Source organism: Protopterus annectens, chromosome 7.part0 (genome assembly GCF_019279795.1).
Source record: "Protopterus annectens isolate FY-2018-M chromosome 7.part0, PAN1.0, whole genome shotgun sequence".
Taxonomy (NCBI): Eukaryota; Metazoa; Chordata; order Ceratodontiformes; family Protopteridae; genus Protopterus; species Protopterus annectens.
Genome location: NC_056739.1, coordinates 243,756,747 through 243,900,925, shown reverse-complemented (window position 1 = coordinate 243,900,925; position 144,179 = coordinate 243,756,747). Strand labels below are relative to the sequence as shown.

General features: G+C 40.2%; 1 protein-coding gene across 1 annotated transcript; it reads right to left on the bottom strand.

Annotated features, from left to right (window-relative positions):
• Positions 1-52,338: 52,338 nt before the first annotated feature.
• Positions 52,339-124,305, bottom strand: LOC122805927 (vomeronasal type-2 receptor 26-like). Its single transcript, XM_044076171.1, has 2 exons — positions 124,068-124,305; positions 52,339-53,234 (listed from the first exon to the last, which is right to left on the bottom strand). The coding sequence occupies exons 1-2, from the start codon at positions 124,303-124,305 to the stop codon at positions 52,339-52,341; spliced, it is 1,134 nt and encodes a 377-aa protein (XP_043932106.1).
• Between the last annotated feature and the right edge of the window lie 19,874 nt (positions 124,306-144,179).

The following is a 144,179-nucleotide window of genomic DNA, read 5'->3' as shown; positions in this document are numbered from 1 at the left end:
CCTTGGATTATATAAGGCAGGATAATGGAATGCAGCCTGCTAATCTCCCAGGTTTTGTCTTGGTTGTTTGCAGCAAATATATATCTGAAACTCTTACATCCTTTTTTTAATGAAATCTTACTGTATGACCTAAATCCTATTAGCTGGAAACTTGCAGATGTTATTCACATTCATAAAGGAGCCCAGTGGGAAAAATACCAACTGTAAGCAATTTAATCTTGCATCATTAGTTGGAAAGAGTTTTTAAAAGTGTTTGCTAATAGTTTTGAACTGTGATTTACAGGGCTGTTTAATGGACATTTCACAACCTAGTTTCACACAAATTCATTCAGCCTTTACCAATTCAGTTACCTTTTCTGAGCCTGCTTCCTTAGCACTTGACCAGGGACTATCTGCTGTTGTTATTTTCTTGTATTTATTTAAGGCTTTTGACAGTCTGACACACTGCTATTGTAGAGATGATGCACAGATACTTGATAAATCCTTATATCATTTACTGGGTTGAAAACTGACTGAAAGGTAGTTTACAAACAGAGAAAACTAAGAACTATACTTCAGAGTGGGCACAGGTCAAAGGACATTTGTGCAAAATCTTATCATAACAGTATATGTCCTTTACTTCACTACTGCAGTACATTTCACCTAAGGCATCTCCTGCCAAGGACAGACCAACATCTGACCAGTATACTAAAGCCTTCAGCTCTTATAGGTGCTGTATCTTACACATATGCTCCAGATGACTGACATGTGGCATAACGGTGATGTATGGATGCAGACACTCGGAACTGAGAAAACTCCAGGAGGAACAGAATACCCTCAGGGACAGCAACAGGAGCGTGTGTATTCAGAAGGAAAAATGAAGAAGGAAGATGGGAGAAAGGCTCCTCAGCCAAGAGAGCAACTAGAACACAGGACAAGAGTCAGGACAGAGAGGGGAAGAAGGGAGGGACTGAATACTGCAGCAGTGAAGAGAAGAACATCTAGTGTTATGGTAAGATTTTACACAACTGTACTATGTCATTCCATATTACTGTTGCAGTATTCTTCACCTGGGGAGTATAACATCACAAGAGGAAGCCTGGGAGGAGGAAGATAAAGAAGAATATTCCACAAACCCATGCAGCATAGCCATGGCAAAGCCTGCTCTGGCCCTGGAAACAACATTCAACTTGTAATGATCAGTGAAAGTATGAAGAGAGAACCAAGTACCAGCATAAGGATAGAGGTACCAGAGGAAGCAACTGCCCTTTACAAATGAGGAAGGGCATTTGCCTTGAAAAGAATAAGAAAAGTAAATTGCCTTAGAAATCCAGAGGAGGAGATGGTTGCTCAGAAACAGCCAAACCCAGAGTCCTGTGATGAAAATAAATGAAAAGTTGCTCACATTTGTGCTAAACTTTAATTTTATCTCAATAATGTCTTAACTATCTATGCAAATCCAAGGTGTGAAGAGCCTTCTCTCTGGCAGACTGTGGAGAAGTAAAAATGGAAGGAAGATGAATAGACAGATTAAAGGACAACTCATTGACCATCTTGGGCATAAAAGAAGGATTAGAATAAAGAGACACCCCTTGTATATAGAAAGCCAAATAAAAAAAAAGCAGGAATAGCCATGAGAACCAAGTTCAGACATACTCTTGGTTGAAGTAAGAGACAAAAGTAGCACAGTCTTTCAAGTACCATGTTATATGGAAGCTGAAGAAGCAGGCTCAAAAGGAGCCTGAGTCAATTTTTCAGAAACAAAATTAAGGCCCCAAGAAGGTGGAATAGGCTTCCTGCATGGCCTGATATGAAGGACACCTTTAAGGAATAGTTTGATCTCAAACCTAGAGGCCAGAGAAGGATTTAAGGGCAGACAAGCAGAAACTGCTGACAGGTGATCATTCACTGAAGAATATGCAAAGCCAGCAAGGAGCAGATGACACAAATAAGAGAAAACCAAAGGAACTTCTACTGACAGAGCATTATGATGGACACAAAGGCACAACACAGAAAATCTTCTCCATTTAGACATATATGATTTCCTGGTTGCAGGATTCCTGGCCTCCTGTACTACCCAAAGGACATCTTTAGAAAAGAGATGTCTAAAAGGTATTAAAACCCTATCACCCACAGTGTCAGTTGTATAGTTGACAAGCAAGGATGGATAAGGGAACCCTTGTCTTGTGTGAGAAGATCCACCTGGTGGAGTAACTTGTGGAGATGCTGCCGTTTTGTGTGAGTCAATCCTCATTTTTTCACCTTTGGTTACTATATTTTTTTTGCCTTTCTGTGCACGGAGATCTTAACTTGTGGTGATTGCTTCTGGCCAAGTGAGAAAGAAGGGGGAAGCAATGCTGTCTGATCCAAAAGTGAATCACCAGCAAGATTTTGGGAGAGTGTTGAATGATCTTGTACAGAGCTTGTGGTTTCAGAGAAAGGGGGGCCTACAGAAACATCCTATTCCAAGGAAAAGATAGGGTATCAACTTTCCAAGTTAGAGAACTTAGGACTCTGGATCAGAATTGTGGAAGTTATCTGTTCACAGAGAAGGCAAAAATATATGCCTGAGGAACTCCCCACTGATGGACAATCTCCAGGAACATATCTCTGTGAAACACCCATTTGTGAGCTTGTGTGCTGCACCTGATGAAAGAGTCTGCCACTATATTGTGCTCTGAGGGAATGTAAACTGCCAGTAATGTCACTTGATACTGGATAGCAAAATCCCAGATCTGAATAGGTAGTCTACAAAGAAGATAGGACATCCCCCCCCCCACACACACACACACACTTATTGACATTTCACATCACTGTGGTATTGTCTGCGAAAACTTTGATGGACCAGCGATGAAAGAAGGAATAAAAGGCTTCCAGAGCCAAAAGCAGAGTCGTCATCTCCTTTATGTTGATGTGGTCTGACCACTGATGAGGAAGCCAGAGATCCTAAACCTTTACTGGCCCCAGTAAGCACCCAAATCCCTGTCTGAGGCATTTGTAAACAGCTCTAGAGTGGAAACTAGAGCTTGAAATGGAGACCCCAGGTTGAGAAAAAGTTGATGAATCCATCACTGAAGTCTGAGCTTTAGATAGGGAAGAAAATGTACCAGGAACTTTAGATGGTGGCAGTGTTGGAGCCACAGCAATTTCAGGTACCACTGAAGTTTCCTCATATGGAGCCTGGTGAAAGGAAGCAAAGGAGTTGTGGAAGCCTTGACAGACACCAGAGGAAGAAGGGATTGAAAAAAAGGCTATTAGAGACAGAGCCTTGGAGTTAGGCAGAGATGACATCATGGGACCTGTCTGAAGCCTGTAGCTGAAGAAAATATTATTCTGGAAAGACATCAGAACTGTTTTTTGGATGTTTATGGTGACCCTCACGCTTTGTAATAGGCAAGTAGTAAACTTGAGTTCCTGAAGTAGACTGCTGGAGGAAGTAGCTTAAATAACCAGATCATCTATGTAGAACACAGTATGTGTTGAATCTGTAAGAAACATTTCCAAGTGTAGGCACGTGCTATAAATAGTGAGCATATGCTGGCAGCAGTGCCATTTTGAGAGAACAGCCAGAGTGTTAACATGTATGAGTGCAGTAGACAGTCTGTTTATAAGTTTATTTAAGTTTAAGTTACTAAGACTCAATCTTGATGTGTTTGCATATAATAAAGTTGCTTGAACCAAACCCACTACTGTTCGTCTGTTTTATCCTGACCAGGCGAGTGACATGGTGTCAGAACCGGGATTGAGAGAACAACTTCCTTGAGCCATGAGGTACAGACTTGGCAGTGAAGGTATATTGAGCAGGCTGGGTGATACATGTGCTCAAGCAATTAAAAAAAATCCAGAAATAAGCTTCAGTTAACCAGAACTTGGACAAATGATTTATTTTGTAAAGGAACTGATATGAAGCATTTGTATAGCACAAAATACATTATTAATCAAATGAGTCATTATTAATCAAACAAAAGGCGCAAAATGCATTGTTGATTAAGTGAAGTATTCAAAACCACGATATTTGATAAAATTATCAGAAGTACTTATATGGGGTTCAGACTTAACTCTGATTTGCATAATGAGCAGGTTTAAAGTAAAGCTGTAGTAACTGGTTGTTTTGGACCATTTCTAGCTCTTTTGAAGTTCTCGGTTTAAAATCCACCTCTGAGCGTTTTTTTTCTGGCTATACTACTCAGAGACAGCTCCACGTGTTCCTGCAGAGTGGTCCTAGCTACAGAGAACTGAGAAAAGCGACTTCTTTCCTGATTTAAGTATTTTTGCTGTTTTTTTTTACTTGAAATACCTTCTCTTGCTTACTTTGAACAAGCTTAAACTGTTTTTTTAGCTGTTTGCTGCATTATATAATATCTGCACTTAAAGTTACATTTGGTCGAAAAGTGGTCGAAAGTTTGTTTGTTTAATTAAACTGTTGAGGCTGCCCACTAAAGTGGGCTAGCCTGTGTAACTGATTTATTACTGTTTTCTGCATTTTTGTGTGCTTTCTATCTGAAAAACAAAAAAAAAACAAAAAAATAATCCTTGTTTCCCACCTCTCCTCGACTAGTTTAGAGCAGTTTACAGGCTTTGCTATATTCTGGGCTGTGGTGTAGTTCCTGTGTTGTCCATTACCTTACTTGGATGGAAGGAAGTTTCTTTGCTCACCAGTGGGAGTGGGGAGCCTTGAGCAGCCTATCTGTCCCTGAAGGAGTGACCTCAGCACAAGAGCTGTAGTAATTGGTTATTTTGGACCATTTCTAGCTCTTTTGAAGTTCCCTGTTTAAAATCTGCCTCTGAGCATTTTTTTCTGGCTATACTACTCAGAGACATCTCCACGTGGTCCTGCAGAGTGGTCCTAGCTACAGAGAACTGAGAAAAGTGACTACTTTCCTGATTTAAATATTTTTGCTGTTTTTTACTTGAAATACCTTCTCTTGCTTACTTTGAACAAGCTTAAACTGTTTTTTTAGCTGTTTGCTACATTATATAATATCTGCACTTAAAGTTGCATTTGGTCGAAAATTGGTCAAAAGTTTGTTTGTTTAATTTAACTGTTGAGGCTGCCCACTAAAGTGTGCTAGCCTGTGTAACTGATTTATTACTGTTGTCTGCATTTCTGTGTGCTTTCTATCTGAAAAACAAAAAAAAAAAAATAATCCTTGTTTTCCCGCCTCTCCTCGACTAGTTTAGACCAGTTTACAGGCTTTGCTGTATTCTGGGCTGTGGTGTAGTTCCTGTGTTGTCCATTACCTTACTTGGATAGAAGGAAGTTTCTTTGCTCACCAGTGGGAGTGGGGAGCCTTGAGCAGCCTATCTGTCCCTGAAGGAGTGACCTCAGCACAAGAGCTGTAGTAATTGGTTGTTTTGGACCATTTCTAGCTCTTTTGAAGTTCCATGTTTAAAATCCACATTTGTGTGGCTTTGCGTGATTGTGCGCATAGCGCAGTGCTAGTTAAATAAGGTTAAACTTTTTCTGGCTCTGCCAAGTCTGCTCTTCAAATTTTCCCTTGAAAGCTCTACTCTTAGAATAACCAGTCTACTCACTATATTATAAGCCTAGCACTTGTTCTCAAAACTTCTCTTCTAAGTAAGCACTCTCAAACTAAAGTAAGCATTATATCCACCTACCACCCCTGTGAATACCCACTTCCCTTAAAGGCACAGCACTCTCTTATAATATTCTAGCATGTCGAGTGGTAGATTACTAGCATCCTCTCCTGTTCAGCTGGTTAATCTGGGAATCTTGAGACAATGCTACAATTGTCTCATGTACACAGACAACACTCTCCTCCTCCCAACAAACAGAAATACATGTGAGAGATGCAACTATATAGCCAAACTGGAGGGTGAACTCTCTCAACTCAGGACTGGCAAGACCAGACAGGAGGAGAAGGTAACCACACACACAACAAACCCAGTCACACATAGACCTACCCCAACTGCAAATCAAACACATAATAACACAAAGACATACTTGTAGGCTCTAATAAGAAACTTACCAAAACAACAGAGGCTCCCAAAGCAGACACCCAAAAATCCACCACCTCAAAACATAACACATGCAACATATACTTCAAGAAATTGGTGTGTCAAACAATCACAGCTCTTAAGGCCAAACACTACGCCTGATACACTAGTGATAGGTGACTCTATAGTCAGACACACTGACGTTCCACTTACAAGGCTGAACAAGGAGAGGGTAATGGTGAGCTGCCTATCAGGGGCTAGGATCCGCCACATAACACATGCACTCAGGTCACTCAAAAGCAAGTACAAATATGACTCCGTCATTGTCCATGCCGGCGTGAATGACCTGAGATGTACCTCCCTGGACTACATGAAAAGAGACATAGAGGAGCTCTCTGATTATGTAGCCCAGGCTGGTATGACCCTGACCCTGAGCAGCATCTTGCCCTCACCAAGAATGATGCCACAATACAAAGACAAGATGATCAGCTTTAATAATTGGCTCAATTACTGGTGTCATTCTAGGGAGATCCAATGTCTGTCTGCTTGGGATGACATGCTGGACAAGCCACGCTGCTTCGCAAGGGCCGGCTTGCATCTGTCATCACTGGGCTTCCGGATATTGGCTAAGGCTCTTGCCACCCCCATAGTGCCTTTTTTAGGCAAGGCTCAAAAGACGAACCCACCTCCTTAGAAAACAAAAATGGAAAAAAATTAAGGGTAATGCTGCTCAACCAAGCAAAAAACAGATGCCCGTGAAACCCTTGCACGGCCAAACAGAAGAAATTCAAAAACAGAAGACGCCAGCAAGTGTTGGCAAAGTCACATCCAAAAAAACATTTATTGGTATAGGGAAGAATAATCCCCCTAAAAGTCCATTGTGGTAAAAACCATCAAACCGGTTTCGGCTCCTAAGAGCCTTCTTCAGTGAAATGCAAAAATACAAATAAAAAGTTAGAGTATCAGAATACATCCATATATATAGATGAGCCATACATCAAGACCAATCACCACACAGCATTAACAATTATTACAATTGGTCATTGAGGCCAGGTGAAAACAAAGCTCCAAGTTTTATAATCCATTTTCTTTCATTGGAGCTAAGTAATTCCAACCAGTATTGTTTGTCTTTACATCTCCCCTTAATATGATCAATAGTGACAAACTTAAAAGAAGCTGATGCATGTTTTAAACAATGGGTTTGCCTGAAATAGACAACTGGGTGGAGGCAGAAAAATCAAAACCAACTCTTTTATAATGACTAAATTTAGAGCCAATAGTCTGTCCCCTTCTGAATGAAAAGGAACATATGTCTGGAAACAGAAAATAAACACACAGGGTTTCAAAAATATTATACACAGACATTGGAATATTCTCAAAGCTGACCATAAACTTAATTTTCTGCTGCAAACCCATTGTTGGATGTATGCCCTGTGGACATTGTTCTTTTTGCATTCGTGTCTCACGCACTATTGAATTTAGTAGTAAAAATACTTCAGATGTTTTTGATATCAAATTTTGGGCTAATTGTAACACTGAGTGGGTCATCTATTTGGTGACCTGCAATTGTTCTGCTTTCTATGTCGGAAAGACCTCTAGGGCCTTCCGCCTTAGAATTTGTGAGCATTTGAGTGATATTAAAAATAAACGTACCAGCAATGCATTATACAAACATTGTTTAAAACATGCATCAGCTTCTTTTAAGTTTGTCACTATTGATCATATTAAGGGGAGATGTAAAGACAAACAATACTGGTTGGAATTACTTAGCTCCAAGGAAAGAAAATGGATTATAAAACTTGGAGCTTTGTTTTCACCTGGCCTCAATGACCAATTGTAATAATTGTTAATGCTGTGTGGTGATTGGTCTTGATGTATGGCTCATCTATATATATGGATGTATTCTGATACTCTGACTTTTTATTTGTATTTTTCCATTTCACTGAAGAAGGCTCTTAGGAGCCGGAACCGGTTTGATGGTTTTTACCACAATGGACTTTTAGGGGGATTATTCTTCCCTATACCAATAAATGTTTTTTGGATGTGACTTTGCCAACACTTGCTGGCGTCTTCTGTTTTTTAATGCTGCTCAATGCCAGAAGTCTAAATCTCAAGATGCAGGCTCTCAAAGCACTCCTCAGTATGGAGAACATCGATGTCTGTGCAGTAACTGAAACCTGGTTCAAGGCTCCTGAGAGCACCCCAGCGCTACCAGGCTTTACCTTGTATCATGCTTTTCAGCCCCAAAACCTGGGCCAAACCACAAAGGGAGGTGGAGTGTCCATATTCATCAAGGATACCCACACCTCCAGGTTAGTGGCAACTCATGAAGCATCGGAGACCATCCAGGTGCAACTAACCATAGGCAAAACTGTTATACAACTGGTTGCATGTTACAGACCACCCTCCCAATCTGAAGAACCCCATTCAGCCTTCCTGAAGACATTGGAGGATATGAATTTCCCACCAAATACCATCATATTGGCAGACTTCAACTACCCTAACATAGACTGGGTGCACTATTCTAGCCCTAACACCCTAGCCCAAAGGTTCCTGGAATTCATAAACTCAAATGCAATGGAACAGCTAGTCACCTCTCCCACAAGGGGAGATGATGTACTAGACCTGATCCTCACAAACATGGGAACAAAATGCTCCACACTAGAAGTATACCCCTCACTAGTGAGATCTGACCACAAATTAATCACCCTGGATATACATATCCCACCTCCACCTCCAGCACAAAAGACTACATTGAAAAACTTCTCAAAAGCCAACTTTACACTTCTTAAGACTGAGATGGTATCCTTTAAGCCCACTGGGCCAGTGGAAACCACATCCCACAATGCTGAATCCTTCACAAATGCTTTCTACGGACATCTCCAAGAATGCATGGATCATGCAATCCCAAATAAAACCAAGACCCTCTCTACCAAGGGAAAGCGTCCTGTCTGGTGGACCCCAGCCATAAACAAATTGTATAACAAAAGAAGGAAGCTACTGCAAGACAGAGCAAAATCCCATAAAGGGAAGGCATCTCTGATCAGCACTAGTAGAAAGCTACGTTCTCTCATAAAAACATCCAAGGCCAACTTTGAGAGAAAAATCGCCAAGGACACTAAAAATAACCACAAGGCCTTCTTCAGTTATGTTAGAAACCTGGGCAGAAACCCTCAGATATGCTCAGAGTTAGTACACAATGACAAAAAATTCACCAAACTCACAGATATTGCCAACATTCTAGCAGACAGGTTCAGTACAAATTTCTCCCCTCCCTCACCCCCAAAAGAAGAAATACTTATCACAGCTGAAAGTAACCTCCCTGTCATCTCAGATGTCCAGGTGAGAGCCACCCTCAGCAAAGCAAAAAACACAGCATCAATGGGACCTGATGGTATCCCCGGTTGCGTGCTATGTGAACTCCAAGAGGAGCTAAACCCGCATATAAAAATGCTATTTTAACCTTAGCCTTACTACAGGATATGTACCTGAACACTGGCGTACAGCAACAGTGGTCCCACTCCACAAAGGAGGCACCTCTACAGACCCTGGGAACTACAGCTTAACCAGCCTGGTCTGCAAAGCTATGGAAAGAATCATTATGGAACTCATAAACAGCGACATTGGGGACCTACAGACACTTGATCCCACCCAGTTCGGCTTTGTAAAGGGCAGATCCTGCCTTTTGAACCTGGTTGACTTTTTCGAAACAGTCACTAGAGCCATTGATGAGGGCAAAGCAGTCCATACAGCCTACCTGGACTTGGCTAAAGCCTTCGACACGATACCCCACTCAGGTATCATAGACAAGCTCAACAGCTTAAATGTAAATCCATATGTCACAAGATGGGTTGCAAACTGGCTAAAGAACAGAACCCATAAAGTCAAAATTGCAGGAGCCATGTCAGACTCAAAGCCAGTCACAAGTGGTGTCCCACAGGGCTCTGTCCTAGGACCCCTCTTGTTCAGCATTTACTTCTCAGATGTGAAAGCAAACATGGGAGGGTTGTGGCTGACAAAGTTCGCAGATGACTGCAAACTAGGCACCATAGTCGATACACCAGCTGACACATACATCCTACAGAAAGGCCTCACCGAAACGGACAACTGGTTCTGGAATCATGGCCTTAAACTGAATGCCAAGAAATGTATAGTCATCCCCTTTGGGAAAAACAAAGTACCCACAAATTATCACATAGACAGTAACCCACTGAGTATGGAAAAAGTAATCAGAGACCTGGGGACCCAAGTCGATAGTGACCTCTCATTTTACACCCACATTGCCAAAGTGGTTAGAAAGACTTTCCACCTTGCCCACCTTATCATGAAGGGATTCACATCCAGATCAAAGGAGGTCATTGTACCCCTATACTCCTCCCTTATCAGGCCCATGATTGAGTACAATGCCCCGTTTGGTATGTACCTCACCCGGCACTTACAACAGCTGGAGAGACCCCAGAAGTACCTCACCAAGAGGATCAAGGGTCTTCAACATATAAAATAAAACAGCTGAACTAAACCAAATAAAGTACCACGGTCGAAGAGGCAAGGCAAAGAGAACACAATCCAAAACAATAGCGTACACTAGTTTATTGTCCGCTTTCGTCGAAAGACTTCATCAGAATAAAAAATAAACCACAGGACAGCCTATAAATAGCATTTCTAACAATTAATTAATTAATTAAGCAATCAACAGATCTAACTGACAAACCTAAAAAATCACAACATCAGGTAAAAAAGGAAGTGATGTCAGAATCCTTGTTAATAAACAACTTTCTGTACTTTAAAAAACATTTGACGTTGATGGCATCATTTAAACCTGGATAAACATCAGATTTTAACCTAATTTGCCAAATAGTCTCCCGTTGCTCCAAATAATTTTTATAATCACCCCCTCTCATATCAAAATGAGCTACCTCCAAAACAGAAAACAAAATTTTTTAAAAAACAGAAGAACTATCAGAATGCTTGTATAGTGCATTGGTATCATCACTGTGGCGAATACCATAAAGGTGCTTCCTAATATGGGTTTTTAAACACCTAGTAGTCACGCCGATGTAAAAGGCAGGACAAGTGGAACACATGCCAATATATACAACACCTTTGGTGTTGCAATTGACAAAACCTGGCACACTTATAGTTCTCTCCAAAGTGTCAATGTTGATATAAGGACCCTCAGAAATGTATCGACACATATTACACTGGTGACAGCAATGCATACCTTTTTTATCAGTTCCTAAGACAATGTTGTTATTATCATTAAATTCTAAAGCCTTCTTTAAGCTAAAATTGTTCTTTGAAACAAAAAAAGGTTTGTCACCCAAAACATCATATAAATCAGAATTACCTCTAATAATTCTCCAATTTTTAACTAACATTTGCTGGATACGTTGACTGTCAGCAATCATATCCAGTGCACAGATTAAATTAGTGTCAATACTTTTATTAGAGGAAACAGTGTTAAGACCCAAAATCTGCTTGGAAGTGTAATCCAACAGAGGCTGGTAAACAGTTAAACGTTTGTTCATAATTTCTTCACTGACTTTTTTTAAATCATGCCTGTTGTACCCTCTATCAACAAACAGGCTCATAATAAATTCAAACTCACTAACTAAGTCACAGTCCTTTGATGTCATGCGACTGGCTCTAATAAACTGCCCTCTAGGGATGTTCTTAATAATATGCCTAGGATGGTTACTAGAATGGTGTAAATAACTATTGGTAAAAGTCGCTTTACGATAAATGCGGCTATGAAACCTGATGTCAGTGTCATCCCACCAAAGTAAAACATCCAAAAAATTGACTTTTAATCCGACACAACCCTTGGTGAATTTTAAATAACTAGAAAGTGAATTAACTTCCAAAATAAATAAATCAACAGTTTCCAAGTTACCTTCAATAATAAAAAACAAATCATCTACAAAACGACAGAAAAAAGAAATATGAAACTTGTTACTCAGATAAGGTATAAACTCAAGTTCCCACCATGCCATAACTAAGTTGGCATACGCAGGTGCTGCAGGGGACCCCATGGCAACACCTCTCTTTTGCTTATAATAGATCTTATCAAAGAGAAAAAAGTTGTTGTCCAGAACTATGTCCAAAAAACCACAAATGGTAGAAATAGCATTACTGCTAAGCCCGTTGTTTTTCTTGGATAAAAAACAGCGTACAGCTTCAACACCCTCATTATGAGGTATACAGGTGTATAATGATACAACATCAATAGTAAAAATGATGTGCTTATGGGGATCAAAAGTTCCACTCTGTGCATACAAATTCAGTTTGTTCAAAAAATGCCAGGAGTCCCGAATATAAGAAACTTCATTTACCAAAACAGGTCCTAAAATGGCATCAATGACAAGAGAAACACCCTCAGTAACAGAGTGCGGTGAAGAAACAATAGGCCTAAAAGGAGGGCTAAATAAACACTTGTGAGTCTTTGAAATACCAAAAATAACTCCAATTCTAGGTTCCTGTATTGTACAAAAATCATACAATTCATAATTGATGTCACCAGACATGAGAGCCTCATATAAAAATGAGTGAATCAAACGTTGTTTGTATAAAACTTGATGAAGGCTGATGGTTTCATACTCTTATGAATTACTTAAAATTTCTAACATTTTATTTTTGTAAATTTCCTGTTCCATGATCACAATGTTGCCACCTTTATCGCTTTTCGTAAACCTAATGTTCCTATTTAACATCTTAAGGTTATTCAAAGCTCTCCTTTCATCATCATTTAAATTACTAAAAGTATTGGGTCTACACTGCAGCATCTGACTAATATCATGAATGCATAGTTCTTCGAACACTCTAATAGTGTGATGCAACTGGGGAGTGTAACAAGAGGGTTTAATCAAGCATTTATTGTTGTTAGAAACATCATTCATTAAATAAAATAAATTCAATTTCCTAGTGTATTTCTTAATGTCAACGACAGTGTTACTGAAGTTGGCTCTAGAACTAGGAACAAAATTTAACCCATATCTAAGAATTTTTAACTCAGTTTCAGAAAAACAATAATTACTTAAATTGATCACACTAAAACTGTCCATAGTACTGTCTATGTCTCGTCCCCTGAAGAATTGGAAGCCAGAAAAGTCCGACTTCTCGTAAGAACAGTTTTCTTGCTGCAATAGTTCTTTTTGTTGAAAAAAGAACTGTTAGAAGAAATGGCAGGATTAGCACCAGCTTTAATCTTAGTGTTAACGGAACTATCTTTATCAAGGTTACAAGAAGCATCACATTCGTTGGCTTCCGATTGTTCAATGCCAGTGCCAGTATTAATGTTATGATTAACAATTAAACAGTCACCCTGATCAGTACCAGCAGGAGGAACAGAAGAAATGTCTTGATCAATAACATTCCTGCTGAGGGTGGGTTGGTCAACAGAACGGGATTTAGAAGCAACTGAACTATAAGTCTGTTTGCCCCTGTTGTTAAAATCCTGTCCTTTAACGTTGTTACCCTTGTAGTGATTAACATTGTAACCTTTATTAACAAAATTGTCGTAAGCAGTCTTACTTTGGTATGAAGCAATGTCTCGCGCCAATTTTGACTGCTTCCGACTAATTACTTCTGTAGAATGTTGTTCAACATCGTTGGATAAACAGTCAAAAAACTCAGCAAAACCGTCCTCAGAAAACATAGCCTTTAAACAAGATTCAATGGCAACAATCTCATCCTTTAATAAACTCATCTTAGCATGATTGTTGTCAATGAGTAACTTTAAAAAGCGCAAACCAGCGTCATTGAAGAAAGCAATTAAAGTATCAAACAGTGGATGCTCGGCATAAACGCCATTGGGGTATTTAAAAAATCAATAAACTAGTGTACGCTATTGTTTTGGATTGTGTTCTCTTTGCCTTGCCTCTTCGACCGTGGTACTTTATTTGGTCTCCAACATATGTCATATGCTGCCAGGCTAAAGAAACTCCAGCTCTATTCAGTAGCATACCGCCTGCTCAGAGGTGATCTGTGCCTGACGTACAAGGGCATGTCCAATCAAGAATTGATGGACATGCTCCACCTCAAAAAATCCAAATCCATCAGAACCATGAGAGCTAAAGATTTAAACCTCAGCACAAATATGAATAGGACATGCTGGAGGGACAGATTCATAACTCAGAGGCTTCCCATACTCTGGAACAGAATCCCAGTTCATGTTAGGCAGAGCCCCTCACTGACTCTCTTCAAGAGAAATCTTGACGAGTGGATGGGAGATCGTAGGTTTACCCCGGGGGTCATCCCTGTGTCATTACTAGACAGAGGCACAGTAAACTAATTCTATTAAGTAAGGGGGTCTTCAATGTGTCACTACTAGACAGAGGCACAGTATTCTAAATCTATTCTGTACACTTTAGTACCACTACAAGGGGTGACGAAGCCACATCACTATGGCTAGGCTTATAAATGCCCCAGGGCAGATAGCCTAGTACTAAACTATGAAACTATAAAACAAGTAAAAGAAAAGTATAATGAGCATGAAAAGAGGTTAAAAAGGGCACAGGTACAATAAAAGGGTAAAATAAGCACAAAAGCAAGGTGACTGCATATTGTTTAGTAAACAACTATGTTTTGAAATGAGCTACTATTTCACATTGACCAAAGCCATTCAAAGCATAACTAGAGTTATTCAAAGTATTTTAGAGTGTGCATAGTGTTTGCAGTGTATGCTTTATCACAGTACAGTTATTTCAAAGAGTTTACTGTGTGCAAAGTACAGTTATTTTGCAAGGTACAGGCAGAATACAGTCATTTTGAAGAATTTCTTGTGCTGTGTACATTTTATTCAGAGTGCTGCCATTTTAAAGTGTTTCTTAAACTGCACAGTTATTTCACAAAGTACAGCCATTTTGAGAAATTTCTTGTGCTGAGTACAATGCATTCACAAAGTGCAGTCATTTCAAAGTGTTTCTTACACTGATGAGTAGGTTCACAAAGTACAGTGATTTCAAAGTGTTCTTGTGCTACAGAGACTTATTTTGCAAAGTGCAGTTGTTTCAGAGTCTGTTATACTACCGGGCATTGTTACAATTTCAGGCATAAACTTCTAGCAATATATGTGTGTTTGTTCGTATATGATTCCAAGGGTCTGTACTACTCTGTGTGTTGATATGTCAGAAGCATTTTACAGACCCAGTCCACTTGTGTTTGATCATAATATTGCAGAGAATTGGAGAGTACTTGAGCAGGAATATGACATTTTCATACAAGCAGCTTTTTCTGACAGAAATGCGTGTACCAGGGCATTCATTTTTCTTAACCTAGTGGGATCAGAAGCCATTGAAAAACAGCATTCATTTCTGTATGCACCAGCAGTATATGCAGGAGAGGGGGAAAAAAACACCATATTGTTGTGCCAGCTGAATCAAGAGGAGATCCTGAGTGCTTAAAATGTAAATTTAGAGAAATGTGTAACCCCCCAGACAAATCTTACATTTCATAGGCACCTATTTTATACAAGAGACCAAAATCCAGTAAAAACGTTTGCAGCTTATATCACTGACTTGAGAAATAAGGCTAAGGTGGTTCACACAGCCTATCTAGATCTTGCCAAGGCTTTCAACACCATCCACCACTCTGGAATTATAGATAAACTCACCAAACTAGGTATAAATCCCTATGTCACAAGATGGGTTGCCAACTGGCTCACTGACACACTGTGAAAGTAGCAGACTCCAAATCCGACTTCAGACCGGTGACAAGTGGAGTACCACAGGGTTCAGTCCTGGGTCCTCTCCTGTTTGGTATCTACTTCTCTGAAGTACAGGCTAACACAGAAGGTATTTGGCTAATGAAGTTCGCAGATAACTGCACACTAGGAGCCATAATCAAAACTCCTAATGATGTGGACATCCTACAAAAGGGCCTCACTGAGACAGATGCCTGGTGTCAAAGCCATGGCCTTAAGCTCAATGCCAAAAAGTGCATTGTCATCCCCTTTGGTAAAAACTCTGTACCCATGAACTACAACATAGGTGGTAATATGCTTAACACTGAAAGTGTGATAAGAGAACTTGGGACACAGGTGGACAGTAGTCTCTCCTTTCATATTCACATCACCACAGTAGTCAGGAAATCTTTCTACTTGGCACACCTCAACACAAAAGGTTTCTCAGCCAGAAAAAAAGAGGTCATTGTTCCCTTCTGCTCATCACTCATTAGACTCATTATAGAGTACAATGCCCCTTTTGGTATGTACCTCAAAAGACATCTACAACAACTGGAGAGGTCACAGAAATACCTCAGAAAGAGGATTACTGGCCTTAAACAGATGCCCTACGCAGACCGTCTCAAAAAACTCCAGCTTTACTCTGTCGCATATTGCCTACTCAGAGGTGATCTCTGCCTAACATACAAAGCTATGTCAAACCCAGAGCTGTTGGACATGCTCCACTTAAAGAAATCCCAATCCCTCCAAGCTACATGCTCTAGGGACCAAAACCTTGTCACCACAATAAACAGAACATGCTGGAGGGATAGATTCCTGTCTCAGAGACTTCCCATACTCTGGAATAAACTACCTATCTATATCAAACAAAGGTCCTCATTAGCACTCTTCAAGAAAAATCTTGATGATTGGATGGGAAATAGGAAATTCACCACGGGGTTTCACCTCTGTGGCTCTGCTCGATAGTGGCACAGGAAAATAATTTTCTTGGGTGGCAAAAGCCAGGGTACCTTTTTGGCTGGTCTTGTATCGGCCCCAGGGTCAATAGCCTAGTACCTACCTATGAACCTATTTAATGTGCAGGTCTCATGATTTGAAAGATGAGTTGATAAAGGACAGACTTGTATTTGGTGTTAATGTTGCAGTGAGAAATATTTTGATTTGTGACAGTGATTTAATGTTGAGCAAAGCTATAGAGATTTGTCAAATCCATGAGCTTACAGAAAGGCACACAAGTATGCTTGGAAGTGATAAGAGCATGGTTTCAGCAGCCTCTATAGCAAACATAAACAGCATGAAGGACGTGGCTAGCAGAAACAGGCCTAAGAATATTGTAGCTGCAGCCCCAGCAAGTTTTCTAGAGAAGACCTGTACCTTTACAACAAGTTTTAAGACTAGCTCAGTAAAATGGACATGCTCAGTGCAGTACAAGTGTGAGTCCGCAAAACCCAAATCAAGTCTTATTGTTAACTGTCGCAATTGTGGTGCCAATCATGAGTCTAAAAGAGAGACGTACTAAGCATTTGGTCAGCAATGCCACAAGTGTAAAAAATGGAACCACTTTCAAAAGTTTTGTAAATGAAGCAAGCCTCATTCTGTTATCAAGAAGGGTCACTCAATAAAGCAAGTTGGTCATGTAGAAAGCTGCAACCTTACTTTCTATGTAGATGGTGTATCAGTGGTCAGTGAAAAGGTTAATGCAATAGATTTGCTGGCAAAGAATGAAGTGTTTTGTAGTGTCCTGATCAATGGTAAACTCACACAGCTCAAAATAGACACTGGTTCAAAATGTGATTGTTATGTCAGTAGATACATTTGCTAGAGTAAGAGCTGGTAAACAACTTAATTTGGTTAATTGTGCAAAGCCTGTTGCTTATGGAGGTGAAGAGATTCATACTGAAGGCTCATTAGTGCTTTCATGCTATTCAGCTGGGAACAGGTACAGCTTGCAGTTCTATGTATTCAGAAGACATGTGCAGTCACTATTAGATCTCAGAGACAGTTTAAGAATGAAACTGCTTTCTTTTACCAAAGAAGTCCATCATGTAAGCACATGTCCTAGTTCCAGCTTCACCAGTGCTATTTTCTCAGAGTATACTGATGTTTTCGACGATGAGCTAGGCAAACTTCCAGTTGTGTACTCAATAAAAATTGACCCAGAGGTCAGTCCAGTGGTCAGACCAGTGAGAAAAGTCCTGATAGCTATGCAGGACAAAGTCAAGGTCCAGTTAGTTAAAATGGTGCAACAAGGTGTGATTTGTCCAGTCACAGAACCAACTGAGTGGGTAGCTTCAATGGTAGTTGCTCATAAGAAAAGCTCAGATTAAATCTGAATACATATTGAACCAAAAGACTTAAACAAAGTATTAAAGAGGTCCCATCATCCTATGCATACAGTCGAGGAAGTCGCTACCCAAATGCCAAATGCCAGTGTTTTTTCTGTTTTGGATGCAATGAGTTCATTTTGGCAAGTAATGCTTGCTCACAAATCTTCACTACTGACTACATTCAGTACTCCATTTGGTAGATACAGATTTCTCAGAATGCCTTTTGGAATAAATTCTGCCAGTGAAGTCTTTCAGCGTGCAATAGAGCAAAATTGTTTTGGGGGGGTTATTCTTGTACTATAATAATGGATGATTTATTGGTTGGAGGTAATGGAGAAGCAGAGCATGACAGAAACCTTAGGAAAGTTCTGGACAGAGTGTGTGAAGTGAACTTGAAGCTCAATCCTCTAAAATGTAAATTCAGGCTACCACAAGTTACTTATGTAGGTCATTTATTTACTAGTACAGCCTTATGACCAGACCCATCCAAACAAACTGCCATTCTTGAGATGCCAGGTCCAGACAATGTCAAAGCCTTACAGCATTTTCTTGTATGGTTAACTGTTTAGGCAAGTTTATGCAAGACTTCAGTGAATTATCAGTCCTTTAAGAGAGCTGACACACAAAAATATTGCCTGGTTATGGTTGGAACAACACCACAGAGCATTTGATAATCTCCAGCAGAAAATTGCTAAACCACCTACAATGAGTTACTATGATATTCACAAACTAGTGATTCTTTCCTGTGATGCTTCAAAGTTTGGTCTTGGTACAGTTATGCTTTAAGAGGGCAGACCGGTAGCCTACATGTCTAGAACTCTTACCCAAACTGAGATGCAGTATGCTCAGATTGAGAAGGAACATTTGGCAATTGTGTTTGCATGTTCAAAGTTCCATGATTATTTTTATGGCAGAGAGTTATCCAGATTGAGACTGATCATCAACCTCTAGTTACTATTTTAAAGAACCTTATGTATACAACTCCAGCAAGACTACAAAGTATGATGCTCAGATTACAAAAATACAATTTCAAAATGGTGTATACAAAGGCAAACTTCTTTATCCGGATGATACTTTATCCAGATCACCCAGAAATACCAGAGAAAAGTTTGATGCAGAGAATTTTGACTTCCATACCATGGATTTGCGTACTTTTTCTACCATGAGACTTGATGACTTAAGAGATCATACAAAGATTGATCCAGTTTCACAAAAGCTCAATCACTTCATCAATGCTGGATGGCAGTCATATCAACCCTGTGTACCACCAGAAGTGCAACCATATTTCCTTACAGAGATAAGATGTTGATGGAAGATGGTACAATTTTCAAAGGTCCTAGAGTTGTTCTTTCTACTTATTACAACATGAGTACATTCAGACTTTGCTTCGTGGCCACCCATTTTCAGACGCTACCAAAGGAAGAGTGAGAAGACTAGTATTTTGGCCTTTTCTACTGAAAGACATTAACAAGCTGCTTTCATCTTGTTCAGTATTCAATAGTACCAAACCGCATCTGCAAAAAGAGCCACTTTAAATAAGCCAGATTCCTGAATGAATTTGGTCAACAGTAGCCACTGATATTTTTGAGTGGCACAATCAGAATTACTTAGTGTTGGTAGACTCTTATTCAGACTGGTTTGAGATCGATCTGCTACCTAACCTAATGACCAGTACTGTTATTACTAAGTTAAAACATCAGTTCTCAGTCAATGGTAGTCCACATAAAGTTATCGCTGACAACGTTACCAAGTTTACCAGTCAATTATTTCAGAAATTTGAAAAAGAGTGTGACTTTATCCATATTACTAGCAGTCCAAAATACCCACAGTCAAACGGCCTGGCTGAACGTGCAGTGCAGAGTGTAAAACAATTGCTAGACAGGTCAAAGTTTCACAATACTTATAGCTTCTTGAATTTACTCAATCTCAGAAATATACCCCGTGACAATATCCTTGGCTTACCTGCCTCATAGACTTCTCTCTAAGCAAACCAGAACATCCTTGCCTATCAAGTCCAGTTTGTTGGTGTCTAATGTTAAAAACACCAAAGCAATCAAAGCCCAACTATTTAGAAAGTGTTCTTTTCAGAAGTCCAGTTATGATAAAATGAGCAGATCTGTTCGTCCATTGAAAGAAGGAGAGACAGTGAGGATGCAAACGGTGAAAGGTTTTGATCGAACTGGTCAAGTGAGAGGTATATGTGCCAAGCCGAGATCTTACTTAGTGGAATCTGAGGGTATAGAATACAGGAGAAATCATAGGCATCTTCTTCCTGTGTCAGAATTGATATCACACCTGTGATACAGACTCTAGATCGCAGAGAAATCCAGATAATGTTCCTGGTAAAGAACATGTCTCAATCCCTATCCCCATTCCTGATGATGTCCCAGATGTCCCTAAAGTTGAACATTCATAGGTTCATAGGTTCAAGGGTAGGTACTAGGCTATCGGCCCTAGGGCCTATACAAGCCTAGCCAAAAAGGTACCCTGGATTTCGCCACCCAAGAAAATTATTTTCCTGTGCCCTTGTCGAGCATAGCCACAGAGGTGATCCCCATGGTGAATTTCCTATTTCCCATCCAGTTATCAAGATTTTTCTTGAAGAGTGCTAATGAGGAGCTTTGTTTGATGTAGATAGGTAGTTTGTTCCAGAGTATGGGAAGTCTCTGGGACAGGAATCTATCCCTCCAGCATGTTCTGTTTATTGTGATGACAAGGTTTTAGTCCCTAGAGCATGTAGCTCGGAGGATTGGGATTTCTTTAAGTGAAACATGTCCAACAGCTCTGGGTTTGACATATCTTTGTATGTTAGGCCGAGATTGCCTCTGAGTAGGCGATATGTGACAGAGTAAAGCTGGAGTTTTTTGAGACGGTCTGCATAGGGCATCTGTTTGAGGCCAGTAATCCTCTTTCTGAGGTATTTCTGCAGCCTTTCCAGTTATTGTAGATGTCTTGTGAGGTACATACCAAAATTGGCATTGTACTCTATAATGGGTCTAATGAGTGACAGGTAGAGGGGAACACTGACTTCTTTTTTCCTGTATGAGAAACCTTTTGCGATGAGGTGTGCCATGTAGAAGGATTTCCTGACTACTGTGGCGATGTGATTATCAAAGGAGAGACTATTGTCCACCTGTGTCCCAAAATCTCTTATCACACTTTTGGTGTTAAATAGACTACCACCTATATGGTAGCTCATGGGTATAGAGTTTTTACCAAAGGGGATGACAATACACTTTTTAACATTGAGCTTGAGGCCATGGCTTTGACATCAGGCATCTGTCTCAGTGAGGCCCTTTTGTAGGATGTCCACATCATTAGGGGTTTCAGTTATGGCTCCTAGTTTGCAGTCGTCTGTGAACTTCATTAGCCAAAGACCTTCTGTGTTAGCCTGTACTTCAGAAAAGTAGATACCAAAGAGGAGAGGACCCAGGACTGACCCTGTGGTACTCCACTTGTCACTGGTCTGAAGTTGGATTTGGAGTCTGCTACTTTCACAGTGTGGGTTTTGTCAGTGAGCAAGTTGGCAACCCATCTTGTGACATAAGGATTTATACCTAGTTTAGTGAGTTTATCTATAATTCCAGAGTAGGAGATGGTGTCAAAAGCCTTGGCGAGAGCTAGATAGGGTGTGTGAACCACCTTACCCTCGTCTATGGCTTTGGTGACTGCTTCAAAGAAGTCAATCAGGTTTAGGAGACATGATCTGCCTTTTACAAACCCGAACTGGGTGGGGTCCAGAGTTTGGAGTTTACCAATGTCTTTCTTTATAAGTTCCATGATGATACGTTCCATGGCCTTGCAGACCAGGCTCATTAGGCTAATGGGGTGGTAGTTCCCGGGGTCCGTGGTGGCTCCCCCTTTGTGGAGTGGGATAGCCGTCACTCTGCACCATTCAGTGGGCACAAAGCCTGATGTGAGGCTATGATTGAACATGGTGCTTAGGTGGGGTGCCAGTTCATTCTGTAGTTCATGTAGAATGCAGCCTGGGATGTTATCAGGTCCCATGGATGCTGTGTTCTTGGCTTTGTAGAGTGTGTTTTTTACCTGTGCAGCTGTGATTGCAGGAACTTTGCATTCTTCTGGTATGGGCCCTTTAGGGTGTGAGAGGGGGGGTTAAAGTTAGCACTGAACCTATCTGCCAGAATGTTGGCAATATCAGTTTGTTCTGTATATTTAGTGCCATTGTGCTGTAACTCAGAGCAGATCTGAGTTTTGCCATCGAGATTCCTGACATAGCTATAGAATCCTTTGTGGTTGCCTTTAGAATCAGTGGCAATTTTGTTTACATAACTAGCTTTGGAAGATTTTATGAGGGATCTCAGCTTCTTACTGAGGCTAACAACTGAGTTCTTCCAGTATTGGGATTTCACTCTATTTTGCAACAGTTTCTTTCTTCTGTTGTAGAGTTTGTTTATGGCAGGGGACCACCAGATTGGCTTTTCTTTTTTGGAGGATAGCATCTTGGTTCTGTTAGGGATAGTATGATCCATGCACTCATGTAAGTGCTTATAAAGTGCATTTGTGTAGGATTCAGCAGTTGTACCTCTATTGTCTGTCTGCATGGGTGTTGTGAAGTTTGCCACTTCTGTCTTAAGAAGCGTGAAGTTGGCTTTGGAGAAATTTTTTATGGTGGTTTCCCTAATGGGGGATAAAGATAGTCCCTGTTGCTAGACTGAGTTCTAATTTTTATGTCACACGATCAGGTCATATTTCTAGTTGTAGTGTAAAATACACAGCAATCTGGACATGGTTGTTTCCTTTGTGTTTAGTTTTATAAAACTGGATGTCAGAGAATTAGTTCTGTTTAACTGCATGTCAATGGATCATTTCTGTGCAATTACATGTCAGTAAATGTTGTTATTTTCTGTGTATGACTTATTTCTCAAAGAGAGAGGATGTAGGACACAGTGTGTGTTGTATCTTTAAGAAGCATTTCCAAGTGAAGGCACATGCATATAATAGTGAGCACATACAGGCAGCGGTGTCATTTTGAGAGAACAGCGAGAGTGTCAACATGTATGAGTGCAGTAGTCAGTCTGTTTATAAGTTCATTTAAGCTTAAGTTACTAAGCCTCAATCTTGATGTGTTTGTATATAATAAAGCTGCTTGAACCAAGCCCACAACTGTTCATCTGTTTTATCCTGACTGGACGAGCAACAGTCTAGATAGGGAAAACTCAGAAAATCTTGAATCCTGCAATAAGCAGAGACAAGAGAGAGGCATTTGATGAAGACCCTTAGAGTAGTAGAGAGGTCAAAGGGCTAGGCAGAGAACTGAAAATGCAAGGAAGGCACAAAGAAACATAAATATTTCCTAAAAATAGGATGGAAGGATATGTATCCTTGAGATCCAGAGAGACCAGAAAGGCCTGAAAAAAGAACAGAAAAATGTCTGAAGGCATAACATGTGAAAAGAAGGAATTTTTGATAAAGGTGTTCAACAGGGTAAGATCCAGAAATGGTCGCCAATGTGCTGTCCAGTCATGTGACCAAAAGCAGTCTGGAATAAAATCCATTTCATTGCTGGGTATGAGGCACAGCTTGAATGTTGCCCTAAGCCAAAACAGAGTGAAGATCCTCTGGGAAAATATATGTTCCCAAGGAGTTTGAGGAATGCCTGAAAAATGATGGAAGGGACTTCCAAACCATTTAATAGGCCTGACAATGGACAAAACCCATGAGTCTGACGTGATTCATAACCAATTTGAAAGAATCAGGGAAAGATGAAGGGACAAGGGAACCTGTCCAAGAGAAGAAGAAAGCAAACCATCAAATAGAACCATGCTTGTCCTGAAAATAAGGCATCTGGGAGACAGGAGTCTGAGTAGACTTAGCAGGAAGCACATACCTGGAACCCTTCCTGCCTTTAGAAGCATGGCAAGATTGCCTACAAAAAAGAAAGACTTTGAAGGATAATGCCTCTAAAATTTAGAAACTGGAGAAATAAAAATATGCTTCAGTTCCTGCAAGGCTTTGCCCTTGTTCAGGAGGGACTTGAAAATGTCAGCAGTGACAGAATTAAAATGGCTTTTGTTATCCAAAGGAGCATCCAAAAGTTTGGCCTTAATGTCATCTGGTAAAGCCTGAAGATAATGCCAGAAATAATGCCTCATAACTGAACCAAAATCAACAGCCTGGGAAAAGGCATCATAGCTGCATTTGGTTGAATAGCAGGCAACTTATGAAGTGCAGCCCAACAGGGAAAGGGCCAAAGCCTTTCCCTCAGAGTCCAGAAGGTCCGAAACCACCTTAGGAACTTAAGAGATGAGAACCAAATACACTTGGTCATTTGACTCTGGTAGTTATTGACCCTAAATGACAAAGTGGAAGCAGTGTAAACTTTCTTGACCAATATTTCAATGGCTCTATTATTGTTATCAGGAGGCAATAGCTTGATGGAGGACAACAATTTGGATGGCTTGTCAGAAAAAAGACTGACACTACTTAAGAATCAGCAGACAGGTATTTATAAAGAAATTTACACTCCTCAGGCAATTTATAGAACCTATTTGGCTTCTAATATGCATTAGGCTGAGACTCAAGGCTTACAGAAGCTGACAAAAAGGTACCTGAAGGGGCAGCCAGAACATGAAGAACAGCAAATGGTTTGGTTGACTCCATCTGCAAGAGCTCATAATACCTTATTTGAATATCATCGACTTGAGACAATCCCATTTAAAATTGTCCATCATTTGGGCAATGGTATCCCAAAAGGTGTGCTCTTGCAAAGGGGAATCTAGTAGGAATCCTCTTCCTCTGAACCATAGTCCAAGGGGGAATGATTTATCATAGTCTAGATCATCATCAGAGGAATCAAATAGCCTAGGCCACTTGAGTGGAGTGGAAGACCAGAGGCAGAAATAGAGACCTCTTGACGTGGCTTCAAGGCCATCAAGGCATTAAATAAACCCTGACTGAAATCCTACCATTCAATTTGGAGATCCTTACAACTTGGGAAACATGCTTAGTTTTTGTTTCTTTTTCTGTGGGTCTCCCACTTGAAACACTCTTGGAGGGTTGGATCCCTGACACAGTTCTATAATGGTTGTAGGAATCTCCTCCCTCACTAAGATCTGAGGAATCCCCTAAGTCCTTCAGATATAATTTTTATTTTACATTTGTTAACTGGGGTTGTCTGACTGAGCCAAAATGGCCCTTTTTCAGCAGAGGCCCAGGGAGAAAAGCTCCACATAGAAACATTTCAGATACATTTAGTTATTTAGACATGATCAGTATACACACAAATTACAAAAGACATGTTTTGCAGTGGTATGCAGCACATCAACAGTTACAGTGGAGAGAACAAACAAAAAATATTAATTTAAAAATAAAGGCAATTAATAGATTTGTGGTGTACAGCTGAAATTTGGAACATAGGTAGAATGCAAACATAGTACACAGGTACAGTACATACACTGTAGATTAGCCAGTGTTTGTGAGTAAGATTGAAAACTATTATCAAGTACTCTAGGTTTAGTATGTGTACCTTATCCGCTTTCACTAGCCTGGGGAGCAATCATGGCACTGCCAACTTTGCTTGAGATGTTGCCTGATGAGGTCTTTAAAGGAGGCTTTGGATGATGTGTTTTGAATGCTAGTGGGGACAGAGGTCCATTTTTTAGCCACTGAACTACTATATAGTGCATCTCCAAAGCTATTGTAGCTGTTGATGACTTCTAGTAGTAGTCTGCTTGATGATCTAAGAGGCCTTTTGGCTGAGTGATGTTGTACTAAGTTTTTGAGGGCAGGAAACTTATTGGGGAGGTAATAGATCGAATGACAGAGGCAGAGCTAATTGTAGGTTAGGAGGCTGGGCAGTTCAAGCCAGTGGAGCTGTCTCAAAGCAGTACAGTGATGAGTTCTATATGAGCAATTTGCAGCAAAGTGGGCAATTCTGTTATAGCAGGCTTCCATTTTGCTTAGTTCAGTTTTGCTGAGATAAGTCAGAATGGGAGATGCATAGAGTAGGGTGGATAGAAGTTGGGAGGGAGCAATGGTTGATCTTGTGTTGTTGGCAAGAAATGGTTTGATACGGTACAGTAATCCCAGTTTGGCATGTACCTTTTGAGATGACTATCAAATTTTAGGTGGGAGTCTATGGTTATTCCCAGTAGCTTAGCCTGTGCCACTGGAGCAAATGGAGTAGCATTTGTAGAGTAGATAGTGAATTGACTGTTATCACTGTTTTTGTTAGAACTGGTTAGAATCATAAGCTGATTTTTCTTTGGATTTAGGATAAGTTGGGCTTTGGTAAGGTAGTTTTCAATGTCAGAGAATGCTAGCTGAATTGTTTGCAGGAGGGTGGGAATGTTTTGTGCAGCACAGGTTAAGGTAGTGTCATCTACATACTGAATGATAGATGCATACTGTGTGGAGGTATGGAGGTCATTTGTGAAGATTGTAAACAGTAGTGGTCCTAAGATAGAACCCTGTGGGACTCCTATAGTTAGGGGCAGCTGAGGAGAGAGAGAATTTTCTCATTTCACAGCTTAGTATCTGTCAGTTAAGTAGCTTTGGAACCAGATAAGAGTGGAATTTGATAGGTAATATTGGTTTCATTTGTTTAGCAGGATTTGGTGCGAGACTGTGTCAAATGTTTTCGACATATCCAAAAAAAGAGTTGACACCTGCAGGCCTTCATTTTTGAGACGGTTTACTGTGTCTGTGAAGCATAGGGGGGCTGTAGTGGTACTATGGGCAGGTCTGAAACCATGCTGAGTAGTTGACAGGATGTTGCTGTCTAAGAGATATTTTAGCATCTGGGTATGGATGCATTTTTCTAGGATTTTGGCCAGGGGGGAGAGTAAAGCAATGGGTCTGTAGTTATTAAGTTCCGTGGAGGTCCCGCCTTTATGTATGGGTGTAACATAGGATATTTTCCAGAGTTTGAGCACATAGTTTTCAACAATTGATCTATTTTTGAGAGTGGAGATTGGGATAGCAATAGCATCTGCTGTGAGTTTCAAGAAATAGCGGGGGAGTAGGTTGGCTGCTGTTGATGAGGTTTTTAGTTTGGAGAGCATGCTTTTGATTGAAGTGGTGGAAACAGTTTTGAGGGTAAAGCTTATATTACTGTTATTTGTGTTAGGGGGATACTGAGGAAGGAACTGTCCTGCGATACTAAGTATAGAATTGAGTTCACAAAGTGGGAATTGAATTGTGTTTCGATTGGAACTTTAGTGTCAGGGGTGGTTAGTTTATGGGAAGCCTTTTGGGTGGATTTTAGTAGCTGGTTTACATTTTTCCAAAATTTTTGTGGCTTGTGTTGGTATTTAGTTTGTAATGTCATGTAGTAGGATTTTTTGTCCAGCCTAATGCATTTTTTTGCACGGTTCCGCAGTTCTTGGTACTTAGACTTTGTGTTTCTTTGTTTTTTTGTGTCTCTGGACATGAGGATTTGTTTGGTTTCTTTACTGAGCCATGGGTTTGTAAAGGTTCTAACCTTGATTTTGCGCAATGGAATAACAGTATCTAGGTGTTGTAAAAATGTTTTGTTGAAATATGCTACAGCCTGGTCAAGTGGGAGGGGTTTTAGTGGGGTCCAGTCACAGTTACAGAGTAAAGTGTTGAGGACCTCAGGAGAGAATTGTTTTGTGTTTCTAGTGGATATATAGTTAGTGGTTTTGCATATGCTTGTTCTACTACGTATAAAGTATATTATGTTGTGGTGACTTAGGGTGTCAGGGAGACTGCCTGCGTGGGGTACAATGTGGGGTTGTTAGTTAGGACCCAGTCAAGAATGGATTCACTTTTAGATTTTTTATCACATTTAGTTGGAATTTGGACTAGCTGCTGGTAGCTATGGAGATTTATTAGATTACTTGTTGGTTCTGATTTGCAGGTTAACCAATCTAGGTTGAAATCCTCCAGAATAAGGGTTTCTTGTGAGTATGTGGAAGAACACCAGGATAAGAAGTTTTCAAGGCTAGCCGGTGTATTACCAGGTGGAATGTAGATCACAATTGTGGTGATGACCTTTTTAGGGTGAAGTTGAAGTTGTGAGATAAGTATGTCCCAATTATTGGGGGAGGGGGAGGAGTTTGGTAATTGACATACAGTTAAGATGGACTTGTACAGTAAGGCAGTTCCACCCCTTTACAAAGTGGTCTGTCTTGTCTAATGATATTGTAGCCAGTAGGGAGAACTTCTGAGTTAGCTATGGTTTTATTTAGCCAGGTTTCTGTTAAAGCAACTATGTCTGGGGAGTAGTGTGCTATTGTGGCCTGGAGTTCAGGTATTTTATTTTTGATACTTCTAATATTAATATTTAGCATTAAAATATGGTTGGTTTTGCTGCTGTTGTTGATTTTCCCAGGGATGAAGATAGTGGAGGTGTTATGTTCTGACATTTGTGTTGGAGCAGTTTGTGTTGGACAGGATGGATTTGGGCCTGGGTTGGGGTGGATATCCCCAATTATGCTGTGCCTGGTGTTAAAATGGTAATACAGATGCTGGAGTTTGGTGAGGAGTGTGAGAAAGTAATGAGTTTTTTTGAAGTAGGAATGAGAGCATATGTGTTTAGTTTTGAATTGCTCTATTATGTAGTTCTTTCACAACTGTGGGCAGATATTATTATAGTGTGCAGTGTCTGTATATGAGAGTGCATAATATAGTGTTGTGCTATTAAGTTCAGGGATATTGCTAGAGTGATAACTTGTGGTGTTATAAAGAATTATGAGAAGACAGACTAGACTTGATAGTCATGGTTATAAAGTTTAAGTTGGTCATAGGTGGGGGTCTGAAAAGGAATTATAGGATTGCACTGTATGTGGATGGGTAAGTAGTGTGGGTGATATAAAAAAATGCCTAGTGGGAATGAGAGTGATTAGGAGTATTTTGCGTGGAGCAAGTTGGTGTTGTATAATGTGATCTGACTAGAGGAGCTGTGATTGGTGGAGGTGATGTGAGGGTGAGCTGTGAGTGTGGCTGTTATTACTATAAATGTAGAGGTATTGGGGGTGGGAGGGAATAGGGGGCAGGGCAGGGGAGTGGAGACAGCCCAAGTGTTAGTGAGGGTGAACAGAGCAGGGCAGAGCCCACTAAGACAAGAGAAAAAAGTATTACTTTACAAATCTGAACACGTTAAACAAATTCCTGAGGTCTAATGGCTTACCAGCAAGCAGAATGCAATTGCTGAAGAGCAGTTATGTCCTGGTGGGAGACTAGAAATTTAAAGATGGCTCCTTGCTCAGCAGGATTCTAATATATACTTAGCATTGGGGGAGGGAGATAGTACAAGGGGTGTAAACCAGGTGGAATGCAAAGAAACCAGAGAGGCGATCAGTGGAAATCTATCAGTCAAGCCCTCAGAGGGGGTAAGTAATAATTCAAACTACCTGTAAAGTGAAGGAGAGAAGAAACAACAAAGCTTATTAAGGTTGGGAGTGTGTCTTCACATTGACTTGCTGATTAGTAAACAGTTTGTGCACAGATTAGAGTAGGGAGATACAGTAGCAATGAAGGGGAATGTATAGAGATGCATATAAACAAGTGGGCCTCCAAGTGATACAAACTAAGGCAGAAAGCACTGAGAGGGCTGCTTGATGGGTACTTTAGTCACAGGGATCTGAATTAAATGTATACTGTCTATTGGACAGTTAGGATTACTGCACTAGCTAGGGGGTAGGATACATGGCTACAACAGTCAGTTTTATTAGCAAGCTGAGAACTACTAAGAAATACTGCTAATGTAATAGTTCACTCTCATAAAACATACAAGTAGAATGCCTGGGTGGACTGACCCTGCTCTTGAGGCTTAAAATGTATATCCTTGCTTAATTTTGCAGTACTGATTCCTTCTTATACTGTATGGGTGGAGTGGTAGCCGCAGACTGCAGATTTGCTTGAGTGTGCTCTGACGAGAGAGAGAGAAAAAAAAGAGAAGATGAAGCTAGTAGAATGAGACAAAGACAGGTTAAAGGAAGTAATGAGGAGATAGGAGGGTGTGAAAGATACAAAGCTGAAGGTAGTGTGGATAAAGCAGGAGAATAGATGCTACTGCTACAGTTTGAGAGTGTTTCAACAGTTACCACATCACAGTGTCATAACTTAGTTTGGAAACAGGTTAATAAATCATGCACAATACATTTATCAGCCAATTATCATGTGCATACAGGATTCCCTTCAACATAGGCTCATAGGTTCATAGGTAGGTACTAGGCTATCGGCCCTGGGGTCTATAAAAGCCCAGCCAAAAAGGTACCCTGGCTTTTGCCACCCAAGAAAATTATTTTCCTGTGCCACTGTAGAGCAGAGCCACAGAGGTGATCCCCGGGGTGAATTTCTTATTTCTCATCCAATCATCAAGATTTTTCTTGAAGAGTGCTAATGAGGAGCTTTGATTGATATAGATAGGCAGTTTATTCCAGAGTATGGGAAGTTTCTGGGACAGATGTTTGAAAAGTCTCCAAGGATATGCAAGAAGCCAGATCCATGCCAGCCTCTGACAGGGTTGTGGAAGAAGAATCCTAAGCAAGCACAGATGATCCTCCTGCCTTTCACCAGCCTTGAGAGAAAGACATACAGGGGAGGATGGACAGCAGACATATCAGGCCTAACTTTTTTGCCTTCTTACTGGCAGACAGCTGCCCTCAGGATGGATAGATTTTGTCATGGCATCCTGAGCCAACAAATTAAGACATTGACTCTCCACATATATGAACAATGAGGATAGGGGAACACATAGGGTCTTAGGCACAAGCACTTGGCAGATAGAACACTATATATGATTGTGGGCAGTACCCAAACAAAAAAGGCAAAAGTGGTCTTTATAGGGAATGTGCCTCCCACACTGATATTATTCTTTTCTGAATTACATGAACACAAGAAGAAGCAAAAAAGGAAAAGAAAAAAAACCTAAAAAGGCAGTTAACTAAAAAAATCTTGAAAACCAGCACAGCAGAAGGGCATTCAGATTGACCTTCCCAAAGGAGAGGTCTTCCTAAGGGGACTGGCAGCAAATAAGTTCTGCATACCTATGTCCATATGTTACCTTTATACCCTATGTCATGCACAAGGAACATACATATGACATACAGCACCTATAAGGTCTGAAGGCTTTGGTATACTGGCAGACAATGGGCTACCCTTGGCAGGAGATCCCTTAGATTTAGAATACTGCAACAATGACATGGAAAGAAACAAAGATGTTCATCAATCTTTTTCACTAATACCAACAACTTAAAATATTCAGAAGATCAGGTATGCTGATGATATAAAAATTGGATGTGTAGTCACTATACCAGATGATACTGGTAAATGTAATCAATACTTGAGTGAAGTAGCTTTGTGGTTAAATCAAAATAGGTTAAAATTTAACAAGGAGAAATTTTATATCTTATATTTTGGTAAAGGTAATATTAACTTTAATGTGAAACTAGAACCTACTTATCTACCAAATTTGACAGAGTACAAGGACTTAGTTATCATTGTCAAATCAACTGAAGTGGTTGGTTCAATTCTAAGGAATTTTGACACAAAAATAGTTTCTTAGGAAATTTTTCTATAGCTTATGGTCATCCAGTTAGAGAATATAATGTTTAATGTACATTTAGTAAAAGAGATCACACATAGACAAAGCTTATGGTGAGGGAAGAAGAAGATCATACCCTAGAAGAAGTAAGAACAGCAATAAGGAAAAATAAGTCGTGGAAAGCAGCAGGCTCAGATGAGGACACAGCAGGCATAATCAAGATGTTGGATAAGTCAGGGAAGTAATGGGTTATGATAGTACTTGTAGCTGTATGAAGAGAAAGATGTATCCTTGGTGGCTGGACAATAAGTATACTATGGTCAGTGTACAAGAACAAAGGGGACAATCACAGCTGCGGGCAGTACAAAGGTATCAAACTCCTATCTCACTGCATGAAAGCTCTGGAGAGGGTGACTGATAAATGAATATGCAGAGTAATAGAAAGTAAATGGGAGATGAACAGTTTAAATTCATGTCAGGATGCAGCACAATTGACCCAATGTTTGCAATGAGACAGATACTTGAAAGAAGCTAGAAATAAGGAGAGATTCCAAATGGTAATTCCTAGACATGGAGAAAGCATATTGGAAGGTCCAAAGAAAGCTGATTTGGGCAGTCCTGTGGTGGTTTGAAGTCCCATAAATATTGGTGGAATTAGGGCAAGCTGTGTACAAGGGACCCAATGACTCAAATATGAACAGTGATCAGTTTCACAGAGGTGTTCCCAGTGGGAATGGGTATGCATCAGAATTCATCTCTGAGCCCATTGCTGTTCATACTGGTGGTTGACTACATTAGCAAGCAGGTTTGAGGGGGCAGAGCAACAAAGTTGCTGTATGCAGACAATGTGGCATTACAAGCAGACTCTGAGCAAGAACATCAGCAAAGGGAAGGGGAATGAAATCCAAACCTGAAGGCACATGAGATGAAACTGAGTACAATTAATGCACTTGTAATGACAGCAAATGAGGGGAATCAGAAGAAGCTGAAAGTTGAGATAGAAGGGAAATAGTGAAAGAGGTGAACAGCTTCAAGTATCTGGGAGGGGTGGGTTAGGAGAAGGGAAGACTGAATGTGGAGGCCAAAGCTAGAATCAGAGGGGCTGCAGCCAACTGGCACAGTGTGTCAGGTGTAGTGTGTAAGAGAAAAATCCCAAAGAATCAGAAAAGTAAGGTGTACATAACAGTGGTGCGATAAGTTGTACTGTACAGTACATAAACCTGGGCAGTAAAGGCAGTACAGCTGAGGAAGGTAGAGGCGATGGAGTTGAAGTGCCTGAGATGGGTGAGAGGATGCACACTATGAAGCAAATGAAGAGATGAGGACATGTAAAGAAGAATTTTCTGAGAAAAGTAATAAAATATGCTTAAAATCTTCAGGAAAATCAATGTCCTCTCTATACTAGAAGATTTATACATGGAATTTCTTTACACAGAGTTTTTCTAACATCCCACAGAATTCCTGTTATATATAAATCAGAAAAAAATAAAATGCTGGCGATGCAGTGAAGCCATTGATGCAGATGATGTTCATATGATCATAGAATGCAACACAGTGTCATCTTTTTGGACAAATTTTAAAAACTTTTATCAAGTATTGTGGTCAGATAACTGTACTATTACAGATGCCTTGGTTTTGTCCAATGCCCCAATCACAGATGTTATTCCAGTATCACAAATACCTCTTCTTTGGTCTGTCTTAGCTATTTCTAGGAAAGTTATAACTTAAAACTTAGAATGCAAAGCTACTCTCTCTTTTACTAGTGAATTTATCTATCTAGCCAAATCTATTTGTAAAAATGAATTATCAACTATAATATGAGAACTGCAAATGTAACTCATCAATATATAGCCTGGCAGAAATTTAATGATCTATTATAAAAGTACTGATGGTTTTGTGTATATAACTCTTGTTATGGACTTTAGTCTATACTTTTGTTTTATTTTGTTTAAAATTGTTGAATTATTGTTAGAATATTTAAAATCAAATAAAAACTTAAAAGAAAAAAACAAATACTGCTAATGGATAAGTTTTAAAGCCTTGTGCAACTACTATTAGCCTGTAAGGGACATTAACTGTATCTTAGTGTACTTTTTGAATACAAAAAGTTGCTGGTGTAAAAGTATTTTTCTACAAGAAAATTATAATATTCAAGAGAAATAACCCCGTGCATCAAAGAATTTTCAAGGAAAAGATCAATTTTCTTATGAGAAAATGCAATCTCATTCTTAGATACCGTAGAATATTTAGCAGTATCTTGTAATGTATTGACTATGGAGGGAATTCAATAAAGCCTACACAGATTAATTTTCTATGTAGGCATAGTGGCATGGAGTTTACATGGAAGTAAACAGCAGTGCGATCCAGTAAATGGAGATGAGGGACGTGCACGAGTATGTAAACACTGAGGTGTCCATGGCATGCAAATCACCTTATAAGCAGGTGAACTGTATGCAAATGTGGGTTCTGGAGTGATCCAGCAAGCAGACAGGCAGTTCTGCAGACCCCAGGTTGGTGTCTGAAGTGTACATGGAAAACTTCCGTGTATAGGAAATTAAAAAGTGAACAGGAGCTGTAAAAGCCCAGTTAGAAGGTCAGAAATAGCATAACAGCCACATATATGTGCAAAACTATGCCCAGTGTGTCCAAAAAGGAATAAAAAATAATTTAAAATATTTTTAATACCCATATTATGTTTGCATGGCACTCAGCAGTGCACAAACATGCTGTTATGTAAAAAAAATATTTTAAAGTGTAAAAATGAAAAATAATAAATATGTGACAATAATGCATTATAGGGCCTTGCATGGACTATGTAAAATGGTAGATTTCTGTGGTCGCTAAGTAGGCAGACCCTGAAATAGTGTAGTATCCCGGTTTTGTGCAGGTATAGATATATATATATATATATATATATATATATATATATATATATATATATATATATATATATATATTCAAATGAGCTGGGGTTACTGAATAGCAAAAATGGGTTTCTGGGCCTGCAGATATAATTTGTGTAGCCCTAGAACTGTGTTGTTGTCCACAAGAGAGGTAGCTGACATCAAAAGGGGATGTGTCACTTTCTGTTTAAGCAGATTGGAGATGATCAGTGCCAGTTTGTGTGGGTACTGCTCAGCTGAGCAAGGGTGTGTGTCCAGTGCTGCTAAGCTTTGTTTAGCTGAGGGGTGCATGCTTTAGATGGTTTGAGCATGCTTGCACAGCGTGCCACTGTGTCAAGCATGCCTAATGTCTATTGACTGCTAAGCATTGTTTATACATGCGGCATGGGTTTGCATACAAAGCTGCAGTGCTTAGCAGGGAAAGCAGTTAAAAAAAAAAAAGAAAATTGCCTATCATGTATAAATTACTGATGACCCCTGTTCCACTTAAACTGGGCCATTCAAACCCCTCATTGATGTACTTAGCAGGTGGAATGCATTATAGTCAGCCAATCACACAAGCACAGCACTATAAAGTATGCATACACCCTACAATCTGATTTTTCCCCCATACTCTGCACCATTGGAATACAGACTTGGGAATTTTAGCTGAGAGAATGCTAGGGGCTGCTGCTACTCTACTACATCTGTATGTGCTAGATGCTGAGGTCATTGCTGATGCTGCTGCATAGGCCTAGACTGAGAAAGAGAAGAGTGTTCAGGCCCAAGGTAACCTTCCAGGAGCTACATGAGTTGAATATTGTAGAGCACTACAGGGTGGACTGGGACATACTACAAGAACTCACCAAGCTTTGCCATCCTCAACTCAGACCCAGAACTAACAGAGAAGAGCCCACTCCAGAGGAAACAATAGAATGTGTAGCCCTTAGGATACTAGCTACAGGTACTTTTCCAAGACCAACTGGGGGCATTATGGGGGTCTCACAGGCATCAGCATCCAGAGTACTCCATCAGCTCCTGACTGCCATGCAAACAGATGCCAGTGAGCACATTTATTTTCTCAGCAACCTTGAAGAGAGGGCCAGCAATATGCGTAGCTTCTACCATGTTGCACATTACTCTGAAGTACTGAGTGCCATAGACTGCACTCATGTACACATCAAAGCAACTCCAGGTGAGGAGGGTAGAGTTTACTTCAACTGCAAGGGGTATCACTCCATCAACTGCCAGGTCATGTGTAATGCCCAGGGCATTATCATGAATATGTGTGCTGGCAGCCCTGGCAGTTATCACTACTCTCATATCTGGCATGCATCACAGCTGCACCAGATGTTTGACAGGGGGTCATCTAGTAAGGCCATCTACTGGGCAATCCTGGCTATGCACTGGAACCGTAGATGATGACACCCATCTGAAATGCACACACACCTACCCAAGAATGCCATAATGAGGCACATGCACAAACTAGGAACATCATAGAGCATGTGTTTAGGCTACTCAAGTCACAGTTCTGGTGCTTCAATATACCTGGTGAAGCAGTGAAGTACTCTCCACCACATGTGCACAGATGTTCACAGTATGTGTAATACTACACAATATGATCACAGGGAAGGGACACATAACCCCCCCACCAGTGCCTAAGTCCCCACTGCCACCCTCACAGGGGAACTCAGAGGAGGAACCCCCTGAGGCTGTCCCTGTAGGCAGACATAGGTGTGCCCAGTATGCCTTAGCAAAGAGGCAAGGCATAGTACATGTACTGACAACCTAGGGTCCTAGGGACTAACACCTTACTCTGACTCACATAGCAAATTGGATGCCAGCCACACCACACAACCTGTACCTTACCATGTATTGGCTGTGTACTGCATGCATCAGAGTCAGCCCTGAAACACAGGTATCTCAACTGCTGCATTCACATGGTAAGTCACTCTCCTTTACAACAAATGTATGGGGTACTAGACTATGGTAGCATTTGTATGGACCTGCTGCATATATGCAAGGGAATAGAGTAGGCTACTGGGCTACTCTCAGGGAATTAACAGCTATGTAAGACAACAGGTACTCTGTGCAATACTGAGTGCCACATAATATGCATTAGAACACATGGCAGAAAAACCCACTGCAGTATGCAAGGGAAATGCAAAACAGTGGGGTCATAAAACAGACGCACAACTGCCAATGCCAAAGTCCCCTACCTCCAACACATCAGTGTTCCCATACAACTGCAGTTACAGTATGTTTGCAAGGATATATTAGCAGACCACACAATCCCAGAGCTGTCCCAAAGAACATGGCTACATGTTCTATTTTCCACAATACGCAGGGGTCAAAGTGTATGTCTGTTTGCTGTTGATAGTGTGAGGAAGTAAACCTCACTTTCTTGTGGCTGGTGTGGCTCACTGGGCTAAGTACATAAGCATGGTTGATGGTGTTGATGGTTCAAAGCTGCCTGCACCTGCAACTTTTGCATGTGAAGTTCTTGTATGGTAGGAGTCCCACAGACTGTCAATATGCTACAGTCTGTTGCAGGAAAAAAGCTGGACAAAACCAAAAACAATGGAGCGACAGAGGGACAAACCTACAGACATTATGCATGCTTGGAATAACCTAGAAGGTGGCTAGTATAACAGCAGGTTGCAACAGGTCAGAGTAGCAGCAGTATGTAAAGGCCATCACTTAAGTGTGTCAGTACTTACAACAAGTTAATGGGATCCATTTAGTAGTATATTACCAGAAAAACACAACTGTATGAGGAACAGAGCAGACATATGGGGCGGAATCCTGGACATCTTGCAAAAAACAGGTAGAATTAGAGGCATGAAGACTGTCACCCTGTATGTGGTGTTACATCATGTATCCCAGTTGCATCATGTCTAAAACCACTTAGAGCAGGAAATCTGGACAAAGCCATGAACAGTAGTGTGACAAAGGGCCAAATATAAGAACAAGGATTAACTACTGGCCAGATAAATGTAGAAAGTTCAGAGAATAACAGGTTCTGCATTAGCATGCGTTTCCTGGTGTGTATGGAGTCAGTAACTCAAATGTCTGCCATCGTTTCCTAATGTTAATTTCTAATGATTTGCCACTAATACACCAGAAAATCTCAATGCTATGTAAAACGTACCATAAATATGATGCAAAACTCTGTACATTCTATTACAATCTGTACAGCTGGTAGATAGGAGTTATATATTATGTTCAGCACACAGCCGGACAACATTTGAACAAAATATGATGGAGGAGCTGCACTGTTGAATCAGGTGTAGCAGCCAATTGGCTGCAGCACACAAAATCCCAGACTGCAGTACAGGTAGGTCTGACCTGGAGTCACCTTGTAAGTACTGACAGTCACACTGGGCATGGTTCTACACGTAGCTAACTTGAGCCCATGTCTGATGCCACATCTGCCTAAAGAACTGATATGTAAACATATGTCTGTGCATACAGACAGCTATGTGTATGTATCTGTCTCTCCCTATCCCCCTTACACATGATTAACCTGTCTATCAGTATGTAGCACACGTGTGTATATATGTGTGTGTGTGTATATATATATATATGTATATATCTATATATATATATATATATATATATATATATATATATATATATATGCACATACATAAATATATATATATATATATATATATATATATATATATATATATATATATATATATATATATATATAGTTACATAAATGTGTAGAGTGATTTAGACCCTCCACATATGTCTATATAACACAGTGACATAAGTCACGCACACAGCTACAGTTAAGTTGGCATCCCTGTATATATATATATATATATATATATATATATATATATATATATATTTATAGGCACACACTCACACACACATATGTCTATATGTGTGTGTGGAGATGTACAAATGTCCACACTTACACGTAGAATGCTGGGGTTATCTGCAGCTACACACACAACAGTTGTCTGATGCTAACAGACCAAGGCCGCATAACGACATAGTTGATCCAACTACAGAACCCTGTGCCTCTGGAATGTCACCCTGTAGACAGACAACAGTGAGCAGGTGGTGTAATATGCAATAGCTTCAGTGCAGGACTTGGACAGGCCATATTGTCACTGGCCAATTGTCCACCTAGCAAACTGCAACCGGACAAACATGTTGATACTGGTAACTGTTCACACATAGCAGTGGTATTAACAGGTACCCCACTGCAAGGACAATAGATGCAATAACAGCATAAAGCAGGTTTACTCAATAGGCCACACATGATGTGTAATACAAGGCCACTTTGCATAGTCCACAAGTACTGTGGCTGCAGCCACATGTACAACAGATTTAACTAGTGGTGCATGCAATACTTACTGTGAGCTATAGTGAGTAGTAGTAGGCAGGAAGGGGTTCTACCCTCACATCAGTCACCTTGTTTGTGTATAGATATTTCTCTTACAGCAGTACAAACAGGCCCATCTGGCTTATGTCTGTGCAATGGTTAATTATGTTATGGCCCTGTCACTAGCGGCCTCCTCAACATTGGTCTCCCTGTCAACTCCTGCTGATGTTATCTACCCTACCAGCACTGGCTGACAACCTTGTAACAGATGAGCTCTGTGCACATGCGATATGTACTTCGTGCTATAGTGTATACTAATAGATAGGTTGGGGTTTTATCTCATTGAAGGCATCTGTGTGTATGTGTGTGTGTGTGTGTGTGTGTGTGTGTGTGTGTGTGTGTGTGTGTGTGTGTGTGTGTGTGTGTGTAAATATTTCCCCTTGCAGCAATGTACACATGCATGTATCACTTATCTGTGGACAATGGTTATACATTTTAAGGCCCTGTGACTACCTGTAGGCCTTCCCACTGCCCTCCTTTACAAGGCCTGCTGATGACATCCACCTTAACAGCACTGGTTGACAATCAACTAACAGATAAGCTCTGTGGCGCATGCAATAAGCATTTAGTGCTATACTGTAAAATAATAGGTAGGGGTTCTAATCTGAATATAATGGCAACTCTGTGTGTGTTGAATTTTGCCCCTCACCCCAACGGTAGTGCAGTCTGAGAGTTGGTATATTTAGTTAGGGTGGTGTGAGGGGCAAAGCCCACCAAATGGGTAGGTTTGGTTTTCTTCCATTTAGGTGTTTGTTTCGGATGGCCGGGCGGTTACTTACCTGGAGTGGTAGGTCAGTGTTCCGGGATGTCGGTGTTTTGATGCTGTCGGTCTTTTCATCTTGGTGAAATGGGATTCGGTTAAGTGGCATTTCACTGATCTAAAGTAGACCCATATATAGATGGATGGATAGATAGATAGATAGATAGATAGATAGATAGATAGATAGATAGATAGATAGATAGACAGGTATATCTGTATCTATATATATATATCCATACACACATGTAGATGTGTTGAATGCTTTTAACAAAATGCCTCATTGGTTTCACTGGCAGATATTAGAGAAGTTAAAGGATTTTAAAATAAATTTTACATGATAAGATGGAGAGATAGTTAGCAACTAGGGAGCAATCAAATGTAACGAGGGAGTTAGTTCAGTTTGGAAGAGCTTTACAGCAGGAATATATCAGGGCTCAGTATTAGTTCCTGTACTTTAACTTTGCATTCTCTGATTTTCCTATGATTGCTGCATAGAGGATTATGAAAGGAGTGAACATACAAGATATCACAGACATAAATCATTTAAATATTTATTTAGAAAAAAAAACATTTGGTCAGAAATCAAGAATTTCAAGGTTAACGAAACAAATATAAAAGTGTTTCATTTGGAATAATTATGTAGTTAGCAGTCAGTTTAGGATGTGAATAATTATCTCATTATTAATCTATAAGATACTTAGGAATCTTCATTGGTAAAGGATTGTATTTTAAGGATCATGTAATAGATATTATATAAAAGACAATCAAGCTATGAAGACACAATGATTTTTCTCTTTAAGTCAAAGGAAGGACCACATTTTGAGCATGATGTGGTCTTTTGTAGTATAACATAGATAGAAATGACTTTATTAAGGTGTACAATGGTAGTTCACTAAAAAGACAAGCTGCTATAATAATTTATATTGCTTTCATAGACTGTATATGTTTACGAGGCACGCATTGTTTTACTTTTAGGGGTTTGGGTAATATTATTGACAGGTGAACAGGGTTTAACTTCAGATATACTAGTTTATAAGACTAGAAATAGGGCTTGTTATTAAATATAATAATAAATAAAACATACAGAACAGACACATTATTTTCATGATCTGTGCCAAAACTGTGGAATAAATGTCACTATAAAATTATGAGACTGGAAACCTTAGCAACCTTTAAGATTCATATTGACAAATACATATCAGACAGAAAATATATGTCAGGATTAAAATAATATGCATTACATCAGAGTCTTTTGACTTAATTTCAGTTTAATTTACAACTTATCATATGAAATGTTGCATCTATTTCTTTAACTTAAGCTATACTCCCTAAATTTTTGCTAAACTTTTTAAATAAAAGAGGAAATGCATGCACGTTGCAATTCTCATACTTTCAGACTATAGCATAAACATTGTCTTTGTTGTACAGCTGTCTACAAAGGTGTAATATATATTTGGAAAATATAGAAAAAGAACTATCATCATCCCTGCAATATCCTGAAAATTAGAAGGACATGTTGGAACATTGGGTACTTATCCCAGCTTGTTTCCCACCTCTGGTTTTAATTGCTTCTGCATGCTAAGCAAACTATTACTCTAGCTAAAGCCAAGACTAGCCTAGACATTTGGATGGGCAATCTCAAATTGTCCCTGGCCTGTCTCATGTGTCCCTTCTTGAGTCCATAGGTAACTTTTGATGTTGGGTATTCTGGAATTGGCTGAAAATGGTCTATTGACTGATTGCATATTATCTTAATATGAAAATCTGAACCATATAAAACCTACAGGACTTGGGTATTACTCACTGTCACATAGTATATTATATGTGTCAGCTGTATCTATTTGCCTGTTATAAAACTCATACTTTTGAGATAAGCCATGAAAAATCCATAGGCAAATATTTAAAAAAGTCACATATCTTCTGTTTCTTAAAGTTTTGAATTTATTAAGTCATCTATATTTTAACTGTATGGTCAAATAAACATTTTAAATGTTCATTTACATTTTTTAAGCTGTAAATAACTCTATGTCTACACCACAAAGAAAAACATGCAGTATGATGTATTACTTAAAAGTTTTCATTCTCTTTAAGCTTCTTTTTTCCCTTTTTTTTAAATAACTCATCTGAGACTATGACACTATAACATGCTAATAAAAAGGTACATGCAGATAAAGCATTGTTTTGTTTCATGTATTATGCTACTATTATTTACTATACTTTGAGACATATTGGTTTTCTGCAGATTTGTTCAAGCATTAACAAGCTGTTATGTTAGTAACCTAGAAAGTTAATAAACAAGCATAAAATGTTTTTACTTTTTTTCCTTTTGGGGTTGTTGTTTTTTAGTTAAAAGGCATTAGTTCTGTGGTAGGTTTTAGGAAACTTCATAGATTTGCCATTTGATTAAAGTGTGGTTTCCTTATATAATTTGTGAGTGGTATAAAAGAAAAAAAGATGTAAAATAATTATGTCAATGTTACTTGTCATTCAGTCAGTTATTCTTTTTGTCTGCTTTTTTCCATTCATTCCTTTCTGCTTGGCATTTAGGGTAAAAAAATTTCAATCCATTTCATCTATTTGATTTAAAGTTTTGCTAGATGTTAAAAAAGACACAGCAGCATCCAAGGTGTCGAAAGTATTTGCTCCATCTGAGAAAAAGATTTTAAGTCTCACAGGAAATCGTGAATGAACCTTGAATTGTCTCTTCTTGACTTCTTTTATTCCACCATCCTCTACCACTTCTACCACCTCCTTCTTAACTCCATACCCCCCACTACAATCCAAGCTTTTAACATCACATCCTGCTATAATAATCTTTAAATGCATACTTAATTCAATTATAGCCTTCTATCCACAGAACAACCTTAATCAACATGCTTTTAAAACCTTCATCCATCACTATTCTACTACTACTACTTCTTAAACTTTCCTATCTCCACTACCTCACCCAACCCAGTACCTGCCACCACACACAACTCTATCACATAACTAACCATCTAAATTCCCCCCTCTCACATTCACACTCATCTATCTCTCCCCATCTATATCCTATAAAACACCTCCTATCCTTCTCTTACAAAGTACTTACTTCCCACAAACCCTACATCCCCATAACCACTAGAAACCCTTTTTTCCATCACAACACTACCCAATCCTTTTTCTAAACTGCTAAATTACCTCTCTAGCCATATCCTTCATCTAGTTTCCAGTCTCTTATCTGGTGATATCCATCCCAACCCAGGCCCTTCTACCTCCACCCCCATGCGCAAGCCTCTATTACTCACTTCATTAAACTCCCAAAGCATAGTCAATAAAATAGCAACCCTCCATGCCTGGCTCACACATAATAAACCTGACATCCTATCCATCTCAGAAATATGGCTAAAACCCCATATAAAAGACTCCGAAATAATTCCACCTAACTACTCTATCATTAGAAAAGACAGGTCCTGCAAAAAAGGTGGTGGTGTAGCTCTCCTATTTTCAACTACCTTGTTAATTACTCCCTATGACAAACCTATTCCACACTTCAACAACGCTGAATTACTCCTCACTCTCCTTCAAGTCAATAAGCATAAACACATATGTCTTGCATCCCTCTACATCCCCCCAGGGGACAATATCTCTACATTAGAAGATATCCTCTCCTGGCTCTCCAATAACATTAGTAATGAAACCATAATCTTAGGTGATGTAAATATCAACTGGACCTCCATTCAATCTCCAACTAACCCCCTTAACATCAACCTATATAACTTTTCCCAGCTAATCAACAAAGTAACACGTCCATCTAAAAACCTCTCCTGTGGCAGTATATTAGACTGGATCCTAGTTTCACATCCCCACTATTATTCTGACAGTGGTATTCTTCCCAACGCTCTGAGTGATCATATGCCCATTTTCACCCACCGACTCCCCTGTATCTCTCACCACCCCCACAATTATATTACTACCCGCAACCACAAAAATTTTAACCCAACAACCTTTTTAGATTCTCTAAAAGCAATTAACTGGAACAATCTAAGGACATTATCCTTAGAAGACGCAGTTTCCCACTTTAATTCTACATTCCTAAAAGTATTAGATTCCCAAGCCCCCTTAAGGACAAAGAGAATAAAAAATAATTCTGCCCCCTGGCTTACCAAAAACACATTGGCAACCATGCGCCTTAGAGATAAAGCCTGGGCATTTTATCAGAAAAGAAAGACCCCTGAATCCCACACTGAATACAGAACCCTTCGAAACAAAGCAAAAAAGCTTACTATCTCTGACAGACAAAATTACTTCTTTACCCTCCAAAACAATAATAAAACAAATCCACAGAAATTCTGGAAAGGAATCTCCACCCTCCTAAACCCCAGCAAACCACACACCCCTACCCCTGACCCAAATGCCCCAGATTTAGACTTGGCCACTCAATTTAACTCCTTCTTCATTGAATCCATTAGTAAACTAACTTCCTCTTTTCCTACTTCTACCTCACCATCCAATATCCCTCCACCCTCTCCAGCCAAAAATACACCCTGCACTTTTCCTCCTTCCACATTACCATCTACTCACTCTATATCCCCCAACTCTTCTCCTACTCTAACTTCCTCATCTTCCTTTCCAGCATCAAATACTCTCTCTCTCCACTCTGCTCTATTCTCATTAAAACCTATACCCATTTCTACAATAAATAAACTCCTTCAGAAATTGAAGCCTGGCACAAATGCACCTGATAACATCCCCTCATACTTCCTAAGCATAGCTGCTGAAGCAATTGCCTATCCCATAAGCATTCTCATCAACCGCTCAATCCTGGAATGTACTGTGCCCCAACTCTGGAAACAAGCCTTTATCATCCCTCTGCATAAAGGCGGTAATAACTGCAATGTTAACAACTTCCGTCCCATCGCTATCCTGTCCCCCATTTCCAAGCTTTTAGAAAAGTGTATCCAACTTCAACTACTACCACATCTTCTAGAGAATAACCTTCTCACACCTACACAACACGGCTTTAGGCCAAATCATAGCACCATGACAGCCCACCTCTCCTATCTTGAAACCGTAAATAAAGCATGCGATTCTGGCCAAATTGTCTCCACCCTACTACTTGACCTCTCTAAGGCTTTTGATACTATCTCACACAGTCTGCTCTTAACAAAACTTTCAAAACTTAACCTTTCTCCCTCCTCTGTGAACTGGTTCTCCAGCTACTTATCAAACAGATACCAAGCTGTAAAATGGAAAAAGGCCACTTCCTCTTTTCTTAGTACCCCCACCGGAGTTCCCCAAGGCTCTATACTTGGTCCTCTCCTCTTTAACATATTTATAAATGATTTTCACAAATCTATCCCATTCTCTAACATCATCCAATATGCTGACGATTCTACCATTATCTGCTCTGCCACATCTACCTCTAAGCTTCAAAATCTCATGCAAGAAGCTTTCTCAATCACTGAGCATTGGATGAAAATAAACCACCTAGCTCTCAACGCCTCCAAAACTAAACTCATGGTATTTACCCCCTCAAAAACTACTCCCTTCGATACAAACACATTCTTGATTACTAGTCAAAACAACTCAATCCTAGAATTGGTGTCTGAAACTAAGCTACTTGGTGTCCAAATTGATAACCAGCTTAATTTCAACTCCCATCTACAACTAAATATTAAAAAAAACCACCAAAAACTTGGCATGCTCTACCGTCAAAATCAATACCTCACAAAGACCTCCAAAATCGCTCTCTCTTCTTCCTTTCTTATTCCCTCCCTTCTCTATGGATCGCCTCTCCTAACTAATCTTCAGTCCTCTCTAAAGAAACAACTTTCCTCTTGTACAGCAAAATCGCCAAGTTTGCTAACGGCCACAGGTCCTCCACCCATCACTGTTCCTCTCTCCAAAAACTTAATTGGCTTAAACTTCCACATCAGCTCAACTTCATTCAGCTAACCCTAGCCCATAAGCTCATTAATAACCCCTCTCTTTGTCCCTCCCTGTCTTCTGCTTTTATGTTGCACCTACCTGACAGAGTCCTAAGGTCAAACAATCAAAACCTATTAGAAGTTCATAAACCAACTCGTCCCCCAGGCAAAAACCTACTATCCTTTAACCTAGCTCATCTTTGGAACTCACTCCCACCATCCATTCGTACCAGCTGTAATCATTACATGTTCAAAAAATCTCTTCACACACATCTTAAGTCCCTATGGGAATGCTCTTGTTCCCACCCATCATAAAAATAAGGTACTCTTCATCTCCCATTCATTCATATATTACTCAGCTATGCCTACATAACCAGTTACTTCCTACAAAATAACTACGCTATATAACAAAGCAATTCTACCTCTTTAAGCCCTAATGCACCCCACATTTATTCTACTTTACTTCTATAAGATTGCATAGTTGAAAGTACCACAAATGTGAATTCAATGACTGTATTCTCCTTTAAAATTGTATAAGTATCTTTAGTAATCTATTGTATGTACCTAGTCTGTTTGTTTGCTTATAGAGCTTTCTCTATTGTATGTACCTAGTCTGTATGTCTATTTTTTGGAGCTTTTCTCCCCAGGACTCCATTGAAAACGGGTTCTTTTTGGCCCAATGGACTATCCTGGTAAACCAACTGCAAATAAATAAAATAAATAAATTTATTAAAGGTAAACATTCTTTTCTTTTAGAGTTTACCTCCAATGAGTAATCATTGACAAAGCTTATTATATTATCTTGGTATTTGACTTGAGAGTTTGACCACACAATTTTTTAGCACCAGTTCCTTGTCCTAAGAAGATATAAATCTTACTATTATTGATCTTGAACTTTTATTTGCTTTGCTAGAAGAGGAAGGAACTGCTCAACTGCCAGTAACCTATGGGCTCTTTCAGTTCCATAATGAAAAAGACTCAGGTAAATTCAGAATATTTGGAAGGCAGGATGTGCAAAATGTTACCTTATCGCCCCCTTCAGTCTTTTCTGGTAGTCTATAATCACACAATTGTTTCTCCTTGACCTGTTTTCTATGTAATCTAATTTGTTTGTTAGAAAATTATTTTCTTTTCAGAGAGACTTAAGTTGATGGTCTTGTTCCATGAGTCTGTCTTCCATGTCATTTAATGATTCTTCTATGTTAGCAATCTGAGTCTAATGTTGCATTATTAATTCTTGTAACTGCCCCATTTGTTTTTGTGGATTTTTCTTTAAAAGGGTGAAGTTTTTTGTCTGTTTTGTCAAAATTCAAAGATAAATCCTGCATGGTAAAAAATAAAGTTTGTAGTTCCCTCTTCCTTGTCTGGTCCTGTGACGTGGACCAGATACTGTGAACATATTTCCTTTTACTCTATGAATGCCCATAGTATTTTAAACAAAGTTAGTGAAATCCATGCCTGGATAGCCTTCCACACCCCTGATGTCATCACCCTAACAGAGACTTGGCTAAAACCCCAAACCTCTGATAAAGACATTCTCCCCCCTGGTTATAATATACTCTGCATAGATTGCCAAACCAAAAAAGGGGGTAATGTTGCGATCCTCTACTCCAACCACCTCTCCATTACAAGTATTATGAAACCTATCCCATCCTTTTCTCCTGCTGAACTACTTACAGGTAACCTTAAAATAAATGACCACATGACTATCACAGTTGCAGCCATCTATATTCCTCCAGGAGCCAACATTTCGCTGCTCGAAAATATTATTTCATACTTTTCTCAACACATCCCCAATGAAACTATCCTTCTTGGGGATGTCAACATTAACTGGTTAAATCTCAGTAATCCAAACTCTAATACTCATATTAATTTATATGGCTTTACACAGCTAATCTCCCAACCTACCCATACAAACAACTCTCACACATCTAGTACTCTTATTGACTGGGTACTTGTATCTAATCCTTCCAAATATCATAACCCTGAAACCCTACCAAACACCCTGAGTGATCACTCTCCTATAAAAGTTCTTAGGTTCACTCAAAACCTCCTAAATTTATATCTTGTCATAAACTCTCTAACTTCCATCCAGAAACCTTTAATGCCCTCCTCTCTAAAGTAAACTGGAAATTCCTTACCCGACTCCCACTAGAAGAAGCAGTCCTAGCTTTCAACTCCATCTTTCTTAGCATCTTAGACTCTCTTGCTCCCCCCTCGCAAAGTCCGAATTCCACCATATCTCCATGGCTTACAAAAGCCACTAGTACCCTTATGATAACTATAGACAAACTATGAAAAAAATGGTTACAAACTAAGTTCTCTGGAGCCTTACAAAAATATAAAGAACTCAGAAATCTGACAAAAAACACATAAACAAAGATTAAAAAGGACTTCTATAACAAACCTCCCACAGCCCTAAAATCTAATCCTAAAAACTTCTGGAACTCTATTAACCAAATATTACATCCCAGTAATCTTAGCTCCCCCAATCCATGCCCAGACAAGACATCTGAAAAAACTGCCACTATAATCAATACTTATTTTATCGATTCAATATCTAAGCTACTGAACTCTAACCCAAACTCCTCTACTACTAACATCTCCAACTTTTCTGAACCTAATCCTAATACTACCTCCTCAAATACCTTCTCCCTCAAACCTGTACCTACTAGCTACATCAAAACTCTACTCTCTAAATTAAAACCATACTCAGCATCAGCTGACAAGATTCCTTCCACTTTTCTTCTACTAGCAGCTGACTCTCTTGCTCTCCCTGTATCTATCCTAATTAATTGCTCTAAGTCCCTTCCATCTGGAAACAATGCTACACTCTACCTATACACAAAGGAGGTAACTCCTCTGATAGCTCCAACTTTAGACCTATACTATCCTCTCTCCTCTCTCTAGAGTACTAGAAAAATGTATTCATAAACACTTAATGCAGTATCTAATACAGGAAAATTTGCTTACACCCACTCAACATGGCTTCAGACACAAACATAGCACCACTACAGCTCTATTATCCTTCCTCAACACTGTCTCTATAGCCATGGATGATCAGAAACTTATTTATTGCCTATTCTTGGACCTCTCAAAAGCTTTTGACACTGTCTCAAACTCTCTTGTGCTGCACAAACTGCATAACCTCAACTTCTCCTCTGATACTGTTGCATGGTTCTCCAGCTACCTCACTGATAGATCTCAAGCAGTGAGATGGCACTTTGCACTCTTCCCTCCTCTCCCTGTCAAAATGGGTGTAACTCAAGGGTCTATCCTAGGGCCTTTACTTTTTAATTTCTTTACTAATCAGCTCTATACCTCCTGTCCTCAGTCATCTTTAGTGCAATACGCAGATGACTCTACAGTCATTACCACAGCCAACTCTCCCTCTAAGCTCTTCTCAGCTACGCAGGCATCTTTTAACTTAGTTGAAACATGGCTCTCCAACAACCAGCTCCTCCTTAACCCAAAAACAAAGCTGTTACTCTTCCTACCTAAAAAGTTAAACAATATTAAACCCTCCTTCTCCATACAGTCATTTAATAACACTCCCAATCAGGTAGAATCCAGTACTAAGCTCTTAGGTGTAACCATCAATGATCAGCTTAAATCTGACTAGCATGTTAATAACTGTATCAAAAGACTCATTCAAAACTAGGACTCCTTTACCATAACAAGAAATTCCTTACCTCTGAAGCCAGGATTACACTCTCTCTTACCTACCTTCTACCCAGTCTAATGTACAATTCTCAAATTCTCACAAATCTTAACTCAGCATTCCTCACCAAACTCGAATCTACCTACAACAAGGTAGCTAGATTTGCTGCCCAGCAAACCTACAAATCCCATCACTGTCTCTCTCTAAAATACCTAAACTGTCTTGAATTACCCCACCAGCTTCTTCTCTCTCATCTCCAGATCATCCATTCTATACTATACAAGCCTTCCTACTGCCCAGCACTATCCCCTCTCATCTCCCATTATTCTCCCTCCAGACCTCTCCGAAGCTCTAACCAAGACCTACTACAAATCTATAAACCCAAGTCTAAATTTGGATGTAACATGTACAGCTATCACCCCACTATTGCCTGGAATAGGCTCCCACTAGAAATCAGGACCCTTACACATCCTAAACAATTTAAGACAGCCACCAAAGAGCACTTTAAAAGTCATTGGCCCTGCCACTGCACTCTCCCTCCTTAACATCCCCTACTTCTCATACCTTAATCTACTTTCTGCCCTTAACTCACTCTTCTCACTAGCTCTCTCTAATCTTCCTTGACTACTCTTTCTACTGTCTTTTAAAATCTATTAAGCAAATTGCCTCAGAGAAACATTTTATTGTAATTGTCTTGCCTTCATGCAACTACATCATGATAAAACTGGGTTTTTGTAACCACTTACCCCAAAAACTATACTCATCTTAATGACATATTTCTTTTTATACATCTTGAAATAGTTATGCTATACTCCTGATTACTGACACTGTATAACATTGTATTGCTACTTAATGCATTGTAATAATCCTGTAACATTGCTGTTTAATGCTAATTTATAATGAAAATTGTATAATATGTTGGAGCTTTTCTCCCCGGGCCTCTGCTGAAAAAGGGCTCTTCAGCTCAGTCAGACAATCCCGGTCAACAAATGTAAAATAAATAAATAAATAAATGTTCTTTTGATAACTCTTTCTGTGAAGAAATCTGAGACCTTTCTGCTTGAATTTTGGCAGAAAAATCATAGAATTTAAATAAAATAATCCAATGTATACTTTCAAAGACTGCAATAGAAGTTACTGGTTATGTCTAAGAAATTTAGGAGTCTTGGTTTTTAAAATTTTCTGTCAGAAATATAACTTAGATAAGAGTTGAGAAAAAGTGCTATCAACCTGTCAGCATCCTGGTAACCATATCATACTTTCCGACACACGTGCATGCCCTCATAGACAAACATTTTTGCATTCACAAACATGCATACACATATTAACCACTCCTTAAACAGTCTTAGCTTTGCATTCATCTTTTATTTGTTTATTTATTTAGTTATTTGTTTATTTATTTGTCTGAATCTAAGTAAAATTATGGAACTACTTAGGATTCTCATCTGTGCTTTCATGAAAGCTGAATTTTACAGTGTTTATCCTTCTAAACTTTAGTTATACATTAAGCTATCCTGATATAATTATTTTCTTGTTAACCAGAATTTAAAAGTAATAGCAGAAGTGAAATGTACATGTACTCAACATCTTTGTCTCACCCAAAGAAACTTTGCAATGGATGCATTGTCTGTACAAAGAAACATCTGTGTGACTTAATACAAAACAGAAAAGACAGACATTCATCACCACAGAAAGCTAAGAAAAGAAGAAAATGTGATTTAAATGCATGCTATAAACAATATTCACCTATATTTTTGAAGTTTATTAGAAGTTGTATATTACTGCAAAAGCTGACTAAGTTGTTATGATAGCATTCAGATATTGCAATAGTTTATGTTTATAAGAATATTTAGATGGTTGTCACTGTCAAAATCACACCCTTACGCCATGTGCAAAAATGAGGTAAAGAGGGTTGTGGATGGATGAATGGATGGATGGATGGATGAATGGATGGATGGATTTAAACTTAGTCAATATTATTTGAAAACGATGGCTACATGCTACAGTTTCCGTAAAGTGTATCCCAATATTACTGATGGAACTATTTGTGTTTTTTTCAGACTGACATTTATTTGTTTACAAGAATTTAATTTGTGGAGATGCAAGTTAAAAAAGTAAATGTTGCATAAAACAACATAATTAACATACAGGAAAGGATGAGGCAGTAAAACTTATGTTTATGTAACTAAGCCTGGAAATGTAAAGTTCAAACTCTGATCCACTGTAAATTAAGAAATCATAAATCATACTATTAAAAGCACTAACAGAATACAATTTGGATTCTGAAAACTAGGACATTCAAGATAAACACTAACAGAACTGTTGAGAATGAGATAATGAACTGGTACTGAACCTTTGTATTCTCATTTCCAGACCCTAACCAATGTTAGGAATGTAAGTATGTACTAAAAGTGTTTTTTGAGTCCTGAAATGTTTCCTTAGACTGCAGCAACAGACTAGTTCCATAATCTTTTAAGGCATTTTATATGTTTTGAAAGGCATTTTACATGTTTTAGTTTACTATTATATATATATATATATATATATATATATATATATATATATATATATATATATATATATATCGCATGTCTGCATTGCTTTCGTATGAGCAAAAGCTGTTCATGCAGTTACAGAATTCAAAATCATGCTATACACTAGAAAAACATAAATATACAAATTAAGTATCAAAGGACTACTGAAATTATATTTCCTTAGTGCAAATGAAGTTACTTAATGAAAAATATAATTTACCTTTAAGAACTAACATTTCTGAATAAGTTACAGACTGATTTGAACTTTATTACTTTGGCAACATTACAAGAAAATCTGACATTTGAAAGGACCCTGGGTAAGTTTACAGTATGATAGTCATGCTGTATGTACTTGTGCATGAATATCTCAGCCATTTATATGAAAAACAACATTTAGATACCATTAATTATACTTCACATTTCAACGCTTAAATAAACAATCACACAATCATATTAATTATTCTATCATAAATATTCTACTATGAAGCATACAAAAGAAATATTAGCATTGGCAGCTGTATCTCAGAAAATTAAATATGAATTAAACTGACAACATTCAGAGAGTCTAATAATGCTTTCCTCCTCATCTACTAAATTTGTCATTGTATTATGATGCTATGCAGCAAGTGAAGTCACAAAACTAATACAAAATGTTTACAGCAGCAGTAAAGCATATATCTAAGTGTTCCTTAGTCAGTCTCATGAAACCTACTTTTCTTCATCTGATATCTCCATGAACTAGAAACATCTTCTGTTCTGAATTCCATTTAGAATTAGCTGTGAGTTGCAGACTCTTTAGCATTCAGTTCTGGTCTTAATATGATAACATACCACTTTGGAAAGAAAATACAGCTCAAAAGCCCAAATCCTGAAGACAAGATGGCGAATATCTCCACAGCAAACAGATATTTTCCTTTGGTACTGAGGTATGCTGGTATAAATGCCAGCCAAACACTAATAAATATTAACATGCTGAATGTAATGAATTTTGCCTCATTGTATCTGTCTGGTAATTTACGTACTAAGAAAGCAACAATGAAGCACACACTTGCTAAAAACCCAAGATACCCCAGCATGGTATAAAACATGGTAACTGATCCTTCGTCACATTCAATTATTATTTTGTCTTTAAAAGAACTCATGTTTTTTACTGAAAAAGGTGAAGAGTATCCAAGCCAAACAGAACATATTATGACTTGTATAGTGGTGCAAAAAAGACCAATAAATAATGGCGTCCTGGTTCCAAGCCACTTCTTCTGGAATCCTCCTGGCCTTCTTACACTAAAAGCAATAAATACAATAACTGTTTTTGCTAGAATAGAAGAGATGCAAACAGAAAATATTACACCAAATGTAGTTTGTCGCAACAAACAACTTGTGTGATTTGGTTTTCCAATGAATATTAAGGAACAGAGGAAACAAAGAATAAGAGCAACCAGGAGGAAGTAGCTGAGGTTACGGTTGTTTGCTTTCACTATTGGTGTGTCCCGATACTTAATAAATATCCACAATATGGCTGCAGGAATAATGGAAAAGAAAATGGACACAGCCATCAAGATTGCTCCCAGGGATTCTGAAAAGGACAGGTACTCTACCTGCTTTTGGATGCAGATTACCTTTTTCTCATTAGACCAAGAATCGTGTGGACACGTCATACAGTCAGTGGCATCTGAAAACATTTACAGTGAAAAATAACAGTGAATAAAAAAAAAACTGTAACAGAATCAGCTGCAGACTACTTTTTTTATTCCATATTAACATTAGCAAGCCTGCATGAGAAGCATTTGTATTTTATGTAGGATTCTTTAAACAATCCTCCTCACTGACTATAGATGTACTCCAATTTTTCTATCTTCTTTGTTTTTGCCCACAGTCAGATTAATATCCTAGTATGGATATTGAAAATATTCTGTCAGTACTGTATCACATCTTCGGTTTCAAATTAATCTAGATTTAATATAATTTCATATGGTTCCCATCTAATTCATTTTATCTGTCTCTTTCTTATCTGTCATGATGTCTGCATTGCTTCAAATTCCACTGACATTAAACAGTATATATTCAGTAATACTGTAGCCATGGTGGGGAGATAGTTGCTAGGGGCTATGACTGATACCTCAAATTAGCTCCAAGTTGGACAGGAATGGAGTACCTGTAGTGATTCAAAAAGTTGAGGGTGAGTGATGTTGCATCTGCTTTAACAAATTAGTATTTGCGTGACTGTATCAAGTATTTAATATAAGCTTTTTTTTTATAATTTTCAACTTTCCGTTGAGTGGAACTTCATTATGGTGACTGCACATGGCATCAATTGACCTAGTTTGAACCTATTATTTTATACCATTTCACCTAATTTGTTATATTTTGTTCTGCTGACCAGCCTTGACTATTCTTCAGCCACTTCAACACTGTCTAAGGAATTTTACTTGGTTTTCAAGAAGTACAAAGTTTTGAGAAGCACCATAACTAAAAACATAGATTTGGCAAAATTTCTAAAATACCAATTACATCTTTCTAAGAAAATAAGAAGTTACCTCAAGGCAATGCCTTTCAGCATTTTAGATGCTATTCATGTTGCTTTCTTTTTCATACTATGTGGAATGCTTCAAAGTATTGCCATCATCTTTCAATACCAAGCTAAAGGTACTACTGCCCAATGCTAGGAGTCTTAACAAGAAACTGCATTCCCTGGAAGTTCTCCTCGACCTGGAGAATGCTGAAGTTTGGGCAGTTTCAGAGATGGGATTCAAGGCTGCAGAAAGTACCCCATTGGTCCAAGGCTGCAATCACACATTAAGACCACCCTCTGAAGTGAAAAACAATAAAAACAAAAGGAGGATGTGTTTCCATTTACATGAAAAGCAATCACACCTCTAGATTAGTCAAGCAGGATGACTCATTTGAGCTACTCCATGTACAGCTCACCATAAGTAACATCCCACACTATATCATCACTAGCTACAGGTCCCCAACCATAAACTATGAAATCTGCTCTCCATACCTGAAGTTACTAGAATTACTTACCATTCAGTACAACACACTACACATGGGTGATTTTAATTACCCCTCCAAAAACTGGGAAATATATACAACCACTGTCATGCAGGCTCAGGGATTCCAGGACTTTGTCAATGCAAATGCTCAGGAACACTAGGGACTCAAATATCCTTGACATAGTACTCATAAATGTGGGGGAGCATATAGTCTTCGTTGATAAGATTGAATCATACATCAATCTCCTTTGAAATAAATGCAACAGTAGTACCCCCATCAAAACCTAAAACCTTAAAGATATTTTCCAAAGCAAATTATCTCCTATTAATTGATAGCATAGGTAATTTTAAATCTCCCCTAATCCCAAAAACATGAAAGCATATGCAGAAGTATACACAAATGGCCTGTACAACCACTTAAACAAATGCATAGAAATGAAAGTACCTGAACAAACTAAACTCAGTTCTAGCCAGAAAAACAAGCCACCCTGGTGGAACCCTGGCATAAACAGACTATACAATACATACCTCTCAAACTCTAAGACCAATTACAAACTTAGAAAGTTGATAGCATAACATGTTTTGCATTAGTATGAATTTTCTGAAGGGTGTGAAGTATATAACTCAAATGTCTGCCACTATTTTCTGAATTCAGTCCTAAATGGTTTGCCAGTGATTTGCCAGAAAAACACAATTTTATGAGAAACAGACCAAAGAAATGAGGCAGAAATCTGGACATTCTGCAAAAATCTGCAAAGTTAAGAGGTCTGATAAGCAAAAGGGAGAAATTGCTATCTAGAACTAAGTGGGAGGGTGCACAAAAGTGAAAAACATCCCTGATTAGTCTCAACAGGCATATCACAGAACTAGCCAAGTTTTTCAAAGTTGAATGTGAGACTAAAATATCCTCCCAAGCAGAGGATAAGCATTTTTAATGTTCAAAATCTTAATGGAAACACTCAACAATGTGCTAAGTTGTTGTAGATGGCACTACCTATACTCAGCCAGAAGAAATAGCAAACTTGCTGGCTGATGAATTCAGCTCAAGCTTCACCCTGTCATCACCTCCAGTCACTCCCCATGAAATACCCCCAGCATTCCTTTAACTATTATCAAAAAATAACATGTCACCACTGCACTCCCTAACAAAATCATAGGGTGCTTATTAAATAGTTTGAAATGTGATGGAGCAGACCCACACATATTTCTGTTAACCACAGTCTCCAGACAGGCTTTGTTACAGCAGAGTGGAGGTCAGCAAGAGTCATCCCTCTGCACAAGGTGGGGGGGGGGACCATCAACTGACCCAGGAATCTACAACCAATAAGTCTGACTAGCCTCATATGTAAGGTCATGAAAAGGATAATCATGGACCTGATTAACAATAACATAGGAAATCTCCAGACTCTAGATGCTACACAGTTTGGCTTTCTCAAGGGCAGGTCCTGCCTGTTCAATCTGGTGGACTTCTTTGAAAAAGTCACTAAGGTCATGGATAAGGGTAAGACAGTGCATACAGCCTACCGTGATCTGGCCAAGACATTTGACTCAATACTTCACTCATGTATTATAGATAAACTCACAAAATTTGGCATAGACCTCTATGTCACCAGGCGGATAGCCAAATGGCTCACAGATAGGACATATTTTGTGAGAGTGGGGGAATCCACATCCATCAAGAGGCCAGTCATCAGTAGAGTATCACAGGGCTCACTGCTGCCCCTCCCCATTTGGAATATAATTGCCATATGTCAAGGCAAATGTAGATGGTCTTTGCCTGACCAGGTTTACTGATGACTGCAAGATTGGGTCAATTATTGACTCCCCAAATGCTGTTGATATCCTAAAAAAAAGTCTGATGCAGACTAAAGATTGGTATCAGAGCCATGGTCTCAAACTTAACACAAATAAGTGAATAATAATACCCTTTGGGAAATCAAGTATCCCTGTAAATTACAACATTGAGCGTAGCCCCTAAGAGTGAAGTTAGTGGTGAGAGATCTTGGTACTCAGGTAGATAGTCATCTGAACTCTGACTACCATGTGTCCACGGTGGTGAGGAAATCCTTTATTGTGACTCAGCTTATTAAGTAAGGGCATGCCATCCAGATGTAAGGATGCAATCGTACCACTGTACTCAGCCCTCATCAGACCAATAATTTAGTACAATGCACCCTTTGGCATGTATCTCACCAGGAACATGCAACAGTTGGAGCATCCTCAGAGGTTTCCCACCAAAATAAATACAAGGTACAACTAACATGTTCTATGTGGACCGATTAAAAGCCCTATCACTGTATTCTGTTTCCTACCATTTACTGAGGGGTGATCTGTGTCTGACCAATAAGGAAATCTCTGACCCAGCCTTGATGGAAATGTTGCATATTCACAAAACTAACTGCTTGAGGGTTACCCACTCCAAAAATAAACCTGATCTCTGACATCAGTAGGTCATGTTGGAGAGGCAGATATGTGTCCAAGAGATTGCCCCTCCTCTGGTATAGGCTTTCTATTCATGTGACCATCTTCAAATGCAATCTGGACTGATGAATTGGAAGTCACAGATTAACTCCTGCACCATGTCCAGTATGAACAGAGGCATTCTGTAAAAATATTCAAAACCCCACTTGATGACCATTGTTATCCTTCCCCTAGGGATAGAAAATTAGGTAAAATCTGGGTAAAACTGGCTGGTCTTGTAAGGGCTCTTCAGTCATTCGCCTAGTAATCTGTTGTCCACACCTCAATGGAACTCCAGAAGACAGGAAATAATTGATGGACTTAACACAGTTTTAATGCAGTAAAAAAGCACAACACATAAACAATACTCCTTGAAAATATGATTTCATCCTCATCTTCATCGGATACAATTAACAAACTAAATTAAATGCCTTAAATACTTCAATTAAATACAAATGCACCAATAAAAACACTGTATCACTAAAATTAAATTTTCATCACTATAGACATTGTGGATTTATTTGGTTCAATACCTCATGCTATTAGCATTGAATGGCTTGAGGAATACCTAAGAGAAGATACACATTTAAACCCTAATGAGATACATATTTGTATGCAATTGATGGAATTGGTTTTAAAAAATAATTATATTTTCTTTCAGGGAGAATTTTTTCAGCAGACCAGTGGAGTGGCAATGGGGGCAATATGTGCCCTGATGTATGCCAACCTGATACTAATGGTGTGGGAGAAGAAGTTTGTTTTAAACAGTATATACAAGGATTGTTGTGTATTTTACAAATGGTTTTTAGATGATATTTGTATCTTTTGGAAAGGAACATTTCAAACATTCATGGAATTTTACCAGTACGTTTCTGAATCTACTGAATTTTTAAGGTTTATGTACAATATTGGCCATAAAGAAATTGCATAGTTATATGTCACGATTTACAAGGAAGGTAATACATTTAATTCAAGGGTATACAGGAAGAAGACATACTCTAATTCTGTTCTACATTATGATAGTGCCCATCCTTTCCATCAGAAGAAAGACATTATAAAAGGGCAATTTGTAAGAATTAGTAGAATGACTTTGAATGATGAAGAATTTAGAAAGGAATGTGATGTGTTACATGGGATGCTTTGTGAATGTGGATACCCAGAAACTTTAATTACCCAAGTAAAACAGGAGGTGGCTAATGAGAGGGCACGCAAATATGCCCCTATCTTGGGAATTCCTGAAGTTAGCCCTGTGGGTGATTATTTAAGTTTGAAAGAAAATAAGAATGAAGGGATCTTTGGTTCGGCATTCATCACTAATTTTAGTGGGGATGCCAGTCTTGTATGTAGAACCATCGAAAGGGAATGGACTAGGTTCAGTAGAATTAGTGACCTTAAATTAGACTTTAAAACCCCTTTTAAATGTATTATTGGAAGGGAATAAGTATCAAAAATGTTTTGGAAGGATACTATGACTGTAAGGGGGGTGGAACCAGAAACAAGAAAGGGACATTCAAATGTGGGAGATGTGCACAGTGCCCTTTCATTATGAATAGTCAGCTAGTGCACCTGGATTCCAGAAAGAGAACCCTCATGGCAAGGAGCTATAGTAACTGTGAGACCAGCGGGGTTGTATATCTTGCCTTATGTGAGTGCAAGGCATTCTATGTAGGAAAAACTGAGAGGAAGCTGAAAAGGAGAGTATATGAACAATTGAATGCCATAAGTAATAGAAAAGTTAATAATGCACTATATAGGCACAGTATAGAATGTGGAAAAGGAAAGTTTAGTTTTTTGTACTTGAGGAGATCCCAAGGGATATGAGGGGTGATATGTTGTAGGCAAGAATTGAATACAGGGAACTTTACTGGCAGATTTTTTTAAAAGCCAGTAGGTTCCATGGACTAAAAATGTTTTTTCCCTGGCCCCAGTTTTAAAGATGAGAGAGGCAAGATTATCACATTTAGCATTTGATTGTGTTGAGTCTCTTCATAGCGAGATTATGTATTTATTTTAAATGTGAAGAAGTTGTGAGTTTTAGAGCCAGTAGAGGGCACAAAATTAGCATTTTATGAATTTTATAAACTTATATATCAGGCATTTGTTTGATTTATTACCTTTAAGGAGAAATGTTCCCCAGGATTCACTAATCTTCCGTGTAAGACTAAATTAGTCTTACATGGAAGAGCCAGTCTAAGAGTAAGATGGCAGCGCACCATGCATATTAATGAGGGCACGCTGCCTCAACTCTAAAACTAACACGGAGCATGGATGAGTGCAGGGGGCATGTCGGACTGCCGATCATTCCAAAAGTCCATGCCCCTGCAAGTTTGAAACACGGGAAATGTCTAGTTGCATGAGCGAGTCTGCTCACATGTGTACATTCTAAAACTAAACTCCCCCATATAGTAAATCCTGTACAAATATAAAAAGTAAAAGAAATATATATTTTTTTCATTTCCGATATAGCTGCCCGTATTTGTGCGTGTTTGCGTGGGTTTGCCCATTGCTTAGCTACAGTTAGCAGTTTAGACACTAAAGAGGATAAGAAGAAAAATATATGCAAGTTAAGTGAAATAGCGATAGCATAGTGATTAGAGCCTTCACACAAAGAGGAGGCATTCATGGTTTGAATCCCACCACTACACTTTTCATTTTCTGTTGGAAATATGTATACAAAAATATTTCCTGACATGTATTATTTAAAGTTTTGTAAAAAGCATTGAAATGTTATATGTAGTAGTGAACGAATTTTATATATATATATATATATATATATATATATATATATATATATATATATATAGGAAGGTGAAATGATTATGCATACGGATGCATGAGTAAATTATTTTAAGCAATGTAAAGCACTGCTAAGCACATTTTACCAGTATTGAGCATATTTATATTTAATTGCTCGTAGCTTAGCACTGTGTTAACTAGCACAATGTCTTTGTGCGGAGCTGTGCATCACGCAAACTAGTGCAGACAAAACATGTTTGTGCGTAGCTGTGCACCGCGCTAACCAGCACAACTTCGGGCAATGTCGAGCAGCGTCGGGCAACGTCAGGCAATGTCGAGCAATGCTGAGCAACATCGGGTAAAGTCGAGCAAAGTCGACTAAACATGGCCACACCTCCTTCACTGTACCTTAACCATTGAGGTCTGGCCAGTAGGAAAATAAAAGCAGTGACAGGGCTCAAACTCAGAATACTGTGCACTATAGTCACAGTACATAACCACTAAGCCATGACAGCATTTCATAACCATGCACTTTCAACATACACATATCTATCAAAGGAATATCAAACATTGCTGACATCAGCTAAGCAGGTGTGCCTACAGCTGAGTTTTTTCCAAACTGGCCAATCACAAATAAGTGTGAGAAATGAGGCATATTTACGCTCCACAGGCGGGAATACTTGCCATAACTGGTTGTAGCTCCCTTCTGCAGTCAGCATGGCCGGGGTTGGAGAAGGCACTTAATTTCGAGTGCAATGTTGGGGCATTGAGGAGACCAAAGTAATGGTTTGGCTCCTTGTCCACAATCATGAGGAAAGACTCCTGTGGGGCCAGTACCAGGGCACCCAATACAAAATGGAGGCCTGGAACTGTCTAGCTCGTGAGCTCACCAGTGCCACTGGCGTTCCTCGGACTGGTGAGCAGGTCAGGCATCATTACTCTGACCTGAAGCGATGCAAGATGGATGCACTGGATCAGTGGATCCAGGAGGCCCGTGGGATGGCAAATGCCCTAGTACTGAGTAAGTAGCCATTGTATTAGGTATTTAAGAATTGCTATTCCTGTCTATACTATGGATAGGTATGTCTCATTATCACTCCATTTACTTCACAGTTGCAGGTTTCCGGGCTATGAATCAGCAAGCCCATGAAGATAGGCTGCAAAGGCTGCATCACCAGGCGGGTTAGTAATTATTCTGCATGTACTGTTATATAAAATAAATGAGAGAGCCTTCAAAAAAGTGTTTTAACCCAATAAATAAAGGTATAATAATTCTTTAATAATTATTCTGCATGTACTGTTATATAAAATAAATGAGAGAGCCAACAAAAAAGTGTTTTAACCCAATAAATAAAGGTATAATAATTCTTTAATAATTATTCTGCATGTGCTGTTGTATAAAATAAATGAGAGAGCCTTCAAAAAAGTGTTTTAACCCAATAAATAAAAGGTGTAATAATTCTTTAATAAAGGTATAATTCCTGGAGTGGGTCTGTGTGATTTTCTTTGACATGTTGTACTGTTGCATTTTAGAAATAGTACTGTTTTATTAAGCAGTGTTAGTTAACCCACACTTGGGTAGGCCCATATAAAGTGGATGAAGGAAGTGCCAGTAGCATTTATGCATATTTACAGCCCTTAACTGTTTGTTCATGCCCAGCATATACAGGTTAATCTTGCACATGAGTAGCTTGGTATTGTGTTCCCCAGAAATGCCAGTGTGCTGCCAGAAATGTAGGGAGCTGTTAACATATAACTGATAAATTCACCTGAACATATCTAGATAATTATATGAAAGTAGAGCTGTCAGTGTACCATCACAGCAGTAGTGTATGTGAGCAACTCTCAAAATATGTAGCAGCAACATCTGCATCCTGGACAGTTTGTATGTCAGATACAGCTCATGTATATAATGATCTAGCAAAATCCAATTGCACAATAGAAGGACATTGGGTAGTGTAATAATACATGTAAGGGACATATAACTGCAGTTAATAGGAATGTAGTATAAACTAGAAGGATATATAAGTTGTTAATTCAGCTATCATTTCCACCCTACTGTATGTGCATAAAAAATGCAATTCCACACCTTAATGGGTATGTCTTATCTCAAAACATTTGTTGGGACATATGTCCTATTGGTTTATAAATATTTGCATTCATTTCTATGCATGTGCCCTGTTCAAATACCCCAATATTGGTGGCCTGTTGCCATCAATTACACCTGCATGTTGTTGTAATGTCCACTATTGTTCTATATATGCATGTGTTATGCTTGCTTTTCAACTGTTGAAACTCTGGTGTGTTGGGTTAATGGGAATACTTCTGCATGATGTTATAACTAACTGGGAATACTGTTGACTGTTACTAACCCATATCTTTATTAAATTCTCCAAAACATAGTTCGTATGGGAAGGCCGGTCCCAGCGGACCCACCTGTCCCACCTCAGCTGGCTATGGCACCTGGCACCAGCAGGTCCGGTGCCCAGCCTGGGACCTCCTCCATTGGCCCTGTGCCACCTTCAGGTGGAAGCGCTGTAGGGGATGGGGCTCGGCCCACTAATGCAAGCATGGGTAGAGAAGGGCCACCTATCACCCTTCGAATGGTCCGGGCTGTGGTGGGTAGAGAGTTTGAGCGTTCTGTTGCAGAACCTCTATGCCAGCTTGAGGCACGAGTGGTGCAACTCCCGGGTCAGCCTGCACCTCCTACACATACCCCAGCACAGCCACCCTCTGGGCTGTGAAGGTGCAGTGGTGACTGCTCATGGGTGGGGATCTCAGTTCCACTGTTGCCATCTGAGGCTCATGGGCTTGCGATTTCCAAACATCCCTCCCCGTCAATGGTGTTCACCCACCACATGTGTCACATTCTGCCCCTGTATGCATCTTGTTTGCCTTGTCTGTTTACATCCCCAACCTACCTCCCCAAATATACCTACTTCCCCTTCCCCACATTTCACTCTCACCTGAAAAAAAAGGGGAGGAATCTGCTCCCAAAAAAAAAAATTACGCCCCATACATAGCTGCCCATTTTGCACACATGTCCCCTGGACACATAAAATGTAATTTAATTGGCATTACAACGTACTTTGTTGTCCTCACCTCTCTCTCAGGGGTTGAAAGTTTCATATTTACCTCCAAATTTATTCCATATGCACAGCTGTTGCTGTTAAAGAAATGGGCAGCTACGGACCTTCCCTACACCCGTCCTGCACATCCCGAGCTATTTTCCCTACTGTCTTTCCCTCTTTGTACCCCTTTTTCACCACTTTCCTATCTCCCCATTTTCCTTTCTTTCAAGGAAATGAGTGCGGGGGTTAGTGGGAGTAGGCACTATTAAGCAGTATTTAGCGAGTTTGCGTGAGTGTGCACGTGTTTGCGCTTAGATAAGCATTGCTAAGCATCACGCAAACCCACTTACAACTGCTTAAAAGTGCCTTAGTCACTCTGTATGTGAGGGCCCTTGTTCTGCTCAGCAGCAAAATAAAACACCTCTGTCAGTTTCAAACCGGGACCTTGTACATACTACACTGCATGAAGTACCTCTAAGCCATGGTAGATCTACAATAAGTTGGTGCTGAAATAAATATATCATGCATCAATATGAGTGAATGTAAAGGAAAAATAGGAATGCCATACCACACAACTTGTTCTGTGGATCTTTACCAACAGTTGTTGTGGGATTACATTACATGACTGTGATAAGAGAAGCAGCCATTCTAGCAGGAAATAATGTGACACCATCACATTACAAACCCCACACGGTATCACAGCAGGTCAATACTGGAATATCTGTTTAGGGCAGAGGCCATACCTCCCAACTGTCCCTAATTTTCAGGGATGTCCCTGATTTTGAAATGAATTTTAGCTCTGTCCCTCTGAATCCCTCCCAAAACTACTGACTTTGGCCAGAAAGGTGGTGAATTACACGTAATGAGTAATGACAATATTTAAGAGTTAGACACTTCTTTTACTTCAGAAAAGGTGTATTAATCCATATGCTCTGGTTCTCTCAAAGTCTCAACTTAATGGCATTAATATTTTAAAGGTGTTCCTGACTTTTTCTCTACTTTTCCCTGAGTCTGTTCAAATATGTACCTGAGTGTTGAAGAGGTCTGGCAGAGACAGAAACACAGAGGCATAGCAGCCTTTCTGCTGTTACACATTGTGCAAATAGCTTTGGAAGGAGTTCCAGAAGCATACCCTTATGTAGGAATACAACAGTGAAATACAAAAGGATGTAGCCATGTACTGATAGCAACCAACTGTAACAATGCCATTGCTCTAGTGCTGAAAAGACCTGTGTGGTGCACAGACAAAGAATAACAGGCTAATCTCTGGCTACCATGTGGATAGGTCCACAGTTGGAAGTTATGCAGACATACTACTTGCCTTGATAAACTAACATGTACACAACAACCCTGTAAGTCCAGCAAGATAAAATTCACACAATAATACGTACGCTCTCTGTACTTCTGCACCCCTACCCAAATGCAGAATATACTGGTGTGTGCAGGGTCTACCAAGGATGTAAGTAAGCATACTCACTGTACTGAAATGTGTCCAGATTTCTTGAGCAGTTTGTGCTAATGTTAACACTAAAAAACATAAACTGTTTAGAAGTGAGTAAATGAATATTCACAGTATAGCAGTTCTCAAACAATTCTTGTGCCAAATGAATACATCTCAATAACTAGCTTTGTATGGCAGTAAATTGTAAAATTTGAAAAGAAAGTACATCCTCCCATGTATCTTGTGTTAGCATTTTGAGGGGTGAGTACATTTCTACACTGACAAGTGTGTACTGGAAGCAGCAACATTTAGGTCTGAGCATAAAATGCAAATCACTGGCTACACCCCTGGCTTCTGATATAAGAACTATGCCAACCTTCTGTCTTAAACAATGATGTCCACAGCAAACAAGGATGATCTCAATCTTGGAAAGCTGAAAGGGCCACACCTACCTGAGTTAGCAATTTATAGTACTGGGTTGCTATGACAGTGATTACTGCAATTACTACACAGCAGGCTGCATGCAATTAGCAAATGGTGGCCACTAATTGGTGCAGAGGCCATCACATGCTCATGTGCAAATACCTACAAAAGCAGGCTGCAATTACTGCCAACAAACTCAATCACTCTATTGCAGAGACTGACAGAGATTGAAACAGAGAGAGAGAGAGAGAGAGAGAGAGACAGAGAAAAGGAAAAATAAATAATACCAAATCATACAAAGAAAAGGTATGTGACATATATGTATTTACTGGCATGTAGTAGATGTTTGGAAGAATAGTCTACATAATGTGCACCATTCATATGTGTCAGCAGTACTTATCTATGCACAGATGTCATGCTAAACTACTGCTATGGACACTACAGTGTGTACCTGTGGGCAGTGGGACATACCTGTGGAATGTGTAGCTCAGCATTAAATGTCAAAAATCTGATCCATGTTATCTGTGTTCTGTACAGTAGTGTGGCCAATGGCTGTTGGGGGAATTAGTGCTACCATTATATAAACATGGGTGTGACAGAGCAACACATGCATAACGCTTAGCATTGGCAACTGCTGTAGCAGTCTAGTCTGCTTATCTAGCATTTGTAGCTATATATAAATATATTTATATGTGGGAGTGTGTATGTATATATATATATATATATATATATATATATATATATATATATATATATATATATATATATATATATATATATATACCCCCTCTAATGTTAGTGTGTGTTCACATGTGACACCTGTTTGTGTTGCAGCAAGGCCCAACAGTTCAGCTGTGAAGTCCAGGGACTTGCAACAGTGTGGACCATGTGTGTGTATGCCACACACATATGAAGAAATATATATGTGTCATATATATTCACATCTGTATATGTGCATAGAGCAGGGGTCATATTGCAACTGTTTGTGAAGGGTGGAAATATATATGTTGGTGAAGGTTAGTATGCACATATTTGTATGTAGGTTTAAGTGTGTGATGAACAAGACAGCATACAGTGCTGGTATATGACATGTGGTGGTTAAACAGTGTGGGTGGTTTGTTCAGTTTGCAATGCTGAAGCCAGTGAGGCCTGCTAAAGCTACCTGGGCTGTGAACACTTTCAATGCATTTCTCACAAGACTGTGCGATATTATTACATTACTGTATACCTCATATCCTTTGTATAATTGATATTCCCACTATGAAAGGTGAAATGTATATGTGCCTACATATATATGTATATGTACACCAATGGATGTGTATATGTAAATATACATATATATATATATATATATATATATATATATATATATAGAGAGAGAGAGAGAGAGTTATATATACTATACACACCTACATCTACTTGTTGCAATAGATTCTCTGTACTGTTGACCGAATGTGGTGGTCAATGTGTTTGTGAATACGTCAAAGATATGTATTTCTGGGATAGCTTAGTTGGAAACTGTTTATGTCATGGTATTATGGGTCCTTGATTTGATCCCAGTAAAAGCTGTGTATTCTGTTGCTAGGCCAAAAAAGTGCTATGGCATACAGTGTGATTAAGTCCCTTGGTTTTAACTGGGGTGTGTCATTGGAGGCTAAAGCACTACAGATATGATCATTGATTGGTACTGATGTTGAATCAATATCCTGTGTGTACTGTAGTACTACTTGAAGCTCTGGACCTGTACAGCAAAGTATGGTGTATGTCCACATTGCTTGCATCCACTGTTTTGTGTGGTCCCTGTATTCATCACAGATTACATTCCCCAAGATTAATGTTTTGTAAGTAGTGACACACAGTACTGTATAGTACAGACATAAAGCTTATCTGGGTTGCCATACCTTTGTGTCCTGTAATTATGTCTGATTTGTGTGTGGGTATGTCTGTAACATGTCCTCTGTCATGTGTGTGGTAAAACATATAACTGCATATCTAGCAACATTTATAGTGGACTACAGCAGTATGCGACCTATATTCCTAATTGTGCACATATTTTGGCCACGGGTTTGCCATTAACAAGTTGTGTGGTATAATAGTAATACATTTACTGGACCTTACACTCATTGTGATGGATGACATATTTCTTTACACATCAGCTTGATGTATATCTGCTGTGGCTAGGTGGTGCATTGTGTTGTTTACAGTGTGTCAGGTACTCTTGTATAGTCTTATATAGTGACTTTATTTTGTTGCTGTGCAGAACATGGTTCATTAGATAGCGTGAGCCAGGCACTTTTAAGCAGTTGTGGGGTGAGCAGTGATAAGTGATAGTTAAAGTGGTTCACTCTCAGTTAGCTAATAGGTTGCTATATATGGCAGTTCAGTAATATCTGTACTGTATAATGTTAAATGTGCCATATGACTTGCTCAGACATATTTTTTCTTTATGTCTTCCAAGGATCATGGCACATCACAGAAATTCAGCTATAGTAGTGCTGAAGATGAGATCATTACTAGCTGTATGATTCAGCACTACAGTCTAATGTTTGCACGAACCAGCCAGAACCAGCAGAGGTGCACTGCAATGTGGCAAGATGTTGTCCAGAGGGTCAATGAGGTAGGCCTGCATAACCAGACATATGAGCAGGTACGCCACCACTGCAGTGATCTACTCAGACATGTCCGTCAGCATGCTTTTGATGTACAGAGACAACAGCTTGCAACAGAAGGTGGTGTTAATATCCACCCCCCCTCACCAGAATGGAGGAGCTGCTCCTGAGCCTCGTGGCACCTGCCCAACAACAACAGCAGCAGACATACACCATGATGGAGGTTGGAGCCACCCAGCAACCACACATGGAGCATGCAGGTAACATGGCATATCTGTAGACTACTGTTATCTGTATTGGTAGATCATGCGTATGTGAGACGTGGAGTGTGTAGTTAGAAGATGTGGAGCCTGTTATTGTGCAATACTGATCATTTGGAACACAATATGTAGGCCTGTGAATGTAAACTGTTGTTCTACTGTAAGATTGCAAACACACAGTAGCAATGCCACAGTTGTGGCCACTGACAAACTGTCTCATCTCTATGTAGGTCCCTCTAGGGTGACATCAAGGCAGCGGACAGATGCTGGTGAGTGTGTTCTACATTTATTATTGTAAATAAAAAGTGCATGTCATAGTTAAGGTCTAGGCCATGTACACATGTAACATGCCTACCCATAATGCATGCTGTGCATGTTTGGTGTAAGACCACACACATCCCACTAATGTGATTAGCTGCCTCAAACACATGCAATACCCAGATCATCTCAAACAAATGTGGCTCCACTGTAGTGACCATTGGATAGGCAAAGTTAATACTCAACATGCACATAACATACACAACTATGTCATACACAGAGCATTTTAACATGCTACACATAAAGGATACACAAACCCTCTGTAAAGACACACTCCAGTATCCAAAATCTCATCCACACATTACACATAATATACCTGAGGGGTAGAGGCCTATTAAGGGGCATTTAAACACTCTGCAACACACTACACATTCATGTCAGGGAATGCTCCTTATTGGCCTCCTTACAAACCCATGTAACAACTGGTTGTGAAATGGTGAATGTAGCCAAGGTAGTACAGGTCCAGTACAGCATGATTAGTGCTGGTTTGGGAAACATTTGTAGCCTTGAGTGACCACATGATGCTTCATGATGATGGCCTATGGTACTATACCCCATCCAGTTATTGTAACCACAGTACTACACATAGCTTTCATTGCTATACACCTCAATGTTGTGTGTGTGCAAACATATGCACCTCTAAACAATATGCATACCAATCACCATTTGCATAACTGACACATATATGTTTTGTGATGCTATTGAGTGGCTAGGTCATATGACACACATTGGGTATGTGTGATGTATAAATATGCAGTTGTGCTTTAGCATGCCATGTCATGGATGATACTGGCATGTCCACAATATGATTTACACTCACCATAACTACTGTACATTGGGTATGTGGACGAATGGTATTCCATCAATTATACATGCACCACTGATGATGTTGTGTGAATACTCATCATGCAAGTGCTACAACTATGTCCACAAATATTTTCTAAAGATACAGAGGCTGTAATCAACATTGGATACCTTTCTGACACACAGATACACTTCCAGCCATGGTATGTAGACCTGCGAGTTATAGTGCACAGTACATTACAGAGGTTTGAATACTTGCACAGCAATGCTGTTTCCATGAATGCATTGCATTCCAGGGGGAGGCCAATCACCTAATAATAAAACACATGCATCAAAGCCACGTATAGTGTTAGTAACAAGGACTATCTACACTTGCACTGTGTGCTGTTGAGCAACACATGTCCTGCATGCTGACATGTGTGATATGACTGTTTTGCTTGTGATACTGTACCCCACCATCACCTGCTATTGTGTATGTTCTGAGATTGCTGGTGTTGTGTGTGTGTGTGTATGTGTCTGCTTTAGGGAGGAGTGTATTTGTGTGTGCATGTGTGCACATGTGCATGTGTGCATGTGCATGTGCATGTGCGCATGTGTGCATGTGCATGGGTGCATGTGCATGCATGTATGCATGCATGTGAGCATGTGCATGTGTGCATGTGCATGTGTGCATGTGTGCATGTGTGCATGTGCATGTGTGCATGTGTGCATGTGTGCATGTGGTCTGACATCATGTTCAGGTCATAAAGTGTGTTTCCTGTTTTCCTCTCACAGGTGCTGAGAAAGACAGTAATCATGAGGATAGGTGTGTTGAGGCACAGGCAGGTTTGTCAGGGTCGGTTGTTGGGCCACCAGCTTGCAGTACACAAGTCTCCATCCAATCCATGCACACAGTCATACTGCCTGTACATCCATCATCACCATTGCCCTTAGCTGAGAGACAGTGTATGGTTGGCACTGGCCAGGACAGTGTGGTGTTTATGGCACATGTATCAGGACACAGCAGCCATAGACAGATGTCTGGAACAGTACCACATAAGCAGATGCCCAGGGGTTCTTTTCAGACCACTGCTGGTCATCATGCCCCTGGCAGACGTGCCAAAACTCTTTCAACCACACGCATGTTCCAGGCTGTCATGGAGGCACAGGCATGAATAGAGAGGTACACCAGACAGGGACTAAGGGCACAGAGGGCTCATAACACCTCTGTAAATGACAGTATCCGTGACCTAGCAGGTGTCATATGTAATTACACTGAGGTCATTGATAGACATTGGGGTGAGACATTGGATGTCCTACACAATGTCATGTCCATGTGTCAGGACAGTGCAGAACAGCTGAGACATTGACGTGGATGTATGCCAGCAACATCAGCAGATGGAGGTCACTGTGGATGTCCAGCAAGTCACAGCTGCTCCTGTAGAGCCAGTACCAGCCCCAGCAATGTGGGGGGCTGTCCATAGATCTCCCTAGAAGACCATGTGCATGTGGCTCTGGCCAGTCCCAGCAGGGACCTGGATCCAGTGGACATATGTCAACCTCTCAGGATAGTACCCAGTCTGGATTAGTACCTAATACTATCTGTAGCACCCCTGCCAGGCACAGGTTCCATATCCCTGGCAAGAGACGGTGATCTGTAAAGCCTGCCAGGTACAGTCTGTTGCTGTCCCACAAATCCCCGTATATGGCAGCCACATGGTGGAACTGTGTGCATGCAGACACACACACATAAATCAGAAACCTAGGGCAAACACATACCCACACAAATTACATCAACATTGGCCCATAACAGTACTCATGGCCCTCACACACACACACTCACACACACATGTCGATTGTATGGCTCAGTGTAGGCCTCTGGCAACCAACAACACACCCTGTGCATATGATGAAACCTGTGCCACCTCCTGTCATCTGTAACATTGATGCAGGAACAGGCTAACATGGTGCTGATGCACAGGGTGACTTTGATAAAGTATAGCAATGGTTGAATGTGTAGCATGTTGTCAGCAATAAAGTGTAATGATATCCTTGAAGGTGTAGCTGAGCAGGCATGATGCATTAAAGCTGCAATTAGCAATGCTATATTGTTTCCATCAGTGTTTATTCCAATTGTGTTTTGTTTGCCCATGTGCCACTTGGCTGATGTGTGTAGTTGTGTCAGCATGTGTTATACAGTGGACAGTAAGTGTGGTGTGTGCAGCACAGGTTTGCAGGTGTACATTTGTGAACATGGTGGAGGTGCACTGTCTGAATGTACTTGCATATTTGACACATGGTCAGGGTGACATGCCCTGTATTGGCCAGTGTTAACACTCCATAGTTTCTATTGTTGGCCAGTATGCATTGTACTACACAATTTTTGGAACTTGAGTAAACATGTGTGTGTGTATGACACGGATTGACACTGTGCTGTGGGTGATGCTGTTGTTCCTATCTGTCACTGGTTCACATTACTAAGGTTAACAGTATCCCAGCTGCATAATTCTGTATTAATGCACACTCTTCAGCTACAGGGTTGCATGGACTGTGCTATCACAAACACAAGAAATTCTCACTTATACAGTAAAAGTGCATTAGTCCCATGGAGCCCTGCTGGAAACTAAATATATAACAGAAGGTGTGATGTTATACCAAAAAAGAGTTACATACCAACAAGGGATAACCTCTCTGGTCAGTATCATTTGGAAAATTCAATCCTTCAATAAACATACAAGGCAAGCTTCAAAATACAAAATGGCAATGATTCCAAAGACAACACTAAAGCTGTATTTTCTGTTGTTCATAATCTATAGGGGAAATCTCAGATTGGGTCACAGTTAATGTAAATGGTCACAAAGTACACTTATCTGACTGACATTACCAATTCCTTGTCAGAGAGTTTGAATGTGGATTTCACCACCCTGTCGCTATACAAGGGCCACATTTCCAGACCTGCAGAAAGCAATACCTGATGATTCACAGACACTCTAGTTAAAACATTTCTTTAACAAGGTCCACACCACAGTGGCAATGGCACTGGACAGTGTTCCTGGCTGTGTTATACACAAGCTGACATATGAAGTCACCACTCACCTAAAAGCTCTGTCCAGATGGAGCCTCTATACAGGTTACATACATGTGGAATGACATATGGTAATGGTGTTCACAGTCCACAAGCGTTGAGCTACGTCTTCTTCTACTTTTGGATGCTCCCATTAGGTGTCACCACAGTACATCATCTGTTTCCATGTCTTCCTGCCCTCTGCATCTTGCACTGTCACACCATCTACCTCCATGTCCTCTCTCTCACCACAGCCATAAACCTCATCTTAGGCATTCCTCTTTTCCTGTTACCTGGTGTCTTCATCCTTAGCATCTATTTCACAATATACTCTGCATCCCTCCTCAGCACATGTACAAACCAACTTAATCCTGCCTATCTGGCATGGTCTACTAACCTTCAAACCTGTCCGGACCCTCTAATATACTTATCCTTAAACCTGTCCACCCTCGTCACACCAAGTGTAAATGTTAACATAAATTGATTAAGGGTAGAACTACAACAGGTCCTGGAAACTCTCACCCTATAAGCCAGACCAGTGTTATCTGGAAGGCTATGGAGCACAGCATTATGGAACTCATTAACAGAGACATTATGAACCTGCAAACACTGCACCATACCCACTTAGGTTCTCTAAAGTCCAGATCATGACTCCTACACCTAGTAGACTTCAAGCCAGTCAACAAGGCTATAGGTGAGGGAGGGGAGGTCAACACAGTCAAGCTATAGCTCACCAGCAAATAATACCCATCCCACATACTGGTATTACACATAACCTCAACAGACTGACCATAAACTATTGTTAGATGATGGCTTGACAACTGATGCACAAATGTAGGACACACAGTAACATTTGCAGCCTCCATGTACTATTCTATGCCAGCAACAAGTGGTATTCACCTGCACTCAGTCCTGGGACCACTCCTGTTTGGCATATAGCTTTCTTAGGTACAAGCAAACACAGTAGGGATATGTCTGCCCACGTTTGATGAAAATGCATACTGTGGGCTATACTTTATTCTCCAGATGACACACACATCCTCCAAAAGGGTATCATACAGACAGATACCTGGTGTCAAACTCATGCTGTAAAGCTATAAGCCTAAGAAAGCATAGTTATCCACTTTTAGAAAACAAAGTATCCCCAGAGTACCACATAGGTAGTAGCCCCCAAAATGTGAAACAGGTACTAATGTATACATAGAGCCATGTGTTAAGTCATTTCTCCTTTGATAATAACATTACCAAAGGGTTTTGGAAATCCCTCTGTGAAGCACATAAGCAATAAAGGGTTTGCATGCAGATCCAGAGGTTGTTGCACACCTATAATGATTAGTCATCTTTGCTTGCTTTGGAACAGGTTTAAAATATACTTCAAGCATAAACCCTCACTCACACTCTTCAATAGAAACCGTGATGAGTTGATGTGAAATGGAAGCCATAGCCCAGGGATCACTGCAGTGGCTAATCTTGTCACAAGCATACAGAAGTGACCTAAGGTCTGGAAAGCGCCAGCACGCTCTTGCAAAGGTAACACATGCATTCATGGAGAAAGCAGAGTACCCACCTATGAAATACTTGAGGTCACATGTATGTATATAGATTTGCCCCACAGCTACCTTACATGTGCAATGCACATACAGTTGTCATTGTGAGATTTCATACACTATAAAAATCAAAAACTACATTGGCCAATGGTGTCACTCACCTGGAGCACAAACACACATTCAGCAAGTGCAAGATTCAAACTCTTTCCTAACTACATTTTGATATGACAGCAGAACGCATTTACATGACACGCTATACACATTTCTGGGATTTCATTTTACCACAGGTATATTTGTAGGATGGTGACATCATCAGACTTGACAAAGATGAGTATATCACTTTTAAGGTGTTTGAGTAGTCTCCAAAAAGGTTGTTTCTCCTGAGGGAGAGACACTTGGCAAGTGCAGGATTCAAACCTCTACCTAACTACAGCAGTATGCATTTACACGACACACTATACACATTACTGGAATTTCATTTTTCCACAGGTCTATTTGTAGGATGGTGACATCATCGGACTTGACAAAGATGAGTATACCACTTTTAAGGTGTTTGAGTAGTCTCCAAAAACATCTCTTTTTCGCAGGGAGACACATGTACAGACACAGCCAGCAAGTGCAAGATTCAAACCCTTACCTAACTACAATATGATACTACAACAACATGCATTTACACAATGTGCTATACACATTACTGGGATGCCAGTTTTCCACAGGTCTACTTGTAGGATGGTGACATCATCGGACTTGACAAAGATGAGTGTACCACATTTAAGGTGTTTGAGTAGTCTCCAAAAAGGTTGCTCCTCCCCAGGGAGACACACATATACACAGTTGGCAAGTACAGGATTCAAACCCCGACCGAACTATATTATGATACCACAGCAGTATGTATTTACACAATGCACTATACACATTCCTTAGATTTCCTTTTTCCACAGGTATATTTGTAGGATGGTGACATCATCGGACTTGACAAAGATGAGTATACCACTTTTAACGTGTTTGAGTAGTCTCCAAAAAGGTTGCTTCTCCCCAGGGAGGCACACACAGTTGGCAAGTGCGGTGTTCTTAATCCAAACTAAGTACGTCTTTACACTTCAGCAAGCAATTTGGAGTTACAGGGTGCAATACAGACATTACTTGCTGACAGTTTGCACAAAGATATTTTTCACATTTGCTAACCTCAGCAGGCTTATCATACTAGGTGTATTGTGAGTGTATTGTATGCATAGGCCATGACCATATTATATATGGGTTGATGCATCACATGCTGGCATACACAGGGTCAAACTTTGAGTAGCATCTTACCTTCTCCTACATGATACTGCAATACAACAGAAATATGATAAACTTCAACAATTGGCTGAGCTTCTGGTGTCATTCAAAGGGGATCAAGTCTCTGTCTGCCTGTGACTACATGATAGGCAAGCCTTGTTGCTTCACTAAAAGATGGTTTGTACCTGTCACCCCTATGCTTCTGAATACTGGCCAAGGCTCGTGCTGTCCCCATATTACCTTTTTTAGGCAAGGCTCAAAGGCTCATAGGTTCATAGGTAGGTACTAGTCTATCAGCCCTGGGGCCTATACAAGGCCAGTCAAAAAGGTACCCTGGCCTTTGTCACCCAAGAAATTCATTTTACTGTGCCACTGTCGTGCAGAGAATCAGAAGTGATCCCCGGGTGAATTTCCTATTTCCCATCCAATAATCAAGATTTTCCTTGAAGAGTGCTAATGAGGAGCTTTGTTTGATATAGATAGGTAGTTTACTCTGGAGTATGTGAAGTCTGTGGGACTGGAATCTATCCCTCTGGCATGTTCTGTTTATTGTGGTGACTAGGTTTAGGTCCCTAGAGCGTGTAGGTTCATAGGTAGGTACTAGGCTATCTGCCCAAGGGCATTTATAAGCCTAGCCAGAATGTGTTGGCTTTCGCCTCCCTTTTAAATTAGTTTCCAGGGCCTCTGTCTGGCAGGGCCACTGAAGTGATCCCAGGGGTAAATTTACAATTTCCCATCTACTCATCAAGATTCTTCTTGAAGAGAGTCTGTAAGGGATTTGCCTAACATCAACTGGGATTCTATTCCAGAGTGATGGACGTCTCTGGTAAAGGAATCTATCCCTCCAGCATGTCCTGTTTATTGCTTTGCAGAGGTTTAATTCACTGGAGTGTGTGGCTCTAAGAGATTTGTTTTTCTTGAGGTGGAGCATGTCCATTATTTCCAGGTTGGACATGGCCTTATACGTCAGGCATAGATCACATCTGAGCAGGCAGTAAGCAACCAAGTAGAGCTGGAGTTTCTTTAGTTGAGCTGCATAGGGCATCTCTTTGAGGCCCATGATCCTCTTGGTGAATTACTTCTGTGCTCTTACCAGCTGTTGCATGTGCCAATTAAGGTACATACCAAATGGGGCATTGTACTCTATTATGGGCCTAATGAGTGATGAGTAGAGGGGCACAATGTCCTCTCTTGATCTAGAGGTGAACCCTTTCTGATTAGGTAGGCTACATAGAAGGAATAACTAACCACTCACCAAGAGCCAAGTCTTAATCAATCAATAACTATTAAGCCTATATTGGAGGCACACAGCAATAAATGATGTTATATTTCTCACTTGGGGTCATTTTTTGATGCCAGTGAATTCAGAGGTTATATAAAATTCATTAGGATGTTTTAACTCATGTACTTATTTTTTAAGATATTGTATGTCTATGTAGGTTTACATATCTATATAAAATACATTGTATATGTGAGTTTGGTTTTGTATATATCTTTTGTGTATATATATTCTGTCTAATGGCATCTATGGTATTATATTTGGTATGTTAGGTTCATCTTTTGTTATTTTTTGCTAGGAAGAGATGATCAATATATATTTTATTTCACTTTACGCATTCACACAATATATTCAGTTTACGCCTCATAGATCAGTAGTGAAGTTAGAAATGTTTTTTAAGTTAATGCGAACATAATGTATTTGTAGACTGCAATTGTGGTTAGAGCTCAAGTCTGACTACTGAATGTAACTTAGCAACAGTGAAGTTTAAGCAGTCATTAGATTAATTAATTGATTGGGTAAATTAATGCATCACTTAGATTTTTGTATAAAAGTGGATTTACAATGGATGTATTTTAAGATCTGATGAAGTGTACCTGGTAGTACGTGAAAGCGCTTATCTATTTCATTTGTTTTAATAAATATATTTTAACAGTTAAGTTTATTCAGCATCATGGTGGCTTTCGCTCGTATTTGTTCTGATATTAGGATAGGGTCTTGGTTATGTTTGGGATAGCACGATGCATACACCCATGTAAGTGCTTATAAAGTGCAATTGTGAAGGATTCAGTAGTCTTAACAGTATTGTCCATCTGCATGGGTGTCCTGAAGTTCAGCACTTCTGTCTTAAGAAGCATGAAGTTGGGTTTGGAGACATTTTTTAACATGGTTTCCTTGATGGGGGGGGGGGGTCAAGAATGTGGATATGTAGGGTAATTAGCTTATGGTCAGATGGGACCAATGAGCCATTGACTTCACGTGTGGAACACCGGTCACTCAGGACAAACCAAACCCCATAACCAACACAAATAACCACAAAGTTAGCTAAATGCTACTCATTGCCAGAAGACTCAGCCTCCAGATGCATACACTCGAGGCACATCTCAGTATGGAGAATATTGATATCTGTGCAGTAACAGAAACCTAGTTCAAGGCTCCAGAGAGCACACCAGCACTACCAGTATACTACTCATTCCATACCTTCCAGCATTAGGACCTGGATCATAGCACATAGGGTGATGATGTATCCATATTAATCAAGGATACCTTCACCTCTCTCTACATGCTCTGTACAGGATATGCACCCATAGAATGTTGCACAGCAACATTCTTCACACTCCACATGGGTGGTGCTGCAAAATCCCCTTGGCATTCATGCTCTATGAGCCTGACGAGTCTGCTCTTTAAGGCAATGGAGCCAATCATAATGGAAGTCAACAATAGAGAGAGATTGTGAACCTTCACACAGTTGAGCACACCCAGTTTGGCTTCATCATATGCAGATCACTCCTCCTGAACTGGGTGGATTTCTTTGAAACCGTTACCCAGGTTACAGATGATTGAAATGAGCTCAACACAACCTACCTATACCTCATTACAGCCTTTGACACCATTCCCCAGTCAGGTATCATAGATGAACTCACTAACCTGGGCATGAATCCATACATCACAAGATGGATTGCAAACTGGCTCACAGATAGATTCCACAAACTAAGATTTGGTGGCTACATGTCAGACTCTACACGGGTAGCAACTGGTGACCCCCAGGGTTCAGTCCTGGGGTCCCTCCTGTTTGGTATAGACTTCTCAAATGTACATGCCAACACAGGAGGGTTGTGGTTGACTAAGTTTGCTGGGAACTGTAAAGTGTTTGCCATAATAGATTCCCCAGATGACACAAATATTTTCCAGAAGGGACTCTATGAGACAGATGTGTGGTGTGTTGTCAGAATCATGGCCTCAAGCTCAATGTGGAGGAATGCATAGTGATCTCCTTTGGTGAAAACAAAGCACACACAAACTAGCACATAGGTGTTACCCCCTTAAAACAGACAAGTTAATAGGGGATCTGGGGACACAAGTAGATAGTCATCTTTCCTTTGACAACCATGTTGCCAAAGTGATTGGGAAATCCTATGTGGCCCACCTAATCAACAAAGGGTTTGCATCAGGATCCGAAGAGATAGTGGTGGCCCTCTACTCTTAAGTCATCAGACCCATCATTGAGTACAATGCACCATTTTGGATGTACTCGACTACGCATATCCAGCAGCTGTAGAGACCACAGAGGTACCTCACCAAGAGGATTACTGGCCTCAAACAATTGTGTTATGCAACACAACTGGTAAAACTAAATCTGTTCTTCATTGCATACTGCCTACTCAGAGGCACACTCTGCCTAAAATACAGAGTTATGTCCAACACATAACTGCTGAGCATGCTCCATCTACAGATAACAAAATTTAGTCGCCCTACACACTCTAGGGATATGAACCTCATCACAACAATGAATACAACATGCTGGTGGGATAGAGTACCATCCCAGACACTTGCCTTACTGTGGAACAGAGTCCCAACAGAAAGAGCCCCTCCCTGACACTCTTCAATAGGAACCTTGATGAGTGGATACGAAACAGACAATTCACGCCAGGCATCACATCAGCAGCTCCACTAGAAAGGGGCTTAGGGTACTAATTATTAGAATGAGGGCTTGGGAGACTACCAAATGAGGTGGTGAAAGCTGCATAACTTGCCTAGGCTAACATATTCCTTATTGAAGATAGGTCCATAGGTATGTAGTAGACTATGTGACAGGTACATGTCTACAGATAGTAGATATGTACTTCATTGTACCGTCATGTTGTACAGCAGGCACATGGACCACATACACTGTAATGCTTACAGATACTGGTGGTTGTTATGTACACTGGGTGAGATGTGCACCTCATGTCTTTTGTGCCATTGGGATGTGTGCTGGGTGGGACAGTCTTGGATGGCTCCCTGTCATGGTCACCCTCTTACACACATCTCTGCCCATCCATCTTTGGCTTATTATACTGTGTTCTTCCTATATATATATATATATATATATATATATATATATATATATATATATATATATATATATATATATATGTGTACATAGGTAGGTGATAGGTTATCTGCCTGAAGGCATATATTAGTATGACCAGAATGTGCAGCTATAACCACCCATGGAGTTAGTTCCCTAGGCCTCTGTCTAGTAGAGCTGATGAAGTGATCCATGGTGTGACAGTTCAGTTTCACATACACTCATCAAGGCTTCTCTGGAAGAGTGTCAGTGAGGGACTCAGCTTAATGAATGTTGGGAGGGAGCCTGTTCCAAAGAAAGGTAAGTCAGTGAGTTATTAATGTATCCCGCCAACATGTTCTATTTATTGTTGTGATGATATCCCTAGGGCATGTAGTACAGTGAGTGTGGGGTTACTTCAGATAGCACATGTACATCCATTCTGCATTGGGCATGGACCTGTCTGTTGGGCAGAGCAGAGATCACCTGAGTAGACAGTATGCAACACAGTACAGATTGAGTTAAATTCAGTCTTGTTGCATGGGGCAGCTGTTTGAGGCAAGTAATGCTCTTGTTGAGGTATGTCAGTGGTCTTTCCAGCTGCTGAAGGTGCCTAGTCAGATTCATCGCAAGTGTGTTGTGGTACTCTATGATGGGTCTGATGACTGATGAGTAGAGGGAACCTCCTTTGACCTACATGCAAAGACGTTGGCAGTTTGTGGGAACATATAGCATAATTTTCTAACCACTTTGTGAATGGGTATCTGGAAGTAGTGATGACTATCCACAAGTGTCCATAGATCCCTTATTATTACCTCCATATTTAGGGTGTTGGCACTTATGTGGTATTTGTATGACTGTAGCTCGAGCCCATAAGTTTGACACCACATCTGTCTCACTGAGACCCTTTTTAAGGATGTCTCTGTTGTCCCAAACATCGATTATGACAACCTTTTTGCAGTCATCCATAAACCTTGCTAAACATAGCCCTCGTGTTTGACTGTATTTCTGAAAAGTATACACCAGGCAGGAGTTGTCCCAGGACTGAGCCATGGGAGACAGCAGTTGTTACCAGCTAGAACAGGAGACCACATCTCTTACTTTGTGAGATCTATCTGTGCCTCAGTTGGCAATCCAACAGATGACATACATGTTTATGCACAGGTTGTTGATTTTGTGGATACAACATGTGTGTGGGATGTTGGAAAAGGGCTTTTCAAGGTCTATGTAGGCTGTGTGTAGCTCATTTCATTGATGCATGTCCTGGGTGACTGCCTTGAAAACTGTCTAGCAGGTTTAGGAACCATGATCTGCCCCCGAACAAACCAAAATGGGTAGGGTTAGGTGTTTGTAGGCTCTCAATAGCTGTGTTTATGAGTTCCATAATGATGGACTCCATGGCCTTGCACATCAGGCTTATTAGGCTTATAAGACAATAGTACCCATGGTCTGTTGTGCACCAACACTCGTGGAGTGTGCCAAACATTGCTGTAACCCATTCAACAGTTTCATATCCTTTACAGACGGTGAGTCTTAGACTGTTCAGGTGCAGGGTCTGTTTCTTTTGGAGTTCACATATGACACAGCCAGGAAAACCATGTTATCCCATACACGCCATGTTTTTAGGGTTGGAAAGAGCTGTTTAACCATTGTATATGTGATTTCTGGGTTTTCACAATCTCCAGGTATGATAATTGGCCCTTTTGCCAGTGAGAAGGGGGTAAATATGTATGAACCTGTCTGACAAGATGTTGGCAACGTCAGTCATGTACATGTATTCATTTACAGTTTGCACTGACTCAGAACATATATGAGTTTACACTGATATTTATGACATAGCGAAAGACAGCATCATGATTCTCTATGGATTCTTTGACCATGGCTTGGATAATGTTAGGAGTGCTCATTGTTTCTTGATGATAATGATTGGAGCATTATTGACCTTCTTTGGTTTTTCACTTTCTTTGAACAACTTAAGTACTTGGAGTACATAGTTTGATTATAACAGGTGTCCAATATATTATATGGGTCTGTTTTCATATCAGTGTGTGCACAAGGCAGGATTGGTGAATAGTGACAAGTGTCTGGAGTAAGAACTGCAACTGCCAGATATGTATGGCCCACTGCTGTACTCAGACATGGCCTAAGTGTGTGAGCATGCCCAGTATGGCCTTTCAGTATGTTGCTGGCTGAAATTTGCTAAATTCGTTTAAGTGTGTGAGCATATATACGATATGTGTGTGAAACTCAAGTTGTTTTTTACTTCAGGGCTCACCTTTGTGTTGTTCATCGACAGGAAGCACAGTGTGCCTGCAGGGCTTCCATGAGTCATTCTACATACAGTGGGGACAGCTATTATTTGTACATTTCTACACAGGGGGCACACCTGATTGTTACTGTGGGTGTACATAGGATGAAGGGTTCACCTGACACTTATACACATTTGCTAGGCTTGCACTGCTATGTCAGTTACTCCATTTCAGTTTGTACTGTTGACTATTTTACTGGCTTAAGGCATACCACTGCATTACAGACCTTAGCTTCCAATTACATGTATATTAGTTTGTGACTTCATAGCCTACCCAACCCACATAACACTGCCTGTCCTGCTGTTATCTGTCTGCATAGCCCTGAGGGAAGGTTACTTGTATGCCTCTTCAGAGGGCATGATACAGCATTTGTTTGTGTTTGCGTTTGTCTACATTTGTCCTGATGGCTGTGACTGTTAGGTATGTGACCCCCCTCCAACTGGTATGTGTGAGTGAGTTAAGTTGTGTGTGTGCCAGTGAAATGCTGTCATGGCTTAGTGGTTCAGTACTGTGACTATAGTGCACAGTATCCTGAGTTCAAGCCCTGTCACTGCTTTTTATTTTCCTGCTGGGCAGACCAGACTGCTTACGGAACAGTAAAGCAGGTGTGAGCGTGTTTAGCCAACTTTGCTCAACTTTGCCCAACCTTGCCCGACTTTGCCCGACTTTGCCCAACATTGCCCAATATTGCTCAACATTGCACAACGTTGCGCTGGTTAGTGCGGTGAGCAGTTACACGCAATTGTATTTAAATATGCTTAATACTGGTAAAATGTGCTTAGCAGTGCGTTATATTGCATAAAATGGGGCACTCATGCCTCAGGTGGTGCTGCAGGGCTGCCTATGTCGGATGCACATAGTACACTCCCTATACATGTTTGAAAACAGGTAGTGTCAAGTTAGGCATCTCTTTTACTGTATGTGCGAGTCAGAGAGAGGTGTCATTTCCAGGGTTCCTACTGAGTCAGTGTATGTGCTATGCGTTGCCTCTTTGCCAAGGCCATGGTGTACTGGGCATGCCTCCTTCTGCCGACTGAGGCAGGCTCAGGTTGTTCCTCCTCTGAGTCATGCTGTGCCTGTGCAGGCCTTGGCAATGGTGGGGGGCTGTTTGGCCCTACCCCATGCTGTTTCTGCTGCAGCTGTTTTCGCAGGATCATATCGTGTAGCATGGCACATACCATGACAATTTGAGTACATGTAGTTGGTGAGTACTGCAAGGCTCCACCAGATGTGTCCAGGCACTGGAACCGTGACTTGAGCATCCCAAACACACGCTCAATAATGTTTCTTGTTTGTGCATGTGCCTCATTATGGAGTTCTTGTTTGGGTGTGTGTGCTTTTCTGATGGGTGTCATCAGCCACGGCTCCAGTTCGTAACCAGCATCCCCCACTTGGTGACTGTCAGGGATGTCCCCATTGGCAAATCTCTGGTACAGCTGCGTCAGATGCCAGATGTGGGAATCGTGATAGCTTCCAAGGCAGCCAACACACACATTCATTATTATGCCCTGGGCATCACACACGACCTGGCAGTTGATGGAGTGGAAGCCCTTGCGGTTGTTGTAGACCCTACCCCACTCACCAGGTGGTGCTTTGATGTGTATGTGCGTGCATTCTATGGCACCGACTACCTTGGGGTATTCTGCTATTTGGTGGAAAAGATGCATATTGCTGGCCAATGCCTCACGGGAATTGGGGAAATATACGTGGTCACCGACATGTGTTGACATGGCATCCAGGAATTGGTGCAGTACCCTGGATGCTGATGCCTGTAAAATCCTCATCATATCACCAGTTGGTCTCTGGAAGGTACCTGTAGCTAGTATTCTGAGGCCAAGACATACCTTGGTATCCACTGGGATGGGTTCCTCTCTGTTGGTTCTGTGTGTGAGGCGTGGCTGGCACAGCTCAACAATTTGCTGCAGGAGGTCTCTGTCCACCCTATAGCGCTCCACTATCTGCAGCTCATGTAGCCCCGGGTAAGTTACCCTGGGTCTGTACACTCTTCTCCGTCTCCTCACTGTGTGTTGCTCAGCAGCATTCACAACATCACCACCCTCAGCACCTTGCATATGTTGGTTTATGATAGCAAGAGCAGCCCCTAACATTTTGTCTGACTTTAAAGTTTTCAAGCTTTCCCTCTTTGTATACTGCAGTGTTGCAGAGTTCTTGGGAAAAAACAGGGAAGAATGCTGTTTGCAGAGTTTAAAGTGCTGGGCTGGGCTAGTCTGCTGCCAGTGTAATTTGCTGATTCTAATATATTTCACCTGGCAGCTCTGCTAGTTCTCCTTGGTTAACATCCTACTACTTCTTTTCCTTCCTTTTCTCTTTCTATTTCTGCCCGGGGCAGCACTGCGCAAACAAGCACAAACATGCGCACACGAGCACACATGAGTGCACACACTGTGTGCCCATTTGCAACAAAGCTCAGATATTTTCACGGCGTACACCTTTGGTTTCTGGTTTTCAAATAGGACAACTGTAGACACGCCTCTTGCAATCCTGAGCAACTCAGGGCAAACACAGGACACTGTGCTCCAATAAGCATACAGCCTTTCTGACATACCCTCTCATGATGTCACCTATCTTCTACTCTACTACTCACCTACTCCTACACTTACACTCTTGGGACATGGCTCACATGCTGGGGAAAATTGGGATTCACTATCCTTATCCTCATTTGCATAGAATTGCCTACGAATGCTTGGTTACATCTCTCACACTGAGCTTCCCCCCCTTAGCAACCAGTACTCAGTGGCCATGTTGTTTTCAGCCTACCTTTCACCTGCATGGCAGGATAAACTTTTAGTGAAAATGCCTATTTTTGGCTATTTTGAAATTATTTTATTGTTTTTTAAGCGCTGCACATTTGTGCGGCACTGCTCTATGCTTACACATCGGAGATCGGGGGAAAAAATTATATTTTAATAATTTTAAACATTTAAAAATACCAATGGCCTTATATTTGACCATTGGCATGCTTCCTCAACTGGATGCATCCTTTATTTGGAGCTGTCATAGCTCAGTTTAGCAATTTGCAGAACGGTACTCCATTACCAATGGAGTACATTTCTACAAATAACACTACTCTTCCACGGACAGGTTAGTGTTTCCTGGATTGCAAATTTACCTCATTTGCATAGCTTTCAGCAGCAAATGAGGTAATTTGCATACCATGACGCTGTCCATGCAAGAGTAGCTTTAGAAGCCCTCATGTAGCCCCTGCCGGCTGTTGCTGGATCGCTCGGCAGACATATTGGCTGTCTGACGTCTTACTCTACTCTACAACTCCGTGCAAGCTTTCGTAAATCCTGCCCGTTGTTTTAACATTTATTGATGTAAGAAGTTATAGGTTATTTTACATTATGAATTGTATTAAAAAGAACTTTTAAAGTGTAGATTTGTTGTTGTAAATGAAGTTATTTATTTTAGTGGAGGTGAAAAGGATTATGGGTAAAGCATATGAAATGTTAATTTTAGTGATACACTGTTTTTATTGGTGAATTTGTATTTAATTGAAGTATTTAAGGCATGTAATTTAATTTGTTAATTGTATCTGATGAAGTTGAGGAAGAAAACGTATTTTCAAGGAGTATCGTTTATGTGTTGTGTTTTCTTACTGGCTGCATTAAAACTGTGTTAAGCCTATCAACTGTTTCCTGTCTTCTTGAGTTCCACTGAGGTGTGGATAACTGTTTTCTAAGCTGCAATTGCACCTTTTTCTCCTTCATTGTGGTTATTAGCCTAGTAATCTCCTATGTGCCTATGAACCTATCAAAATCATAGAAGGGAAAAGAAAATATTAGATCACAAGTGGAACTTGAACCCTTGAACTCCATCATACCATGCTGGCATTACTCCTGCTCGACCAATCTGGACATTTAGATATTGAGTTTTCCTTTACAGCTTTTTTCTACCATGATGAATAAAGTCAAGTTACGAGCATGCACAAACACAGAGAAACCCCTCTGCTTAGACACTTAGAATCATAGACATGAGAAGAAAATGTTAGCTCTTTTTCAAGACTTGAAGTCTAAACCTCTAGTATAAAAGGCTGGTGTCACTGCAGCTGGAGAGTCCCTGCATAGTTAGATACTGGAATTTCAATTCAGAACTTTTTCCTTGCAGTTAGAATCTCCCCAGCATAAGAATTAAGACCAAATTAAAAATACACACAAACACAGAGAAAGCCGGAATAAAACACAAATACTATTTATTAATAAAGGTTTCAATTATTTGATGTAAACTAATATTGAATTTAAATGAGATAGCAAAGAACTTAAATATTTAGGTGCTATTCTCATATGCTGTTGTAAGGAAATAGCAGAAATAAATTAGAGAAATATTTTAGAATGTATTAAAATTAATAAATATTTTTTATATGGAAGATAGATTGCATTTAATGAAAATGGTTATTCTACCCAAAATTACATTATTTAGCTCCTTCATTGGGACACTTTAAACATTATTTAACACCCCAACAAATCTAGAATAGCTTTAGGACATTATGTAAGAGAATGGAAAGATGCTGGGATAGGATTGCCTGACCTAGAAACATATAACATTACTTCATTTACTAAGACTCTAGCTTTATGGTTATAGTCTGACTATTTGGCCATGTGTGTGTGTGTGTGTGTGTGTGTGTGTGTGTGTGTGTGTGTATGTGTGTGGTGGGGGTGGGGGGGTTGCATGAAACAATTTGGTTAAATAAAGAAAAAGCTATCATGATACATTTTATGTCCAAATCATACACAATATTATGACTTGGCTGTTAAATAAATATTTATTTAAAACTCTTATAATATAACACATTCTACATACATAAACAGCATCTTAAAGCATTTATAGATTTTCTATAAAAATACCAGAGATAAAAGCAAAAGGGGAGATTCAAGAGGTTATTGCAAAGTGCACTTCACCATGAATATGTTGAGGTTCTTTTCCCTAATTTAGCAAGCACCCTTACTTTGTGCTGCACAGTCCTCTAACAAGAAGACATGCAGGACTGCATGGGGCTGGGCCTGTTGCTATGATGAATTTTAATGAGGGATTCCCATGGGACAGGCATATGCTAATTATCCATTTGCTGCATGCTTGAAACAACTTACAGGAAAGCATCTACATGGCAGAATAATTCAAGAAATTGCATGCTTGTGTAGATAAACTTGGCCATCCATATCATGTTGCAATACTGGACATGGCCAAAAGGCCGTGTTCAACCTCCTGCCATGATAGTGGTGGGGGAACCACTCAACACCAAGAATTACTCTTAAAGTACCATAACAGCACTGACAGTATAATTGGGTTTGGGCTAGGTGATGTACTAGATCACCAAAGAATAGTCTTAAATATTAATGGCACCAATGGCAGTGCAGGGATCAGGGGAGGAAGGATGAGCTAGTCACCATGGCAATACTAATACGTGTCATAATGGTAAACAGACAGGTTAGAGACTGGTGTGTGTATGTGTGTGTATGTGTGTGTGTGTGTGTGTGTGTGTGTGTGTGTGTGTGTGTGTGTGTGTGTGTGTGTGTGTGTATGTGTGTGTGAGAGTGACTGAGGGTGGAGAATGCCACTGCCTACATGAGCAGTGTTTACTATCATGGTGTGCAGATCAGCAATGATCTGGGCATTGTGGTAGCAAATGTGATTCAGAGACATGCAAAATAGCAGATATTGAGGTCTTATCTCATCACGGCTGACATGACCCTGAGTAGTAAATTGGCAAGACACGGGAGAAGGGTTTTTTTTAGCTACTACCATATGGCTTGTTTTGGGCACTTTAATGAATTCCTAGGATATAGTTTCATATTATTCTATGTAGCAATTATGCCTATGTTTAGATACTCTGAATTTTAAGAAAATGCTGAGCTTAAAATTAGGAGTTTGATCTTTTGGTATTAAATGTTAATAGAGACCAAGATGATTAACACAGACTATTTAACGTGTAAATATGATTTGGATATGGAAAACTCGATTATAGTACAAATCAAGGCAAAAATCATTTTAATCTGTAAAAATTATTTAATTACAGATAATTATTAAAAAAAGAAGAAAATATACCCATTCCTGATCTTATAAATAATATTGAAAAAAATTGTGAAAAAGGGAGATCGAATTTATCCAAAATATGTAACTTATATAAATAGTTTAAATGCTATATTAAGGATAACTATTGGGATTATATTTCCCAAATAAACTGCTTGATTGTAACTATAATATAGACAAAAAGGATTTTTGTATCCTCCAGAGAACTACATCAAATTTATTTTAGAGATTATTCTCTTGGAAATGTTGAGTTTGAGCACCACAGTTAGAGTTAAAATGATATAAAAAGCAAAGTGAATTCTGGTGTACTGAAAATGGATGATTTCTAAATGCTAAAAAAATGCACTAGCAATGCCTCTGCTTTCCCTCAGCAACCAGTATTGCCAATACACTGCTACAAAGTTAGGAACCTTGAAATTTGGGTTGATGATACCCTATCTTTTGATCATTATCTGACAATAGTCAGGGAATCATACTTCTCAACACAACTAATCATTAAGGAAATATCCTCCAGATCTAAGGACCTCACCATCCCCTTATATTCAACACTAATTAGGACAGTTATTGAGTATAACACTCCAGTTATGATGTACCATAGCAGAACTTAAACTAGAAATGCTACATATTCCCAACCAAGAGGATCACAAGTCTAAAGGTCCAGGTCAGGCTGGAAGCAATATCACTTTATTCAGGCTCTTACACACTTTTGATGAAAGATCTATGCTACCATACTGCACCATGGGAGACACAGCTGTAGTGGATGTCCTGTGTGTTGATAAGCACAATACTTTAACTAACACCTGAAACAGAAAATTAAATCTTTTACAAAAGGTAAAAGAAGGTGATAAGACTAATTATATCCCACACTGCTTCCCCCACCTCTGGAACAAACTTTCTCTGTAGGTTGAATAGTACAATTCACTAGTATACTTCATACAGAACCTGAATAATTGTCTGGGTCCCCACAAATTTACATTAGGATTGACTTGCCTAGCCCCCTCAAGAAATATATATACAGCCTGTGAGTGAGTACTAGCAAATTCTATATGGTCTTAAAATGAAATTACCTTGAAACATCAATCAATCTATTTCTGTATATATGAGAAATTTGAAGAAAAATAAAAGTAACAAAAAACACGAAAATGGAGCAGGATACAAAAATAAATAAAATTTATTAAGCACTTTCATCAAATATTAGAACTGACTTCTTCAGAATACCCAACAGTCAGCAAGACCATTCTTTTATACATATAACAATTAAGCCATTGATTGAAAACAATTAAATAATTGAATAATTAAGCATACAAATGTTTAAAGACATAGACTCCCTTGTTTTCTGAATTGTTTCTTTGCCAGTAAATTAAAATAATATAATATATGCCATTACTTAGTACCCCTGTAAAATATGCATATATGTGGTAAATGTGTCCCCTAACACTAAATTACAAAAAATGCCAGTGTGTAGGTATAATACAAAACTATCAACTGTTTGTAGAGAAAATATGAACATCGTATGTATAAATCTGTGCAACAAGCAATATATACAATAAAATATGTCCAATAAAAACCCAAAATGTCTTGGAACAAACAATAATTAATATCAGTGCTATAAAAAACTTACATATAAATGAAAAACAAGGACATAGTGTACACTTCATTAAAATAAAAAGTCTGTTTTAAGTTTTAAATAACTGGTGAGGGACACCATATCATTCAAACCTGGGCTAGTAGAGTAGTGGCATTAACTCTGAGTTGCCACATGAGTTCTCTAAATTCAAGGAACCAGTCACTGGGTCCCCCTCTCTCATCCATTACTACCCTTTCCAAAATGATAAACTTGAAAATGTGGTTTGGAAATGTATTAATGTGCTTTTCCAGGGCATTTTTGGTGTTGCCTTTAGTTATATCGTATGCATGCTGATATACGCATGTCCTGAAGGCATTTTTCGTATTGCCAATATAAAACCCAGGACACGCCTGACATATAGCAGCATACACTACTTGTTTACTCGCACAATTACAATTTTGGTTGACTTTTACCCATCCATAACATTTGATAAAGATTCTGTCGCACTCTAACATGTATTTGTATTGAGTGCAGTGCCCACATTTTGTCATTTCCCCAATACAAGGTTTTGTGATCTTTCCACTGGACTCCAAAAGGTTCTTAATGCTGGAATCCTTTTTGTATATTATAACAGAGGAGTCACCCACCTTCCCTCCTATGGTCTCGTCGCTCATAAGAATGAATCAGTTTCTCACCAATATGTCCCGTTTCAAAGGGAATTGTAAGTTGTATGCAAGAATAAGCCCATGTTGAAATGGGGCAGTTGTCAAAAACCTACATTCCGAAGGTGCACAGACTCTAGAAATGTTCAAACCCAACAGGAGGAGAAATAACCTTCCACTGTCTTTTAGGCTACGTCCTCAAGTAAAGGTATCACAAATTCTTCAGGGTACCCCCTGTTGACTAACATACCCAATAAAACATCCCTTTCCTTGTAAAAGTCATCACTTCTGCTGATCATGCGGGCCAATCTCACCCCTTGTCCTTTTATTAAGGATCTTTTTGATGAAGGGGGTGTCCACTATCAAAATGAAAAAGGGTGTTCGAGTATGTAGGTTTCCTGAAGAGGTTAGAATAAAACTGGTTGTTCTCCAGATCCTTGGAAATCTGTTTATCCAGGTAACTAATGGATTCCATATGAGTTACCATGGTAAACTCCAGAAAGGTAATACTGGAGTTGAGAAATAGTAGGAATTCAGACAACTGCTCCTGGTCCCCCCTCCAGAAAATAAGGATGTCATCTAGGTGCCATCCACAGAATGAACAGTATGTCATCCATTCAGATGTGAAAACTTGGGACAATTCCCATTGTGTCAGGACAATATTAGCAAAAACTGGTGCGCAGGCCGCCCCCATAGCAATACCTGATTTTTGCTTAAAAAGATGTCCTTAAAAAATCAGGAAACTGTTTTCCAGGTCTAATTCCATTAAAGTCCTAAGTGTAAGAATCCTGGTATGGGAAAATGTAGTCTGTTGGCACAAAAAAATCATAGAACTATTCAATACCTTCCGAATGTGGGATGACATTGAATAAATCTTTGATGTCAATAGTTAAAAAAATAATGTTACTGTCAAAAAATTCTTGTCTGATTTTTTTGAGACAGTCCCAATAATCTTTTATAATATGGGAAAATGAACTCAGACAGTTTTTAACTTGTGGTCCAAAAATTTGACAAAGCTAATAGTTTTGGAACCTTTCACATCCACTACGGGCCTTAATGGTGAGTGGGAGATGTTCTTGTGGATTTTTGGTATCTCAAATATCGTTGGGATCTGTGGATGTTTCTGTGTGCAAAAAAACAGTTCTTCTCCAGATATCTGGTGGTTGTCTTCACTGGGTTGCAAGTCATCAGTAAGTTCATTAAAAACATCATTATTAACATTGCTATGCATTTGTACATTACACTATTTAACTGACTATTTAACTGACAAGTTTGTGAGTTACTACAATTTTCAATAAGGGACAATGACAAGAAATTTGAATTGTTGCAAAACTCTGTGAGTAAACTAGATGCTTTCTTAAAAAATGACATTGATTTTTGTAACAAACATAAGGAGTATAACGCTGTGTTTTTTAACATAGATAAGATTGTTGAGAAAATCAAGGTGAAAAAGAGTAAAAAACTAGATAGAGATGCCAAAGACTATGAAGCAGGTGTAGCCTACCCATTCGTTTCTAATGGAAATACTAACAATGTACAAATGCATAGCAATGTTAATAATGATGTTTTTGATGAACTTACTGATGACTTGCAACCCACTGAAGACAACCACCCAGGTCTCATCCCTTTAGGTCAACCCCTAAGGAGATCGGAGAGGATCCAGAAACAAGGTTACACCCACAGGAGACAATCCAGTGTGGGTTTCCAGGGGGACCAACACCATTTACCCCAGAATTTTTCTGGGAGGGGGAGAGGGAGACGGGTGAATTGGCAACAGACAAGACAGGGCATGTTTAAGACAGCAATATTGAGATTTTCATTATTTCTATGATCATCAGGACTTAAAATTTATAATTTAAGTAACATAGAAGTTACAAAAGATTGGGCAAACATGTTTCAGAAGGGGTTAAATTTTGTACCCTATAAGAAATTCAACATGGAAAAAACAATTCTTGACATCATGCTTTATACTAGAAAGCTAAACCTGAGTGTTTATGTAAGTGAAACTGGGAATAGTTACCAGTTACCAGTTGGGTGCAAAAAAACAAGCACTTATAACCCCCATTGCATCCCACTTTACAATTGTTCCAAGGCATTTGCACTAAGGAAATCAGGGATTTAAATAGGGTGAATGACAATAGTAAACTGTACAATTTACCTAAAGAGGAGACTATCCTTCTAGACAGTATTTCTAACAACAGACAGATCAGAGTCATGAAACCTGACAAGGGTGGGGGGTGGTTTAGTAGTCATGGATCAGGAAAGGTACATTGACTGTATGCTAGAACATCTTCTTGGTGATGGATATGCACAAATATCACGCAATGAATTAAACATCACATATAGTCATGTAGACATGGTGCTTTCTGATTTATTTCTTAGCAACCAGATATCTGAAGAACTGTTTTTTGCACACAGAAACATCCACAGATCCCAACGATATTTGGGATCCCAAAAATCCACAAGAACATCTCCCACCCACCATTAAGGCCCATAGTGGATGCGAAAGGTTCCAAAACTATTAGTATTGTCAAATTGTTGGACCACAAGTTAAAAAACTGCCTGAGTTTATTTTCCCATATTATAAAAGATTATTGGGACTGTCTCAAAAAAATCAGACAAGAATTTTTTGACAGTAACATTATTTTTTTAACTATTGACATCAAAGATTTATTCAATGTCATCCCACATTCGGAAGGCATTGAATTGTTCTATGATTTTTTGTGCCAAAAGACTACATTTTCCCATAGCAGGATTCTTACACTTACGACTTTAATGGAATTAGTCCTGGAAAACAGTTTCCTGATTTTTGAGGGACATCGTTTTAAGCAAAAATCAGGTATTGCTATGGGGGCGGCCTGTGCCCCAGTTTTTACTAATTTTGTCCTGACACAATGGGAATTGTCCCAAGTTTTCACATCTGAATGGATGACATACTGTTCATTCTATGGGTGGTACCTAGATGACATCCTTATTTTCTGGAGGGGGGACCAGGAGCAGTTGTCTGAATTCCTACTGTTTCTCAACTCCAGTATTACCTTTCTGGAGTTTACCATGGTAACTCATATGGAATCCATTAGTTACCTGGATATACAGATTTCCAAGGATATGGAGAACAACCAGTTTTATTCTAACATCTTCAGGAAACCCACATACTCGAACACCCTTCTTCATTTTGATAGCGGACATCCCCTTCATCAAAAAAGATCCTTAATAAAAGGACAAGGGGTGAGATTGGCCCACATGATCAGCAGAATTGATGACTTTTACAAGGAAAGGGATGTTTTATTGGGTATGTTAGTGAACAGGGCGTACCCCGAAGAATTTGTGATACCTTTACTTGAGGAAGTATCCAAAAAGAGAGTGGAAGGTTATTTCTACCCACTGTTGGGTTTGGACATTTCTAGACTCTGTGCACCTTCGGAATGTAGGGTTTTGACAACTGCCCCATTTCAACATGGGCTTATTCTTACATACAACTTACAATTCCCTTTGATACGGGGCATATTGGTAAGAAACTGGTTCAATCTTATGAGCGACAAGACCATAGGAGGGAAGGCGGGTGACTCCTCTGTTATAATATACAAAAAGGATTCCAGCATTAAGAACCTTTTGGGTCCAGTGGAAAGATCACAAAATCTGGTATTGGGAAAATGACAAAATGTGGGCACTGCACTCAATGCAAATACATGTGAGAGTGTGACAGAATCTTTATCAAAAGTTACGGATGGGTAAAAGTCAACCAAAATTGTAATTGTGCGAGTAAACAAGTAGTGTATGCTGCTATATGTCAGGCGTGTCCTGGGTTTTATATTGGCAAGACCAAAAATGCCTTCAGGACACGCGTTTATCAGCATACATACGATATAACTAAAGGCAACACCAAAAATGCCCTGGCAAAGCACATTAATACATTTCCAAACCACAATTTCAAGTTTATCATTTTTGAAAGGGTAGTAATGGATGAGAGAGGGGGACCCAGTGACGGGTTCCTTTAATTTAGAGAACTCATGTGGCAACTCAAAGTTAATGCCAATACTAGCCCAGGTTTGAATAATATGGAGTCCCTCACCAGTTATTTAAAACTTAAAGCAGACTTTTTATTTTAATGAGGTGTACACTATGACCTTGTTTTTCATTTCTATGTAAGTTTTTTATAGCACTGATATTAATTATTGTTTGTTCCATGACAATTTGGGTTTTTATTGGACATATTTTATTGTATATATTGCTTGTTACACAGATTTATACATAAGGTGTTCATATTTTCTCTACAAACAATTGATAGTTTTGTATTATACCTACAAGCTGGCATTTTTTTGTAATTTAGTGTTAGGGAACACATTTACCACATATATACATATTTTACAGGGGTACTAAGTAATGACATATATTATATTATTTTAATTTACTGGTAAAGAAACAATTCAGAAAACAAGGGGGTCTATGTCTTTAAACATTTGTATGCTTAATTATTCAATTATTTAATTGATTTCAATCAATGGCTTAATTGTTGTATGTATAAAAGGATGGTCTTGCTGACTGTTGAGTATTCTGAAGAAGTCAATCCTAATATTTGACGAAAATGCTTAAGAAATTTTATTTATTCCTGTATCCTGCTCCATTTCTGTGCTTTTTGTTATTTCTGTATATATCTTTGGCAATGTCCACTTGGAACCAATATAGAGCAACATTTTACAAGCCCAGTAAGTGCACAGATCAGCAATGACTCCAGAACCAACTTACATAGTCAGCAAGTGAGAAAGTGTGAGTTGTTTTCTTTCAAAATTATGAATAAATGCCATATAGTACTTCTATTAATAACTTGAACCAGATGAATTTTTATTACTAATGACATCAAACAAAAGTGTACATAGCGCTTGACAGTTCTATGGTGACAGCTATGGTCTAACTACCACCAGTTTGCAAATATTTCTGCTTTATTTTCCATTAAACAGTAAATATGAATATATGTCATGTTTCTTATAATATCTTTAGCAGCATCCACTTTGAAGCATAGTGAAACAGCTTTTTACTGGCCTAATCAGTGAAAATGCAAGAATATTCAGAGACTAAAAACTAAATTGTCAGTATGTGACATATAATGATGTTTTTATTCAAAATTCTGAACATTTTTGCCATTAATACCTTCATTACTTGTCTAATCTGCAAGGAGTATATTGGCATGTCATGGTATCAAATAAAAGTTTACATAATGATGGGAACTATTACTAGTACCTGTTGCCTAACTACTAGCATTAAGAAATAACATTTCACTGAATTTAGCCAACCCAAATGTGTGTGTATATATATATATATATATATATATATATATATATATATATATATATATATATATGGGTCTACTTCATAACATCGAAAGCCCACAGTATGGAATCCCACATTGTCAAGATGAAATCAACGAAAACTCACTTCGTCAAAGCACAGAATCTATTCCCAGGATAAGTAATCACTCATACCAAAAGTCATGAAAATGAAACCACACCATCCGCAACCCACTCTAACTAAATATACCAACTCTGAAAAGGGCAAAGTTCACCTTATTGGCTAACAGGTTATTTATCCTGGGAATAGATTCGCTGATTCACTCTTTTACTGAAGTGAATTTTTGTTGATTTCATCTTGACGATGTGGGATTTGATATCGTGGGCTTGCGATATGTTCAGGTAGACCCATATATATAACTATATATATAACTCTATATATATAAAAATATATATATATAGATATATATATATATATATATATATATATATATATATATATATATATATATATATATATATATATATATATATAGAGGGACACTTTATAATCTTGAAATACTGAAATGTAAAATTTCAGTATCTCGAGGTTATAAAGCCGAATGTTGAAAATAGTGAAAGTTCATGATCGCGAATTTGAATATCTCAAATTCGCGGTTATGGACTTATCCTACGTATTTTCCGGGTTTGTGTTTTGATGGTGTGCGGTGCTGTGTGTGGATCTAGGTGTTATGTCAGGTAAATTAGAGTTTTGTAAGGGTTTTGAGTGGGAGGTAGCGTGTATGTGATTGTGCTGATATGTTTGATGTGTGTGTGAGGGACTGGAGAATGTGCGTGTGTGAGTTTGCTTTTGCTTCTAGTATGTGCGATCTCGGAGTTAGTATATACATATATGTATATATATATATATATATATATATATATATATATATATATATATATATATATATATATATATAGATATATATATAGATATATATATATATATATATATATATATATATATATATATATATATATAAGTAAGGGGTGGGGGTGCAGGGGTTTGGCCCCCCTTTTTATGTGTGTATGAGTTGTGTATGTGTGTAGTTTTCTGTTTTAAATTGTGATGCGGGTGTTTGGTGTATGTGTGGTGTGGCATGTGCGGTTTGTTTGGGTTTTTAAATTTCGCAGTTTTGTGCTTGGTTTTGTAGTTTCGGTGTTTTGTAGATTCGGTTTCAAGGTCTCGAGATACTGAAATTCGATGTTTCAGTATTTCGAGATTATGAAGTGAATCCCGGTATATATATCTATATATATATATATATATATATATATATATATATATATAGATATATATAGATATATATAGATATAGATATATATAGATACATATATGTGTGTGTGTGTGTGTGTGTGTGTGTGTGTGTGTATAGCTAGATAGATAGAAAAGGAGTTTACATAGTACTTCATGGTATCAAATGGGCTCTAACATAATTCTGAAACAGTTGTCTCTTATGCTTATTGTCTATCTATCACCACTCTGTAGATATTTATACCTGTTTATCAATAAAATATACATATATACAAAAGTATAATGTTTCTGTAATTATCAAAGCTGCAGTAAATTGATGATCACATTTGCATGAACAAAAGTCATACATGTAGTTGAGGCATATCTACTATGAAAAGCAGGGCTGTAGTAACTGCTGCAGTTCCCCTATCTGGCACTGTCTCAACACTAAGCTGAGGAACCAAAAATAAAAAAGATCCTCCTTCTAGCTGAGTTGACTTAAAAAGTAAAAAGTATTCTTGAAACTGTAGAAAAGTTACTTTTCACAAATGTAATAAACAAATTGCTGAAATTACAATAACACCCAAAAAACACTTCAGTCCTGACAGTAATTTAAGTATCAGCATTCATTTTACAATGCCAGTACTGTAGTACGGCCCCACTGTTGATTGTGTCCCCTAACAACTTGCATCCTGCTTTAGCTACACTTCTGGTGGTTAGCTAGATATTAACAGATGTCAAGTTTGTTTGATCACAATTACAACACTTATCTTCTGTCTGACACATTGCTCACTGCAAAATCTGCTTTATGTTTGCTGACAAATTTTTATCACCATTGAGAAGAGGAGTGCCTGCTGAACAACTCTCATTTTTATACTTTCCTTGTAACTTTTACAGTTCTCAAGATATGTACATTTGTGAGGCATGCTTCAAAAATGCATTATCAGTCAGGAAGTTTCCATGTGTCAGGAGTTGTGAAAATGTTCGGAGGCTAGCTGTCAATGAGTTGATGGTTTATTGTTTTGAATTCATTTGTAAAGTATACTATAGTGTTTAATTTTAGGAAATGTGCAGGCTACATTCATAAAGAGCAGGTCTATTTATCAATGTTTCAAGTGTTTTTCAGTTTAAGATTTATACGTGATCAAGGTATAGCATTTTACAAATAATTTTTAGGGAAAGATTACTAACATTTCATGGAAGCATTAAAATTAAATGCAGAGCTGGCATTCTTTCAAAGTGTACATTTACATAATACTTACCAGTTTGGTTTGTAATTTCTCCATCAGAACAAGGCACACAATCATAGCAGCATGCAGGCATTCCTTGAATTGGAGCTTTGCGATACCCTGGTTGGCAGCTGTTACTGCAGTCAGATCTTGGAGTCTGTAAAATAGTGGAAAGTAAACTGCATTACAAATATGAGTAAATATTCTATGTTTAAATTAAAGAAGAAATAAAAAAAAATGTAAAATGAATTTTTCAACTTTCTGATACATCTTTTTCATTCAGACATAAAATAAATAGTATATGTTTCAGATTGACTGTAAAAGGAATGCTATACAATACATATATGTCACAAGGGGGACAATCAGTAAATACTCAAAGTTTTAGTTGTGATCACAACAGGCATTTTGTTATTGCTGGCCTCCCACAGACAACAAAATAGAGAGAGAGAGAGAAGATAGTAAACGGAGACTACTGACTGATCATTAAAATGGAATTTGGCTGACAATAATACTCATTTTTATGTGACAAATTCAAGCAGCGGATATTAGAGTTCATTATCATTTTATTATCATACACAATAAAAGCAAACATTTAGGGATATTACTTATTCTTCTTTTTGAAGAACAGCCCTAATTTCAGCATTCATGTCTTGAAAAGGTTAAGAATATCATATGTTCACATATTTCAGGCGGAATATGTCTTTTCACATTCCTATAAATGCTGATAGCATTTCTGAAAGATATTAGCATTATATGAAACAGATACATCTACTAAATTTCTAGTACAGTTATTCTTTATTTTGATAGTCTGGTTAAAATGAGATACTTGCACAGGCTGATAATACAGTATGACTTTACAATGTTTAGTTTTTATATAAGGAAATGCCCGCATTGGGTATCTGCAAATGAGGCAATCCAAAAATGTACTGGCTAGTGATTATTAAATTTGAATTTTTATGATCTCACTGTTTCTGAAAAAAGTCATACCCCCAGATTCACAAAACCTCTGTGTAAGACTAAAAATGTCTTACTTGGAAACTGCAGTTGAACGGGCTGACGTCAGCGTGCCATGCATAATCATGAGGGCACACTGACACCAGTCCAAGTCTAACACGGACCATGCAGGGAGGCAGGGGGCATGTCCGACTGCCGAGCAGTCCTAGGTACACGCCCCTGCAAGTATCTGAAATGTGAAAAGTGTATGACTCCGCCAACATGTCAACACACCCAACACTAAACTCCCTCACATTGTAAATCCCCAGTAGAGTTATAAAATGTAAAATAAAAGTTTAGTTCTAATTCCCGATATAGCTGCCCGTATTTGCACGTGATTGCACGGGTGTGCACATAGCTTAGGTAGAGTCAGCAATGCCGACATTGTAGAGCATAATACTAAATGTTTATGCAAATTAATCCAAATAGCAATAGCATAGTGGTAGAGCCTTCGCACAAAGAGGAGGCATTCACGATTCGACACCCACCACTCCCCTCTCAATTTTATGTTTTAAATTAGCGCATGAAATAATACCTGACATATATATGACTAAAATATTAGTAAAAAGTATTGAAATGGCCTATGTATCAGTGAACAAAATGTAAATATAGAAATGTAAGAAGGATCCTGACATATAAATGCCTGTAGCTAAGCAGTGCTTTACCCAGCGCAATATATTTGCCCACAGCTAAGCAGTGCTTAACCCAGCACAATATAGTTGCCCACAGCTAAGCAGCGCTTTACCCAGCGCAATATAGTTGCCAAGATTTAAGCAGTGCTATACCCAGAGCAATAAGTTTGCGTGAAGCTGCGCACAGCACTAACCAGTGCACCGTAGGGCAACTTGGAGCAACGTCAGGCAACATAGAGCAACGTGGAGCAACATAGAGCAAAGCTGCCTAAACACAGCCACACCCCCTAGCCTGCCTGGACAGTATTAAAAAAAAAGCAATGACAAGGTTTGAACCTGGGACACTGTGCACCATAATCAAAGTACCGAACCACAAAGTCATGACAACTTAGGATAAACATCCACTGTTAACATACATATACTTATAAATGGTATAGTAACCACTGCTAAGCAGGTCTGCAGTCAGCCGAAATTTTTCAAAAGTGGCCAATCACAAAAAAGTGTGGGAAATGTGGCATATTTAAGCCCCATAGGCGGGAATACTCACCATATCTGATTGTAGCTCGCATCTGCAGTTAGAATGTCTGGTGTTGGAGAGGGTAGTTGCTTCCGAGTGCAACGCTGGGGCATCGAGGAGTCAAAATACATGGTTTGGCTCCTCGTTCACCTTCATGAGTCTCGACTCCTGCAGAGCCAGTTCCAAGGAACGGAATATAAGGCAGAGCCATGGAACCAGTTGGCTCATGACCTCACCAGTGCCACAGGTTTCCCAAGGACTGGTGAGCAGGTCCGTCACCACCATGCAGACCTGAGGAGATGGAAGCAGGACCTACTGAACCAATGGATCCAGGAGGCCCGTCGGATGCACGATGCCCCACTACTGAGTAGGTAGCCATGGAACGCAGAGTATGTAAGACATGCTAAGATAGTCTACTAAATGGATAGGTATGTCTCACTATCCCTTCATTTACTCCACAGCTGCAGGTGTCTGTGCCACAAATCAGCAAGCCTATGCAGATAGGCTGCTAAGGCTGCACCACCAGGCAGGTTAGTAATTAGTCTGCATGTACTGTTATGTAATAAATGTCAGAAAGCATGAAAATGTGTTGTAGCCTAATAATACAGATATAAAATGCCCGAAATAACTTCTCTGCATGTACTGTTACATAAAATAAGTCAGAGAGCCAGGAATAGAGTGTAGTAACCCATCAATAAAAGTGAAATAATACATGTCAGAAAGCAGGAAAAATGTGTTGTGGCCTAATAATACAGATATAAAACGTCCTGAATAACTTCTCTGCATGTACTGTTACATAACATAAGTCAGAGAGCCAGGAATAGAGTGTAGTAACCCATTAATAAAGGTAAAATAGTATTTGGAATAGTATCTCTGCATGTACTGTCAAAATAATAAGTGAGTGAGCCTGAAAAAGAGTGTTGTAACCTATCAATAAATGTATAATATGTCTAGAATAGGTCTTCCGTATGCACTGTAATGACAAATAAAGGAGAGAGCCTGTAGAAATGAGTGTGCAATGTAATTAATAAAGGTATAATACTTGGAGTGTGTCTGTGTCACTCACTTAGAAATGTTGTTGTACCCTTGCATCAAATAAATAGTACTGTTGTAATAAGTGCTGTCAACCCATGGTTGTGCAGTCCCATATGAAGTGGATGGAGGAAGTGCGAATAGCTGTGAAGCATATAGCAGTCCTCAACAGTTGGCAAATGGCTGGAATGCATAGATAATACTGGCACATGAGTAACTTGTCAAGGTGTTATCCAGAAATGTGAGTGTGCTACATGAAATGTAGGGTTCAGTAGAAATGTAACTAAAAATGTCACGTGGACACATCCAGATATGTAGCTATTGAAATATAAATAAACTACATAAGTATGTAGCAGTAACATCTGCAACCTGGACAGTTAGTATGTCAGATATAGGTCAGATTTATAATGAACTATCCAAAACCATTACACAATCTAATGCAAGTTGCCTAGTGTAATAATACATGTAGGGGATATACACCTGCAGTCAATAGGAATGTAGTGTAGTGTAAAAGTACTTATAAGATGTTAATGGAGTTTTCTTTTTACACCCTAATCTATGTGCATAAACAATGCAATTCCACACCTCAATGGGTATGTGTAACCTGAAAGCATTTGTTGGGACATATGTCCTATTGTTCTATAAATAATTGCATTTACTTTGATGCATGTGCCCTGTTCAAACACCACAATCTTGGTGGCCTGTTGCCACCAATCATCCCTGCATGCTATTGTAATGTCCACTGTCATTCAATATATGCATGTGTTATGCTTGCTGTTCAACTGTTGGAACCCTGGTGTGTTGGATTAATGGGAATATTACTGCATGCTGTTAAAACTAATCTGGAATGCTGTTGTCTATGTTGTAATTTAACACACCCAAACACAGAACGTATGGGAAGGCCGGTCCCAGTGGACCCACCTCTCCCTCCTCAGCTGGTGATTGCACCTGGCACCAGCAGGTCTGGTGCCCAGCCTGGGCCACCCTCCTCCGCTGGTCCTGTGCCACCTTTGGGTGGAAGCGCTGCAGGGGATGGGGCTCGTCCCCCCTGCAAGCATGTGTGGAGAAGGGCCACCTATCACCCTCCAAAGGGTCCGGGTTGTGATGCATAGGGAGATCCTGCATTTAGTCACTGACCCCCTATGCCAGCTCGAGGTGAGAGTGGCACGTATCACGGGTGAGCCTGCCCCTCCTACGCAGCCCCCAGCACAGCCACCCTCGGGGCTGTGAAGTTGCAGTGGAGACTGCCCATGGGTGGGGATCTCAGTCCCACTGTTACCATCTGTGGGCTCATGGGCTACGATTTCCAAACATCCGTCCACATCAATTGTGTTCACCCACCCTATGTGTCATACTCCGCCCCTGTATGCGTCTTGTTTGTCTTGTCTGTTTATCTCCCCAACCTACCTCCCCAAATATACCTACTTTCTTACCTCACATTCCACTCTCACCTGAAATAAAAAAAAGGGCAATCTGTTCCCACAAAAAAATTACGCCCCATACATAGCTGCCCATTTTGCACACTTGTTCGCTGGACATGTAAACAGATAATTAGAATTGGCAGTACAACATACTTTGTTGTCCTCACCCCTCTCTCAGGGGTGGAAGGTTCCAAATTTCACTCCAAATTAGCAACATATGCACAGCTGTTGCTGGTAAAGAAATGGGCAGCTATGGACCTTCCCTACACCCGTCCTGCACATCCCAAGCTTGTTTTCCTACTATCTTTCCCTCTTTGTGCCCCCTTTTTCACCACTTCCCTATCTCCCCATTTTCTTTTCTTTCAAAGAAATTATCGCGGGGGTTAGTGGGAGTAAGCACTTCTAAGCAGAAGTAAGCGGGTTTGAGTGAGTGCGCGCATGTGTGCGCTTAGCTAAACTTAGCTAAGCATCGCGCAAATCTACACAAACCCGCTTACAACTGCTTAAACGTGCCTTAATCACTCTGTATGTCAGGGCCCTTGTTCTGCTCAGCAACAAAATAAAACACCTCTGTTAGTCTCGAACCCCAGACCTTGGACACACTAGACCACATGAAGTACCACTTAGCCACAGCAGATATACAATAACCTGCTGCTGAAATCAATATATCATGCATTACAATGAGTGAATGTAAAGGGAAAATAGGAAGGCCATAAAACAAAGCTTGTTCTGTGGATCCATACCAGCACTTGTTGTGAAACTGCATTACATGAGTGAGATGTGTACAGTAAGATGTTGCTGAAAAATATATATCATGCACCAGAATGTGTGAATATATAGTAAAGGTAAGAATGCCATAACACAAAACCTGTCCTGTGGAACTATACCAGCAGTTGTTGTGGAATTGCATTACATGACTGTGATAACAGAACCAGACATTCTAGCAGTAAATACTGTTACAGCAGCACTACACAGCACCACACAGTTGAGTGTGTGAATAGAAGATCACAGTATACTAGTTCACAAACAGTTCATGTGCCAAAAGAATACATCCCAATAACTACTTTTGTATGACAGTAAATTGTATTAGTAGAAAAGAAACTACATACCCCCATGCATCTTGTGTTAGCAAATGTAGGGGTGAGTACAATTCTACACTGACAACTGTGTAGTGGAAGTGGCAACATCCAGGTCAGAGTACAACAATAATATCACTGGCTACACCCCTAGCGTCAGATATAAGAACCATACCAACCGTCTGACTTACACATCGGTATCCACAGCAAAGAAGCATGGGCCCCACTCTGGAAAGCTGAAAGGGCTATGCCTACCTGACATAGCAATTTATAGCATTGGGTTGCTATGACAGTGAGTACTGCAATTACCACACAGCAGGCAGCATGCAATCACCAAATGGCGGCCACCAATTGGTGCAGAGGCCATCACATGCACATGTGCAGATACCTATATAAGCAGGCTGTACTTGCTGGCGACACATGCAATCATCACATTGCAGCTGCAGAGAGAGAGAGAGAGAGAGAGAGAGAGAGAGACACACACACACACACACCCCCACCCACACCAGTGGAGAAAAAAAAAAAAAGTAATACAATATAAAATATATATATATATATATATATATATATATATATATATATATATATAAACATTAATCAAAGCTGAAGATACAGCAATGTGGGAACTACAAACACATACAAAGGAAAGGTACATAACAGATATGTATTTACTGGCATGTAGTAGATGTTTCTGAAGACTACACTACATAGTTTGAAACATCAATATGTGGCAGCAGTACATATCTATGCACAGATGCCCTGCAAAACTACTGCCATGGACATATTAGTGTGTAGCTGTGTGCAGTGGGACACAAGTGTGAAATATGCAGCTCAGCATGAAACGTCAAACATCTGAACCATGTCATCTGTGTTCTGTACAGTAGTGTGTACAATGTCTGTTTGGGGGTGTAGCGCATACAGCTATATAACCATGGATGTGACAGAGTAACAAATGCATGATAGTCATATCAACGTGTAGCTTAGTATTGGCAAGAGCTGTACCAGACTAGTATGGCAAATAAGCTGTGTCAGCTATATATACACCCTCTAATATTACAGTGTGCTCACATGTGACACCTGTTCATGTTGCAGCAAGGCTCAGCAGGTCAGCTGTGAGGTCCATGGACACACAACAGTGTGGACCTTGTGTGTGTATATCACCCACATATGGCGAGATCTGTCTGTGTTACATATATTAGCATCAGTACATGTGCATAGAGAAAGGGACATACTGCACCTGTTTGTGAAGGGTGAACATACAAATGTTGTTGAAGGTTGTGCATACTCCAATGTAGGTTGTAGTGTGTGGCAAACAAGACAGCATACAGTGCTGGTATATGAAATGTGGTTAAACGCTGTGGGTATGAATTGTCAGGCTCGCAGTGTTGCAGCCGGTGAGACCTGCTAAAGCTATGTGTGCTAAGAACACCTCCAATGCATTCCGCACAACACTGTGGAATATGAGTACATAACAGTATACCTCTCAGCCTTCGCATAATTGACATTCCCACCATGAAAGGTGGACCGTATATGTGCCTATATATATATATATCACTATGTACACAAATGTATGTTTGGGTATACGTGTGTAAATATAGAGAGAGTGAGAGAGAGAAAGAGGAACAGGCTCATAATTACTGTGACAGATGGCTGTTGACAAAGCCATGAACCCAAGTTCAATGTTGACACTGCAGTGGCATCCCTACTGGAAAAAGCTCCACACACATGAACCACCACATAGGTGGTAGTCTACCTAACACTGAAAGTGTGATAAGAGACCATGGGACACAGGTGGACTGTAGTCTCTCCTTTGATAATCACAGTGACACACTAGTCATGTATTCAGTCTACCTGCCACACCTCATCACAAAAGGTGTGTCATCCAGGGAAATATAGGTCAGTGTTCCCCTCAACTCATCACACATAAAGTCCATTACTGGGTATAATGCCCCATGTGGTATGTACCTCACAAGACATCCAGACCAACTGGAAATGACAAAGACATACCTCACAAAGAGTAATGCCAGCCTCAAACAGATGCACTATGCAGACCATCCCACAAACCCACAACTACACTGTGTTGCATACCACCTACCCAGAATTGATGTCTGCCTAACATACTAAGCTATGTAAAAACCAGAGCTATTGGACATGCTGCACGTAATCAGATCATAATCCCTACGTGCTACACGCTCTAGGGACCCAAACCTTCTGACCACAATAAACAGCACATGCTGGAGGGATAGGTTCCCATCACAGAGACATCCCATACCCTGGAACAAATCAACTATCCATAGCAAACAAAGCTCCCAATCAGCAGTGGTCATAATCAATCATGAAGATTGTATAGGAGATAGTGAATACAGCCAGCATTCACCTCTGTGACACAGCTTGACAGGGCCACGTGACATGCAATGACCTGTGTGTCAAAGGCCAGAGTCGTGTATGGCTAGGCTTCTATAGGTCCTAGGGCCAATAGCCTCATACCTACCTATGAGGTGATACACACCCACATGTACCTGTTACAAGAATTGGTATGTGAGCTTGACTGAGTGTGATGGTGTATGTGTTGGTGAATGTGTCAGAGTTAGGTTTATGTGTGCTAGCGCAGTGGGAAACTGTTTTTGTCATGGTAGTATGTGCCCTAGCTGTGATCCCAGCAAAAGCTGCATATACAATTGCTATGCTGAAAAAGCTGTATGCTATATGTCCTGACATAGTCCCTTGTTGTTGACTGTGGTCCCCATTGTAGGCCAAAGCAGTACATGCATGCTTATTGAGTGCTACTGCTGGTGAATCCAACCCCTGTATGAACTGCAGTACTACCTGAGGCTGTATGCCTAAATAGCACAGTATGGTCTATGTCCACACTGACTGGGACCAGTGTTCCATGTGTTCCCTGTAGTCCTCATAGATTACATACCTCAGGCAAATGGTCTCATAACTACTGCCACACAGCTCTGTAAGGTACACAAGTAAAGGTCACCTGTGTTGCCATACCTATGTGTCTGGTATGTATGTCTGATGTGTGTGTGTGTGTGTATGCCTGTACCATGGCCTTGGTCATATGTGTGTTACAGGATATAGGTGTGTATCTGGCAACATGTATAGTGTAGTACAGCAGTATGCCACCTATATTCATGAATGAGCACATGTGTTAGGCAGGGGTCTGCCATCAACAACTAGTGTGGTATACTGGTGAGACTGTCACTGGACTTCACAATCATTGCTATGGATTACACTTATCATAATGCATTAGTATGATATATACCTCCTGTGTTTGGGTTGTGCATTGCGTTGCATACAGTGTGCCATGAACTGTTGTATAGTGTTACATACTGTTGTAAGTTTGTTGCTGTGCAAAACGTGGTTAGATATATAGAGTGTGCCAGGCACTGTCAGCCAGTTGTGTGTTGAGTACTGACATGTGGTATTGAAAGTGTGTATCTTCTGACAGCCAATAGGTTGCTATACATGGTGGTTAAGTGATAACTGTAGATTAGTAATATATGTGTGCCTCATGACTTGCTCACACAATTTGTTTCATTGTCTTCCAGGGCTATGTCACATCATCGAAATCCCACCTACAGCACAGTGGAGGAGGAGGTAATAACAGCAAGCTTGGTGCAGCAGTATGCCCTGCTGATCTCTAGAACCAGCCAGGACCAGCATGAGTAGACTGCGCTGTGGCAGGAGCTTGTCCGTCGGGTAAATGACATAGGCATGCATAACCGGACATATGAGCAGGTATGCCATCACTGCAGTGATTTAAGTAGCCATGTCCGGCAGCGTGTGTCTGATATCTGCAGAAAGCAGCTTGCCACAGGTGGAGGGGTAGCCATCCTTCCCCCCCTCACCAGAGTGGAGGAGCTGCTCCTGAGCCAGGTGGCTCCTGGCCAACAACAATTGCAACAGCTAACATGTGTAATCATGGAGGCCGGAGTCACCCAGCAGGCTGACACGGAGCATACAGGTAACATGGCATAGCTGTAGAGTACTGTTACCTCAATTGTTAGAGCATGCTTATGTGAGATGTGTACTGTGTAGTTATATGATGTGGTGCCCAGTGTTGTGCAATGGTAATAAATAGGAATACAATCTGTAAGCCTGTGACTGTCAACCATTGTAGTACTGTACGATTGCAAACACACAGTAGCAATGCCACAGTTGTTAGCACTGATGAAGTGTCTCATATCCTTGTAGGTCCCTCTGGTGTGACAGCAAGGCAGATGACCCACGCTGGTGAGTGTGTTCTACCTTTAATACTGCTAATTAAATGTGCATGTCATAGGTGAGGTGTAGGCCATGTACACGTAACACACATATGCATAATGCATGCTGTGGATGTCTGCTGTGAGACAATGCACATCCCAGTAATGTGGGTAGCTGCCTAAAGCACATACAAAACAGATAGCATTCCACAGAAGTGTGTCAACGCTGATGTGGACATTGGATAGGCAGAGTCGATACACTTGCACACAACATACACAACACTGTCATACGCAGTACACATTAATATGCCACACATGGCATATTCAGATGTCCACTGTAAGGTCACACTACAGTATCCCACACTTCATCCACACAGCACACGTAGCATACCTGAGGGGGTAGATGCCTCACATGTGGCTGTGCGACACTCTTCAACACAGTACACATTCATGGTAGGCATTGCCCCCTATTGTGCACCTTACAAACCAGTGTAACAACTGGCTGTGAAATTGTGAATGTAGCCATGCTACTGCATGTCTGGTACAGCATGGTATGTGTTGGTCTGGAACACATTAGTAGCCTTAAGTGACCACGTGATGCTGCATGATGATGGCTCATGGTAGTACACCCCATCCAGTCACAGTGACCACAGTACTACACACAGCATGACCTGCTATGCACCTCAGTGTTGTGTGTGTGCAAACATAGGCACATATACATGGTATGCATAGCAATCACCATTTGTACAAAGTGACACACATATATATATATATATATATATATATATATATATATATATATATATATATATATATATATCTTGTCATGCTATTGAGTGTATAGGTCACATGCCACACACTGTGTCTGTGTGATGTGTAATGTTGCAGTTGAGTTGTACCATGCCATGTCACGTCTGGCGCTGGCATGTCCACATAATGTCCTACACACACCATAACCACTGTAAAATGGGCATGTTGAGCAACGGTATTCCATCAGATAGACATGCACTACTCATCCCGTGTGTATACATTGCATGCATGTGCTAATCCTGTGTCCACAATTATCTGCTGAACACACAGATGCTCTCATCAGACATGGCTATCCATGTGACACACAGATACACATACAGCCATGGTATGTACACCTGTGTGAGATGGTGCAATGAGCATTGCAGAGCTTATAACACTTGCACAGCACTGTCATGTCCACGTACACAGTGCATTCCAGGGTGAGGCCAATCAATGAACAACAACACACATAAATCAAACACATGTATAGTGTTATTGGCAAGGGCTGTCAACACAGGCACTGCATGCTGTTGGGAAACACACATCCTGCATGCTGACACGTGTGATATAACTGCTTGCCTTGTGATGCTGTACCCCAACATCACATGCTACTGAGTATGTTCTGGACTGCTGGTGGTGTGTGTGTGTGTGTGTGTGTGTGTGTGTGTGTGTGTGTGTGTGGGCATGTGTGCATGTGTGCATGTGTTCATGTGTTCATGTGCGCATGTGTGCATGTGTCCATGTGTGCATGTGTTCATGTGTGCATGTGTACATGTGTGCGTGTGTGCATGTGTTCGTGTGTGCATGTGTGTATGTGTGCATGTGTGCATGTGTGCATGTGTTCATGTGTTCATGTGTGCATGTGTGCATGTGTGCATGTGTTCATGAGTTCATGTGTTCATGTGTACATGTGTGCATGTGTGCATGTGTGCATGTGTTTTAACATCTTGTACAGATGGTAAAGTGTGTTTCCTGTCTCCCTCTCACAGGTCCTGAGGTATTGTTGGATGAGTGCAGCAGGGAACCTGACGTCACTGCCACAAATAGTGGACATGATGATACATGTGTTGTGACACAGGCAGGTTTGACAGGGTGCATCATTGGTCCGCCAATCGGAAGTACACAGCTTTCCACCCTGTCTATGCGCACATACATATTGCCAATACATCCCTCAACACCAATGGCCTTAGCTGAGGAACAGCATACAGCAGGCATTGACCAGAATAGTATGGTATCAATGGCATGTACAACCCCACACAGCAGCCATGCCCAGACACCTGAAATGGTACCACATAGGCATATGTCCAGGGGTTCTCGTGGGAGCACTGCTGGTCATAATGCCCCTGACAGACATGCCCCCACAGGTCTCACAACCTCAGGTATGTTCAGGGCTGTAATGCAGGCACAGGCACGTATGAAACAGTACACCAGGCAGGGACTTAGGGCGCAGAGGGCTCATAACACCGCTATCAATGACAGTATCCGTGACCTTGCCGGTGCTATCTGTAATTACACCGAGGTCATTGATAGACGTTGGGGGGAGCACTAGATGTCCTCTGCAATGTAATGCCCATGCACCAGGACAGTGCAGGATGGTTGAGACATCAACGTGGACATATGCCAGCAACTTCATCAGCTGGCAGTCGTCGCAGATGGCACACAAGTCCCAGCCGCTCCCATAGTGGCAGTACCAGCCCCAGCAATGTTGGGGCTGGCCTGTCAATAGACCATCCTAGACGACCATGTGCACATGGCTCTGGCCAGTCCAAGCAGGAACATGGGTCCAGTCAACATCCCTCTGCCTCTGATGATAGTACCCAGTCTGTCGTAGTACCTGATACTGTCCATGTCACCCCTGCCAGGCACAGGTAATGTGTCCGTGGCCGGAGACAGTGATTTGTACAGCCTGGCAGGTACAGTCTGTGGCTGTCCCACAACCTCCCATATTATGCAGCCACAAGGGGGAACTGTGTGCATGCAGACACACACACATATTCCAAACAACTAGGGCTAACACATACACACACACATCACATCAACACTGACCCATACTGTGCTGTTGTCCCACACACACACACACACACACACACACACACACACACACACACACACACACACACACACACACACACACACACACACACATGTCAATTGGATGGGTCAATGTTGGGCTCTGGCAAACCAATAACACATACTGTGCATATGATGAAACTGTGCCACCTCCTGTCATCTGTGACTGTGATGCAGGAACAGGCTAACATGGTGCTGATGCACAGGGTGACCTAATAGCAGTGTAGCAATGTTAGCATGTTGTCAACAGTAAAGTGTAATGATATCCTTGTAGGTATATCTGAGCAGGCATGATGCATTAAAGCTAGGAATATCAATGTAGTATTGTTTACACCAGGGTTAATTCCAAACATGGATTGTCCACCCATGTGCCACTTGGCTGATGTGTGTGGTACTGGCAGCATGTGTTGGTGAGTGGACGGTACGTGTGTGATGTATGCAGTACAGATTTGCAGGTGTACATTTGGGAACATGGTGGAAGTGCACTGTCTGCATATATGTGCATGGTGGACACATGGGAAGGGTGACATGCCCTGTATTACACAGTGTTAACACTTCATATGTCCTATTGGTGGCCAGGATGCATTTTACTACACATATGTTACAACTTGGGTACACATGTCTGTATGACATGGTTTGACACTATGCTGTGGATGGTAGCATTAATATCGGTCATTGGTTTGCATTCTGGTAGTGTACATAATCTCAACAGCCTGATTTTAACCAATTGTTAGATGATGTTTTGACAACTGACACACAGCTGTAGGGTACACAGTAGCATATGAATCCTTCTGGTACTATACTATACCAGTTATCAGTGGTATTGACTGCCACACATTCCCATGACCACTCTTGTAGGCATGTGGCTGTCCTAGGTACTAGCAGACACACTAGGGATATGTCTGTCCACATCTAGTAATGCATACAGTGGCCTACAATGCATTCTCTGGATTAGACACTCATCCTCCACAAGGGTAACATACAGAGAGATACCTGTTGACAAACCCATGCTGTGAAGCTATGAGCCAACTATAGCATAGTCATCCACATTTACTACTCATGGTATCCTGACAGTACCACATTGGTAGTAGCCCACGACATGTATCAGGGGTACCGATGTGTATATACAGCCACATGTGATGTCATCTGTCCTCTGATATTCACATTCCCAAAAGTATGCTGATGTCCATCAGTGTATCACATAAGCAATAAGGGGTCAGTATGCATATTCACAGAGTTGTTGTACACCTATACTGAATGCCCATTATTGACAGACTGTGTTGTGTTTGAACATGTCTGTGATATGCCTCAGGTATGATCCCTCACCCACACTATTCTATACAAACTGTCATGTGTGTGTGTGACACTGATGACCTAGGGCACAGATCCCTACAGTGGCTGGCCTTGTCACATACATACATATGTGACCTACAGTCTGTGAAGCAGCAGCACAGACTGTCAATGGTAACATATGTATTAGTGTAGAAGGCAGGCTTCACACCTGTGATGTGATTGAGGTCACATGTACATCTATGTCTTTGCCACATGGTGTCATTCAAAGGGGATCCAGTGTCTGTCATCTTGGGATGACATGCTTGACATGCCATGTAGCTTCACTATGGGCGGCTTGCACCTATCACACCTAGACCTTCGAATACTGGCTAAGGCTCTTGCCACCCCCATAGTGGCTTTTTTAAGCAAGGCTTATGACACAACCCACCTCCATACACATTACAAGGTAAAAGAAACTAAGGGTAATGCTGCTCAACACCTGCTGTCTAACCCTGAAATGCACACACTCAGGACTCTCCTCAGTATGGAGGATGTAGATATCTGTGCAGTAACAGACACCTGGTTCAGGCTCACGACAGCACACCAGCACTACCAGGTTATACTTCATACCATGCTTTTCGGACACATGACTCAGACCTGCCAACATTACTGGGGGTGTACACATATACATCACAGATACACACACTTCCAGGTTATTAGCACTGCACGAAGCACCGGAGACCATTCATGTGCAACTGACAGTGGGCATACCTGCTGTTCAGTTTGTAGCCTGCTAAAGACCACCCTCCCAAACCCAGGTACCACACTCAGTATTCCTGGGAGCACTGGAGGATATGTAGGTATCTCCAAACACCATTATATCGGGTGACGGCAACTACCCAAACATTGACTGGGAATACTACACAAGCAACAACACCCTCACACAACTGTTGCTAGCATATAGAAACTCAGATGCTATGGCACACCTGGTCAACACACCCACAAGAGGGGAGAACATATTGGACCTGCTCATCACCAACATGGGGACTCTATGTTCCACACCAGAGGTACACCCCTCATTGGTAAGGTCAGACCATACATTTATCTCACTGGACATCCATATCCCGTCCCCACACCCATAGTAGGTAATCCCTGTGAAGAACTTCTCAAAAGCAGATGTCACACTTCTACAAACCAAGGTGGTATCCTACAAAGACCCTGGGACAGTGGTAACTATGGCTCAGACCGCTGATTCCTTTACGTACGCATTCTATGGACACCTACTGGAATGCATGGATCATGCTATCCCAAATAACAACATGGCACACTCCTCCAAAGACAGGGGACCTGTCTGGTGGACCCCGGACATTCATAAGCCATACAATGAAAGGGGGAGGCTACTACATGATGGAGCACAATCCCAACATAGGAAGGCATCTCTGATCAGTACTGGCAGAAAGCTACGATCACTCATGTATTCATCTAAGGCCCGCTGCTAATGAAGTTCTGCACCAGACTCTGAGGACAATCACAAGGCCTTCTTTAGTTATGTCAGGAACCTGGGTGGAAACTCCAGGATATGCTGTGAGTTACTGCATAATGACAAAACATACACTGAACCCACAGACATTGCTAACATCCTGGCAAACAGGTTCAGTGCAAATTTCTCCACCCCCATCCCCCCTACACAGCAAATGTCCATTCCAACAGGGTGTAGCCTCCCTGACATCACAGATGTACAGGTGTGTGCTTCCCTCTCCAAAGCAGACATCACAGCATCAATGGGACCGGACAGTGTCCCGGCCTGCATCTTACACAAGCTTCATGATGAACGTAACCCTCACATTAGGTCACTGTTCATTTTCAGAGTCACTACAGGATGTGTACCCAAGGAATGGCGTACAGCAACAGTGTTCCCACTCCACAGGGGTGGTGGCACAGTGGACCATGGACATCACCCTATAAGCCTAGCTAGCCAGGTCTGCAAAGCTATGGAGCGTATCATCATGGAACTCATACACATAGACATCGGGAACCTACAGACACTGGATCCTACACATTTCGGCTTTGTTGTGGGCAGATCTTGACTCTTGAACCTGTTCAACTTCTTTAGACAGTTAACAGGTCCATAGATGTAGAGAAGGTTGTCCACACAGCCTACCTGGGCCTTGCATACACCTTCAGCACAATACCCCACTCGGGCATTTTACATAAGCTGACCAGCTTCGATATCGACACATATGTCACAAGATGGATTGCTAACTGGATCAGGGATAGCATCCATATGGTCAGTTTTGCAGGTGCCATGTCTGACTATACACCAGTTACACATGGCATCCCACAAGGCTCAGTCCTGGGACCTGTCTTGTTCAGTAAATATTTCTCTGATGTACAGGCTATCACAGGAAGAATATGGCTGACCATGTTCGCAGATGACTGCAAACTGGGTGCCATGATCAACTTTCCAGCTGGCAAAAGCATCCTCAAAAAGGGTCTCACAGAGATGGATAACTGATGCCAGAGCCATGGCCTAGAGCTAAATGCCATTAGATGCATAGTCATCCCCTTTGGGAATGACAACGTGCCCACACATTACCATATTGGTGATAATCCATTATGTACAGCAGGAGTTGTTATGGCTTTGGGGACATGAGTACTTAGTACTCTTGCCTTTGACAATCATGATGCCAAAGTGGTTAGACAGACCTTCTATATAGCCCACTTTATCCCATAAGGTTTCACATCTAAATCAAGTGAGGTCATTGTGCCCCTATAGTCATCAGGCCCATGCTTGGATACAATGCCCCATTTGGGATGTACCTTACCCAATGCCTGCAGCAACTGTAATGGCCGCAGATTACCTCACCAAGTAGATCTAGGGACTCACACGGATGGCCTGTGCACTTCAGCTAACATAACTCCAGCTATACTCAGTCGCTTACCGCCTACTCGAATGCGATCTCTGCCTGTTGTTTAAAGACATCTCCAACCCAGATTTCATGGACATGATCCACCTCAGGATATCCAAATCCCTTAGAGCTACATGCTCCAGGGACGTAAACCTCAGCACAGATGTTAATAAGACATGCTGGAGGGACAGATTGCTATCCCAGAGGCTCCACTCACTCTGGAATGAGATCCCAGTCCCACATACACAAAGCCCACCACTGACCACCTTCAGGAGACATCTTGATGAGTGGATGGGTGATCGTATGTTTACCCCTGGGATATCTTCTGTGTCCCTGCTAGACAGAGGCAGATTAAAGTAAATGTAAATTGGCTATCTTGTGTGACCTACTATTCACAGGCACAGTCTACTAATCTAACAGGGTTGCAATAACCAAACACACTCTGGCTAGGCTTGAACATGCCCTAGGGCAGATAGCCTCATATCAACCTCTGGACCTGTGATAATGATCGGGATGCACATTGTTTATTGATGATACTGACTGCAGGTTTTATTTCTTCTTTGCTTTTCCACTTTCTATGAACAACCTAAGTATCTGCAGAACATATTTGATTTTGACAGGGTTCCTCTATATTATATATGTGTCTGTTGTCATTTGACTGTGTGCACAAGGCGGATTGGTGGATAGTGTGAGGTTCCTGGGTTAACACATGCAACTGCTGGATATGTGTGGCCCACTACTGTACTCAGTCATGGCCTAAGTGTGTGAGCATGCCCAGTTTGGCCTTTCAGTGTTTTGTTGCCCGACATTTGTCTCATTTATTCAAGTGTGTGAGCATGCCCAGTGTGACCTTTCATTATGTTGCTGTCTGAAGTCCACTACATTTGTAGATGTGTGTGAGCATGAGCATTATTAACATTTATACTATGTGTGTGTTGAAAATCAGGTTCTATTCTTACTGCAGGGCTCACCTTTGTGTCATAACTCGATGGAGATTATGCTATGCCTGCAGGGTTTCCATGAGATACTTTGCATAGACCTATCAACATTTCTTCATACAGGCTGACCACTGACATATTGTCATGGTTTAGTGGTTCAGTACTATGACTATAGTGCATAGTATCCTGGATTTGAGGCCTGTCACTGCTTTATATTTTCATACTGAGCAGACCAGACTGCTTACAGGCCAGTGGGCAAATATGGGCATGTTGGCTTTTGTTCAGACATGCCCAACTTAGACCAAGCTTGTCCAACATTGCTCAGCGTTAACCAAAATTGCTGAACGTTGGCCAATATTGGTCAACATTGACCACAGCTGTGCTAGTTAGTGTGTGCAATTTTATTTACATATACTGATTGGTGGTGAAAGCTGTTTAGCACTGCTTTATATTGCTTAACAGATGGCAATCATACTTCAAGTGGTGCTGCAGGGCTGCCTATGTCGGACGCACATACTACACTCCCTACACATGTTTGAGAACAGGTAGTGTCAAGTTAGGCATCCCTTTTACTCTTTGTGCATGTTGGAGAGAGCTATCATTTCCAGGGTTCCTACTAGGCCAGTGTATGTGCTATGCATTGCCTCTTTGCCAAGGCAAGGGCATACTGGGCACGTCTCCTTCTGCCTACTGGGGCAGGCTCAGGTTGTTCCTCCTCTGAGTCATGCTCTGCCTGTGATGGCCTTGGCAATGGTGCGGGGCTGTTTGGCCCGAGCCTATGCTGGTCCTGCTGCAGCTGTTTTCACAGGATCAAATTATGTAGCATAGCACATACCATGACAGTTTGGGTACATGTAGTTGGTGAGTACTGCAAGGCTCCACCAGATGTGTCCAGGCACCAGAACCATGACTTGAGCAGCCCAAACACATGCTCAATTACATTTCATGTTTGTGCGTGTGCCTCATTATGGCGTTCCTGTTCAGGTGTGTGTGCATTTCTGATGGGTGTCATTAGCCACGGCTCCAGTGCATAGCCAGCATCCCCCACCGGTGACCTTGAGGGATGTCCCCATTGGCAAATGTCTGGTACAACTGTGTCAGATGCCAAATATGGGAATCATGGTAGCTTCCAGGGCAGCCAGCACACACAGTCAGTATTATGCCCTGGGCATCACACACAACCTGGCAGTTGATGCAGGGGAAGCTCTTGAGGTTAAAGTAGACCCTACCCCGCTCACCGGCTGGTGCTTTGATGTGTATGTGCATGCAGTTGATTGCACCCACTACCTCAGGGTATTCTGCTATTTGCTGGAGGTGACGCATATTGCTGGCCAGTACCTCACGGGAATTGAGGAAATATACATGATCACAGACATGTGCTGATATGGCATCCAGGAACTGGTGCAGTACCCTGGATGCTGATGCCTGTGGTATCCCCATCATATCACCAGCTGGTCTCTGGAAGGTACCTGTTGCTAATATTCTTAGGCCAACACATACCTTGGTTTCCACTAGGATGGGTTCCTCTCTGTTAGTTCTGTGTGTGAGGCGTGGCCTGCACAGCTCAACAATTTGCTGCATGAGGCCTCTGTCCACTTTAGAGCGCTCCACTATCTCCAGCTCATGTAGCCTCTGATAGGTTACCCTGGGCCTGTACACTCTTCTCAGTCTCCTCACTATGGGTTGTCCAGTAGCATTCGTATTGTCACCACCCAATCAGCATGTTGCATATGTCGCCTTATAACAGCAAGGGCAGCCCCTAACATTTCTTTGTCTCAGTAAAGCTTTTTCAGTTTTCACTTCTATTAGCTTACTGCAGTGTTGCAGTGTCTCTGAGAGAAACATAGTGGAGTGCTGTTTGCAGAGTTTTAAGTGCTGGGCTGGGCTAGTGTACTGCCTGTGTAATTGCCTGATTCTAATTGTTTTCACCTGCTAGCTCTGCTAGTACTCCCTGGTTAACTTCCTACTATTTGTTGCGCTTCCTTTTCCCTTTCTGTTTCCTCAGGGGGCAGCGCCATGCAAACAAGCACAAACACGCGCACACAAGCTCACACGCACGCACATATGCTTACATGGACTAACACTTGCTTATTCTTGCTAAAACACGTGCACACAGGTGCAAACGTGCTTACACAACTTAAACAACCTTACACATGCTTACTCCGGCTTAATTGTGCACACACAGGCACACACACGCGCACACAGTCTTACTCAGTTCTACACGTGTGCACACGCGAGCATACACATTGCAGGCACTTCTACAAGAAACGTTGGTGTTATCCATGGAATGCACCTTCAATTTCTTGCCTTTAGCTAGGATACCTGTTGACACACCTCTTCTAGTGATGGGCAACTGACAGCATACACATGCCACTCTGCTCCAATGAGATTCACTTCTTTCATACATCCCCCCCTTGTGATGTCACCTATATTCTACTCTGACACTCCTACACTCCATTGACTGTGTTCATTTGCTATGTAAACTTGGGATTCACCATCCTTACCCTGATTTGCATAGGATTGCCTACTAATGCTTGGTTACATGTCTTAGACTGAGCTTCCCCACTTAGCAACCTCTACTCGATAGCCATGTTGTTTTTGGACTGCCATTCCCTTGCATTATTATTTAAGTATTACTATAAATTCCACATTTGCGGATTTTAATTCTTGTTTTTCGTGTTATTAGAGTGCACCGTGTTTGTGCAGCGCTGCGCTACAGTTAAACATCGGTGATCAGGATAAAAAAATATATATTTTATTTTTATTTTGCATCAGTGAACATTGTCAATGGCTGTATTTTTGGCCATTTGCATGCTTCCTCAACTGGATGCATCCTTTTTTTAGAGCTGTCATGGCCCGTTTTGCTGTTTGCAGAACCGTACTCAGTTGTCAACTGAGTACATTTCTGCAAATAATACTACTCTTCCTCGGACAGGTTCAGGTTTCCTGGATCGCAAATTTACCTCATTTGCATAGCTTTCAGCAGCAAATGAGGTAATTTGCATATCCTAGCCCTGTCCGTTTAAGACTCGTTTTGGGAGCTCTGTTGCACACCCCTACCGGCTGTTCCTGGATCGCTCGGCAGACATGATGGCTGCATGGAGTCTTACTCTACTCTTAGACTCCGTGCAAGCCTTCATGAATCCGGCCCATAATCTGCCTAAAAGTTATGTTGGTTGAGTAAACCTACAACAATTTTTATATCAGATATATTCAGTTTCCTCCAGAGAAATATAATTTTTTTTTTATCACCCAACTCTAATTCATCACAGTTGTTGTACATTATTTTGCTGTGAATATGAAGTAATTAATTCAAAATTCTGCATGCAAAATTAAGTTGTGTTCTGTCTCACATGATACTTGTTTTAGTTTACACTGCAGCAGTTATTGCAATCTACAGTGCTGTCCTAATGTTCTGTTTTAAAATAGAAGTCAGAGTTGCTCATGGCAGACTAGGGAGTGATGCTCATATGTGCAATAAGTAATGTGTAACATATGTTTTTTCTCTCCTGAAGGTTGACTTACTTATGCACTCGTATTTGCCCTTTCACCATACACACACACACGCACACATATCTATCTATCTATCTATCTATCTATCTATCTATCTATCTATCTATCTATCTATCTATCTATCTATATGTATAGAGAGAGAGAGAGAGAGTGATATAGATATATAGATATAGGTATAGATAGATGTGTGTGTGTGTGTGTGTGTGTGTGTGTGTGTGTGTGTGTGTGTGTGTGTGTGTGTGTGTGTGTGTGTGTGTGTGTGTATGTGTGTTTACATGTAGCAGAAACATGGAGGTGGAGACTCCCATATTGGGGAGAGACAGCTACAGGGTGTTCCCTCTGCAATTTTTTTTTTTTTGTGAGTGGTGTTATTGTTTGGGAGTGTTCTTTGCATTCCGGGAGTTTTATGCATTTATGACTGTCTTTATGTGTTTTGACCACTAATGTATTGGTTTCTTGTCAGGAGCCCTTTAAAATGTTTAGCTCAGTATTTTCATTTGTTTTGTTTTAAGAATTTTCATTGCCACAATTTAAAAAACTTGTTTTCATATATGACTTGAAGCAAGAGGGATGACTTTAGCTGTATAAGAAACCTAGATGGACAAAATGTTTGGTTCAGTCTTGATAGCGTTAGTATCATACATTTTTCTGTGTTACAGCACCACTGATAAGACAGGGCTGTGGGGTTGATTATTTCACCATACAGACTTTAATCTGAAGGAATTGAATTCCAACACTGCCAACCCCTTTGAAATCAGTTTACAAGCAGGAAAAAATTGTGGCACCTTTTCATTTTCAACCCCCCCCCCCCGTACCCCATTAATTTAAGTATAGACAATGATGTATTCACTGACACTCTTGTGCCATTTTCCTTGATATTGCATGGTGGCTAACTCTGGACAATTTCAGCATTAAGGATGACACACAGGTAATGACTTTTGCTAAAGGATTACTCTACATTATTAAGAGATTCAGCTTTGCTCATGCTGTTACCTGTGGTACTCATCTTCATAACTATACTTTGGACTTGGTGATCCAGCTAGAGGTCATGGTGACTGAAGCACTGATAGACCATGTGACTCAGTATAGCCATGCCCTTCTTCAGTACAAGATTCACATTACCAGGGTGGAAACCTTGCTAGGACTAGTGCCCTGCAAGAACATAAATCTATTCACTCCAGGTATTGCAATCCTTGTGCTGTATTTGTATCTTTAGGATTGTAGTGTTGGAAATATAGATGATATAATAGCCAAATCTTACAATAAGGCATGTATAGCCAGTCTTGATGTTCTAAAAACAAGCTATGTGCATTCTTTGCATCTTTTGTCTAGTAAGAAGTGATTTGGTCAGAAGGTGCATGACCTGAGGAAGACTGTGAGTTATACAATTATTTACAATGGGATGGGTGAGGCCACTGTAATACTAAATGGGAGAGGTTAATTCAAACACCAAAAGGGAAAATGTCTAAGCTTAAAATGGCCTCCATTGACAGCAGCCTAGTATTTAACTATGGAACCATGATCTCAACATGATGCTGACTTTACAAGGCTTGACCCAGATAGACAGTACTATTTTTACCAGAGTGAGGTCTACTAAAGGAAGTCATAATACTTGCTTTTTGAGAGCTCTAAAACATCAAACTTATCAGCCTCTCTCTATTTGTTTTGGGGGGGGGGGGTTAGGATGCTGTGCAGACTGGATTGCTTGGCCTCCCAGGAAGATTTTTGCTTGAATAATGTGATTTCTCTACTTTAGCCTTTTTCTGCAAAACTTGCCTTGTCAGGCTTTATATCCAGTGTGCAAGCAAGGCATACAGCAAGTTTTAGAGAGGTGTTTCACTCTTTGGATGGGTCTGACTTTCTAATTCCAACTTGTGATAACTTTCCTCTACTTTCCATAATTCACAAAATAAGTTCTGTTTTGTATTTAAGCCCAGCCAAGTTAGTTTTACCCTTCTAGAAGAGATGGGTCCACACTTTTCCAAGACTATAACATTATCTCCTTTGGATGTTTTGTTTTATTTTATCTCTACCAAAGATAACCCTGGTCACGCTCTTCCAAAAAGAAATTAGAATTAGACTATCCAGCTCTAGAACTTCTTCTCTTTGGTAAAGTTTTGAAGAACATGATTTATACAGATCTGGACTCTTATTTAAAAGAGAAAATGTATACAATCCTTCATAGTTCAACTTTCAGTCTAGATACAATATAAAAAAGCCCTAATTATGGTTTCTAAAAAAACAGAATGACCAGACTACTAATAAGTGACCTGTGTCTGACACACAAGGCATCTTCTGACCCAGTACTAATGGAATTTTCCTGCATAGCAGCAAGTCAAATGGCATTAGAAATACTTAGTCTAGGGATCTAAACCTCTTCTTCACAGCAATGGGTTGGTTTGGAAAGACTGGTATATCTTGCAGAGGATGCCACTGCTAAGGAATAGACTCTCCATCTTTGTAAAACAAAGCTCATCCCTGTCTATATTCAAACACATCTTGTAATTATGGATGGGATACAAAATGAAACCCAGGATTGTCTTCTCTACTACTAATGGACAGAGGCAGCACCTAAGTAAGGGTCATATATATAATTATCAACTATGGGATGGGTAACACCACTGAAACACCAATTCAGAAAGGTTATTTAAAGCACCAAGAGGGAAATTGGATAGGCTTAAAAATGCCCTGCAAGGGCAGCTAGCCTAGTATTTAACTATGGACCCATGATCTTTATGTGGTGAAGGATCAGGATTGCTACTCTTATCAAGGTTTAGCTAGATGCTTCATCTGTTTCTGATACAGTGGATCATGACATCTGTTTGGACTGCTCATAATTGTACAGTTACACTGCTGGTGTTACTTAGGACTTCTCTTCTGGTATAACCTGAAATGTGTGTCGGTATTAATTCTTTTGTTTCCAATTCAGTTAGTTGCGGTCTGCCTAAGTGAAGAATCTTGGCTCCATTACTATTCTTTCATTATATGACTTCTCTTGAGATGTTATATGTAGGACAGGTTTATCCATAGATATGCTGACAACATGCAGCTATACCTCTCTTATAGCAACTAACAAGCCAATGACTTGGAATATATCTATGACTGGATAGTAACCAAACATTTGATGCTTAATACCATGAAGATGGTAGCCTTGGTGACTCATGCCACATTGAATGATTTGTCTAAATTTGTCTTTCCTTATTATTATTTACTGCAGTGACAAACTGTAACTCATGTACAAGATGCATAATATATGTGTAGTTTTTGACAGCAAAGTATCACTCAAGTACCAAGTCTCAGATGTCAAATCTTCATTTTCCATTTTAGAACAAAATATGTATATGTTTTTATTTTTATTAATTTTACATTATTTTGACTAGATTAGTTCCAGTAGGCAAATAACCTCTTTTCAGGGGAGACCCAAGGTGGCATTCATAGTGGCTGAGGGAAATTTGACCATGGCAATATAAAACTTCCTCTAGTCTTATCAGTAAGGCCTTTGAGATCTTTTACATTCACTTTATCTACCACCAACTCAAACAGATGGGGCCTCAGTTTAACATCTTATCCAAAAATCTTCCCTTACTGAGACATGCTCTGAAATCATGTCAGCTGGAGGTCTGCAACATCCTTTACCTCTGGCTTCCAAGCAGTGAATTTGACCATTTTCAGTTAGTTCACACCTCTGTGGACCAGCTACTCACTAGGACAATGAGATACGTATACTGCATGTATCCTGTGTAAGCTACAGAAGCTTCTAATTCAAAATGGCTATTCATGGTTTATTCGGTTCTACGTGACTTGTATGTCCCATACTTGAAAGAGATAATAGCTTGTTATTAGCTGTCGTCTTCCATATGTTTGAGTACCTAGGGACTGCTCATCCTTCTAGAAACATGGGTTGGAGACTTTGGCATATATTTCTTTTCTTATCGATGATCATGACTCTAGAATAATCTAACAAGGTATGTCAGGGATCCCCCTATAGTCATTTAAAACTCCCCTGAAGGCACACTTATATAAATTACCTTACAGATGACCTTGGTGGGTTTAGTAGTACAACTGTGATAATTTTGTGTTTTATTGTGCAGTACAACTTTTTATGTTTATTTAATTTGTGAATGTATCTTGTTTATGGTTTTATTCCTATTTGTTCATTTTATTCTAAAATTTTTGAATTTTGTTAATTTATTTTTGCAGATTTGCTTAGTATTTAAGCTAGTCAATTATTGTGACTTGAACATGAATTTGAATTGTGTTAAGAACAATTATTTATTACACTGTACTTAGATGAATGGCAATACCTCAATATAGTTTTAATGACCCTGCCACATAAAACACGTGCTTAAATATCTGTGTATGGTCTGGGATGTAATTTGGAAGTGAGGAGTCAACTGCCACTTTTAGGAGGTCACAAAGTTTGATTTTGGCCTGCAAAGACAGAGTTTCCAAGAACTTATAAAATCTATGAGTCATGGAAGAATGTTTCCACTACATGAAGAATAGTTTTATGAATTTGCATTATTTCAGTATTTTAGAATAGTATTTTAACCTACATAGTCCATGATTCGACCATACTACCTTAAAAGGAGAAGCAGGGAAAATAGTCATATAATACAAAAAGGCAATGTTATAAGCTAAGTATACCTCAGTTTTCCATGGAAAATAAAACAAGCTATAATGCTCTTCAACTGAACTAAGACACTATTTACAGTTATAATGTACTCTGAATTATGTCTAGTGAAAGATTATCATGAAAGTATTATAAACAGCCAAACTAGAAGGCTGCATTTGTCATATGTCAGACTACAGTTTTGAGTATTTCATTCTAAATTGAATTATTTATTACAATGACAGGTAAAGTACTTCTAATAAAGGGAAATATATAATGTCTCTAACTGAGGTATGTCTAATACAAGAAGTGTAAAATACTTTTAGTACAGGGATTTATGCTGTTTGGCACAAACAAAGTTGTCCTGGACCCATGAGTAAAGTGTAGTGGGAGGCGGGTGGGGAAGAGCTAGGCTAGGGATTAAGGGATTGGCTAATCACTAGAGTCATGGCAATGTAGGTATTGAAGGGGGATTGGAGTAGTTAAGGAAGTGAAGTGAGGAAGAGTGGGACTCAGGATGGGTTTAAGTGTAGGGAGCTAATGGAAGTAGTTACATTTGGTGTGAGTTGGTGCAGTAACAGCTAGCTTATGTCCAGACGACCTGTAGGTATTGTGGATGCAAGTAGGCCTTGGATGGTGGGGAGAGAAGGGATTAGTTTAACTATTAGTTCCCTCCTTTCCCTTTAGTGTCTCTCTGTTAGTAATTATTTAATGTGGGGATGGAGCTTAGGAATATAGGTTGGGCTTGCTGGCATGGAAAGTTACTGAGAGGAGAGTGTGTGTGGGTAAATGGTTGGTGGGCAGTGTCTGTATGAGTGTGGTGTTTGGCTTACCTGGGTATCGGTGTGATTCTCTGGGGGTCTGGTAGGCATGGTGTTGCGGTAGGTGCTTCCTGGTATCCTGAGGTGTCTCCTGTTGTTTCACGGTTGTTGAGGTGCTTGCTGGTGGTCGGGTGGTGGCTCCAGTTGGGTGGTCAAGCCAGTCACAGTGGGTGAGGTCTTTGTGGTCATCCGGTGTTGCCAAGGTTGCTCTTTGTTGTCCTGGGTTCTTTGGGGGATTCATTGCAGCCATGTGGGTAGGCCAGGCTCATCATATCCTCCTTCCTGGTTGGGCCATGTGGTCGGGTAGTAGCACGTGGGTTGGCCTGGTAATCCAAAAAAAAAAGTGTTCCCTGGTGGTTGAGGTAGGCTGTGGGGGTCCAGCACTGTAATCCAGTCTAGGTACGTTGAGTCGGTGTCCAGTGGATTCTCTAGTGCTCCCTGGTAGGTCTGTGGGCTCCTGTGGTCTTTCTCTGGTCTCCGGTGTCATTTGTTCAGTTTCCACACATGTGTGTCATTACTTTCGGCCGTTCTTTTTGTGTGGTCGTCCCCGCTGGCTTCCCTCAGTGTTGGTAGTGGTGGGATTCCTTTTCACTCTCCCTGGTGGTTTCATGGGCAGCTCCTGCCATTTTTTCAGCTATTTGGTCCGGGCGCCAGTTCGCGCATGTGCACTCTGGATATTGGCCGTTACCTCTCATGGGGATAAGGATTTGTGATCCAGAAGAAAGTTGGTAAGGGTTACAGGCTTCTTGGTGGTTGAATGGTGCTGGTATATGTGTGGCTTCAATGTAGGTGGGTAGAGGATAGGATATATACATACATAAACACCTGGTGGTAGGGCAGGGGATGGTAGCTGTATGGACGTGTGTGGCTGAATGGGTGTGCAGTGGAAGGGTGAAGAGTGTGCTAGGCAGGGGTATATTTTATTTATGGATGAAGTATAAGTGCATTAGCTACTGATTAGAGTGCATGCTTAGCAGGTAGGCTATGAAAGGGGTGGTTATAGGCTGCAGAGTATAGGTAAGTAGGGGAGTTGGTAGAGAGTGTGGGGCATAGGGCAAGGCAACATTATAGGGGATGGGCGGAGTAGGGTAGTCGGGTTTGTGGAACAGTGTTAACATTGTGTTCCTTTTTTACAGATGGCTAAGTTACCAGAATAGTGACAATGATGGCAGGCTATCGTAGCCCAAGTGGAAGAATTATTCCAGGAAGTGACAAGGTCCGAGGCAGAGCCAGAGCAAGCTTCAGGCAGGAAGAGATGGCGCCCTGTGATGAAGACTTCAGGCTGGGGGAAAATTCAGCAGGTGGAGAAACACATGGTTACAGTGGAGGCTCCTGTTCCCAGTATGTTGGAAGGCAAAGGTGCAGGTAATGATATTAATTTACCAATGTTTGGGGAACTAGGTGGTGAGGATGGCGAGGCACAGGTGGTTGATAAGGTCTTGTTGGATGGGGATATGGAAAGTGGAGAAACAGTGTCAGACAGAGTGCAAAGGTGTTTGGTACAGGTAGCCAGGTGTGCGGGCGGACAGATGGCTGGAGTGGACCTGGGCTCTAAGGACAGCTTGACTAGCTTGGAGATAGGATCAGATTTTGGGCTGCAGCCAGGGGACTGGCTAGCTACTCAGGTGCTGGGACAGGGCAATAGAGGGGTTATTTTAACTCCGCACATTTCGGGGGCTGTGAAAGAAAAAATCTGGAAAGGTTAGTATGTGGATGTGTTTGAGCTACTAGATGTGGAAGAAGTCCAGAGGTTAGTGGAAGTGGAGTCAGACACTAGCAAGGACTTGTTGGTTGGTAGCGTTAGCAGCGCTGGATAGGAAAAGGACAGGTAAGCTTAGATCCAGGACTTGGGACAACTGGGTGGTTGGCTTTATTTACTATATGGTAGTGCAGCTGGAGAAGGATGGAGTGTTGGCTTTGCCCCTTTTGGGATATTTTCTCACCATTCGGGAGGCACAACATTTGAGGCTGGAAAACGCATGGTTGTGGTATGATGAGCGGTTCCGTAAACGGAAAGCAGTAGACCAGTCTCTGCGGTGGGAGGTGCGCCATCCTGCTATATGGCTGGCTATGATGATGGATAGCTTTGGTGGGTCTAATAGGAGGATGAGCATGGGTGAGGCAGGTGGAGTGTGTTGGTCATTTAACAATGGTACTTGTTCATGGGTTGGGTGCAAATTTGCACATACTTGCTTAAGATGTGGAGGAAATCATTCCGCGGCTTACTGTGGACGGCAGGGTTTTGGTTCATGGAACAACACTGATATGGGCCGAGAGGGAGATTTTCTTTCCTCTCAAGGATTACAGACAGTTTGAGGTAGGGGCAGTTTTCATGGACCCAGGGGACTGGGATCCTTTAGAGGCAATAGGAGAGGGGTGCCTTTCCCCATTAAGGTGGAGGTATTGGAGGATATGCTTTGCCAGTGTTCTGATTTCGTTCTGAAGACTGAGGTCATTCAAGGGTTTTAATGTTAACTTCCTAATAAGTCCATGGTGGGGTTGGGGGCAGTTGTAAGAACCTCTGTTCAGTGCAAGGGAAAGAGAACATTTTGGAAGAGTTGATAGGTAAGGAGTGTAAGGCAGGGTGTTTGTGGGGTCCATTTGATATGCTGCCTTTTGTTAGCTACAAGGTGTCACCATGGGAGTTAGTGCCAAAGAAATGGCCTGGGGAGTTTATATTGATTCATCATCTTTCATTTCCAGAAGGGAGGTCAGTGATTGATTTTATTGGGGATGAAGAAGTTACGGTGCATTATTCCGCTTTAGATGATGCAGTGCAGATTATCAGGGAATTTCAGGAGCCATGGTTGGTTAAGGTTGACATTGAATTGGCTTTCCATTTGTTGCCCATTAGGAAGGAGGACTGGCCATTGTTGAGGACGAAGGTAGGCGGTAAGTATTTTGACACTGCCATGCCGATGAGTTGTTCCGTGGCATGTGCAACATTTGAGAAATTTAGTACCTTTTTGCATTGGATTTGGAATCAGATGGTGGGAACGCAGAAGGCGGTACATTATTTGGATGATTTCTTGTTAGTTGGGGAAGGGAGGGTGGGGGCTCAACAGGGGTTGCAGGAATTTACCAGTATGTGTGAGGAACTGGGTGTACCTTTGGCACAGCAGAAGATGGAAGGTCCAGCAAGAGCGTTGGAGTTCCTGGGGTTAATGGTAGATGAAGAACGGGGATTGTTTCATCTACCCCTGGATAAGATAGAGAGGCTGCGGTCAGCCATACGGGGGGGGGGGGTGTTGGACAAGAATAAGATTCGGGTTGGTTCAGTCATGGAACTGTTGGGTCTTAAGAACTTTGCCTGTCGAGCGGTACATCCGGGTCAGATGTTTTGCAGGGCATTAGCTCATATGCTAAAAGGGGGTAGGAGCAAATATCATTGGGTTAGGGGGACCAGGCTAGTGAAGGAGGATTTGAAGTTGTGGGATGGTTTTGTGCAACAATTTAATGGGATTTCCTTTTGGCAATCGGATTGGGTGGGTCAGGAAGAACTTCAGTTGTTTATGGATGCAGCAGGCAGTATCAGCATGGGGGCTTACTTTGGGGAAAGATGGTTTGCAGTGCAATGGCCTCCAGACTGGAATGAGGAATAGAGGTGTGATGTCGCTTTTTTTAGAACTGATACCGATATGGACTGCTTCGGTGGTGTGGAAGGAGCAGTTGAGGAACAAGTGGGTAATTTTTCATTTGGATAATATGGCTGTGGTGAAGGTGTTACAAAAGAAGATAGCTAGGGCAGAATTGCTGTTGAGGATATTGTGGAAATTGGTATTGCAGAGTCTGTTAATAAATTTTTCTTTTACAGCAGTACATGTGCCTGGTGTTAAGAATAATATTGTTGATAGCTTGTCCCGCTTTCAGTTTTGCAGGTTTTGAGGATGGCTCCGGGGGCAGTCGAGGTGCCGGAAACACTGCTGGAGGAAGTGTGGAATCTTGGGACAGGATAGTCAGGCTTCCGGTGCAGTATTCCTGGCTTCTTCTATAAAGAAGGCATACGGTAGGGCTCTTTTTGATTTTAATCAATTTGTTTTGCAATTGCAGGACGAGGAAAGGGTATGGTCAGAGGAATTATTGTTAAGATATGTGGCTAGTGCTTGGGAGAATGGTAAGGCTTTGCAAACAGTTAAAGTGAATCTGGCAGCTATTAACAATTTTGTTAAGTTGGAGGGGTTGCAAGATTTTACAAAGTCCTGGACATTAGGACATATGTTGAGAGGGTGGGGGAGGGTGATGGTGGAGCGTAGGAATACACGGTTGCCAGTTACAAGGGGAATTCTGAATATTTTGTTACATGGTTTAGGATTATTACATGGTGGGTCACTGGATTATTTTATGTGGGGCACTCTATGCACGTGGTTATATTTTGGCACTTTCAGGGTATTGGAATTGTTAGGTTCCTTATGTTGGAAAGATGTTATAGTGATTGAGAGGGAGGTCAACAATCGTAACATGGAAAAGTAAGATGGATCAGTTGGGTAGGGGATGTACGGTGGTGCTTAAAGCAGACATGAACCTTCGCCTTTGCCCAGTAAATTGGATTACAGAATTTAGGAGTAGGAGGTTGGGGTGATCAGAAAGGTTGGTGTTTTGTTCAAAGGATGGCAGGGCAGTTTCGTGTAGTAGCTTAATTACTTTAATTAGGAGGATTTTGGGTTGCATGGGATTTCCAGTGGAGAAGTTTGTAGCTCATTCTTTTAGAATTGGGAGGGCTTCAGATTTGGCTAGACAGGATAGTTCAATTGAGGTTATTAAAAGGGCGGGCAGGTGGTCCTCAAATGCCTTTTCATCTTATAATAGATAGTAGTGTTTGTGATTACTAACATTTTTTCTTTTTCTTTTAGGGAAGTGTATACTCATTTTGGTCCATTGGTATATCCACTGGGCTGAGAAGCATGCTTTAATCAGAAGCATACTTTAATCAGGGAGGATGTAAGTAATTTGGGTTTATCTTATTTAGGATGCTCTGTGTTTTGGCATGGGGTTAGGGTTATGCATTGGGATAGGGTGATGTTTGAATTTCAGAAGGCTAAATCATGGATAGGGTGTCCTGATATAATAATAAATAATTTGGGATTTAATGACTTGGGTATTTTGGCTAAGAAGTGCTTAGCGGAGATTATTTTGCAGGATTTGTGGAGACTACAGGATAGGTATCCGGGTAAGCAAACTGTGGTCGGAGTTGATTCCTCAATTGTGTTGGAGGGAGGCGTGCAGTTATAAAGCTATTGAAAGGGCCAGGAGGTTTGTTAACTATACATTGGAGAGGCAACTAAGAAAATCGGCGATACATATCATTCAACATGGGGAATATGGGCAAGGAGAGATAGGTTGTTATCATACGGATGGAGTTCATCTGAATTAAATTGGTTTGGATTTGTTTAATTAGCATCTCAAGCTGTTTCTACAAGATATTCTGCAGTTTAAGGTTTAGGAGGGGGAACAGCCTAGGGTCAGGCTGGTGGCGGAGAAGAGGGACAGGATTGTCCTCTTCTGTTCCCCCTCTAAGGATGTGGTTTGATTTGGCCAATGGTTTTGTGTGGTGGACAGCCAGCAGGTATGCTGCCTATTACTTGTGGGGGTGGGGGTGAGCAGGTACGCTGCCCCAGTGGAGGAAGTTTCAGGGTGAGTAGGTATGCTGTCCTGAGGTGTAATCAAGCAGGGTGAATTGTTACGCTGCCCTGAGAATTGTTGTGGCTGAAAGCAATTGATGTTGTTTATATGTTTGAAGTTCATGTTATGATACTATGTAATAAAGGTCGTCAAAAGGCTTTATGTGTTTAGAGTGGTTTGTTCAAAGAGGGGCCAGGACAAATGCAATTTGGCACAAAAAAAGTTATCCTGGACCCACAAGTAAAGTGTAGGGGGGGGAGGGAAGAGCTAGGCTAGGAATTAATGGATGGCTAATCAGTAGAGTTATGGCAGTGTAGGTATTGAAGGGGGATTGGATTAATTAAGAAAGTGAGGTAAGGAAGGGTGGGACTCAGGATGGGTTTAAGTGTAGGGAGCTAAAGGAAATAGTTACATTTGGCGTGAGTTGGTCCCTCCCACCCTCCCTTTTTTGGTGGAGGAAGATTTAGTTGGTTGGAGTGGAGAAGAGGGACAGGATTGTCCTCTTCTGTTCCCACTCTAAGGATGTGGTTTGATTTGGCCAATGGTTTGGTGTGGTGGAAGGTGAACAGGCATGCTGCCTATTATTTGTGTGTGTGTGTGTGGGGGGGGGGTTGAGCAGGTACTCTGCCCTGGTGGAGGAAGTTTCAGGGTGAGCAAGTACGCTGGCCTGAGGTGTAATCCAGCAGGGTAAGTTGTTACGCTGCCCTGAGGATCGTTGTGACTGACGGCAATTGATGTTGTTTATATGTTTGAAGTTCATGTTATGATAATATATAATAAAGGTCATCAAATGTCTTTGTGTGTTTAGAGTTGTTTGTTCAAAGGGGGGCAGGAACAAATAAAGTTCTTCTCATAAAGACATGTGTACAGCAGTGCTGTAGTTACTACCTGTTGTGACACCCTGTACAGCTCATCAGTATGGCTCCCCCCTTGGATCTTAGCATGCAAAACTCACATTTGTGATTGTATCAAGGGAAAGTAAACACACAGGGGTTTTAGTGTAATACAATGAATGTCACTAATGTTACGACTAGCACTGGTTGAACTAACTTGCTCTCATAGTATTTTATTGAGTAGACAAGAAATGTATTATATTTATTATGTTAGTGTATAAATCCATTCATTGAAAATGTTCTTGTCTTGTATAAAAAAGTAATTCCAGAAACAACAGTAGATCTACAGTTTGTGAGAAAAAAAGTATTTAAACCTAAAATTATCAAAAGATTATCTGCAACATTACAACTTTTTTGAAGAATTGCATATATACAGGCTTCCTATCATTAAATTTCTAGTCTCCCACCAGGACACAATTGCTCTTCAGCAATTACATTCTGTTTGCCGAGCACATTCAAGCAAATCTGCAGTCTGCGGCTACCACTTCACCCATACAGTATAAGAAGGAATCAGTACTGCAAACTAAACAAGGATATACATTTTGAGCCTCAAGGGCAGGAGCACACTCAAGCAAATCTGCAGTCTGCGGCTACCACTCCAGCCATGCAGTATAAGAAGGAATCAGTACTGCAAACTAAACAAGGATATACATTTTGAGCCTCAAGAGCAGGAGCACACTCAAGCAAATCTGCAGTCTGCGGCTACCACTCCACCCATGCAGTATAAGAAGGAATCAGTACTGCAAACTAAACAAGGATATACATTTTGAGCCTCTAGAGCAGGAGCACACTCAAGCAAATCTGCAGTCTGCGGTTACCACTCCACCCATACAGTATAAGAAGGAATCAGTACTACAAACTAAACAAGGATATACATTTTGAGCCTCTAGAGCAGGAGTACACTCAAGAAAATCTGCAGTCTGCGGTTACCACTCCACCCATACAGTATAAGAAGGAATCAGTACTACAAACTAAACAAGGATATACATTTTGAGCCTCAAGAGCAGGATCACACTCAAGCAAATCTGCAGTCTGCGGCTACCACTCTACCCATATGGTATAAGAAGGAATCAGTACTGCAAACTAAACAAGGATATACATTTTGAGTCTCAAGAGCAGGGTCAGTCCACCCAGGCATTCTACTTGTATGTTTTATGAGAGTGAAGCTATTACATTAGCAGTATTTCTTAGTAGTTCTCAGCTTGTTAATAAAACTGACTGTTGTAGCCTTGTGTCCCCCCCTGCTAGTATAGTAATCCTAACTGTCCAATAGACAGTATACATTTAATTCACATCGCTGTGACTAAATTAACCATCAAGAGGCCCTCTCAGTGCTTTCTGCCTTAGATTGTATCACTTGGAGATGCACCTGTTTATTTGCATCTCTATACATTCCCCTTCATTGCTAATGTATCGCCCTACTCTAATCTGTGCGCAAACTGGTTACTAATCAGCAAGTCAATGTGAAGACACACTCCCAACCTTAATTAACTTTGCTGTCTCTTACTTTCTTCACTTTACAGGTAGCTTGAATTATTACTTACCCCCTCTGAGGCCTTCACTGATTTCCACTGATTTCCTTGCTGGTTTCTTTGCATTCCACCTGGTTGACACCCCTTGTGCTATCTCCCTCCTCCAATACAAAGTCTATATTAGAATCCTGCTGAGCATGGAGCCATCTTTAAATTTCTAGTCTCCCATCAGGACACAGGTGCTCTTCAGCAATTACATTCTGCTTGTTGGTAAGCCATTAGACCTCAGGAATTTGTTTAAAGTGTTCAGATTTGTAAAGTAATACTTTTTTCTCTTGTCTTGGTTGGTTCTGCCCCACTCCGTTTGCCCTCGCTAACACTCAGGCTCTCTCTGCTCCTCTGCCCTGCCCCCTATTTCCTCCCACCCCCACTATATCTACATTTATAGTAATCACAGCCACACTCACAGCTCACCCTCACATCACCTTCACCAATCACAACTCCTCATGTCATATCACATTATACCACACCAACTTGCTCCATACAAAATACTCCCAATCACTCTCATTCCAACTAGGCATTTTTTACATCACCCACACTACTTCCCCATCCACTAATAGTGCAACCCTATAATTCCTATTCAGACCCCCCACCTAGAAACAACTTAAACTTTATAACCATGACTATCACACAACTAAGTCTAGTCTGTCTTCCATAATTCTTTCCAGCACCACAAGGTATCACTCTAGCAATATCTCTGAATTTAGTAGCACAACACTACATTATGCACTCTCATATACAGATACCACACATTATAATAATATCTGCCCACAGTTATTCAAGAATTACATAACGGACCAATTCAGAACTAAACACATATGCTCTCATTCCTACTCCAAAAAAACACAATACTTTCTCACACTCCTCACCAAACTCCAACATCGGTATAACCATTTTAACTCCAGGCTCACCATAAGTGGGGATATCCACCCCAACCCAGGCCCAAGTCCATCCTGTCTAACACAAACTGCTCCAACACAAATGTCAGAACACAACACTCCCACTTTCTTCATCCCTGGGCAAATCAACAACAGCAGGAAAACCAACCATCTTTTAATGCTAAATATTAATATTAGAAGTATGGTTTCAGCGGTGGTATGGCGGTAGCATTGTTTCCTCACAGCAAGAGGTTCTCCCGTTTGATTCTTGGCCTGGCTTGGGAGTGCCTTCTGTGTGGACTCTGCATGTCCTCCCCACGGCTGGGTAGCATTAGAAAGACATGTGTGCGTAAATGGGCATTCCTTCGTTGAAGGTTGGGAGTCAAGCTGGCACCTCAGCATTTCATAAAAATCTACTGACAATCATTAGTGGACCGGAGTTCCGCTATGGTGACCCCTTACCAGGAAAAAGCAGAAAGACAAACAACAACAACATCAATATTAGAAGTATCAAAAATAAAATACTTGAACTCCAGGCCATAATAGCACACTACTCCCCAGACATAATTGCTTTAACAGACACCTGGCTAAATAAAAACATAGCTAACTCAGAAGTTCTCCCTACCGGCTACAATATCATTAGACAAGACAGACCACTTCGTAAAGGGGGTGGAACTGCCTTACTGTACAAGTCCAACTTAACTGTCCATCAATTACCAAACTCCTACCCCTCCCCCACTAATTGCGACATACTTATCTCACAACTTCAACTTCACCCTAAAAAGGTCATCACCACAATTGTGATCTATATTCCACCTGGTAATACACCTGCTAGCCTTGAAGATTCTTATCCTGGTGTTCTTCTACATACTCACAAGAAACCCTTATTCTGGGGGACTTCAACCTAGATTGGTTCACCTGTATATTAGAACCACCAAGTAAACTAATAAATCTCCATGGCTACCAGCAACTAGTCCAAATTCCAACTAGATGTGATAACAAATCTAAAAGGGAATCTATCCTTGACTAGGTCCTAACTAACAACCCCACATTGTACCCTCACACAGGCAGTCTTCCAGACACCTTAAGTGACGACAACATAATATACTTTATACGTATTAGAGCAAGCATATGCAAAACCACTAACTATATATCTACTAGAAACACAAAAAAATTCTCTCCTGAGGTCCTCAACACTTTACTCTGCAGCTCTGACTGGACACCTCTAAAAGCTCTCCCACTTGACCAGGCTGTAGCATATTTCAATAAAATATTTCTACAACACCTAGACACTGTCGCTCCATTGTGCAAAATCAAGGTTAGAACCTCTACAAACCCCTGGCTCAGTAAAGAAACCAAACAAATCCTCAAGTCCAGAGACAATGCCTGGCTTCACTATCAAAAAAACAAAGAAACACAAAGCCTAACTACGTACCAAGAACTGTGCAACCATGCAAAAAAATGCATTAGGCTGGACAAAAAATCCTACTACACAACATTACAAACTAAATACCCACACAACCCACAAAAATTTTGGAAGAATGTAAACCAGCTACTGAAATCAACCCAAAAGGCTACTCCCAAACCAACCACCCCTGACACTAAAGTTGCCATTGAAACACAATTCAACTCCCACTTTGTGAACTCAATTCTATCCTTAGTATCACAGGACAGTTCCTTCCTCACTATCCCCCCCAACACAAATAACACTAATACAAGCTTTACCCTCAAAACAGTTTCCACCACTTCAATCAAAAGCATGCTGTCCAAACTAAAAACCTCATCAACAGCAGCCAACCTACTCCCCAGCTATTTCTTGAAACTCACAGGAGATGCTATTGCTATCCCAGTCTCCACTCATACACAGATCAATTGTTGAAAACTATGTGCCCAAACTCTGGAAAATATCCTATGCTACACCCAAACATAAAGGCAGGACCTCCACTGAACTTAATAACTACAGACCCATTGCTTTACTCCCCCCCCCCGGCCAAAATCCTAGAAAAAAAACATCCATACCCAGATGCTAAACTATCTCCTAGACAGCAACATCCTGTTACCTACTCAGCATGGTTTCAGACCTGCCCATAGTACCACTACAGCCCTCCTCTGCTTCACAGACACAGTAAACTGTCTCAAAAATGAAGGCCTACAAGTGTCAACTCTTTTTTGGATATGTCCAAAGCATTTGACACAGTCTTACACCAAGTCCTGCTAAACAAACTAAACCAATATAATCTATCAAATTCCACTCTTACCTGGTTCTAAAGCTACTTAACTGACAGGTACCCAGCTGTGAAATGGGAAAATTCTCTCTCTCCTCAGCTGCCCATAACTATAGGAGTCCCACAAAGTTCTATCTTAGGACCACTACTATTCACAGTCCTCACAAATGACCTCCATACCTCCACACAGCATGTATCTATCATTCAGTATGCAGATGACACTACCTTAATCTGTGCTGCACAAAACATTCCCACCCTCCTGCAAACAACTCAACTAGCATTCTCTGACATTGAAAACTACCTTACCAAAGCTCAACTTATCCTCAATCCAAAGAAAACTCAGCTTATGATTATAACCAGTTCTAACAAAAACACTGTCAATTCACTATCTACTTCACAAATGATACTCCAGTTGCTCCAGTGGCACAGGCTAAGCTATTGGGAATAACCATAGACTCCCACCTAAAATTTGATAGTCATCTCAACTTAACTATTAAAAAGGTACATGCCAAACTGGGGTCACTCTACCGTATCAAACCATTTCTTTCCAACAACACAAGATCAGCCATTGCCCGCTCCCAACTTCTATCCACCCTACTCTATAGAATTCCCAGTCTGACTAATCTCAACCAAACTGAACTAAGCGAAATGGAAGCCTGCTATAACAGAATTTCCTGCTTTGCTGCAAATTGCTCATATAGAACTCATCACTGTACTGCTTTGAGACAGCTCCACTGGCTTGAACTGCCCAACCTCCTAACCTACAATCAGCTCTGCCTCTGTCATTCTATCTATTACCTCCCCAATAAGTGTCCTGCCCTCAAACACCTAGTACAACATCACTCAGCCAAAAGGCCTCTTAGATCATTCAAGCAAACTACTAATAGAAGTCACCAACACCTACAATAGCTTTGGAGATGCACTATATAGTAGTTCAGTGGCTAAAAAATGGAACTCTGTCCCTACAAGCATTCAAAACACATCATCCAAAGCCTCCTTTAAAGACCTCTTCAGGCAACATCTCAAGCAAAGTTGGCAGTGCCATGATTGCTCCCCAGGCTAGCGAAAGCGGTAACATATACATACTAAATCTAGAGCACTTGATAATAGTTTTCAATCTTACTCACAAACACTGGCTAATCTACAATGTATGTACTGTACCTGTGTACTATGTATGTATTCTACCTATGTTCCAAATTTCAGCTGTACACCACAAATCTATTAATTATCTTTATTTTTATAATTAATATTTTTTTGTTTGTTCTCTCCACTGTAACAGTTTATGTGCCGCATACCACTGTAAAAACATGTCTCTTGTAATCTGTGTGTATACTGATCATGTCTAAATAACTAAATGTGTCTGTAATTTTTCTTTGTGGAGCTTTTCTCCCCGGGCCTCTGCTGAAAAAGGGCCTTTTCGGCTTAGTCAGATACCCCCGGTTAACAAATGTAAAATAAATAAGTAATAAATAATTTGTAGGACTCCCAACACATACAGATGTAAACAATAACATCTTAAACATACTTGCAGTCATACTTCTAAATTATTTCTGCATGGGAGTCTCCCACACCATTAATATGTAGGCCTACCCTGCCCACCCATGTGCCATATACACATTTAATCTGAGATCATTGACTCTGCAATATTCTGCCAAGGTAGCTGAGGAATTCACCAGGCTTCCAAAGACATAGCTTAGCTATTATTGACTGCACTTGAAAACATGGATGCTCATAGTTACTGTCGCCTGTATTTCAAAGGGCACAGTTATTGATTTTAATAGGGGTAAATCAGATTGTCATCTGTGGCCCAGTGCTCCTATGAAGCCCATGGCAAGTGCAGGAGAAGGACACCGCAGCTCTGTTTGCTTTCAACAGAGTCTTTACAGGCCATTCTTCAATTACCAGTAAATATAAGGTAACTGTTCAACAGATCACATTGAATTATATGGAATAATTACATTTTCAAATAATTTCTGCTTACTCACATTCCTAAAAAAATGACTTTAGGCTGTTTTCACTTTTCCCAGGCAATCAACAGAAATAAAAAAAAAACTGAGGACAAACAACATGAGGAAAGCTTATTTTCAAAGCAAATGAGGTTGAGCCACACTGTGCTCTATAAACCATTCTACTGTGTACATGTGTATGTCTTCTTATAGGTATAAATACATTCAGATTTCAGTGCTGAACTGCACTTACCTTAGGAACACACATAACCAGCAAGTGCACCTTAGTCACACCTCTGCATGCTACACCTTGCACATTGTAGGTATGTACTTCTAAGGTTAGTAATGACGCATTAATCTCTCACTACTTCTACTCTTTTCAAATGTACTTTCCATTCACAATTACTACCACAGGGTAAAACACCTAACCAGAATCTACCACAAGGAAACAAAAAATACTAATGAGACACTTTACTGATGAACTTTTATAGAAATGGTTTTGTGACCCCCACCTGAAAAGTGCTGCAGGAGTAAAATATATAAATGTAAACCAAGGGACCATGAAAACCATCCATATTAAATGAAAGTGAGTAAGTTTTAGAGTCAAAATACTTCATTAAGAAAATAAGAAAACTAATCATAGTTGTGCTCTTTAGTTAAAGGGCCAGCATGCAGTAGTTCTGGCTTCTCAGAACAGCATCTAATTTTTCATTTTCCTTGGGTATAAAATAAAACACAACTTCCTGTGTTTTCAGTATATGAATCATCCACCTGTTTCCAGGCAAGGAAGTCTAACCATGCTGTTTAACAAGTTAATCACCATATTCTTTTAATGGGCTACCAAGCAGATTCATGTATTCATTTTCATTTAAGATAATCATCCTTTCATGTATTAGCATGGTATAACCAGTTTATAATTATTGTATCTCCTTCGGTCATAAGTGTTATTTACAGTCTTGACGTTTGTCTTTCAGAAACATCATGCACATGATTTTTCCAAAGATGTTTGTATTGGCTTAGCCATTTATGGATGCCTGTTTGTGCAGGGAGTAAATGAGTTGTTAAGGTTATCAAATACTAGACTGGTACCAAAATATGTCAGTTTGCTTCATGATCTACAGATGCTTTTGTAGATAGGATATGTTTTATGTAATGTAGATAGGATAAGTTTTATGTAATGTTATTATAATGCATTATTTTAATGTTTTACAGTAGAAAGAAAAATTAAGATATGCACCTATACTGGCATAGACATGAATTTATACTGTTTGATATTATTTGATGGTGATTTATTTAATATATAATAAAAGATAAAATGACAAAATGTTCTACTGAATCCCCTAAATTCAGACTATGAGGTGCCACAATTAGCCTTTTTATTAAAGAGCATTGTGAAGCAAAACTTAAGTTACTCATGGTTTGTTATACTCTGCAATGTCTCTGACTTGGGAGTATGCAGTTTCCCTGTTTTTTTTTGTTCAGCAAACAGAACTATGCAGTGCAGACCTTGATTTAGAACATCAACCCATAAGTGATAGATTTTTCTTTGGAAACAATATGGAAAATCTAGAATTTATGACTAGGAAAATATCAGTAATAAAATGCATGCTACATAAATGAAAAGGCCTAAAAAAGTAAACATTATAGACAGGCAAATATTTTATTACGTGTAAATAAAAAATAGAATCCAAGAAAATTCTTATGTTTAGAAAGTGATGAGCAAATCTGGAAACGTGTATGATTTCTTACCTGTATATGTCCTCCATTCCACTTGATAGAACTTTCATTTATGATGAACCTAGTATACCCACTTTCTAGTTGTTGAATTATGCCAACTTTGACATACCTTAAGGAATTCCCTGAAATTAGTTGCCAGTTAGTAATTTCATACAATGCTGGTGAGTCACCATTTTCATTAAAATACACTTCCTGCCCATTTTTGTTTCTGAAGTGGACCCGTTTAAGATAATGTAGAAGCTAACAAGTAGAAAAGAAATTGCAATTTAGCTCACACATTTCAGTGCCATTTTTAAGTTAACATTTTTCCTTGTAACTAGTTCTCCTTTTGATGGTTTGTATTGCTTTACCTAACATAAAATTTACTTTAAGTGCAAATTTTAGGACACTTCTATGTCAGCCTGTTCAATCACAAGTCTCTGACTTGCTCATCTTTTGAGCAATTAAACCCACAATTTTAGCCATTTCATACAATCACCTTACAAAGGCTTCAACACATTCACCTTTGGCTGTAAACATCTGAGGAAGCAAATCCTTTACATTACATTTCTTTTGTAGCACAGCACATTCATTGTGTTTACTAGTCATTGACTGATATGCACTTCTCTGGCCATCTGAGAATAAAGAGGAACTGTTATTTGTTTCCATTTCATATCCTGGAGTATAATAAGGTATTTAGCTGGATTTTATTTAAGTCATTGTCCATCTTGGTTGCCATTCTAAATCATGCTAGCATCTGTCTCCTGTCAGGTAAGACAGATGTTGTAAAGAACTTAAATGTCTCCAGTGGGGTTAATTTTCATTAATTTGAATACAATTCATTTTTTCAGTAAAAATGATTTAATTTTGTATTATATGATAATTTTACAAGGTAAAGCGGTATAATATCTGTAAATCTTTGAGCTTAATAAATTCACTTCAAGTGATGTGGCCTGGTTTTGTAAATGATATGGCATTTTTTGTTGCCTTCTTAGATAAGATTCCAGTTCTAGCACCAGGTCATGCTGAGTGCTACTTATTACCAGTAACTGTTGATGGCCAGGTTAGGACATTATGATTTGGCTGCACCTTAGTCAAACAGGCAACTTTTGTTCTGTATGAAATGGTAGCGCAATATAAATGCTATGCTGCTAACACTTTAATCATTTTCAAAACACTTGCCACAGGCTTTAAATGCAATGCATTGTGAGATACATACAGTCTTAAAATGTCAATACTGTGCAATAGTCTTATGGTAGAAATGGCTATGGTATATATTCACAATATATACAAATACTCTGGCAGCTTTAATTGTCATCACATTGTTTGAGAAGTGTATGCTTTCATGTTCTTTGGATGATTCGATTTTTGCATTTTTGGAAGGCTTTTACTGTTCCTAATAGGTGTCAATTTCTCAACTGCACACACACCTCAGGTGATTTAATTCATTTTCTATTGCTGGCACTACATGAAATGGTGCTGCACTATTAACTGGACCTTTCTTTAGCTGAAACATTATACTGAGGTCCCATCTGCCTGAGGTGGTGCTTCTTGAGGTGTATGTTATAGATCTCATAGCACTTATCAAAAAGAGTAGGGGCATTTTATTACAAAAATGGAAAAACAAGAATACATACAGTAAGCAGAGAACATCAAATAGCTACAAACCCAGAAAGAACACAACATGAAATTGAAATAAAATAGAAATAAGCTTGATCAGGTACAAATGAGAATATGCCCATTCTCTCCCCCATCCCTCCATATACAACCAATATTTAGTAGGAGTACCACACCCACAGACTCAAAAAACATGTTTAAAACATCATGGCATGATGTTTCCTACACTTTAACAGCACTCTGGGATTATTTACGGGATTTTAAATATTTCTATATGTAATTCCAGACTCTGATCACCTGGAGGCTGGCATATTGAGGTGGTTTGGATAAATCAGGTTGCTATTCAGTATCCCAGAAATCATTGTTTGACTCAAAAATGTTACATCATGCAGGCCTCCATTTGCCTAAAGTTCCTGTCATTTCATAGATGCTGCATGTGTACAAAGTACTGAGTAAAATAGAACAGTGTAAGTAACATTCCCTGCTGCTGAATGACTACTTAAAACAGAAACAGTGCAAATGCCACAGAACACACTCAAAGTGGTGTTTACTGCTGCCTTTTTTTCTAATTTAGTTTAAATGGCACTAATTTGTGAGACAATGATTTCCAGTCCATTTACTTCTCCCCTCCCCCATAACACTTAGCTTCCCTAGCTGTCAAAATCCTGAGGGTAATTTGACCTGGTAATTCCATTGATTGGCAGATCTCAGCAGGGTGCTTGAGTCATGTAATTTAATCTTTGCTCTAGCATTTCCTTTGTTAGAGGGGACATTTTTTTGCTGCACTATAGCCATGGCCTTACTTGACTGCATTCACATCCAGTAAGGTCTTGCACCAAGGAGCTAAAGAATAAAACATTTATACTATTAACAAGTTTAGATCTTTATTAATTTAAGTGTTAAGGTATCACTTCATGCTTCCACCTTGTTAAAAATTGAGATTTACATGTGCAAAGTGTGTTGGTATGCAGTGTTTGCCTTCATATGTTTTTACTCCACTGGTTGGTTTGCAAAAAAAAAAACATTTGCAGTGTCCCTTGATATCTCTTTGTACATACAAACCACATTGCTATATTTTCCCCTTCCTTTTTCTTGTGTCCAGAAGTCACTTATAACAAAGTACATTTTTTATTGATTTTTTTTTAAATAAAGGAAATCAAGGTTAACTTACCTTGAATCAGATAATGGATGCCACTGCAAAGAATCACTGTTGAAATATTTGTGCATGGACAAAATCCCTTACTAAATCTATTTGCCAGCCTCCAGTTCAATTGGTGCTGTGGCTCTAATATACTGGTGTGTTTGCCCATGCCTTCCAAATATCTCCACCATTACATACCAGTTTTGCAGTGTAGTAACCACCTGACATGCCCATACACCTTTAGCCATCAATATGCAGCTACTTCTGTTCATGTGAGTATGTGAATTCATTTTCAGACTTAAGGTGTGGAAGCTGCACTGAATAATTCTAGGTGCTTGTTCAGGTCTCACATGGTGCTTGCTTAGAGCTACTCTCATGTTAAGCCACTATGAATATGTTGCATTGCCACCTCTGATACCAGGGTGATGCTTTAATCTTTCTATTCCTGCACTGCACACTAGCAGTATTTGGTGCAAATACAGCAGAGAAGTATGCAAGCGATACACCACCTAAGCATCATTTGCCATGCAGAATGTACAAGTATGCCTATCAAATTTCTGTGTTTCCAAACATTGGTGTTACTACACTACTACTGAATAAAATGAACATATTGAAATGTAATATGACCTGTTACCAGATGTAATTAAGATTTTGTCCTGTATAAACAAATTTCCATGATTCTCTGGCTGTTTGGTTTGATTCACTTTACTGGCTACCTGCAGAGGTTTGCTCTTTCTTAGCAAGTTGCAGTAAATATTTTGTTATCCGGTTGTTTACCTGGTTAGTTTGACTGGGCACACTATGAACATTTCCAGCGGCATCCCGGGGTAAAAGCTCAAAATGGTGCCATCTCAATGGTCTGACCTTGTACTGTATTCCCTTAACTGCTGCCTTGCATATCTTGCCTAAGGCAGATCTGAATTATCCATTGCAATGTCCAATTCAGTGTTTCATCTACAGATTGTGTGCCTACTGCCTTTGACGAATGCATTGCCTAGGTTACAGTAAAAAAATAACATTGCAATAGGGAATGGATGGCAAACCAAATAAACTAAGACAGTCACGACTACAGCACCCAACATTAGAGTACAACTTACGATTTCCTATCCATCTACAAGTTGCGGTAGTAGAACCCACAGCCATATGAATAAAAAGCAAATATATTCACCGATGTGCTGCTACAACTGCTTTCAAGTGCTGTAGCACAATCACTGATGACCATATGCTAAACAAAACAATTACACATTGAAAACAGATTTCACATCAAGACAGTGACAAAAATAATGGCAATGCAAATACAATCAGAAGGAATTCAGAAGAAACTGCACAACCTACAAGCTCTGTAGAGAATACAGAAACATCGGATTTGTGACATTACACAGACATGGTTTAAAGCCACAGAATGTAATCTGTCAGTGCAAGGTTAAATTGCCTTGCACACATGTAGACCACGAGGCACAAGAGAATGGAACACAAGGTGGAAATGTGTCTCAGTCTTGATTAGCAGCAAGTTGTTGTTGTTGTTGTGTCTTTTGGCTTTTCCTAGTTAGGGGTCGCCACAGCGGAATGCTGGTCCGCTAATGATTGGCAGTAGATTTTTACGTGCCGAGTTGCCAGCTCTGATGCACAACCTTCAACGAAGGTAAGCCCATTCACGCATGTCTTCACACAGAAGACACTCTAGCTGAGAATCGAACAGGACAATGTCGTACTGTGAGGCGACAATGCTACCACAGCACCACCACCGCAGTCAAGTATTCTTCAATATTTTTCAAACCGGATGACACCCAGGCATTTACCCAAGTGCAAATAACTGGAAAGTGTCCCTTACCATATCTTAGCAACTACAGGTCATCATCTGTGGCACAAGAAATCACAGCTCAATATAAGAATGAATGCTGATTATCATATGCTGTTAAAATCAAGTAAAAACACTAACACCATATGCAAAAACTCAGAATAAGTTTTGCAAGGATCTGCCAATGCACACATGATAATATGCTGATTATTAATCAGAGAAAATCAAATGTAATGTTCTTTGGCACCCCGTAATAGCTTGCCAAACTCTGCACCTGACAATAACTGACATATCATGCAATATGCTGCCTGTAGTATCAGAGCAAAAAATATCCAGGATCACATTGGACCCTACTCTCTTATTAACAAACCATACAGATAATATTAGCGGAACCTTAAATAACTAAATTTATGCTACAAGCTCTCATACCTTCTCGCCTCCAGCATGTGCACAACCAAAGCCATAAACATACTTATCCCAAAAACTGAGCATGGGCTCCCTTTAATAGCTCTTCACTCTACCACAAATACAAATAACACTTGTACTGTTACTTTTACAAAGATGTGGAGATTTGAATTACTTGCAGAACCAAATATGCATCTTTGTTATTTCCTCCAATGCTTCAAGTAGCTACCCATCAATGAAAAAACAACCTTAGTACGTAGTTCAAAGATATAGAAATTATTAAATGGGACTTTGTCTACCTCTAAAATCCAAACTACATATTAACCAAACTCTTATCTGAGAGACAGTCAGGAA

Coding starts and splice junctions, on each gene's coding strand:
- LOC122805927 (XM_044076171.1), bottom strand. CDS start 124,305: ATGGCTGCAATGAATCCCCCAAAGAACCCAGGACAACAAAGAGCAACC. Junction 53,235..124,067: donor AGAATCACACCGATACCCAG/GTAAGCCAAACA, acceptor AAATGTTTTCAG/ATGCCACTGACTGTATGACG.